The sequence below is a fragment of the Vanessa tameamea genome, chromosome Z (genome assembly GCF_037043105.1).
Source record: "Vanessa tameamea isolate UH-Manoa-2023 chromosome Z, ilVanTame1 primary haplotype, whole genome shotgun sequence".
NCBI lineage: Eukaryota > Metazoa > Arthropoda > Insecta > Lepidoptera > Nymphalidae > Vanessa > Vanessa tameamea.
This window is the reverse complement of record NC_087341.1, coordinates 4416208-4560386: the sequence shown is the minus strand read 5'-3', so window position 1 is coordinate 4560386 and position 144179 is coordinate 4416208. Positions and strand designations below refer to the sequence as shown.

Here is a 144179-nt window from a genome sequence, read left to right as displayed (position 1 = left end):
ATACTCATCGGTAAAGCAGGTTATCGCTCATTCTGAGCACACGAAAATAGATCTTAAGGTGACGAACCTTTTCTTACCGCGACTGTACCTATATTGTTATTATTGAATGTTGCGTCTCTGCTTTGGATCTGAAAGCACTGAAATTACATATAATGTGTAAAATATTTCCTCAACTTGATATTAAATTAAATTTGAAATATATTCTAATAAACAATATTCTAATTAAATACCATATTCTAATTAGATACCATAAGTCATTTGCCTAATCTTTTTTTTCAGCTTCTAACCGCCAAATGGAATCCATTTGGCGGTTAGGTTCATAATGATTATTGTTTTAGTAAATATCACCTTCTAACTTGAAAGGGCGAATTTCAACATTACTTATTATTTACAAAAAAAAAATTGTTTGTTTTTGGAGATAAATTTCATAAAAAGAAAAGAGTGAAATTATATCCTGTAACATTTACAGGTTATCACTACACTTGGCCACCTTGCCACTAAAGAGAAGGCTTCGTGCCTATTATACACGCTACTCGAATGTGCGTTAGTGACTACAGATGTGACAGAATTTCATTCAAGGAACGTACGTTTATTCACGTTATTACAACCGAGTGCTGAACATAAAAATTGATGCTTAAAAGGAAACCAATAAATTAATATAAAGTAAAATATATATTATTATAGACACTCAAGGAATACGCCATTCGTACAGATGTAATAGAAAGTTTTTAATTAATTGCTGATAGTTATCTGTAAGGTATATTTATGTGAGTTGTATGTATCACTGTCTAAAATAATTAATAACGTTTTTTCTTTATTGGTTGAAGTTAAGCAATGAATGTAAAACAATGCAATAACGTAAGATAATGTTGTAACAATGTTTCCGGTTCCAGCGTATCCAGAAGAGAGCTTAACATTCCCGCCAATGTTTTCTTTTTTTTTAATGTTGCCCGCTTCAAAAATCGTAGCGATGAGAAAAATAATACAGCGGCGGCGGAGAGGGGTCATTATGAATAAAAAGCGAGTAAAAACGTCAAAATTGTGAATATCGTCACCGAATGCCGTCACGGCATACGAGTCGGTTTTACTGCCAAAGTACGCTAATAGATATTTCAAATCAAAACCAAATTTTATTATATTTATGAGAATACACTCGTATTAAACTACACAAACGGCGCTTCATAATACATACTATGTTTGTCATTTATACATTCGCTGAGTCGCCGTTGTAGTATTGAATATTTCATTGGGTATATAACATGTACATGGAGGACACGGTGGGCCACCCCACAGTGGGAGATGTTACTAGGTTTCTGGAAATAGATCAGTAATCGAATATTCAATTTTGCTAACATAAACTACCAACGGAAACATGTTTATTTCGTGAGCAAAAACATTTTTATTTAGAAAAAAACTGAGTTGGTCCCGAAGAAGGTCATCTTAAGCTATAATTGCGGGTTCAAACCCAGACTTTAATTAAGTCATAAAGGGTAAAATCTTGAGGAAACTTAAGCTCCAAACATTCTCATCTAAAGCAGTTACATTTGCTACGCCATTTATTTTAAATAATATTGCTTTTATACGACTATATTGATTGAGTGTATGCAACATTTTGTTTCTCATCGTTTTATACCATTTTAAACGCTAATGACATGCATTTTTAATTTGGAACCTAATTTACTTTACTTTTCGGTAAGACTTGTTTAATATTTCTTACAGCGCCAATGTTTGGGCGTTGGTGACCACATACCATCAGGTGACCCATTTGCTCGTCCTCCTACCTATAATATAAACAAATCCACACAAATAAGCTTTGTACAGCTGGCCAGTATGACTATTTAGACTGAGTTAACCAGCGGTACTATCTGCGTCTACAGAGGATGCAATCATATGGCTTGTGCGGTAGTAACATTTTATATTCTATCCTCCCTGTAAAGTACTCATATACTCGATACGAATGCACCGGAATATTCACTAAAAAACCAGCGGTATCAACTCCAATGATGATGAACAGTGATATCTACTAAGACCAACATTGATGTCATTTTTATTACTTAGTCAAAACATATATAGCCGATTCTATACCGGTAGTATAATGACAGTGGAATATAAAATTAATAGTATTGGCAGCACGTTGAAGGATTAATATTTTCTCATAAAACTTTACGTATAGTCAATTCCAATTCAAGAAGGAATGAAGGTAAACAAACCTTAGATTTACGTATTCTAAGCGAGCTAATATCTCAGCTATGTTGGGCATTACTAACAGTACTTGATAAATATTTCACTTAATTACTCATTAATTTTACTTCTAAAGTTCCAGTATCTAACAGATTAGTTGACGATCGAAACGCCTTTGTTTCCCAAAGCCATAATTAATATCACAGATGATTCAAGCTCTCGATCAATTATATTGCGTCAATTCGTCGTATATTGTTTATTCGGCTTTTGTCCTCTTGTGGTATGTTAACTGCTAATTGCTCTTATAACTTACCTACCATAACAATAGTAGCAATCCTTAATTATATAACATTACATATAAAGGGCATGTGCCCTACGATAATCAATCCCAAAATAACTTCCTGCTTCAATAGAATGACGTCGTAAAATATTTATAATATTAAAATATGTGTAATTATAGTTTTTCAAACAAATTTAGTTAACGAGTTCCCATTACTAATACCTGTTGTACAAACCAGTTCAGACACTTCAAACATTGTTATCTAGTTTCTATAAATGTCAAAAATAACTAGTTAAATGAAGCGGGAATAATTATCGTTGATTAAATGTATAGTTATATTACCTTAACTTAGCTAACTAACGCACCCTTAGAACAGAGAGTTATTTGGAAATGGCGGATATTTCGTCTGTACTGTATTCTATTAGTTATAATAATTTATTCATTTGTCTGTAACTTAACAGACATAAAGGTGCGCCCCTCTACGTTAAATCATTACGGACATGTATGACTGAGAATCGTTCGTGGTTATAAAATATCTCAGTGACCGTGAGATGACTAAGTCTAAAGGCAGCAAAAAAATGCGAATTAAATTTGTTTTATTAGTAAAAAATATAAAGTAGAATTTGGTATGAAGCTTGAACTCCAAGGAAGTGTATACATCTTTATGCCAACCTCTAAAAGGCGAGCCAAGCCGCGGGTGACAACCAATTTTATAAAAAACGTTTTAATGGTAGATATTCTCATTTTCTCACCTTATGAGATTGACAAATGTTTTATTGATTGGGACAGCCCATTGGATAGTATCAAGATCAAATTGTATATGTATACAAGTTGATCTTGATACTATCCACACTCCTCAGTTATTCTACCGCTAAACATTAATATTTGTATTAATGTTTAGCGGTAGAATAAGGTAACTATTATCAGGCACTGGATATTATCATCTGATTGGAATGGAATGGAATTGTACAGAGTATGTAGTTCGTACTAGCTAGTCTAGTGTCCATATGTTACATGTTATACCATATATGATTACTATTTCAGTTTTATTTCCATTGCTTGACAATTACTTTTAAACACTATGTTTAAAAGAAGGAGACTTTAGAAGAAGGAGACTTTAAGATACCTACGTACCTTTAAGATATCTTAAAGTCTACACAGTTTTCCAATGAACAGTTATGTTTTATTAACTAAAAGCGTAGAATTTCATGTCGGTATTAAAATAAATAAAATTTAGAATGATAAGTATGACTAATAGTATAACGGACGATTTAACAGAAATAAATATTAATATACTGAAATGTACATTCAATAAATCAGCAAAATGTCAGCTCGATTTAAAATACAGTTGCACTTTTTGAATCCATATTCTAAGTAAAGTAAATTAAAATGTGTATAACGATTGTTCCGTAAGGTAGATGGGCGGGTAATTGGACCTGACAGTGAGTGGTCACCACCAGTCTTAGATATTGATACCTTAAGATTAACCATTCATTATGTCGTACCAACCTTGGGAACTAAAATCTTATGTTCGTTATCAGTCTTTAAGGCGGAATACAACAATTCCAAGCATTGCTGTTTGGAGGTAGAATTGTCGGATAATGAGAGATACCAGCACAAAGCCCTACCATCAAGTAAAAATCAAGAATTATTATATTTATTTCGTCAGTAAAAACAAATTCATACAAATCCATCACGACAATTATTTTTTCTCGTAAGATATCATAAAGTTCTATAAATTCCTATACAAGAAGCTCACGAGCTGAGATGTTTTAAAATCAATTTATACGATTATAAGCTGCAGATAAATTTATCGTGCGGCAATAAATTTTTATCAACAAATAATTATTTTACATCACATGTAAGAATCCATTAAAATTAAATAAACAATTTCATATGTACCTACTTATTTTGAAAATGTATTTTGTTATATGTAAAATATTTGTTTTGTAAACGATATTCCATTAAATATTGCTTTGCTTTTTTTAAATAAAAGTATTGATTAATTCCATTTAGTATTTTAAATAATTACTCTTTGATAAACAGTTTTGTTTTATTCCATTCGATCGGGTTATTGCCCTTCATTGGTTGTATTTACTTCGCCAGTTCCTTGTTGATATAAATAGTATATTCTACTATATACTTATGCTAAGTAAGCGGAACTATTACTATACAACTTTATAAATCACAACGAAATGAATAACAAACGCAGTTTTATTATGTGACTATGTTTGAGCCGCGATTTCACTCGCATTACATTTGAATTACATACGCTTATGTTATACTTATGGTAAACGCACAGCCAGCTCATCATCTTCATTAGCCTTCTGCACACTCCAATATTGTAGTTCTCTTCTTTTGCCATCCAATCGGGTCCGGTCAAGGTCATACACACCGCTGGGGGAACACAACAATGTTTTTTGTTATTTATATAGTTAGCTGTAGACATTGAGTACAATATAAAATATTGAAGCCACCCGTTGTGCCACCACACCACCCACAGTATCAATAGTTAGTAGCTCAAACTAATACAATATGAGTTCCTCAATAAATACACTGTATAAACTTATTTTTTATGGAAAAACCGAGTGCGCTGGAATACCCACTAAAAAACGGTATCCACATCATCTTTACAGACGTCATGGGATCGCTAAATTAACGATATAACAATAAAACGTGTAGTCAAATCTAACTTTTATCACTAGTTTTTTAAATGAACGTATCTAACAAAACAAACACTATAAAATATTTATGTATTTTCTATAACAAAATAAAATTATTACGTAATTCCGGCCACGGATCGAATTTCACGGATAAAATATATTTAAACAAAATGGTACTGTTTTAATTGTAAATTATCTATTAAAGCAAATTAATACATTATTATTATATTAGTTTTTTTAGCATTCATCTTAAAAGAACCGGGACCGTCAATTTTCTTTAATATATTCATATTATAATAATCAGTCGCAAAAATATCATATTATGTTAATATAACATAATTGAATAGGCTATAAGCAATGTCGGAAGGGGGTTAAAAAATCTATGTATATATAATTCATAAATGTTCTCTATGGTCTCGTGTGGGCAGATCATGTCGCATCCGTTCTCAGAAGATTATTGTTATACGTGGGTAGTATACATGGATATGCTGTTCACAAAGAGCTTATATCGCTATTTTAGGGCTTTGTACGTGGGTGTTAACCAACCTACCATTCGTCAGCTATCCTAACACAAAGTATACAACTAATACTTTGTATTGCTATGTTCCATATTTAAGAATGAGCGAGACAGTAACAAGGGATTATTCACTAGTCTGAAACGCTGCTCAAAGTAAAATATACTAATTTGATTTTAAACTGAATCGTTATTGGTTGATGGCAATTGATGACGTAATAGGCGACCAATGAGGGTGCAGTATATAGTCTTACAGAGAAATCTGACTTTAATTAGTGTTTTAGAAATATATCAATTTGAAAGATCAATTATTTGAGTAGCCTCCGAAAATTTAAATTATAAACGAAATAATTATTTATTATTTAGTCACAGGGTAGTCAATTGTATTGATTTACAACTACGACTTTTGAGATGGGATTATTAACTAAAATAGCTTCTTCCGATATAGGAATTTCCTATAGCAATTAAGCTTACAACTTGTATTATATTACAACAATAATATTCTATAATGTTGTAACACTAAAAAAAAATAATTAAATATATATTTTAAGACAGTCAACATTATTACGGATATTAATCATTGTAAATAAAATACTATGAAGTATCGATAATTTAATTAACCGCGTACATTCCTAAATAATACAAAGGTATGAAGCAATGCATATAAAATTAAAACGTATCCATATTCATTCATACAATCGTTAACATCAGACATTTTATAACATATCGATGTATGTATGTGTTAGAGTTACACGCTATAGTTGGACGATGTTTTAATGATATTATTATATGTGTAAAATTAGATCGTATTGCTTAATTATATTAAAAATCAAAGGTAACGGCTTGCATGTCAGTTTTTGATAAAAATCCTTCAAGAACGTGCATATAACGCCTCATCTACAACTTTGACCCATTGAAGGATAAAAAGGTAGCGTCCATAAGGGGTACCAAATTTCAACAACTTCAGTTCAATGGTTTAGCAGTGTAACAGGCAAACAGTTATATAGTTACTTTCGTGTTTATACTATAGGTATAGATAATGTTAAAATAACAGTTTTTTTTTTAATTTTATCTCTTGTTTTTATCTGCCTAATCGGTTGAACGGTATCATTGACGACCTCCGTGGTCGAGTAGTGTGTACACCGGTTTACATGGGTACGCCACTCCGAGGTCCCGGGTTCGATTCGAGTCGAGTCGATGTAGAAAAAGTTTATTAGTTTTCTATGTTGTCTTGGGTATGGGTGTTTGTGGTACCGTCGTTACTTCTAATTTTCCATAACACAAGTGCTTTAGCTACTTACATTGGGATCAGAGTAATGTATGTGATGTTGTCCAATATTTATTAATACAAAATAAATCATGTAAAGTAAAAAATCAATAACCACTGACTCATCATATATTCGCCAAGCAGCAATACTTAGAAGTATTGATAATATATTTCGGTTTGAAGGATGAGTCAGTGTGATTACAGGCACACGGGACAACATCTTAGTTCCTAGTCCCATCTTAGTTACCAATGTCTACGGGCTGTGGCCCATTCTTCACCGCCTATGACATAAAAAGAAGTAACATAGTCTTCTGTATATTTTATTTAAACCATTTCACGCATAGACACGGACTCATTAAATTAGTTGGTATATTTTTAAGCAAATAAAAAAACAACTACATTAGTCGACGACATTTATTATGCGTATTCTTATTTTGACCTTATTTTGGCCTTATTTTGGCCAACGAATGCACTGATCGTTATCATACATTAGATTATGTACATTTTTGTAAATGAACCGAGTTCCATATTTTCATCATAACTTACACGAAGAAGCAGCTACGTCAGTCATGACTCAAATCAAGAAATCGCGTTAATAGAAAAACAAACAATCGTTTATTTTTAAGTTATAATTAAATGCCATCACACTATTATAAGAAAAAATTATGAAAATGTATTTTAATATAGAATTATCTCTCATACTTCCACCAACCCGCATTGGAGTTGCGTGGTGGAATATGCTCACAACCGTCTCCTCAAAGGGAGAGGAGGTCTTAGTACAGCAGTGGGAAATTTACAGGCTGTTTATGTATGTATATCTCATACTTCGGCTTACGACTAACAATTTCTTAAAAGGAAAAACAAAATTAATAATACAATTTGTTGTTTTTTTTTAACCCTTCGCCTCTCTAACTAAGCAAGCAAATAAACCAACGAGGCAATCACCACTAAAACGTAAATGTTACATATACTTCATCTCTTAAGGGTGAAGAAGTTGCCTTTAAGCTGTGGCTGGTTTATCGATTTCACAAAACTGTGACAAGGTCGCAAAGGCGATCGAAAAAAAAAAAAACAATCATCGAACAGGTTAATAAAATACTTGTTATATAAGAAGATAAGAGATATTCAAATAACATTTTTTTATTATTTGACAATTATTATTAACTGCGAAATAGTTATATAAAAAACGAGAACGTTTTTTTTTTCTAGTTTTTTTTTTCTCAGAAGTGTTCATTGATTTTATAATGATTATTTAATTTTTTCAAGAAACGTTGTACACATGAAACTGTATTTAGTGAATGACTTTTTGTTTGTTTGAATACGTCAATAACGCCACCGTATAATATGTTGGCTTCATCACTTGGCTGTCATGAGAGCCGACTGAGGGAAATAGGGCAATGATGCATGAATGTACCACAGTGGGAAATCAATCCACCACCGACAATTCCCACTAAAGGTTGTCATCAGGCAGACGGACTTCATATTTCTAGCATAGCAACACTCTAAGCTGACCTATCCGTAAATTACATACTGGTTAGCAAACGATGACAATTTTAACAAATTAAAATAAAAGCCACCATACCATATCATTTATCCCCATAACAAGCTATTTGAAAATAGAATTTGATTACAAAATGACCAACCTGTTAATGTCTCTATTGAGTTAAGACTTCTCCACTCTCCGCGTTTAGGAAGAAGGTTGAAAGGTATGTCACCACGCTGCTCCAATGCGGGCGGAACTCGTGGAAGATTTTCATTCGACACCTGTAGCTTTCCGTACAAATGTATTCCTTTACGAAATAAGGGTATAAATGAATACGAAACTGTGTCACGATGACCGAGAAGATAGTGGGGATTAAATTTGTGTATTTTATTGGTCGGACTCAGGATTGAACTCATGACCTCGCAGCATGATGCTAAGTTGAGAACCTCACCCAATTGGATAAATACACTGTAAAAAAAAATAGCTAAGTATTGCTAAGAAATTATCCTAAGTAGCTATATTTATCGGATAATCTTTTTAAACTCGCGTGCCGATCCCACAATGTGGGTTAAGATAATAAAAATACTCGACTACACGAAAGAGCCATTTACGCAGATGAGAAAAAAATAAGGTAAACTATGCTCTGTTCGCTTGAAATGGTCAGAGCTACTTCTTTCCATCGATAAGGATTCTGAGAAGTCATTGTTAATAATAAATAATTAGAAGCAAAGTTATTGACATGGAGTTCCCCGGTATACGTTTAGCACTCGCAAATTACATTTAACCAGTATTCACAAGCAACATCTATTAAAACCAGTTTCAACAAATTTAAAAAGGAAAAATAATGAGTCTCCAGGTCTATTTATAAATCTTTTAAATGCAAAGGGTACTGTAATATGCCTTTCGATAGGCATACTTGATTGGCGTTGATTTGAAACAGTTTTACACTATAATAAATGTATTACCTTTTTATATATTATGTACTGGTCTACATTTAACGTTTTTCACCAGCGAAAGAGTATTCGGGCGACTTAAAATAATAATAGTTAAGAAACACGTTTTTATTTAGATATACTAAAGCTAAATAATTATTAGCATTTAAAAAAAAAAGCAAGGAAATATTTTTTATCATCTATTCGATTGACTTGAAATTTAACATAAATTTAAATTTACTTCATTCGCGACCACTGTGAGGGGTAGTGGGAGGGGTACATTTGTAAATTTTTTTTCCATACAAAGTCAGAACGAGCAGCTAGTCATAAATAAACTTAATGATCATTAAATTAATTCGACCCGAAGATTTATTAGCGATTTTATATGATTGACCAAAATTTACTAAAATAGGTTTATCACAAGTTTTCGCTTACTTTGATTTAGATGAGCTTAACAAAGGTTATATACATTGTACGTAGGATTAAATAAATTTCAAATAAGGTTTACATATGATTCTTGTTAACTACTCGAGTCATCGCTAATTCTAACCGATCATTTCGGCCACAGCGCGAATCTCATCAGTGACAACGTTAACAACTTTTATAAGTAAGACCGTGACTGATTAAACACGACGTAATCATAAATTCCTGTACAAAAACTTCCTACGTAGTTGACGTATATTGATGTCGCGAATAATTATCATTACGGCGTTCATATGGCGACGGTCCAGTGGTTGGACTTAAATTTTAACGGAAAAATGCTCGTTCAATCTCGGACAACAACTATTCAGTCTTAATATGTGGTGAACCAAACACGTAAGGAAAACTACATGTATGTCACCGACCCCGTTTTAAAGTAGAGAAGGCCTAGCAGACGAACATTGTTTTTGGGTTATATAAATATACTGTATATTGATTGTAACAAAGACTCTGAGTTGTTATTCGCGTAGATTCGAGGTATTTTGACTTTATTGACTTGCGTTAGAGTTCTGCAAAATGTCAAGATCAGTATGACGCACTTGTCCAAGAAATCAGTTGCAAACTTTCGAATTTCACATAGTTAGACGACTCGAACATCGTTAAGTTCTTGAAACTGTTTATTAATGTTCTGTAAAATAATGTGCTGGACTCTTAAACTTCCCAATAAGATAGATTGTTTACTTTACAGGCAAACCCATAGTCAACAATATTAGGGCTCACGCATTGACTCATGAGGTGCTTTAATATAACTCTTGATAGACATTTATTTATTTATTTTCAAAAAACTTATATCTAACATTACAGTAAACCAATGCGTTAGCTAAGTTGACTATCAAAACATTATTGTAATAATTCCTCAGTTTACATTTAAATTTAACAATATAAATCAATTTATAAAATCCCATAACACATTAAAAATAATATCAATAATTCAAAGTCAAAATAACAAAATAATCAAAAATTATTACACATATCCTGAAGAAAGTTAATCAACAATTTACTTACAATGACGGTTTTGAAAGAGTACATTCCTCTCTCAGAAACGATAATACGAGTAATATTGCAGTTAGACGCAAAAAGTGCATCGGTTTATTTGCTTAACACACTATATTAGGAATAGATCTTATACTAAATAGCATTGAGAATATAAATATTAACCACTTACTTTACATGGATGATATAAAATATTGTCATCTACAGAAAAGGCTCTTGAAAACTTAGTTAAATTAACTGAAAACCTCTCTCAGGGTATTAAAATGGAGTTTGGCATTAACAAATCTAAAGTCAATGTTATGAGGGCAGGTCCTAATCATTTAATGCATTATCAAGTACAAACCGGAGAAACAATAGATTACTTAGAATAAAAGGATACATATAAATATTTAGGCTACAATCAGACAAAACATATATTAGAAAAAGAAACCAAAATAAAATTTAAACTGCATAGGATATTAAACAGCTTAATTCTAAGAACATAATTAAAACTATCAACACCTTTACTACGTCTATTTTTTTATTAAATACAATTTAATAAATGTAGTATGTCTAAAGTAAAAACATTAAAAAACGTTTACAAAATAATTAAAAATATATAAAATTATAACATTGAATACAGCATAAAATTTAAATTAAACCAACTACCCTCATCGGCTTCGTATGAGTAGACGTTTTTCATAAATAGAATGAGAAATTTTCTGTGGGCCTTTTCAAAACTTATAATTTTTTCATTTGATGTATCTCAATATTCCTTTGATGTATCTCCTAAGGTTTAGCTAGCCTTCGCCGTATTACAAGCGTACACGAAAACATTTCAGCCATTCTGTACAAAATTTATACAAACCATGTATAAAAACCGCCCTCGTTTTTTTGTTTGTGAAAGCTGTATCAAAATCCATTGAGTGACTTAGAAAAAGTTAGGGCAAACAAAGGCAGAAAGCGACTTTATTTTATACAATGCATATTATAAATAATAATTTAAACAAAAGAAAATTAATGGTAATATCTTTTATATCTGAGTAAGCTATTGCATAGTATTTAATTCTAGTTAAGTCATCACAAGCGGAAATTAAGCTATTTTGAGTTAAATTAATAAACGTGTCCGTTTCATGCAAGCAAATATATTTATAAATATTTTGTAGGACAAAAAGATGATTTAAATGCACATTTGAACACGATGAACTGAGATCATATAGTGATAAACATTATATTTTTAGTATACTTTAAAATAATCTTAATTATTATTTAAACTTGTATGTAATACTAAAAATATTCGTTAGATTCGTTGGGAAAGTTATTCAAATATCATATTTACATATATGATATATAATTATTTCCTTGTAACTAGTAAGTCCATAATATATGAACAGGTTCTAATAAAATCCCTCTACAAACCGTATCAAGGTAAACCAGGGTGTCTGGCAACCGTTTATTCTGTTTTCATAGTGTAATACTTTGTATATCCGTGTTTCAATTTATATGGAGTGGACCAGCGTTACAGGTACGAGGGACGTGACGTCTTAGATATTTGTTGGAATATTGTCGATATATAAGCGTCACGTATATTTTTTATTATGTCGAACTTACAGCCAATTGATCGATTTGCTTGTCTAAGGTAATGAGCAGATGCAATAATAAATATATGCTTAAATACCTGGTACCTAAACCTGACTCCGAGTTCTTATCGTTAAAAAGTAATGCATAGTTTTCCTGATGGTATTGAACATTAGGGAAACGACTCGTAATAGGTGGTTGCACTAATAATATCAATGTAAATGACCCGGGGTGATCATTCCCACCATTCGTTTGTCGTGTACTTTACCCACATTATTTACTTTCCATTTGCTACCCTCGGAAGGTATTAATTTACGTTATAGCCGTCATTTGTAAGTTATGACTCGCCGTTATAATGTTTTCGAAGTTGTTATTTTTGCAGGTAATGATGATGTCGTCCTAATAGATTCCGGATACGGCGGCCAATTTCAAGGGAGACCAGCCAATTACGTAAAACATTTTATAGTGCACCAGTGTGTGCGCAAACTCACTCTTATGATCCGACACGACCGGAAAGAATTCAGGCGCAGGAGAGTGTACAATGAATATAATATAGAATATAAACTTTTAACGTTAAGTGAGTGTTCTGAGTAACGGCACATTAGTGATGTGCCGTTACGTAATAATAAACGAAATGTGTGAACCTGTCCGGACTAAGAGCGAGCGTGTACGATCAATTGCATTATGTAAGCGGATCGGACGTATGAGCCGTCACTCAGGACGCACACTGAGGATGGAAAATTTGAGAATTTGTGAGTTTCTCTAAATCTTATTCGGTTATTGAATGAGCTTTACTTTAGGGGTAAAATAAGATTGTGAGTTTGTCAATAGTTTGTCTAGAAAGAGATGGTAGTCTTTATTTAGACTACCATCACAGTTATTTTATACGGACAAAGACAAGCACTATATAATAGGTCTTGAGTAATTTGAGTCGTATTAAGTGGAATGATGATGGCGGATATACACACGAGTGCGTTTTTGTAATAGCTCTTTGATAATACTAAGTGGAGATGCACTTACATGGGCATTACAATAATATTGACCTTACGTTCGAAGCAGTCTATGACAAAATATTAAATATTATTTAAATTTTAAATTACAATTTTTTTTTGTTAACAGTACTATTGAATTAAAAAAAATATTTAATCATATTTAAGTTTTACAAACAAATTCCTCCGAGGAAAGTATTATTAACAAAATCAAATAGAAGATGCGGTTTGTATTTGACAGCATGAGAGTTCAATAAATCGACATATTGTCAAGATATATATTACATACTATACAAAATATGATTTTAAGGCAATATTCTATGTTTTAATAATAGTGCATAATCATTTGATTTTATTCGCGGTCGTACCTTTCGTACTCTATCGGATTGAGACTGTAAGTCATCGAGTGCTTACGACTGGATCAAATTTGTAGAAATTTCAGGCAAAATTAAAATAAATTACGAGGAACATTATTAGATTCCGATTATAATTATATAATGATATATAATCTTTAAATCGTACATTTCATCCAAATGGTTAAAAAATCACAAATACATCACTATTATGTATGTTTTATATATGTAAATTATATTAAAATAATGAAAAAACTACTAATTTATTATCTATCGTTGCATGTACATACAATCAGTATGAGCCTAGACTATCCAAAAATAAAACAAAAAACAAATTTATCCGATGAAAATAAAAAGACAGGCAATGAGTATGGCTTACAAGGAAATCTAAACACATTTATTCTTGGCCATTTGTATCATAGCCATACTCAATATTACTAAGCATTTTTATAATTGTTTTATGCTCTGTTGTCATTCACAGACGGCATGAATGGTATGTAGAGGCTAACAAGATATCAGACATACCTGATTATTGAATAAGTATTATTCTTAATTTCAGTTTAAAAAGTTAATAATTGTTTATTTTACTCTATTGTCTTAATATACTATTATCTTTATTCTATTTTAACGTTAAATTATATACGAGTAGTTGATATAACGTTTAATATTTGATAATAAAAACTAGGTATAACTTAGAGTACTAAGTTAGAATTTTGATTGCGTAATTTTCCTTTTTTATATGAACATAATCGAACATAACGAATCGTTGAAAACGAATAGTAATTATCGATATAGTAAGATTACTCGAGAAAAAACTTTACCTCACGAAAATATATTCAGTAATTTCATCGGTCTTATCGTTTGAATAATTTGAATAGTTCTTTAAAACAGAAAATCATAACACTTTTCCAGTATGCATTTGCAGAACATTTGTATTTCATTATAGTTATTACATATAAATATATATTTTATTACAATAAAAAATATACATTAGTAAAATTAATTTGAAATATAATTTTGTCAAAAACTATAATCATGTAAGATCATAAAAATAACACACGTACAGCTGTTCAATAAGGGTTTAAATTAAGTTAGTCAAAATAACCTTAGCATAATTATTTTAATCATCACTGGTTTATAATTAATGATTTAATTGATTATAAAAATAAATGGGTTGCGATTATCTCGATGGATCGTTATGCTTTTTATTATTTTATTAGTAGCATAGATATTTTACTGTGCCGTCAACCGTAAAGTTATGATTACGAAATATATCTGTACAACATAAGAGCTCCGTGTCTGCATTTATAATGAATACTAGCGAACAATGTATCATTATTTCTTACTGTCAGTTTGTCTTTCTTTCAATTAGCAACGAAATAAAGAATCGACGTGTATTACTTTAATAGAAATGGGCTACGAACAAAAGAGTAGTTAGGTAAATTTTTATTTCAGAAAAAATGATATGCAAAGCTTTAAATTATACCAAAAGTATTGTATATACGTTTATATATAAATTTTTTTTTTAATAATGACAAATACAAAGGAAGGAATCCTGCCAAGTGGTAATACTAACAAATTGATGTGAATCGAAAAGGATGCGAGAAATAAGAAAACTATACTTTTGAAAGGGAAATTAAAATGTCTGTTGAGACGTTTTTAATTAAATCTGTGGAACCGTAATTCAATTCCACAGATTCCACAGATTGAGTTTCGCAATAAATTAAAAGAGGGATAGTGTAGATCTAACATGAATCTAGGCTAGATGCATACAATTTAGATCTATATTTAGACTTACTCTTAATTCAAAGCGATGGCCAAACACGACAGACATTTCTGTTTCATTTTTATTTGTATATATTTAAGACCGTAATGTAAATAATTCCTATTGTATATCATAATATGTAAATATTCCTAAATGTTAAAGTTAAACAACTAAAAGAAATATATAAGGATGTTGTGAGCCTTTCTATTGAGCAGACTATTGAAATAGCCTGTGCAGAGCTTGAGCATGTCATTGTTGTATGCGTATACAGACCTCCTAGCGGGTTATATGAAGCATTTGAGAAAATATTGGAAAGTGCATTATTGAAATTATCTGGATCAAGTAAATATATTTTTATTTGTGGTGACTTTAACATAAACTTATTAGAAAACTATAGCACAAGTATTAGATTCAGATCATTATTATATTCATATAACCTCATTAACTTATTCTTAGAGCCAACTAGAATCACTGAATCCACTGCAACATGTATTGACAACATATTTACCAACTGTGTACCTAATCATAAATGTATTATAAATATGTTAAGTTCTGATCATTGTGGACAGTTGGCTTCATTTAATTCGCAAATAAAAAATAATGCAAAGGATTTAAAACAGACATTTGTTCCAATCAATTTGTATCGAATTGAGAAGTTCAGAAGTAATATCATGGCAAAGCTCTCATATTTACAATTAAATGATAATTCTAATGAGCTTTATAACAATTTTTTTAAATTAATTAAAACAGAATTTAATGCCACATTTACTTCCAAGACAGTCTATTCTAGGAATTTTCTTAAATTTAATGATTGGGCGACTGTCGGAATTCACAAGAGTAGGCAGAGGTTGTATGAACTTTATAGTGAAAGATCATACAACCGGTCTTTTTCATTTATCAGTTATGTTAGTGCCTACTCTAAACTGTTCAAACGTGTATGTCATACAGCTAAATCATTGCATATAAAAAAAAAAATTATTGACGCACCTGATAAAATTAAAATGACATGGAAAATTATTAATTGTGAAACTGGAAGAGTCAAAAATAACATCTCCGACTTTAGCTTATCTATTGACAACAATTTATTTTCCTCAGATCGGGATGTTGCAACTGTTTTTGAAAAATTTTTTGCTGACATTCCATTTTCGACTACTAACTCATTAAATTCCTCTCCTACCGTTGCTGAATCATTATTAAAAAACCACGTGGAAAAATGTAATATTAGCTTTAAATTTAATACAGTAAGTGTAAGTGATGTAATAAGTTCCTTCAGATCACTAGATATTAAGAAAACGGCCGATCTGTGGGGGATCTCTGTCAAGGTAGTCAATTCAATAATTGATGTAATCGCACCCTACCTTGTCACTATATTTAATAAATGTGTCCTTAGTGGCGTGTTTCCTGACCTCATGAAACATAGTAGAGTATTACCAATATTTAAGTCAGGTAGTACATCAGACCCCAACAACTATAGGCCCATCTCTGTACTACCAACTCTTAGCAAGATCTTTGAAAAGTTATTACTAAATCAAATGCTAGTACATTTTAACAATAACAAGTTGCTACACAAGAAACAATTTGGATTTACAAGGGGTCGCTCGACAACTGACGCTGGTGTTGAGCTCGTTAAAAATATTTACAGGGCCTGGGAGGAGTCACAGGATGCCTTAGGGATATTTTGTGATTTATCTAAGGCCTTTGATTGCGTGCAACACGAAACTTTGGTCAGGAAGCTACGTCATTATGGAATTAGGGACACTGCACTCAGTCTTCTGATTTCGTATCTGAGCAATCGGATTCAGAGGGTTGATGTAAATGGAAAGAGATCTCCCGGGTCTCCAGTTACTGTGGGGGTCCCTCAAGGATCAATTCTTGGACCATTCCTCTTCCTTGTTTATATAAATGACCTGCCACATCTCCTAGGTGATAAACTCGAGATAGTATTGTTTGCTGATGATACTTCTTTAATTTTTAAAATAAAAAGACGTCTTTCAATATATGACGATGTGAACAATACTCTCTCTGAAATAGTAAATTGGTTTAGTGTTAATAATTTAATGTTAAATAGTAAAAAGACTAAATGTATTAAATTCACTACTCCCAATGTAAGATGTGTCAAAACGAGTGTACGCTTAAACGGGGAAGCATTAGATGTTTTAGAATCAACAGAGTTCCTTGGTATGACAATAGACTCTAAGCTCCAATGGGGCCCCCATATAAATAAGTTGGCGAATAGACTCAGCTCTGCAGCCTATGCGGTAAAAAAAATTAGACTTTTGACTGATGTGGATACGGCTCGCCTTGTGTACTTCAGTTATTTCCACAGTATAATGTCGTATGGCATCCTACTCTGGGGTAATGCAGCTGACATTAATACTATTTTTGTACTGCAGAAGAGGGCTATTCGTGCAATTTATAACCTGGGCCCAAAAGATTCGTTAAGAGATAAATTTAAAGAAATTAAAATAATGACTGTCGCTTCTCAATTTGTTTTTGATAATGTTATGTATGTACGCAAAAACATAAACGATTTTCCCAGAAATTGTGACGTACATTCTATTAACACTAGGAACAAGAATAAACTTGTTACTCCAAGTACCCGATTACACAGGGTTAGTAACTCTTTTTTGGGGCAATGTATACGTTTTTACAACAGGATCCCAGAAAACGTTCAAAATTATTCAATTATAAAATTCAAAAGAATCGTTAAAGAGCGTTTGTGTGCTAAAGGATATTACAACACTAATGACTTTTTAGTTGACTGCACACCTTGGGAATGAAATGATCGCCTCCAGGCTGTTTCAAATAACTAAAATATAATAATTATTGTACATGCAAAATGAAAAAAAAAAAAATATCCCGCTGAGTTTCTTTCGCCGGTTCTTCTCAGGTCCGAGGTGCTAAATTCCGAACCGGTGGTAGATTTTTGACAATCAATAAGCAAGTGTAAACACTTCTATATTGAATAAAGATTTTTGATTTGATTTGATTTGATTTGACAACAATATACTGTCATTTGTTGTCAGTAAATCCAAATTTGGTTTAAATATTGTACGTAGCTGTTTTTTTTTTCAAATACGTAAATAACACTATGTAATCTAAACATCATATTCATCATCTTATTATATGATTGGTATTAGTCGAGCGAAAAAAAAAAACATTTTTATAACGAGCGGTGTTTAATTGTGCGAAAAAAATATTAAACTACCCATACTAATGATTCACTAATCATAAGGAAAATGCACGGCCAGAATCATCATAAAATTAATCTTAAGATAAGTTAAGCTAAAATTTTAAGTCCCAAAAGTACATAAGCACGCTACAACAAATACTGTTATAAAGTGAAAATAAACTAATAGAGTTATGTTAGAACATAATTGTTCGCACAAGAATTAATATGCTGCTCATTTTGAGTAACACGTAAGTAACTAAGATATATATATAGCATATGATTTGACACAACTGGTCACCTCGCCAACGCGAATATCGGATGTGGAGGATCATACACCTTCGCTGTGGGACCTGCTGCTGACTTCCCACCCGCATCGTCGGACCATTGTCTCGTCCGGAGTACATTGCCGGTTGCGCGGTACTCACGACCTCGTTTCGTGGGCTGCAGCCGAGTGTGACACTACAAATCAGCCGATTGGGATGGGGTGCGGTCCTTCTTGGCATCTTACCCATGGGGGCAGGTTTGTTTCTCGCCGGATGATCCGATCGTTGTTGCTGACTCTGTCGCCGATGTGGCTTCAGGGTATGTAACTGTTCATTACGTATTTTGCGGTCCCCATCGGTGGCAAGTCCAGTCCTGGTTTGGTCGTTTCTGCATGAACGGCTTTACGCTGTTCTGGATATTCTACCCTAAGGGGTGAAATACAACACTAATGTGATATACAGAGTTTTTAAATTAACGTAATATTTTAAGTTAATCTGTAAATATATTCAACTTCCACACGAAGTCGCGGGACATAAGAACAGAAACTCAAACAAAAAGAAGCATAACGTACTGTATGTATAAGCACAAATTATAAGATATAATTACTTTAATTTAATTATTATAATTTATAATTTAAATCAATTTAAAAACTAGTTACATTACTGCGAAGCAATTTTTGCAGAAGTGTCTTAAAATATTTTTATATATGATAGTTAATGATAGATGTATGTATGTACATTACTTAAATAATTTGCACAAATTAAAATATATGAACCAGGAAATGATGCAAGGGAATCAAATATTGCAAATATACGAATGTCTAGTTTTTTTATGGCCAAAACTTGTCAAAAACATGGCTTATTTAATTGCTCATACAATTACAAACGAGTTCTGTTTAAATATTAATGTGATTATTAGAAATAGATATATATATATATATATATATATATATTTAAATTATCCCTGGGACTTGTATCACTCAAGATATAAGTATATTAAAATCAAACAAAGAGATTTAATCGTATTTCATACGTACTAAACGAACCAACACGCATGTAGACAATATTTAAAAAAAAATCAACTAACAGACAAGGCAGGTCAAAGTACATTTTTAAACAGTTCCTTGCAATTAGAAATGTTGTTTATTAATACATCATACTGAATTCAATTTATTTTTTCGCAGCTCGGCCTGGGTGACATTCTTTCTGCCCACACTGAACGCCTTATAGAGACAATAACTATACCATAAAGCAGACCGGTTTTTTCGCGATAGATAAAGATCTAGGTCTAGATTTAACGTTAAGGCTATAAAGTTGTGTAATTACCATAAACGTTAATAGATTTGTAAAACTGGGGGCAAGTATACGAAGCGGATGCGATGGTGGCGAAAGGGGTTGTACGATAAATGGGGGGAAATTTCAAATTACTCAATCCTATATAGCGATCGAAAGACACTTTCTGTTAAGTTGCTTCATGTCTTGGTTCATTTTACTTTTCCATATAAGAAATAGGTGTTATTTACTTAAGAGGACAGTCCTTGCGGAACGCCTAAATAGCGCTTACTGTTTTCGAAATATCTTAAAACTGGAGCATTGATTATGGATGAAAAAAAACATTCAGTATCTTAATAGATAGATCTCAAGTTTCACCGCATGATATTTATAAAATTTGTATTAATAACTCAGTAAATTCATCGTCAACATCACTCCAAACACTGAAATCGACCTTTTCTATTATCATTTTTTAAGCTATTTAGCTGCTAGTTTATACATGTATTTTTGGTTAAATGGGGACACAAAAGTGTAAATAATAAGTTCACCGTGTTAAATTTCTATTATATCACATAATATTGTAGTAATTTTTATTTAAATATTGCTTACTTTTTGGCATTCGTCGTCCATACTTTTTAGTATGGAGAAAATCATTTGACGGTTTTGACTTATTATTCGACATCGCTGTCAATAAATTTTCAGTCCCTCCCCAGATCTCAAGGTGGGAGCACGTTAATTTTTATTTCGAGCCGAGTCTTATAATTTCGCGAATCGTCTACGCACACATAGACAAGTTAGCATAAGGGTGGGGCGCGAGTGTCGTGGGATGCAATTGTTAATTTTTACTTTTCAAGATTTATCGACTATTAGTCAAGTCACATATTATTAAGTTAGTTCTTTGATAAATAAATATTTTTGTAATAATTAATAAAAATTTAACGATTTTAATTGGCTTTTTAATTACCCTGTATGAATCTACCCCATGGCGTACGAATTTACCGCATTTACTATACGAACGTACCCCTACCATACCAATACGTGGGGTACATTCGTACAATTATTTTATGTAGAAAAAAGCCTATAACCCTTTAACCTTTTGTCATAATAGTTTTGGAGTTTTTTGTAACAAACTATAATATATTTGTTACACTTAAGCACATAAAGTAGGTAAATACGACAATTAATCACATCGTAAAAAAATAAAATCTGAAAAGTGTACGAAGGGTAACTTTTCCCCTAATGTTTAATTAAAAGTACAAAATTGTAAGGATGAACATAGTGAATACCCGAATGAACCTGAATGTAACGTAATTTTTGCACTATCCTGCTTATTTTTTTCTCTTAATACGAAATTTAAAACAAACGCCAACTCATACCCAAACTCATGTCGTTTAGTTCGTCTGCTTAATTCCAAATTATTTAAATGCTTAATTAAAATAATGCATAGTGCTAAGCAAAAACGGTTGATATACATTCCATTTTGTACTGATGCTATACTTAGTTAGTACCTTTCATGACCAGATACCGTCAGCGGGCCGCCCCCCTGATTTTTGTGTAACATAAAATAATTTTAATTGACTTGTTTAACCAAGAAGATTTATGTCTTTAGTTTTTAGTTAATTAAAAAAAACTGATTAATATTTACCTCCATTATTTTTATTTATAAAATTTAAGTAAGTGATTATTTAATGTGTCTTAACGCCCTAATTCGTTATACCTACCAACCTTAAAATATCCAGAAAATAATAATTTAGTTAGAGGAGAGCAGTAGAATCAATAAAAATCATAATGTATATGAGGCATCTTAATGCACTCTGACCGCACCCTATGCTAACAAATAATTTATAATTGTGTTTGCGAGTGACAACCTTATAGCTAATACATTACTCATAAATAAATGTATTTTTATAAATCCTACGTTATGAACGCGCAATGAAAATTTAATTTATTCGTTGCAACGAAAACAAGCAACTAATTGTCTAGGGGGTGCGTACGATACACTGCACAATGCAAGTGTATTATTGGAAAGTACCTATGTGTGTGTTCTAAAATAAATTCCCACGCTTACAAACTATGCTCTTAATAAGATCAATCTCCGTTGGAATTTTAGTAGTTTATATATAATGTGTATGTAAGATATATGATGTAGACTATCGTCGAAATTTAACGTGGCTATAACAACGGGTTACTGAGTATAATGTACATATTAAAAAAGTCTCATTCGAATTGATTTTAATTATAAAATATGTTTAATATGATACTAACTGTTATCCGCTAAATATAAATATATATAATATAATATATAAATAAAAAAAAATAGTTATTAATCTACTACGGAGGATTACAGATATAAAATACAGGCAGTCCTATCGCTAAAGCAATCTCTTCCAGGCAACTTTAGGTTTACGAAAAGATACGAATATATCTTATAAGAGATACAGTTTTTAGTTTTTAACAATTATAAATGAAGGATTCTGACATGTATCATATTTTATTTGATGGTAGGCATTCGTGTTCCAGTTTGAAGGGGGAGTCAGTGTAATCAGGGACAAGGGGCCTAACATATTTATTCCTAAAGTTGGCGTTGGTAAGTATTTCTTTCAGTACCTATTGTCAGCTACCTATTACAAATAAAATAAAAAAGAATTATACGACGACAAATTATAGTAATTACAGTTCGGAGATCAATTTACTAAAATTTAGAATCTCGTCTGAATTAATTGTTCGGATGAAATTTAAATACTTAAATGACCGCTGCAGAAAATAGTGAATAATTATAATGATACTATAAAACTTTGTTTTATAAAACAATTATAACAATCAAAATATCAAAGTTTAATATTCATATTTCCATTAGTTCTAGAAGCTGAAACTCCAAGAATTTCCTAGTACGCGTCCACTCACCTTTGGTTCCGTACCACTCAAATTGATTTGCAAACTCACAACATAAAATAAATTATATTGTTATAGTTAGTCTTAGTGACGGTTATATAGTGCAGTCATCAATTAAATTAACAGGCGATAGCCAAATGTCTGCCTCTTAATTTTAAAAGATCCTTTGTAACAATCCTTTGTAAACAGGCACAAAGATCATAACATCTCAGTTCCCTATATTGGTAATGCATTGGCGATGTAAGGAATTGTTAAAAATTTACAGCACCAATGTGTATGTCAAAAATCAAAATCAAAATATACTTTATTCGAGTAGGCTTTTACAAGCACTTTTGAATCGTCATTTAACAAACTATATGAGTATTAGTGAAGCTATGACCGGTTCGGAATGGAGATTCTACCGAGAAGAACCGGCAAGAAATTCAGTAGTTACTCTTTTTCAACATTTAAAAATACAAAGATATGTTAGTTGTATGTGCAGTGGGGAGCATTTATCATCAGGTGGCCCATTCGCTAGACCGCCTATGTCATTAAAAGAACCACGCGAAAGGATGTACGTATACTACATAAATGAAAGTATTTTAAGTAAAATATTATCCATTAATATAATTTTTATTTTTGTTTCACACACACCCCTAAAATCGTATTCAGTTATTTCAAGTGTAGAAAAAATTTACACCGATCAATTTTATTTTAATCTTTTTATAACGTCTTTACAGCATGTAATTACACGTGTAATTAATCACTTGAATCGCTCTAACAATTAAAAATACGCATCAAAATCCGTTGTGTAATTTCAAAGATCTAAGCATACACAAGAACAGACAGACATTGGTAACCGACTTTGTTTTATACTATGTAATGATAATATTGAATAGCATGCAGATGAAACGTATTTAATATCATATGAGAATATAATGAAGTGTTTAAATACTACTTGTACTAAAATGTAATGGGCTGTGAATGTGTAATAAAATAAATTAAATTTATAAAACATTTTTTATACCTATGACCCAAAATGTCGAGGTGGCCTAGTTAATGTTGACTGAAACTTTGCTATACAGCAAAGACTCTGGAAACTCTGTAAACGACTAAGTGCTTTGATATATCAAATTGTCCTTTATATCATGTGTGATGATTAATTACTTTTTAATTTCACTAATTGTATTGAATTACCCATAGGCTCTTAAAATTACTATCTTCCTACAAGATCCTCTAGTCGCTGTATGATAGGCACAGTTATTTATGTAAATCTATGAGGAATAAAAAAGATCCAAAAATTGATCCCAGATACCCCAATTCTGAATAAGAACCCCGGTTTTTTTTCAATCGTATCGATAAGAAATCAAATCGAGAGCACTGTCTTTTTGTGTTGGTAGAGGTCCTGCATCCTGTGGTTTCTTCTATATTTCATTGAAATTTTTCATAAACGAGACATCGGTATCGATTCTGCATCAGCCTTTTATAACCTAAATAGAATTTTTTGAACAAAATTTTGTCAGTTGGAGTAAGTTAGTGCATTAGCAGCCTGTAAATTTCCCACTGCTGGGCTAAAGGCCTCCTCTCCTTTTGAGGAGAAGGTTTGGAGCATATTCCACCACGCTGCTCCAATGCGGGTTGGCGGAATACACATGTGGCAGAATTTCGTTGAAATTAGACACATGCAGGTTTCCTCACGATGTTTTCCTTCACCGCCGAGCACGAGATGAATTATAAACACAAATTAAGCACATGAAAATTCAGTGGTGCCTGCCTGGGTTTGAACCCGAAATCATCGGTTAAGATGCACGCGTTCTAACCACTGGGCCATCTCGGCTCCTTAGTTAGTGATTTTAGATAAATTGATCAAATGTGTACAGAGAATAGTTTATAGTTATTCAGTATATAAATATCATATTTAATTATTTTAACCACTTTATTTCATTGGTTCAGGAAATTCATCGTGTTTTCAATTGTTGAAAATAATAATAATTATTTTTTTCAATTACAATTAATATATGTTATTAATTATACCTTTACTCTGTGGCGTATAAATTGTAAATTTATTATCTGTGTTGTTATGATGTTGCAGTGAAATCTACAATAATATTAGCCGGCACTAAAAATAAATTCACGAGATCATATGAATGTATCAAACAATTTCATCTAGCATTTGTGGTTGAATTTTCAAACTAATTTATATTAATGTCACCACAGACTACATTGCTTTACAGATATTTTAAATAAAACTGTTATCTTCCGATATTTTTTCAAGGAATTCATACTTATAAAGCACCACAAACGCAGCTATAATTAACAATATTAAAATTATACAAGGTCTTAACAAAGTAAAATAATATTAGATATTATATATATATTTAAAGTTAAATTTAACATTATACTGAATTAACGACCGTGTAGATTTTATTGAAACGATTTTTTTTAAAAAGAAGTCGAATCCCAAAGATGTATGTATTTTACCTAAATGAAGGTTGTTCATATTGCTTAATAAAGGGTAGAAAAATTTCACAAGAATTATATTAGATTTAAGGTGAGTATTCTTAAAGAGTTATGAGATAAATTGTAAAAAAAATTAATCGTTCAATTGTTAAAAAGACACTTGTGTTATGGAAAATAAGAAGTAACGACGGTACCACATACACCCAGACCCAAGACAACATAGAAAATTAATTAACTTTTTCTACATCGACTCGGCCGGGAATCGAACCCAGGACTTCGGAGTGGCGTACCCATGAAAACCGGTGTACACACTACTCGACCACGGTGGTCGCCAATGATTTATTCCGTCTAATCGGATTATAAGACTAATGGAATAGAAAGTGCACCTGCGTTTGTTTACACATTTGTGCGCTATCCTGCAAGTTAACTGGTCTCCCTGATGATTGGACATCATCATCATGTACACAAATAATTCTACTTATTTAAGTTATAGTTATGTACTTGGTTGACCTAGCTTCGCACGACTTAACAATTAATTCTAATTTTTTTTTTCTTTTTTCAGGAAACTCTCCTATATACTTACAAAGCAAAACCTAATCTAAATAAAAAAAAATGAGCTTAGTCACCTAGAACACTACTGTGACAAGCCGATGGTTCTGCCCTTGAACTTCGGTCGGATCCGGCCCCAAAGGATCCTGTCGAGCCAGATATTCCGTCTAATTGGATCATGAGAGTTATGCAGTAGAGGGTGTATAGTTATCAAATATTTTGTCACTGATTTTCAAGTAACTGACTTATATAACCGTCATTATATCGAAGCCATGAGAGCAAACCTAGGATTGGGCTAAGAAAAGGAATTGAGTTTACCCGTCAAGGAATTCTCCATAGCAGGCTGGAGAAGTGAAATTGGCTATTTTACCACTTTCATGCCTTGGAGAGTACGTACTCTTAACATTTATATTCGAATTGACGATTGCCGAAAGAGCCCATTTGGTAAAATATTATTTCCATCTAATCTCGCTTAATAATGATCGCTATGGTCCTCCGTATCGGTCTAATTTATTTATTCAATTTGTATTTTTTTAAAACACAACACCGGTATTAGCACATACTTTTTTATTCAACAGCAAAAACTCGTTAATCGACTCCACATATCAATTAGTGTCACGTTCATTTTCTGCAATTACTAGTTCCATTTGTAAAAAATACAAATAACTTGACAGACGGCGTATAAATTCTCGAATACAGTACATTAAATGTTAAACACAAACATTGCTCTATTTTGCATTTAATACATAAGCAGTTCCCCGTAAATAGTAAACATACACATTAAGAAAAAATCTAGATTTTTCAAGATTTTTTTAGGTATTAGCTTACGCAGGACAACTCACAAAATTTTCATCACATTTGGATAAATGGTTTTATTGTTTATGTATATTTTTTCCATTTAATTCTGCGTATAAATATTCATTTTATGACTATTAGTCATACTTTTAACAACAACTTTATTGTTTAATAATATCAATATAACACTTACGTTTTCATATATATAATATTATATTATTTGAAAACCATAGGTATAAAGCTCTGTTGTATTCTGTAAAATGCTCTTATATGAGATGTATTTATCATGAATTTGATTAAGTGTGACTGATTTACTAATGCTTACTATTCAAACTATGTATTCTATATATTTGATCAAGTAACAAATTATTATTAAATTGTTATTCTTTTCGTCTCTTATTCCAAATTATGTCTTGGTCCCATTTACAGTTGATACACTTGTAGTACTAGTGCAACGGCTGTTTTGAAATTATAACATTATAACACCTCGTCTTATTTCATAGACTTAATATAGGGGTAGTTAGTTAAGAGCAAAAATTGTGAATTCTTCGAAGCCAAATTTTTATCTCATTTAAATAGGATAACGGCGTATCTTCGTAAAATACTTAAAAACCGCGCAAGTTGGATTTGGAATCGCGCACTGAGGATGTCGTCAGCCGTGAAACCAATCAGATAGACAAACAGACACCGATGTTATAAAAAAAACTAAAGGATATAGCTTTCTACCCAATTTCATGATACTAGATCATCAGAAAGTACGCTATAGGTTTTGATTTCCTTTGTGAATGCATAAGAAAGGCAACATAAACCTCCATATTATATTTTCATTGCGATCTAAGTCTACTCTCTCTAAAGATTAAATTTTCTAAAAACTATTTACAATAAATTTACACGTTCCTGACAAAATAGAGTCTTGGCGGACAGACAGTCAGTACGATGACGAACAGACGGGTAACAAAGTTATCGTATAAGAGGTTCCTTAAGAGGTACGGAATCCTAAAAATATCGTAATTATGAATAAAATTGCTTTAATGTAGAAAAAATTAATGTACAGTGCCTAGGGGCCACGACGTGTTTGATCCGGTACTGCGTAGGGATGTTATTTTAAATTTACACCAAAACTAAATGAATATTATAGTAAATAAATACAAACAGACGTTAATAGTATGATTAAAAAAAAATAACAACTGATGTAAATAATGTATGGATAAAGTGTATTCGTGGTATGAAAATAAACTTTAATTGAATCTAATATTGTTAAAAAAATGTTGTCTAATGAGTTTTTTCTGTATCTGGGACAAAATTATTCTAATTCACAATCATATTTATAAAAAAGATTCTTTATAAAAAGGTCGTACCAAGGAGCACGAGATAAATTAAAAGAACGAGTTTATAATTCTTATGGTAACTAGTGCAGGCGTAAACACACACCCAATCATTAAGAAAACCTTCCGTATGGCGTCTATGCTATTAATTACTATATTTATATACGTTAACGTTGAATTACTTAATTTACCAAAAACAGATACAATATTTTAATAAAGTATAGAGATTAGATTATTATATAATTAATAAATTTATTGCAATTTGCATTACAGCTTATTAGGTTTACTTGGTGGTAGGGCTTTGTGCCCGTCTGGGTAGGTACAACTCACTCATCAGATATTCTACCGCCAAACAGCTGTACTCAATATTGTTGTGTTCCGGTTTGAAGGGTGAATGAGCCAGTGTAACTACAGGCACAAGGGACATAACATCTTAGTTCCCAAGGATGGTGGCACATTGGTGATGTAAGGAATGGTTACAATTTAATGGGCGGTAGTGACCACTTACCATCAGGTGACCTATTTGCTCGTCCGCCTACCATCATAAAAAAAAGATCGTAGATACAATAGATAGTCGATAGGTTTTTTTTTTATGTTAGAGTTGGCAAACGAGCAGGAGGCTCACCTGATGGAAAGTGACTACCACCGCCCATGGACATCTGTAACACCAGGGGGCTTGCAAGTGCGTTGCCGGCCTTTCAGGAAAGAGTACGCTCTTTTCTTGAAGGTACATGAAATGACTTCAATTGAGTTACATTGATACCTTTTTCTCGGTAGTCTTTTCTGGAAAAATTGAAAATAAAAACATATATATGTTAACCCACATCGTGTGTAGAATTCCCTTTTGTTCTCCAAAAAAAAAAAAAAAAAATAAGACGATTTTCCCCCTGAATTTGTTACTATTGACTTTTTTCCTAAGCTATCACACTATATGTCACAAGATTTTTTATTTACTATTGGACTATTCAGTGACACAATGTTGAGGGAACCTTCGGCTTATTTTTGCAGAATATCTTTTTTAAATATTTTAATACGATTAAACTCTCCGTCGCCTAATAAATCAGTGCGAGAAAAACTGTCACAAATTACTTTGCAAATATAAGCGATGTACTTCACTCATTATCCATGCCGTTTTTAACGGGTAACACCCAATCGAGCAAGATCAAATTATATCCAAACTGTTAAAGCATATTTAATATTTAATTAGCATCAAAGACACAAATAAAGTACAATTTTTAGAATAAATTATTCGAAATATAAGTTACAGCTGTGTATTCCAGTTTGATTATAATTCCCTCGTATGTTGGCTATGGTAGCAAATCTTAAAGATAGTTTCACATATCCGCGTATTACAGCAAAAGTGTTCATTTTATCTATGATAACATTCTCATAGTCCGAATCGCCGGAGAGACGCTAGTTGTGGGAGCATTTGCAATATCTATTTTGAATTTCTTGACCAACTTTAACAAAACCTTAAAAGCTTAATCCTGGATTTGAAACTAGGACCTCGGACCTCGGATATATGATTATAATGATTTTGATTTAAATAATCCAAGTGACGTAATCTATACATATAATAAAATTGGAGTGTCTGTTTGTAATATTAAAATCACCACGTTTTATTAAATGCATATGTATGTAAATACGGTACGTATACCTAAAGAGCATTTTTTTACAATTTTTGTATGTCTGTCTGTCAGTCTGTTTGTTCCGGATAATCTCCGTTCCGGACTTTCACTGGCATATAGCTGATGTAATAAGGAGTAACTTAGGCTACTTTTATTTTAGAATTATATGTAAAATAATCACGCTTTTTTATTAAATTTAAACGCGCACGAAGTCGCGGGCACAGCTAGTATAAAATAAAAGTGAACATTTTTTTAAGAATGCTTTTTATAACATTTTTGTTTCGATCGTTGTTATTCGGTGTTTATGTTTGATTCCTACGTATTCGTTGTTTAACGATCTAAGGTTCGGCTTTGATTGTGATTTTGATTAAAAGTACAATTACAAGAGTTTAAGAGGAGCCTAGCTCGCTATCGTGTATTTTTAAGTTGAATAAACTTCTACAGTTCGTCTTAAAATGTATTTGTAATATTTATAATACTTTATTGAAATTCGTTTATAATATGTAATAGAAAATGTTGTGCGATCGACATAATTAATAAAATATACATAGCATATACGCCGGATACTCTTGTGTAAATTGTGTTTCGAACATTCGAACTCGAAACGAAATCAATTAATTAAAAAAAAGATTGCCATTATAAGCAATAAATTAGTTTGATATAGACTAATTATTGTTGTATTTATATTTGTAAAAACCTAGCTCTAAACATTTTTAGGTCTGTTTACTTTTTATCGATACCATTACACGATAATTTCGGTAGCGAAATATTTAATAATGACTAAGTGGAGTTGCTTTAAGTAAAAAAATCATACAATCTATTGCAGGGAAAACCAGAGCGAAGGTACATACCTACGTAATTATAATAAGCATTGCGTACAGATAAAAAAATAGTTAGCATGTATTTCATTAAAAATGATTATTTTTTAGACAATATAATAAATAAAAATTTTGATAAAAGTCAGTAATGTTTTACTAGTTATATTTAGTTTCCGCTTGTAGCTTAACCCGAGTATAAGAGGCAGGACAGGAGTTAAGTATCGTCTGTTCTTGTCTGTCCCTAAAAACGTTTGACAAATTACATGACGATCGGTTAAGAGGTTAAGTTATACGTAATAAACTCACTATCGCATGTTTTTAGATGTAGAATGTAATTCAAAGGTTTAATTCAGAGGTGTAATTCAAAGGCACCAATTAGGTGTTTTTTTTATGAACGATTTATTTCCTCAGCAAGTCGTCAAATCGTCCATCAAGTTTTCATTAAATCTTTTGAATTTGAACAAAGCACGATTTCTCCCTTTACCCATTTCCGTAATATCCACTAGCATGGCTACAAGCCAAAAAAATATACGCTTTACAAATATTTATTCTATGTTGTTCGATACCGAAGTAATTATTTTCATGGTAAAGTTTGAGATTATAAGAATCTAGAAAAAAGAATTATTCATAGGAATATTATATTTTCTAAATCACGTGACTGTCCTTTGTCTTGCTATTTACTTGACTTCGCTGGCAAACTAAAAATGGTCGTCACTGCAAACTAATTCCATACTTATTGATACACCTCGTGGCAGAGTACACAATACTAATAATAAAAATAATATACTGGGTATTATTTTACTCATCCAGATGACGTAACCCACGTACGATCCCATCACTAAGTATTGGTAGTAAGTTTAAGGAATGCTAGCCAGTTTTATTTAAGAATAAAAGAGACTAAGTTATATAATTGACAGTACATTAGTGTTGTAGTATTATTTTCTCTTATGTCAGTCAAACTATCGCAGATAATTTGTTTATTCGTAACATATATTCTACTTACATATTTTGAAAAGGTTTAACCTTATTTATTTAAATATAATAAAATCCAAAATGGCTACCGGCTTCATTTTCCTAATGGCATAATTTAACATGAAATATACATCCTACGGAGGGTATACTTTTTGCTCATTAGCTTGCCAACTTCAAGTCCGACCACAACAATTGCTACCAACTTAAAATTACATTTTGTATGGCAACATTGTACTTAGTAGCAATATAGTTTAATGGTTTTACATATTGAACATCTGTCACACGCCCCCATTGCTGGGTGCGAAGGTCAATTTTCTCTTGAATTATAAATTTGAAAAACGTCATTATAGCATGATACGATGATGACATAATAATGGCTTCGAAATTCAAATGTACATGGTAACCGACAATTTATACTAATAAAATTTAAATAACGTCACGTCATTTCAAAGTATATATTGCATTGTTATACAAGTTACATAAACGAAAGTTTAATATCAATACGACGAATTTTAAAGTAGGCTAATTTAGCTTCTTAGATTTCTTTACATATAATATATACTATTCCAAATTTAAAAGAAAGGAAACATTTCCTTTTCACGCTTGAATCTATCGATACGAACCGATACGAAACCCGTGATACCATTAAGAAACTCAGAAGGTATTTAGTTTCTTAAATGAAATACCTAAGTAATGATGGATGTATGAGATTTTATCTAAAACAATATACATAATATATTATAACGTATATAATACTAAAATGTAATTATAACTGCAATAAAAATTGGTATTAGTAGTCGTTTTGTTTATTACATTTGTTGTAATTTATTTATGTTCTTGATTCTAATCTTAATAAATTTATGTTTTAGTTGTGAGGTTACGAGTATAAAGAAATTCTTTTTTCGTTAGCGGCCTCTTATAAGCCAGCGTAACTTAATAGAACTGCCTGTATTTACTTTTACTATGATATTTTTTAATTTATTTTTAGCACGCACACACACAAGCCTGTATAATAGCTATAATAATATATTTTAAAAATGCGTTGTAAAGTGTACTTGAATAAAATACATTTGGTTTTATTTGATTTGACCCTTTTTTATTGTACTCTTAACACAAGCTTTTTGCTTTAATTGGCTGAAAAGCTTATTTGTATGATAGATAAGAAATATTAGTAATTCTTTCAAAACAATAATTATCAGTATCTATAATTTATTGAAAACTCACTGGAAACAATGCTATATTTGTAATTGTTGTTACGGTTTTGTGGCAGCCCAGACGATCTGTACTCACAATTTATCCGTAATTACCGGCCCAAGGGACATAAAAATTAGGTCCCAAGTTTGGTGGCGCTTTGGCAATGTATAGCCAATTTCAATGGGCGATGACCACTTACCATGAAGTGGTTATATATTGCTGACATTCGGCTATTGACATATTAGATAACCAGATTCCCATAAAACCTTTTTCGGATTTTTAAATGTGCTAAAATATCGTCTGAAATCGATGCAGCCATTGATAGACTATATTATATTGCATATGGATACCGCATATCGATCAAAAAAGTTATCCACAAACTTAAATTATGATACTGCCTGGAAATAAAAACATGAACGCTCACTAAAATAAAAAAATACAAAATAAAGAAAACATATATCAAAGGGACATAACATATCTGTGGAGTTGCAAATATAATAATAATAAAAAAATACGATAAAAATGTAATAAAATATATAATATTTTTTCGCAAAGTCGCGTTAGCTGACTTGTATATCTGATATCAATGCTAATGTCCACGGAAGTCATTGTTATTTATTACCGAGTAAATTTTTTTTGCGTTTGGTAAAGTCAGCTACGTGATCAACGACACGATTCCAGGAACGCATGTTTCTGAAGGTCTGATGCAGCTCGAAGCATAAGCTGGCGCAACGATGGGCCAGATTTCGACAGATCAGGAACTATACAAGGTTGCAAAAGTAAGTCAGGCGTGCTGGAGTTTCCTTTGCGATGTTTAGACTAAGGTTAGTCTATTTTTGATCATGCGTCCCTTTAATTATTGTTTAAATACCGCGTTTTATTTCAATTACTTTTTATTTACAATAACGCTAAATACGCACGTCAAACTAATTTATCTAAGAGACCCAAGGTTTTAATCTTTTATTATATATTACCTATATAGTTTCTAGGCCCGTTCTTACACTACTTTAAATGTTTTATTACAAGACGTACTAAGCATTGGTTTCTAGAATATATCTATACACACGTTGTTTAAATTACAACAGTTTGTTTAGACATAGGCAATTTATTGAAAAAAGCAATAAACTTACTTAACGCGCTGAGCAGTCATCACATACATAATATATACCGTCTGTGCTATATATATTAAAACAAACTATTAAACCAATTTACGTAAAACTTATATCAGATTATGCAGCACATTTTGGAGTAGTTATGTTATGTTTTGTGGATAAGCAGAGCGTCATGTGCCGACGGCTTACCTCGGTCCATATCCTGATACCCGACTTAATAATTTACTACGTATTTAATAACTGCCTACAAATAAAGAGAGGGGAAATAAAAAAAATTTTTTTGGATATATTTAATACAGGATGTGTGCTGGTCTCCCTTCTTCAATTCGATTCGGCTAATGTGTCGCTCGTTTTAGAATACCAAAACAAATAATTGTAACCATAGTATGCTTGCGCAAACCCGTCTGAGTAGGTACAACCCACTCTTCAGATATTCTACCGCCAAACAACAGTACATAGTATTGTTGTGTTCCGGTTTGAAGAGGGAGTGAGCCAGTGTAACTACAGGCACAAGGGATATAAAATCTTAGTTCCCGAGATTGGTGGCGCATTGGCGATGTAAGGAATGATTAGTATTTCTTACAGCCCCCAAGTGGCCCATATGCACGTCCGCCAAGATATACCATAAAAAACACACTTTTGTGATTAGAGCGATACGGTAAGGATAAACGGCATACATATAACATTTTTTAAATTTAACTGAGCGAAAGCACTTTGTGAAATGTCAAGTAAATTAAATAATACACAAACACGTGACCCGTCAGATCTAAATAAAGAAGGTTCATTGAAGGCCGAAGGAAAGTTTACCTCAATAATATTTTTTGAAAATTATCGACTTACAACGAAATTGAAATATATAGAAGTTAAAGTTTTTTAAGAAGCTGCAAGTAAGAATATGAATTTAAAAATGAAATCAAACGATACATATAAGCTAAGACAAACTAAAAGAGTCGTGTTATATATTATAGCAAAATTGTAATAAGTCGTATTAATGTTTTTTTTTTTCGCATAAACTTTAATGTGGTATTAATGTGATAGTTAGTAATATAGGCTTAGAAATTGTTTTAAAAGAGTTTCTATCTATTAAATTTAAGAAGGTTTTATTTACAAAATTTCGTTTTATCTGTACCGTTGACGTCGTCTCTCAAACAATTAATTCGCTTTTGTATATCCAACTTATACTAAGTCCGAAAATCCACAACAGATGCAGAGCCTCCTGCTCGTTAAAAAAAAAGAAAACTGTGATGAAAGTTTAGTTTACAACACAAATGTCGATAAGAACTGAATAACTTTTATAGCTATCTCTTTCGTGTATCGTAGCATTAATAGAGATTTGAAGTGTCATATGTATTTGTGGGTCTTGTTCGCTTCTAAAAGCATTTCTTGATTCCTCGGCACATTCATCATTCGAGTAAGGCATTTAGGGTCTTACTGGAAGACGGTGTACATTTATGTGGCAATGTGACCTTTATCAATAAGCCAATAAGATAAAATATTTTATTATCAATGTAATTTAATTATATATTGTTTTGTATTTTACATTTATATAATATTCTATAGTTGTCATCAAATTTATTAATGTAGTTTGAAAAAGCTTATTATATTTGAAAAATCGATGTACAATGAACAATTTGAAACTTCAATGCACATTACAGGTTTTTCATATATCTATTCATTAATTTAATATGACAAATTTGATAACACGAATTAATTAACAAAATTTTTAAATAATATATTTACACATCTATTTTGATATATAATATTTACACAAAGAGGAACACTTGAATAATGAGATTCATTAAGTTTTTATTAGTAACGATTTGTTTCGTATATAAAGTGCTACTAATTAAAAATGAGTAAGATCTGTTGGTTCTTACATCAGACGTATAATGTTATTTTTTATCTTATTTAAAATGATTTATTCGACATAGGCCAAAGCTGATAGGCAATTATTTAAAAAAAAAAAAAACGATTAATTGCGAATCCCGTACCACGATTTATTGTTTTTCTTTTGTTTTGATAGTAAATTATATTATACAAAAAAGTAATATCCTGTACCGTATTTGTCACACTGCTGAAATACGACCTCTCCTATATAATATTATTTTATGCATTTGTCGGAAAGCGGCCATAGTTACGTGTATTCTGTGAAGTTTTAACTTGTTTTTTTTTATCGATCACAGGAGAGTATCTTTAAATCTCCTGTGATTGAAAAATTTACAATCGCCGAGGATAGAGTACGAGGTACCGTTTAGATGCGAAGCATAGAAATGATGATGATGATGAATATTGTCATTAAGAACTGTTTGCGTAGGTTTGCTGCTATTAATCAATTAATAAAAAAGCGAATCGAAAATATTTATTTTAAACTATCTTGCTAATCATTACAGAATATTCCATTTTTTTTAACATGTCACTAACGCCATCTATGTTTGATCATAGTGAATTAATCTAATAAACTACGTTATATTAGTTTGAGACGTATAGAAGAAATATTTTATTGTTTATATTAAAGGATAAAATATCAATTTTTAAAATATAAAACATTTTCTGGTACGTTTCTTTATTTTCATTAGTAAATAAGTAGCGCCATCTTGTTTATGTATTCACGACCTAAGTTAACATTGCAATGATTAAAGCGAAATAAATCGTTTTTCAATCAAATTTATCGTATTGTTTAATTTAAAAATATATGCGGTCAATATTTGCAATTGATATTTACACCTTAAAGACTTGATATTTTTTTTGTTACAGCACCATCTAGCGGCAAGTTAATAAACTGAGTTACTAGTCTATTCACCATCAGATGGCTGTCACTATGCAATTACATATTTTATAAAAATAAAAACTAAAATTATCTACAGAAGAAAGACATTATAAGCACTAGTTGCGTCAACTCTAGTATATTAGTATGCCACGTGAAAATTTTCTCGTAATGAAACGTGTCTAGTAAATAAAGTAAAAATAAAAGTACGCATTTTTTTATAATATTAAAAACAATATAATTGTTAGAGATCTCCCTGATGGCTTTTAAGTGCTAAGGTTTATATATCTTATTTATCATAAAGTAAAATACCTATTACCCTAGTCAACATAAAAATAAAGAGCCTGGAAGTAGAACAGGGATACGAATTAATTTTTTTCCGCCGCCGTCCGCCTACCTACATATATATGTAGGTAAACTCGATTGACGTACTGGAAAATGGGACACCCGACAGAGGTTACTACAGGTCATAGACATTATCGCTGTAAAAATATTAACCATACCTTATATCGTTAATAATAATAACCAACCTTGAGAACTAAGACCCCTTGCACCTGTAGTTACACTGGCTCAATCACCCTCCAAACCTGAGCGCAATAATACTAAGTATTGCTGTTTGGCAGTAGAATAAATAGAATAAACTGTTTGACAAATGGGTGGTACCTACCCAGACGGGCAGGCACAAAGCTCTACCACTGAGTAGTAGTAGTAGTAGGTACAATACGTGATACAATTTAAAAATCATTGTATTGCCTTGCTGCTATGGATAAAAAAGAATGTGTGTAAAAACTCCCGTTGAATTTTTCTAATGACTGTGTGCGCAAAGTTATCCTAGTCGTATGTCGTAGTGTTGTTGGCAAATATACACGCTGCCAATAGCACCGCCAATCTCTTGCTGGCTCTTGGTTGGCTAAATGAATGCGTGATGAAAAATCCGACGCGATGCAGGCAAATTTTCGCCTATACAGTTTTTACGTTTCGAATGAAATGAAATTACCTATTTTAACGAAACCATTAATGTAAAACCTTTATTAATTTATTTTCGATATTTTAAGATTCTTAATTATTTTTTAATTAAATTCTTAAGAGATCAACGCTACTGTAATAGGATTATTTATTATATTTATAAATTAATCTTTCGCTAATTAACACCCACTCACCAGATCTATTTTCGAACAGCAGAACTTAGTCATATTGTGTGCCGGTTTTAAGGGTGTGTGAGCCAGTAACCACTGAACACAAGATGTCCGAAAATCCACAACAGCGCGATTTTTAAGACATTTTCTGACTCGCACAACCTCTCTGTGGAACCACCTTTCGCCCGCGGTTTTTCGGAACCGATACGACTTGGAAACCTTCAAGAAAAGTGCGTACTCCTTCCTGAAAGGCCGGCAACGCACCTGCAAGCCCCTCGGTGTTGCAGATGTCCGGGCGGTGGTAGTCACTTTCCATCAGGTGAGCCTCCTCGTTTGCCACCTATAACATAAAAAAGGGACCTATAACATAACATATTATTTTCAAAGGCTGGCGACGCATTAGCGATGTAAGGCATGATTTTATTCTAACGGCACATATGGGCGATGGGGTGACCTCTCCCCCTGAGATGATCCATATACCAAAATAAATGAAAATTATAAAATCTTCAATGGAAAAGAAAAGTTACCGAAAACGCGAGGAGAATTCCTCGAGTCCATTTGATGAGTAGTTTCTTAATGGCATTTTCTTAAACAGGGGTGAAGTCTTCGTTCTGGTCCACGCATTTGCCTAACTCTTCAAAATCTAGTAAAGTACTAATAACTTTGTCTGACCACGATAAATAATGTAAATTGTTGGAACGTTATTTCTCTTAAAAAAATCACTGATTTCGATGATTTGTGTAAAATGTTTTACCAGTTATAATATGTTGGTTTATAGAAAATAATTTTAATCGAAATGATGGCAAAACAAAAAGTAAATGTTCCCCACAAAGGCGATAAAAGACGTGTAAATCATGAAATATACCATAAAAATATTTTGATTTCAAAATATATACTTACATTTCTAATTATTTTATTTAAGATTGATAGCGCCCTACAAGCGTACCAAAGCCACAGAACAATCTTTTTGAGAGCGTTTTTTTTGTATTTTGTATATCAAGTGTGTAAATTTTTATGTCTTTTTAACTCTTCCTTTATTCTTAGTAAATTCTTTAAGTCCTTTCTGTATATTATGTTAATTGTTTGCTTGCCTGTCATTTGCACTTATGGTATTTTATTCTCGTTCGTAGTATTAACAACAAAGTTTTAAACAAATACCCGCCGCTGGCGGGCTATTTATTCCATCCAACTCTCACAGAACGCGTGTGAGAGTTGGGTGGAATTAATATGTTAAAGGCTCCCGAGGCAAGCTTTTGGCTGATATTTTAATTAGTTTTTTTTAATACAGCTCTTAAATGCTTTCTTATAACAACGGTACATGGCCTATTATCAGAGATAATAAATAACTAGTTTATTATTGTTCATAGTATTATAAATCTGTTTGTCACATTTTTTAGAAATATACATAGGCACATCTCTTTATCAAATATATATATATATTGTGAACAAAAATGTTTATATCCAAAACAACACAACATTCGTTTCTATTAAATAATCAAGCGTGTAAAAATTTGATACTAGTAATATCAGTAAAATTATTTTCAGACGGTCTGTACTAATTTTTAAGCTCTATATAAAAACAAATCATTTACATAAGTTATTTGACTGTCTCGGTTGTGGCTTATGAACGAAATGCGATTTGTTTTTTTTCTCACTGTTACATCGGGCCTTATTTAGACAACTCAAAGGAAGTCCTTTGAGTTGTCTTGTACTCTTTAGGTATGTTTCGTTAGTAGAACAAAAATAATAGAGTCGGTAGAGAATTAGTATTATGTGTAGTAAACGATATCCGTCGGATGAATATTTTTTACATAACTTTAGCAGCCTGTAAATTTCCCTATGCTGGGCTAAGGCCTCCTCTCCCTTTGAGGAGAAAGTTTGGAGCATATTCCACCACGCTGATCCAATGCGGTTTCATAGAATACACATGTGGCAGAATTTCGTTGAAATTAGACACATGCAGGTTTCCTCACGATATTTTCCTTCACCGCTGAGCACGAGCTTAATTATTAACTCAAATTAAGCACATAAAAATTCAGTGGTGCCTGCCTTGGTTTGAACCCGAAATCATCGGTTAAGATGCACGCGTTCTAACCAATGGGCCATATCGACTTCTGCTCCCGGATGAATATTATTTCCATAGAATAATTTAATCATTTTTTTCATGACATGGCTCGGTATGGCAAGTGCTTTTACCGTAATTGGGAGAATAATCTACTTCCTTCAAGAGATCAACATGCTATAATATTAAGTTCCAGTGACCTTTACAGCATTACCGGGTGAAAACTCTATTCCTTCTGGAAATTGCAACCTTCTCGACTCTGGAATTGGCCTGATAATAAGAATAACCATAGACATATTCACAAAATAAACAAAAAACATATTAAAGAGTCGAGAGTGCCAATTGGTTAGAACGCGTGCATCTTAACCGTCGATTGCGGGTTCAACCCGGAAAGATTCACTGAATTATCATGTGATCAATTTGTGTTTATAATTCATCACGGTGCTCGGCGGTGATGGGAAATATCGTAAGGAACTATCATCTGTTTATCCACCCGCATTAGAAAAGCGTGGTGGAATAAAGTCTTAATTCTTTCTAAAAGGAGAAGAGGTCTTAGCCCAGCATTGTATGTTACAGCATATATATTACAGCAGGTATATCACAGCTAACAGCTATCTATATATGTATAGAAATTAACTTATATAATTAAAGGCACTTACAACGGTACAATTAATGATTAAACGACATTATAATGAAACAACACTCAAATCAATAAAGTAATACAACAAAAAAGAAACATTACACAAAACGATTGATAGCCAGAATAAAATCAACCACCGGTTAAAAAAAGTTAGACGAACCGACGCAAAAATTCTTCAAAATCGTTTGTTGTATATAAAATATAAATATTATTCTGATTAGTTATTCGATATTATGGTGCGATATTTCCATAGACCATATGGAATTCAAATGAGCACGCAAATTGTTTGATTTTATTCTTCTTAAAGCGACGTAAAGAGAGCTCTGATACAACGCTGACTGGGCCTAAAACCAGGCCATGCTTCTAAAAGGCAGTATTACGCTTATCATAGATTAGGGGTATCAATGATATGTTTATATCGTCATACGAGACTAGTTAATTTTGTACACTTGCACTAAAGCGATATGACGAGATGGCTCAGTGGTTAGAACGCGTGCATCTTAACCGACGATGGCGGATTCAAATCCAGACCCCACTGAATTTTCTCGTCGTGAATTATTCGTGCTCGGCGCTGAAAGAAAAATATAAAAATCAACGTGAGGAACCCTACATGTGTCTAATTTCAATGCATATCTGCCTCATGTATGTCATCGAATCATCGTGATGAATAAGCTTTAACTTTCCTTACCGGGTTAAGGATACTTACAGAGGGCAACTTTTCTAAAGCGTTTTGGAAAGAAAGTAGGCAGAGTCATCGTGGACTGAATTATCACGAGTCCCGTGTTTGAACTTGACTTTATATATTATGATACTTATTATGGTCTAAATTCTACATTAAAAGTGAACTGTAGTGGTTTATAGATTAAAGGTAAATAGAGAATTTTGGGGAGAATATATTATGTATAATCTCTATGTATATTACGGATAGTCTACCACAACAGTATTGGTTTATATGGTAGATTTTTTTTATTGTTAATTTTATATCTCAACAGACACGGTTCACGGTCAGAACCCTTTGATGTATCTTACTTTATAAGTTTAAGAAGTCAACTTAAAGGTCAAAACCTGTCAAAATCAACTTTTAGGCTCCATGATAAATTTAATATGATAAAATAAAAATATAAAAAATGTTATATTTTAAAAATAGTGAGTTTACTAAGAATGACATACGATTTTGTAACTTTGTATTTTATATTTATAAATAATAAACACAATATTGCTTGTATAGTTGATCGACTATGTATAATAATATTATACCTAATGGCTAAAATAACTTTGTTCTTTCGGCCAAACCGTTGAACCAAGTCTGACGAATTATTATATTGAGTTTCAACTCCTAGGAAGGACACGAGACTTTTTTGAACACCTCACGATTAACCCGTACAACGCGAGCGATGACGCGCGCTCCAACTAGTATTTTATACATTACCGCAGAACCGAAACTTACATGAACTATGTTGAAAGTTGATATCAGTGTGCTCCCAAAGTCTATGAAGCCATCGATCAATTCCTTTATACATACGAAACCGGGACTAACTTCCCTGACTAGTTTACAAGTCACAGTTTACATTTATTGACACTTATATTTAGGATAAAATAGGCGGAAATAAGTTAAAATGATATGTAAGTTACTTGGTGGTAGTACCACCCACATTAGATATTCTACCGCCATCATTGAATAATGCTAGCGGTTAATTCAAGTATTTTTGTGTTCCGGATTAAAGTTTGAGCGAGCCAGTGTTACACACGCACAGACAACACGCAAAGCCTTAGCTGTTAAGGTTGGTGGCACATTGGCTACGTAAGTAATGTTATTTAATTATATTTACGATATTTCTTGCGTTGACGCCTATGGCCATTTGACCCACAGCATACCTATACTATAAAAATAGGTCTAAGCAATATGAAAACAATTCATGTTAATTGTAATTTTTTAACTATACATTTCAAATATACATTTCAAATATAATGTACTAAACATTATATTTAACATAATATTAGTATGGAATACCTATATCATGAATACTCTGAACTATCTTCATCCTATTTTGAAATTCGTATTAAAAATGTATATAAAAATTTCGTCATATTCGAACATTCCATATCCGAGCCGTATATCACCCGTTTAGCTCGCAAAGAATTTCATAAAAACTATTTGAATTATAGAGCATTTATTTGTTACAGATCATATTCAGTAGAATGATATTAAATAATAATAAATACGGATTAGTGAACTTAGAAGTTAATAAATTCATCTTACATTTATTTTTGAAGATCGATGTTAATAATTTTATTCGAAAAAAAACTGACATCAGTGTTCCATCCAGAAATCTTCAGTAGCACATTCAGAAACATTCATTTTATACTTAACTATATATTAAATCGGCAGCAGCTTTACCTTTAAACAATCTTATTCCTAATAATGATCATAAAAGCTTGTAAAAGTTTTATTAATCTTGTAAAATGAAGAAGCTTTTAGAAAGTATTTTTACTCATAATCATACAAATGACTTTATTAGTCCTTTGATGTAATAATATTAATTATCTATAAAATTCTGATACGGCACCTGAAACCAATATTGAGAGATAAATACGTGGGTTTATCAGTTAATTATTTGATACTCCCAGACCGGACTTCGTACGGGTAGAATAAAAGTCTGCATAAAACATTTATATCATAACAAGCATATCTATAGATCGGCATATTATTTTCAGACAACTTCAATAATCAACATCATATTTAAGCTACAAGCACAATATTTAATGAATTATACGCTTATATCATCCGTATGAGTCGCCGTTAATTAGTTTAAACAGTACAAAAATCGTTTGGTAGTTTTTGAGTTTATAGCGCTTAGGGTAAACTTTCTTCCTGTGGTGTGGAGTAGGATAACTCAGTTAGAATGTTTGTGACTTATGTTGTAAAGATATACTTTGTTATAGGACTTAACATAAAATCTATCTATGTATCTTATTGTTTATTTATAACGTATACAAAAAACTGAACTCTTTTTAAATGTATCCTTGATACACCAAAAGTAAAGTAATATTTACATCATAAAAAAATATTATCATCACAGATGTATATCAAATGGTGACTTACGGATGCCATGTATATTATGCATATATATTTATTTATTTTTGTATAACTATTTTGCTCACTTAAATAGTATGATAAAACGCATATAATCTATATCATAAAACCTTGTTTGTACTTGAGAGGCTCAGTGGTTCTGATCACAGGCGGCAAGGGGTTATATCGCATTCGCACAATCCTCGCTATCGCATACAGGATGGTTAGACCATACTATATCCTGTCTTCCTCAAATAAAATGACATCTACTGCGTCAGAAATGAAACATACTATAATTTCTGTCTCGCACTTTGTTTCCGCTTAACTTGATCGGCCTATATGCAATAACGGTTTTTTTTTAATTTAAATTACAACATCCACGGGCTTACAGTTGCCCGTGCCTTTATTACATTTTACTTTTATAAATTTTGGCGATATTTTATATTTTTACTGAACATCAGAACAGCAGATCTTCGCTGAAGTAATAATGGTTCACTATCTTTACACAATGGAATATATAAAACAATTCAATGACATTTTCGAGCTTTTGTTATAACTTTACAAATGTCACATAAATTTAATAAAGGAGAAACTTTGATATTTGCATGCCTGTATTACAAAAAAACAAAAAAACACATATTGAAAACGCTTTGCTTTACAGTCAAAGCGAAATTAAAACAAAATTCCGTCATCCGTATTCTGTCCTGTGACTAGAGAATGATAAAAATGGTATCTGAAATATGTTTTCGATTACGTAGGAGTATTTCAACATTTTTAGTATCTGAGCTCTTAATTTGAAACAGTTCTGGGGAAAAAATTCTAATTTTTAATCGTTCAATAATAAAACGTGATGATTTGGAATTTCTTCCATCAAACCGGTCCAATGCGGGTTGAAAGATACACATGTAACAGATACACATAGAAATGCATTAAAATTAGACAAAAACAGGTTTCATCACTATATTTTTCTTCAACGCCTAACATGAGATGAATTACAACCACAGACATTCTCCTCCAAGGGAGAGGTCTTAGTCCATCAGTTAGGCATTTTTACTACCGTTACTTTAACTTTTACTTCAAATGAAACATGAGGATATCTGCATACGTCTGAATAAATTCTTAAACATTCATGAACATTTTAAGAATTAGGTGCTCTGTTAAGGAAAGAATTTGTCTAGATGTGGAACGTTGAATCGACGGTTCGTACTTAATGAGACTTTCCTTACTTTTGGGCCAACAATGCTTTACATCAAGAAATATGAACATCTTCAATTTAGTTAAATGATTTAAAAACTTTCACCACTGGTTTTGATGATTTACAAACACAAAATTCAAAACGCGCTACCACGGGTCCTGAAACGCAAACGGGCTATTTGACAATGCGAAAAATAAAGTGTCAATTATTGTAATCAGTATTTATTATGAGTTTAAAAATGGTTGCTTATTAACGAAAGTTGAAAATAATAATCAATTTATTCAAAAATCCATAAATAAAAATACATTTCTTTAAACGTTTGTCACGTGACACAAAACGCTCCTGATTGGTCGGGTTTATGATGACGTCACTTGCTTGTTAACCTCGTTTGCCTTCTTTATGTGGATTATATGTGTTATATGTGTTATTCGCGCTATTTAAATATGGATTTTTTAATGTGATATTTTTCAGCAGAATTAAAAAAACAACTTTTACTGGGTTTCTTAACCTCTACTAAATAATATAAAATGTATTTAAAAAATCAGTCAAATACCCTATTAACATTCGCGTCTTCGGCCTCATTCAACGCTGGTAAAAAAATATATTTACAAAATATAAAAAAAATTAAAACGATTATATGAATTTGTAATGTATTTATTAGTCTGTTTTTTTTTCTTAACGATTGAAATCTGAGAGAATGTATAATATACGATTTTCAGAATTTTATAAAAAACGAATCCATCACGAGTTTAAAAGAAAGGATAATTGTATTATAGTAGAGCAACGGCTTGTAAACACACCCCTGGGTTTGGGGCTTATTCTACTTCAAAGTTTGGCGATAGATAAGTAAAAATTAAGAAAGCACCACGCTTACAAGTATGAACCGATGATCTTTGTTTAAGATTCGCTTGTTCTATCCACTGGGGCACCTCTGTTCATTATATTATACTCATCACATATTTACTGCATTAACAATATATTTTAAATTAATTATATAATTTCACTCAGCTTATGAATATCCTTTTAACGAGCGTATGAATATAAAATTACACTCAAAATATGGAAATTTATTACGTCGATATTGTTTGCATGAGCAATGTTGTTGCAATATTGTAAATAATATTACTATACATTTTAGTATGTGATATTGGTATTAATTAATTAAGATATTTTGATAAACTCTAACGGGAAAGGCGCGCAGACGGGGAATATCTTGCCTTACCGCGGTTTACGGGTTCCATCGAGCATTAAAGCAATTCCTCGGGAAGATATGCATGAGTAATATTTATGTATATAAACACGCACAAACACAACATTTCAGTACCTTTTCTTCCTGTTTGTCAACCAATTTTATAACAAATTTGTTTTTAGTAGAACAATTAGCGTCGAATTTAGGCAACTGGGCGTATATAATAACTAGTATTATCAATACAAAAAATCTTATCTATCTAATGTCATAATATATAAAATCAACTTCGTCACCATACTAGTAATAAGAGCTTCAATAGTGCTTCCCCGGTGCCCGGTGCTTTAATGTTCGGCTGAGTAGTTCTAACCACTGGTCTCTACTAATATTTCTTATAAAATTCAAATGAATATATAAGTTTACCTTATGTGCCAAGATGTTTAGAATCCAAACTATTATTGCCGTAATTAATGTTTAAAAGGTAGTACATATAAATAACCGAAATTATTTCCTTACGAGTACCTAATGTCTTACATAATAAATACACACACAGACATGAAGAAACACACTCGCAGCCAAATTTAATTGTTATTTTATTATATTACGTTATAACCAATCACGTCTCATATACGCAAAATATTTTTAAAGTAATTAATATTTGTAGTATTTTAGTCTTATGACACTTTTTCGCCCTACTGGCGTTCTATGTCAATGCTTAAAGCTTATTAAGCAAATATGGGAACAAGGTAAAATGTCCAAGAATATATTTTCCTAGCGTAAACAAATACGCTTTAAATAACATTGATTGTATTTTCGCAAATACTGAGCCTTTGTTCCATTGCTTTTACGAATGGAAATGTGGTTCTTTTTTCGAATATGCATTTTATTGGAATTTTTCCGTGATGTCATGAATATAGTATATATAATCAACGTTAGTCTTATATGGTATGTTCAATGTCTATTGTACTACGACTGTCTGTTAAACCTTTTCGATTTATTGTAGTGGTTTACGAGCTCTAAATGTTTAACTTCGAAATTGATAGTTACGTATATATGTATGTATAAGTAATTTAAAAATGCGAATGAATTAATCTGACAAAGAGTTTACGCTCTTTGTCGGGAAAATTGCTTTATAATTTGCCTCTATAAAAGTTGGAGTTACGTGGGAGTGTGAACTCAGTGCCCATTCAAAACCAGCGATACTTTTCCGTGTTCTTCCAATCGTACATCGCAGTCATGTAGGGTTGTCAATCTAACAGCGGAATGAATCGGTCCGATCCTTATCAATTGTGATTTTAACTTCACGTGCTAAATTCGTCCTTTAAATGTGTACTTCCGCTCCGTACTGCACACTTTCGTATACATCGTCTTAAACGGTCTTTTCGTCAGTCGTTCGACCCTGTTTTTCTCGCTGGAAAGACACCTTACGCGTTCCCCCATATTAAGTGGGGAGGACCGCTTTCGCATGCGACCGTGAAAATACCTAGTCAATCTGCTTATAACGCACCGCGAAGACATAACCTGCGCCCTGTGTGAGCACAACACTACATTCATCTTAGTTTAAAAACATTACCCAAAAACTCTATATAGTAAATGTCTAAACTTACCAAGAAAAAAAAAAAAAGTTTTTCTCAACTATTTCCATATTTCCTATTTACTATTCACTATAGACTATTAACTATTTTAATATTCACTATAGACTATTTCCATAATTGGCTTTTATTAAATACTTATAAATAATAAACAAATTAATGCAATATTTAAAGTTTGTTATATTACAGATATAAAAAAACACAATAAACTTTATCATAATTATAATTCATCCTAGTTTAGAAAAGTTTTTCATGCTAAGCGTAGGCATAACATTTTTATGATTTTTGTCTTACACTAAACTTTGTGTGAGTTTTACTAAAAGCATTTATTAATTTTTTGTAACCATTGAGTTTTGTTTCTGGCGATAGCTTTACGGTTTCGGTTACAAAGAGGTTTCGAATGCATTACACGACATTATAAATTTAATTTAATATATTTCTATAAGAAGAATGTTCAAGAGCGCTTATACTTGATTACAAAATTTGACTACTACTGTTAAATAAAAGCATAAAAATAAAATAGGTCTTTTTTCAAAGATAAAAGTACTTATTACCTTTTAATTTTAAAGTAAATTTGATTATTAGTAATATAATATAACGATAAACGTAACAAAACGCAACATAATTAATAAAATCATGAGCATTTAATTATCATCAAAGCGAAATAATTTTTTGTACCAACGAGAAACTAAAAGGTCAAAGAAAGTCTTAAGAATCTTTTTAAGAAGTCGTATTTCAGTGATATATTATTTTTAGTATTTAGTAAGTAATTACAGCACTATTATATAATTAGGTTGTGTCGCATATTTCAAAAATGTCTGAACACTTATGTTTCTTTAACATAAAATAATAAGCACTATCAAAAAGCCGCTATTGTTCACCAATACCTTGCAACAAAATACAAATTTGTTAGATTTGATAAAACAGTTTATTATAAATATAACCCAGATGTCATCCTGGAATCACGTGAATTTAAGCTTTATTGGGATAGGACTGTAATAACTTGGAAACGACGAAGGAGTCGTCTCGTTCTTCGCACAGCCCCGACGTCTGGGTATTAAAAGATAGGACGTGACCCTGGGACCATAGACGCGTGAGGCCTCACGTTTCCTAATTCAGAGGGCCCTGAGGAGGACGGCTCCGGGATAGCATCGCATTGCCGTACGCACCAATGAAAAGTGCGGGGGGCGAGATCACCTTCGTCTCTGAGGAGAGCTCCGCCGAGCCACGAACGGAGCACCGCACCGGAGGGCCCGCGGATATCGACACGATCCCGGAGCCTCTCCGATCCATACCGAGAATGGCCATCACAGTGGGTAGGAATCCCACATAATCCGGTGTGTCCCCCAGGGGCCCGGGTACCATTTTAAAGGTTTCCACTATGTTAAAAAAGGACTGTAATAACTGATAAGACTGTGCACTTTAAAAAAAATGACAGACACCTTATACATATTGCCGTGCATACTATACTACATTCATACTAAACTACAATTAAATAAATTAAAATTCATACGTCATAATAAAATACTGATGAATAGTATACTGATTTGTCCATCTAAAGTAAATCCGTTAAAATAAAAGCCGTTAAAACTATACACGTCATCATCTCATCAACAGGAGTTACTCCTTACTCACTATTCTCTAGCTTACAAGCGCTTAGCATTCACAAACATACTTTTATTTTATTGTAAAAATCAGTTAAACTCAATAAATGCTGGATTATCCGGAAATTCTTATCCAATGATTAGTTAGTCTAAACCGTTTTCGTTTGGACAAAGTCCTGCAAAAACGGAAAAAAAAACCTCGATAAAACGATAACAGTGAAAATAAATAAATACAATAACATAAAACTAAGCAACAACTAAAACATACGTACCACACACACACACATGGGAGTAGAGAACGGTGACAGACAGAGGGAGGGTATAAGAGAGCATCATGTCATTTGCCGTCACAGCATAAAAACCTGTCTTACCTCCAAGGCACATTACTGAATGATTCACATAAAATATAACATATATGACTAACGTGATTTAGGAACACACATTGATTTCCGCATCGATAAATCCCTTAAGTGTTATCGATACCAAAATAATAATTGTTGTTGTTAGTAGTCCGCAAAACTTGTTAAGTTCCCTTTAGATGCCCTAGACTATATTTACAAGTATTTTTATATAGTTGTATGTTCTCCTGAACTAGATCGGGTATTCGTTTCAACAATAACAAACTCAAAAAAAACATAGTATTCGGGTAAAATTGTTTTAACGATGAGATTGTTAAGAAATCGAAAAGTTTTAAAACGATTGCATTCTTTGCGAACAGACAGACAAGGAAGCAAGTTAAAAAAGCTAATATACCTTTTATCTTACCTTTTTGCTTTATTTGACATGATAGGTATGTACTAACATTTTTCTCATGCAGGCTGTCTCATTCTTAATGGAAACTAAATTCTAGTAAAACTAATTGTTTTGATACAACGGCAGTGAAAATGGAGTAAGGACGTTATTAGTTTATTAACTTTAATAAATTGGTGGTCAAGTCACCTGCTACATGGAATATAATAATTTCAATATTTAGTTGGATCGCTTGATATGAGTTCTGAAACACACGTAACCTTTTCATTGGATATCTTTTAAGCTCTCAATGTCAATAACACCAATCTTAATTAGAAGAGGATGTACGATAACACTGTAGATACGTCATTCGATATATAAAATGACTCCTAGTGAGCCATATTCTGTTAAGGCAAGTCTACACAATGAGTATAATACAGTACATGATATCATTTAAAGACAATAAAAAATATATTATACTTAAAATTATAATATAGCGCAATAGAAGTTAACATTATAATAAAGTACTCGTACATTTCCAACAATAATAAATTAATGATGTAATTGGAATTTTGTTGCGACTCAACGACTAGTGCCAAATGAAATCTTATTTGTTGATTACAGAAAATCTAGACAAACAACCAGTGTTTTGATGCAACTGTGTAGTGTACGTGGAGTGCCGACATTATTAGTTTATTGACCTTAATAAATTGAAGGTACGGTCACCTTGCACACTTGCAGTATGTCAATATTTAGCTTGACCGCTTGACATGAGGTCAGTATCATCCAACATCTATGAGGTTATCAGTAAGCATTTCATGTTGTTTTCCTGTGATTTTCCAAATGTACATACTCAAATAATCTTAATTATAGATTCATTTCATAAATGCTGACTAGTTTGTCTATTTGATATCCTAAACAAATCTTCAAATGAGTTTGAAAATATTTAGCCTTTTATTACATTTAAAGAGACGACTCGTGTAGTAGCCATAAAGACTATTTGAAAAAATACCGGACCGTTTTTGCTGACAGAACTTTTAATAAGCGAATCAGGTGATCGAATATTTGATTAATTGGAGCTGACTATTTGATTGGTAGAGAGAGTTTAGAGACGAAATGGAAAGAGAACAGTGATAAAAACCCGGCAGTGGTCTTTATCAGCCGTTAACCGTCGCAGTGCAATCGCGAGGCAGGCAGATAAAGGATTTGCAGTTGTTTATATGGCTTCTGTGTGCGGAGGTGCGGGCGGGACGCAGTCAGTGCGCGCGCGATGTGACCGGCGATGCACGCGCGCAATGCTACGCATTAGTTCGACTTCGACCACGATAAATCGAACATGGCTGAGTGGTCGTTCCTCGAGCGCGACTACCCCAACCGGGCGTACGACGTTTTTCCCTTCCCGTACTATCAAGACAAGGAGATCCAGCCTGCGCCTGCGCAGTGCCTGGCAGCGCAAGCGCAACCGTTCCAATGTCCTTCGCCGACGCTGACCGTTTTACTCTCTCCCGCTCAGCAAGGGACGCAGCAAATATGCGAATACAATCAAACCACCAAAGGGTATGTAATTTTTTTTTATTAAATTACGTAACAAATTGCATGTCTAGCGCCGTATCAATTAATATTATTAGCGTGACATGATCGACACATGTGAGCTGTCTAATTTATCGGTCGTTTCATACATTGTAACGTTAGGTTATTGTTTTTATTATGTTGTTATGATTAGATTATTAATACCCTGGCTCGCACTGTAAAATGGCGGAATGTCGGATATTATATTACTCGCTAGGTAATTGCTAACACTTAATTTAACATTTTCAAAATATTGACAGAACTATTTATGTATATTTTTATAATAACGATCCGTTATGACTACGTTACGTGTGGTTTTTAATCATGTCCGTGTTTAGACGTTTTATTTAATGATACTCGTACAGTTTTAGATTTTAATTTAGATTCGTCTTGCAAATTGCTCGAGTTGTTTGCGGAGAAAAGTCAGCAACTGCTCAGCGTGTCTTAGATAATAACGAATAAATGCATCCGATGACAAATATTTTATTAATATTACTTATCAACATATCGATAACATATTCAATGTCTCTCTCGTCTACACATAAGGATGAAGGACGATTTCATTAAGGTTTAAATGTCTTATATTGTAAGGATCCAGCCATAAAACATTAATAATATAAATTATAAATATTGTAAGAAGCCAAATCATGATATAGATCTCGATCTATCGATAATTGGATCAATTGTATTCTTAAATTTTCTGATTTTAGTTAGACGATGTTTCGGATAAATCGTTGGGAAAATTATCATGGCACATTTTTCCTCGTAGTAAGTACGAATGAGGATTGCGATACCGGTTTTTGCCTTCGCAAACTTACGCGTCTCCTAAAATTGAACATCTTTAAATCTTCTGCTTTTAATAAAATGCCTCATCAGTTTTAAGGAGTTCATTTGGAGCTTAAATGCCACCACATTAGTCCATTGCAAGAACTTTGAAAATTATGATTTCCGTCGGCAAAGGTTTTTTCATAAAATTTTCATTTCATCGAACATAGGATGAATTTTAAATTTCAGATTAAAAACACGAAAAGTTTAAATCAATTTATATAGGATAACATTCACCCTCCTATACAAGGTCATCTCAGCATTTGTATTTTTCGATACCCTTACTTCTGCTTATTAATATTACTTATTTTCTTTTATATATTACAACTAAAAACAAAAACAATATATATTTATATATAAATATAATAATATCATGCACGCGAAAGTAACTCTGTTTACCTCTTCATGATAAAACCGTTGAAACGATCAGTATCGTACTGAAATTATCTCCCTACCAAATTTCATCGAAATGACAAAGAAAATCGGAAGGACATAGACGTATTTTTTTAATTTACTCCTCGAGGGGGTAAAATGTGAGGTGATGGGTTGTCATATATGTAGAGTTTTAAATTATGTGCGGGTAAATTTGTAGTTATTTTTAACACAACACGTAATTTATTGATATCATTTTCTTTAAATTCTTTGTCTCTGCATCGAATTTTTAAACGATTGCTGATGCGGATATTTTTTTAAATTGGCCTTTACCGACGCAAACAAGCACTTTTTTCAAGTTCTTTCAGAAATTGTCATTTTGAGAGATATATTTTTTATGTGAACTAGGCGGAACTCCCATATACACCAGCTGATTGATTATAAGTTGTCACCTCTGCTCATAGATGTTGGTACTGTAAGAAACATTAACCATTTCTCATATCACCTATCGCCCACAAACTTTGGTAACTAAAATTTGATGTCCCTTGTGACAACGTGCAGTTGTAATCCTAAGTATTGCTGCTTGGTGGTACAATACATGATGCCAATACGCCACCAACCTTGAGAAAGAAAATGTTATATCCTTTGTACCTGTAGTTACACTAGCTCACTCACACTTGTTTGGTAGTAGAATATCTCATGAGTGGGTGGTTCCGACCCAGGTGGGCTTACACAAAGCCACTACCACCAACTAAAGTATACTTCCATTTTGTCTGTTCATTAATAACAGAAAGGTATCTTTTTTACCACCGACCATGTAGTATGTGCAATTTCGGCGCATTGAAAATGGGTAGATACCACTCAATCATGAGATATCCTATCGCCAAGAGTAGTACTCCGTATTGTTGTGTTCCGGTTTGAAGGTTGAACGAGCTAGTAGAATTACAGGCACAAGGTACATAACATATTAGTTGTCAACGAGTGGTTAATATTTCTTACAGCCCCATTGTCTATGGGCGGTGATGACTACTTATCATCAGATATGACAGACGGGCAAAAATATCCTTTATAATAAAAAACAAGTAGAGAAAGTCAGAAATCATTCGGATATTAGAGACGCCTTTTAAGCTTGGGTGTAGGATGCAGACTTACAAAGTTCTGTCTGAATCGATTTCAATCGAAGTTTCATAATTATTGTTAGCACGCCTTTAATTAAACTTTAAAAAAAAAATGTTTTTGCCTATTTGTACACAAACAGAATACACATTATAATAAGTGTAGATGAATAATTGCGTAGCGTTGTAGAATTAACGACTTCGGTTGTTTTTTTTTTTTTAAAACGACTTGTCAAATCGAAGGTTACATTACATACATATGTATTTTTTTTAATTTTTAATACACCGATTTATCGAAATATACGGAATAGGCATGTGAATCAATTATAGGTATATCTGACGTCCAATTAAGATGATATCATTTGAACCAGTTAACTATACATTCATTCATTCAGCTCCGAGGTAATTATTGACTTGCTGTGATAATTATTTCCTTGTTATCGCTTATTGTTTGACGGTTAATTGATATGGGGATCGCTGCACCTACCTCACCTCACATCCTAATCGTAGACCACGGTCCCGGCACCGGTGATCTTAAGCTGCTTAATTCATATCTATATTTAATAATTGATTATTATAAACGACCTATTCAGCGAGCGGATAGTAGATAATTTTTTTTTTTTTATTTATATTTAACTGATAAAATTGCTAAGCCTTTAAACATTAAACTTATAAGTATAATCTGAATGGAATTATGATGAATGAATGAATGAAATTATATTATAATGAACGAATGAAATTATGAATTATTATGAATGAAAGTATATTCTGAATAATATAAAGTCGAAAGTTTGAATGGATGGATGTTTGTTACTCGATCACTCCAGAACGGCTAAATGCATCTGCATGAAATTTGACACAGACATAGATCATATTCTGGAAGAGCACATCATGTAAGTTACTTTTTATTCAGAAAAAAAATGTATCTATAACCCGCAATCACACGCGGTGACGCCGTAGACCGAGACAAATATTATTATATAAGTATCTCACTTCGTAGTTATATCAATTTTAAATTTAGAATATTGACGTGGCCAGCGAGCGTTTCATGTTTTTGTCAGTATTATATACCTACATAAGATGTACATATGTGATCAGTGGGGCACCTAATGCTGATTTATCGACTTCAAAATTTAATGATCCGTAACAAATATTTAATAGCAACAGTTGCTATGCTCTAACCGTAATAGCCCCACAGGTGAGGTAGTATCGCATCGTATTAGATAAGAACCGACTATCATTAGGCTGCATCGGCCGAGCAGTTAAAAAAATATATTATATAACAGGACTGCGTAAATAATTTGGTAGATGTATGTTTTACGTAAAAAATATAAAATATTTTGGTTATGAAACCACACAACATTTTCAGCAGTCTATCAAAACGATCGATGACATATACCTAGAATGAATTCGACACAGTAACAATGAGCAGGGTAAAGTATTGTTTTATCGTTCGAAATTTATTTATATAATAGGATTAAGTGTGTTCTTCGTTATAAAAGCGGCTATTCAAAATTATGAAGAGCAATATTCCTTTATCCTCCTCGGTTGTGAAAATCAGGCTAATTGCGAGCGCTAAACATTGATTTATTAAATATTGAAGTAGAATTATATATATATATATATATACACGGTTTCGTCCGCTTAAAAATATAATAGTCAGCTCACGCCGCTGTCACATCAAATTAAATATAATTTATTCAAGTAAACTTTACAATAACGTATTTTTAAATTTCAATTCAACTTCAAACAATTTCAAGGCAATTTTGCAAAACTATCACCGGAAAACAGCCTCCAGCGTAGTCTTAAAACGTATTTGACGTTTATGTATATGTATGTGTTTATGTTTATGTCTTGGCGAGACTAAACATTTTTTTTTCGTATTTGAAAGGATGAAACTACAAAAAAATGTTTAATGAATTTTTTTTTATAAATATTGAACAACATCACATAGATTACTCTGATCCCAGTGTAAATAGCTGAAGCTTGTGTTATGGAAAATGAAAAGTAACGACGGTACCACAAACACCCAACCCAAGACAACATAGAAAATTAATGAACTTTTTCTACATCGACTCGGCCGGAAATCGAACCCGGGATGTCGGAGTGGCGTACCCATGAAAACAGGTGTACACACTACTCGACCATGGAGGTCGTATTTTTTATGATTGTAGATGCGTAAATGTAATTGATTTATATTTACGCATCTACAATCCTCTCTAGTTCAAAATCACCAGTCACTTGTTTCTAGAGAGTTTCGTCACTCCATATTCAGTCAACCATCGTCCAAAGCCATCTCTTTTTGACTCTCTCGCTGGTCTCATAAAAGTCGATCGCCACATTCCCCCCTTTCTCAATTACCTATCATACACGTGTATATTGTGTTATGTCATATCTACAGTATACTTCAATGTAATAAGGAGCATTTATATAATAGAGATAAATAATTTCCTTCAAAGAGTATTATCTCCGAATATGTTTTCATTTTAAGAATGATATAAGATTTTAAGAAGGATTTGAGAGGTGGTTATGGTATTTCGTAAAAAATGCTTACGTACGTAATTAAAAAAAAGTACTTCCAAAAACGAGCGGTTATTTTGATTGAGTTTGCGTTGCATCGCTTAATAACACAAATTCATTCACAAATCCAGCAATGAAAAGCAACCAGTAATTGTCTCTTCATCCTCCTACTAGGATATCAAAATTTATGCAATTGTAACACGCTTTTAACCTTTTTATTACTTACTCGTTTTGAATATACGTAATTGTACAAGTGAAATATTGAAAAATTTCAGTAGACTATGCAATTTTATGAGCTCGTTAATTTTGTTTCGACGATTAAGCACTAGTAATAAGGATGATTAGGTAACTATATAGTGGAACTCTTCAACAGCTAGTAAATGTCTAATGTTTAATGTTTGTATATACAACACACGCTTAGTCCTGAAAGTCTATTGATAAAGTTAGGAAGTGATCGTTGAACTGAGTTTCACTACACAAAAGGAAGACGTGATAATATTCTCTCGTAACAAATATAAGTAAGGTATGTACATAATTTCATACTTGCTGCGTTGGTTGGGTAGTCAGTAATTTATTTGTAATTTAATTAATAGTTTCTTGCCTTTGTATAAATTAATTACTTTATAATATTATCAGCGACTGTTATTTGTTATTCAAAATTTTATTTAACCGAAAACTATTTCTATCTCGAAGAAATCTTCTCTTCTTCTTCGTCGTTCTTAAGCACATTTTATTACTTCTATTCAGTTTTTTTTCTTCTTTTACAGCGATTTATAATATTATTATTTAAGAATCCACTATATATATATATATATATTCTTTCCTATATATACGATATATATATATAACGTACAAGGTCTACGATGGACCCGATCAAAACCTATACACAATTATAAATCGTCAAACAAATAATATTTTTTTAGTCGACAACATATGTCCGCAAAATTAATATTGAACGCAACTATTGATTGTATTTGAATGAAACTCGGAATAAAGATAACTTATACCAAGGTGTAGCATATAACCTAACCCAACTTAACAATTGATCCCCTCCGCACTGTTGGAAGCTACTAATTACTAATTACTACAATAATACATATACAAAGCGCGAATAGAAACGGCAAAATTAGCATATATATATTTCTCATACTTTCATATCTGGCCTTTCTACTAAATCAAATATAATAAATCTGATATATAAAATCTTGCCGATAGAGATTTTGTATAAATAAAAGAATATTTTCATTTAACATTTAGTCCTTCATAATTCTCCGCTGCGCAAAATAACAAGCGTGGGACGACATAGAATTTACTATGTACCAGGTTACGTTGCATACGCATATAATATACAAGACACATATGATTTATACACTTTGTGATGTATATGTTTTTCTGAACAAAAATTTAAAAATATATGTATATAAATTTTAGATGTAACACGTTCCAATACGCTATTCAAATCCTAGCAAGAGTAACTAAGTTTTTTTTTCAGCGTTGAAAGAAAACGTCACGAGAAAATCTGGATAGGTACCTGTTTCGCCCAAGAGTTGATTATTTAATGACTGCCACTAATAATATAAGTAACAAAAGTAAACCAATATATACAACTTCGTCCTTGAAATGTTACCGTAGTATATTAAATATTACTTATATTGTGGTTAAAGAAAATACACTAAACAATTACTTTACCGTAGAAAATGCAGGTGAATGAACCTCGGCGGATTTTTAAATGTCAGATTCGCGTAGTTTTGATTGCCTCGTTAAATATTTGTGAATCGATGTTCAATGCTTGTGAAATGACGATGGCAAGGCTAACTTCAAGAATTCGAAATGTTATTATATTGTATCCTTTATATTGTACATTACTAAACCTTAATTAAACAATGTATATTATTTTCTAAACGACGCCGTTTGGCATAAAGGCAGTCGAAATATGATACTCTATACAACCTTTTCACATTTTGTTTTCAATTGAATGAAAACTGATTTGTTTCGGATATTACGCGATGCCTTCCATTAGGGTCGCTTTGATATCAACAATGAAAAAATCTTCAAGCTTACAACATTATCCGATTTCGGTATGACGCTACAAAAAGGCACTGACAACAGGTCACCTGACGTAATTCTAAAAGGCAAAGTATCGAAGCGTGATTTCAAACACATTTTTGCAGTCAAAGTTTAAGCGTGTTAATTAAAAGCGTTTATTAAATTCTCAGCCATACTGCTAAATTCATTTAGAACATATTTTCTGAAAATTTACCGAGCGGTGTAAAAGCATTGTCCCCTCAAACGGCATGCAAGAAGTTTCTGTTTAATTGTGAAGCCTTTTCATTGCGATTTCCGATCTTTTTAGAATATGAGTTCGTTATATTTTTATGAAGCATTCATATGACGCTAAACGGCCGTGCATCTGTTAACTAAGCGCTATATTATTTTTTATTTTTCATGGGCATACACTTGACTTTATAAATTACTGATTTACTCCTACGTCCTCAATTAGACCTTTATTAAGACATTATTAAACTTTATATAACACTTCAAATACATATTGGGAGGGAATCTAGAACTTTTCTGTTCAGAAGTCGCCTGTAACTGTAATAAAATAATCACATTATTGTAAAAAAATATTAAGGAGGCGTATTACATTCTAACAACCCAATTCGGTCGACGTAGGTCAATTTTTTACGTTTAATTAATTTGTATTTGTTAGGGAAGTTCGTAAAACAAAAAATAAACATCAAACAAGGTATAATGGTCCAATGTTTTCTAACTGCAATATAATGATATAGCAGTTAGTTAGAAAATATTTCAAACGCTAAATTACCTTTTACGGGTAGCTGTATTTTATGACAATTTGTCTTGAGGGTTCATAGGTGCATATTACTCGTATTTATTGATACGAGTATTAAGCACCGGATCGTTGTATGAGGTGAACTTTGTCACTAATAAAAAATTCACAAATGCATGCATTATACTCAACGGGGCACAAGACTGACTGTTTTTTTTTAAATATTCTTTAATACATTTAGTTCAGTAGTTAGTCATAAGATTGGACTGGGTCAAGTTCGGGAAAGAACTTCGACTTATGTGATCAAATTTGGCGCTATGTATATACATATATAGCTAAATTAAACGTTTGTAATTATTTACCCCATGTTCGACTATTACATAAAATATCACGAAAAATGTTTGTGCTATGAATGTACTAATAAATATTTCGTATAATTAATTAAATTCATAGATTGCAAATTCATTATTTTTCGATAATATTCACTATATATAACATACATAACATTGACATCCTGTAAATTTCCCACTGCTGCCTTTCAGGAAAAGGTTTGGAGCATATTGCACCACGTTACTCCAATGCGGGTTAGTTGGAAACACGTGTGGCAGAATTAATTGAAATTAGACTCATGCAGGTTTCCTCACGATGTTTTCCTTCACCGCCGGGCACGAGATGAATTTTAAATACAAATTAAGCTCATGACAATTTAGTACTTGCCTGGGTTTGAACCCGCAATCATCGGTTAAGATGCACGCGTTCTAACCACTGGGCCACCTCACTACATATATGAATATAATATTATCATATTAATAATTTGGAAACGGTAAGACTTATTTAGTATAACAAACAAATCAAAAAGAATTAAAATGTAATGTAATTACAACACTTATATAAGAAAAGTTCATGTTACATAAGTCAGAACGCTCGTGAGAAGTTCTACTATCATAAAATGTACTTCAAAAATATTATCAATTTATTCAACACAAAGTCAACTTGTTATCGGCTTGAGGATACGTAAAATTTTTATTAATTTTACATTAGCGCACTTAGGGCAATAGTCGACGAACTCACGAACGCCCCCTACATAATCAATCAGCGATTCGTACCGACGTTTATACATTCGTACCATAAAAATTGACCATTGCCTCTGCCATTTTGAATGAATAAAAGAACGGCTAAGTAAGACCTGCAGTATTCCCTATACTGTAAAGTCTTATTGACATTATTATATTTAAATAATGTCGAATCGAAATCCTCTTTCCAGTGAATATAAATAAAATAATTACTGCATAAATCATGAGCGTATAAAGGGAATAAATGCTACCAGCATTTGCCTGTTAAGCTGCAGAGCCGAATCTCACCAGTGGAGTAACAGCAAGAGCTTGAAGGAGTATTTCGGACAATTTTAGTAAAAATATAAAAAAAGACTTTAAATTTTAACCACAACGACATTTATTTTGATGTTTGACAGGATGCTTGATTAAATAAAATCTTACTTAAAGATTTCAAGGTTGAATTTTACTTTTTTTGTTGGTCCTGCGATTGAACTCTTTCCAATCGGGTCGGATTTGCCGTCTAATCGACTAATAACAGTGAGGGACGGAGAATGCACCTGTGTAGGTGCTATACTCAACACACATACATATATAAACATATACCGAACTTTTGCTCGATATTTAATTTACTAAATAATTTCCAAGCTCATCTATTTATTTAAGGGTTACGACAGTTGACTTCGTTAGTCAGTTTTGGTTGAATATTGCAAATGAATTTAACGCTAGATCCAGACAAACGATTGGGCTGAAATTTTGCTCACCCTTTTGGTTCTGGTAACTAATGTCCGGCCGCTGAGAGAATGCGGTCCTGTGAACCGTGATCGAATAAACGATGTTACTTTGAAATGGCTAAGAGTTTTCGAAACAAAAATACTTTCGAAATAATAAACACGCTGTTAGAAGAATTTAGTTAATGTACTATAATATACTACTACGTTTTAGTGACTAAGAAACCCGTCTGTCCCTTTTTAGGTTTCCACTGATCTGTACCGGAAGGTACCAACCCAGGTAATTTGACAAAGTTCTTCGACCAAGTATAGAACAACTAATTACAAGCAATAACAATTACATTTTTAAAATTACATTTAAGCAAAAAATAAATATTTATTTTTAGTCATTCTACGTAAAACTAAGTTTAACATGAGTAATTAATACGTTTGAAGATCAATCTTCGTTAGTTTTGAATTGTTGGCGAACTGGGACGTTAGGAAATCAACGATACAAAGAAATCCACTTTAGGGATAATCGTTATCTTTTATTATTTCCAATATATCTTCATTTTTAATTATTATTTTTGATTTCTTTTATCACAATTTAATTAAATAGTTTATTTCATACTATATAATGTATTATTTTTAAGTAGTGTTCACGTAATAAATTTAATGACAACTTAACAAAATGTACAATTATAAATAAATTATATGATTATAATTATTTATAAAAAAGTTGTATCTTTGATTCAAATCACTTGCTCGAATGTTAATTATTTATAAGGTAAGTCGACAACTTGTTTAGAAGTCAAAATTGAAATAAACGAATTGTTTAAATTTATTTATATTTAATTATAAACTAAAAATAATTATTTCAAGTTAAATTTAAGTAATAATAGAGGCATAGAGAATCCATTGTGACATAATGAAAGAGCATCTATAAATCTAAGAAGTAAATTGTATGAATATCATCAAAAAAATTGAAGTGTGAAAATATAAAATATTCTAATTTTTAAATACCTAATATTTCAAAATATTATTAGCGCCATAAAAAAAAGTCGTTTAACATTTCTTACTTATTTCATAAAAATAATGTATACAAAGGTAAAGAATAAAAGTTTAAAGGTAAAACGTTTAACGTGCATAAAAGGAGACACATCTGTCCATTTAAAAAAAAAAAAAAAGGAAAATATCAAGTATTGCTTCATTTCCTTTAAAAGGGCGGGATTTTAAATATAGTTATATATAATATACCTGTAGATAGGGTGTTTTTATCTATAATACGTTTTCGCTAATTTGCTTAAGTACACATAAATGTAAAGAGATTATTTTCGGTTTTTTTACTTTGAAATCATCGTCACGAAGATTAAGTTATGTTATAATTCGGTAAACACAATTGCATCAGACAGTGATACGACTTCGAAGACACAAAGCAATTGATTTCGGATATGCCCGCACGCCGTCTGCCACGTCCAGACTTGACGTCCCTAGTAAGGCTGTTGTACAACAGTTTTTTTCAGCTATACAGCGCGATATATCTTTCAATACAAAAATAAGTAGTTAATATTCATAGGGTTTGGTGTTACCAAAATATCGAGTTCACATTTAACGTCTCTAAAGATAACCATAATTAATAATAGGCTTAAAAGACAAAATCAAAGATAAAGTAGAAATATATACAAATATTATAAATGCGAAAGTAACTATATCTGTCTGTTTGTTTGTTGTTGTCCTTTCACAGCTAAATCTCTAGACCGATTTCATGAAATTTGATATAAAGCAAGCTTAAACTGAAAGGAAGGACACGAACTTGTACTCCGAGGCCCGACTCCTAAGCCGCGAGCGTATACGCGGGCGATAACAAAGGTAATATTTTTTATAAAGACTTGTAACATAAAGAAGCATAGCGTAGCATCTGATAGTGAATGTTCTTTAAAATTGAAATAGGTTGATTTAGACTGTTACGTATTATGTAAAGTGTATCCGAACAATTTGACGCTTCTTTTTGCTTATCCTGAATCTTAATAAGCACGTGTTTTAAATTGTTCTGACAAAAAAGTTGACTCACAATGGAAATAAATTTTTCAAGAAATTATTTCGAATGTCATAAAACAACCAAAATGTGTTGGGAAATCTGACTTCAGAATTCGATTTTCAGATGCATTAACAAATATAAAATAATTCCCATCGTACATCAGATCGATAATCCTGAAAATACGTTACTGTAGTATATTTTACCTAATGCATACGATAACACTAACAAAATTTGAAACCAAAAAAGCCGTGGCGCTTGCAATAGATAAAAATAATAATTATCTGATAATTCACTTGAATCACTAACACTTTTAATGTCCTGTTATAGCAAAAAACTATTTATATAATACTGGGAACAGCCAGTAATACTATGTATTTAAAGCTTCAAGTTTTTTTTAGTAAATAGAACTATAAACAATCAGACACACAAACAAGAAACTATTTAATAGAACTTCATGGCAAATATTAAGACTCAATAATTTCTAAATACTAAACCTATAATACCTCATTTACAGTTGCATTGCATAATTGAATATAATTGTATGCAATGAATACTTGGCATGTATCGAGATCGAATATGCGTATAACAGCGGAGATACTTTTAATTATAACTACTCAAAATTAAAAATAGAATAAATATTATTGGTAAACTTTATGGATTCACGCCTTCGTCATTTTAAAGTGAGATCTTTTTTTAATAATTTTGTTGAGATGGTTTCCTACTCCTACACGAAGTATATTATTATTACACGACAGAACGTCATTTACAGTTACATTACAGTTTTTTAAATGGATTTAAATACTCTCAAACAAATTCAAAATTTAGACGTTTCTGGGTAAGGAAATTGGAAGTTCTAATTGTCTGATCAATTCATATTTATTGAATTACGTATATATAATTATTACAAAAGCAATTTTCGTTTAGTTTAGTTTAAAACAACCCCCGTCTGCCTTACAAATATTACAATTTAGAGGGAAAATGCTTAACATTCTCGAATATATTGAAACCGAATCCTAACAATGCATTCAGGTAAAATCAAAATATGAATGCCATTTCATGCTTCATCTGTGTAATCAAAAGCGATTGTTTTAAGGCCAATAATAATGTAAAACAGTAAGCTAATATTAGCGGTTTCCGTTTTCTTTGATGCAAGCTATTTGTGTACATTCAAATATGGTTATATCGATATTGTTTCGAGATAATGATATAAAAATATTACTATTTCGGTGGAGATAATACATTTTTATTATTCCGTTTTATAAAAACCAACTCTCTATCTAACTTTAAGGAAGACTTTAATTTGTATTAGTTAAAGTATGAGAAATATAATATATCTAATTTTCTTTCTTTATTTTATAAAAGGGCGGGCAAATTTTACGTCTAATAGTAAGTGATGACTATTGCCCATAAATAGGGTTGCCAGGCGTTTGAATAATGTCGGACATAGTTAGGCTATTCGATAGCGTGTCCGGCCAAAATAAACGGTGTCCGGCGTGTCCGGCTTTTGTTAGGCTTTTTATATTTTGTTTATTCATTTCGCAAACGAGTTACATTTGATTTTATATATATTTCATTATAATTTAATAAGATTTATGGATTAATCAGAAAAGCTTGATTTAATATACATTTTTGTTTATCATACCTATTAATACTGAGACATAAAATCTTCAATAATGTAGGATATCCGATTGATGCCGTTTGAAATTTTGAGCATTTCTTATAAAACCGATGTGCCACTAATACTGGGAACTGAGATGTTATGTCCCTTGTGCTTGTCATTCTGTCTCCCTTAAGATTCAAACAATAACACAACTATACTAAGTATTGCTGTTTGGTAGTAGAATATGTTAGTCGTACCCAGACATACTCGCACAAAGCCTCCAAGTAAAATATAGATAGAAGTCACTGTGGTTTAAAAAACCGAAGATAATAAATACGAGTAGATACTAAAATATGACTCGCCTATAAAGATTTCCATAGAAATAATTGTTACGAGTATCTCAAATTATTGTTTGATGATCTTAGAATAAATATAAATCATTTCTTATTTCTGTAATATAATCTTCAATAATGCTTCTGCTGTTAACGCGCTTGCTCAAGCTGTCTAGCTATGTACATATGTACGTACTTAATTTTTTTTTTTTCATTCTCTTTTCAAAATCAATACTTTATTTAAATTTATTTAAAAATCCCTTTTTTATATATGATAATACTTCTCTTTCTGTATAGTCATTATACATATGTCATAGTACGCTATACCAGCCCGTTAATTAAAATTTGTCGATTCAACGTAAACATTTCTTGAAATATTGCAAACTTAATATCCGCTATAAATGAAGGCAATGATTCCGCAATAGTTATGTAATTTAATTATACATACATACTGTGATAAAAAATATGTATGTTTAATTTAAATGTGTTTGTTGAAAATGTGATTCAAATTAATAAACCTTTGTTCGGGATTTGGCTGAATACCACACACGTCAGAAACCTTACGTCGACGTTAGGCTTTCAATTGGATAACAGCTAACAGATATAAATCAGCCATGACAGACTGTGCTGGTCCAAAATCCTAAATGAAAATTGTATGTTCGAATTCTGTCATGCATTTATAAACCCGAGGAAACCTGCATGTGTTGAATGAAAATGTCATATCTGTTTGTATTTGAGCAGTGTGGTGGAATGATATCCAAAACTTCACCATATCTTAACAAAGCACTGGAACACTTACTTACTCTTACTAATATATAAAATATTAATAATCGAATAATTCGTATTTATAAGCAATATCAGCAATTTATATTTTCAATGTGTCGGACATAAGTCATGTTACTTTTCAACGAATGTAATAACATCTGATTGAATAATTTAACACTCTTATCGCCATATTTAGATGGTTTGCAATCATGATAGAAATATTCTACGCGATTCGATATTTTAACATAAACGCACACACACATCTAACAATCGGTCAAATCAACTCATTTTTGAAATAAAACAAATAAATTTATAATAAATCTAAATTTATAAATTTATATACAAATCAAATTATACTATTATCGTACTAATATAACAATTACAAAAGTTCGGATTTATGGATGTTTGTGACGTCAGAACCGCTGAACGGAAAGGTTAGCGATACTTTTTATCCCAAACACATGCAATACCCAATACATGCTGGTAAAGCCACGGGTAGAAACTATTGGTAATAAAATAAAACACGTGGAAATGTATACCCGATTACATAGATAATTTAATAAATAAAATTTGTAAGATCAAGTAGAATGACAACAAACAACGTTCTAACTTCCTGAGACAGACTTCCGACCATCATTGGTAAGTTCTGTTTGCGTCATCGGATTTGTTTCGTCGGAAATTAGACGACTGGGCTAAAAATCGCTTCGTTTAATTTCCGACGTAACAAGTTTATTGAACTCAAAAGTCTAGCATACCCAAGTGAGAGTATTTCGACCTATTTACAAAATTCTGACGATAATGCCTTTAAATATTTATGTATCTTTTTAGTCTATTTACAAATATACTTTAATATTGTTACTAAAAGATTTAGGTCCTGATGTCTGGATGTATAAGTAACATTTGTAACTGAAAGTGTATTTCGAGAATTCTATTGATGTATGTTTGTATGCAAATTTTCAGGTTATACTTTAAGTGAATATTAAATTTTGATCGTACGTATCGATACGACTATTACTAATCAAAAATAAGTTGGATATATTCTTCAGCAATGCAAGCAAAGTTGAATGTGAATAAATACTTTTTACGTTTGAAGAAATTAACTTATAGTATTAGTGTAGGGCGTTTATGTGTCGTGTTATTTAGATACATGCTCGCATGCCGAGGTAACAATGATGCTAGCATACAATTTTAGGCGGAAATTACGTAATTAAAATGAATTAATTTATTATTATTAGTATTTATTAAAAAAATATTTTCTATAACTAAATAAAAAATACATTAAAGAAAACCGAAGAACCAAGTTATTTCGAGAAAATAATTAGAGGTTTTAATATTAATATGATGATGTTTCGGTTCAAAGTCATCATTACATAGTATAAATTCAAGTCGTTTAACGCTGTCTGTCAGTCTCTGTGTATGGTTAGATCTTTAAAATTACACAATGGATTTTGATGTGTTTTTTTTTTAATTGATAGATTAATTCAAAAGGAAGGTTTATATGTATAAAACATGCACAATATAGTAGAGAAACACTGATAATTTTAGACGTTTCTAATGTGATGTGGTAAATAAACAATTTTTTTGTACTTAATTTGCAAAGGCTGGCTGAAAGCGAGATCATTGAGATAGATCAAAATAATGTACTACAGTATTGTTGTTGTTGTAGTTAAAAAAGGCCAACAAAAACATCCGCGATGGTATATTTCTCTTATATCTTACGGATAACCCACAATAACGATTTTTTATCCTTTAGTTTTACAAGAAATAATAGTTTATTTTCGAAGCGTATTTAAGCAATACAAAATTAATCTTTATCCAATTAAGTACCTTAAATACATTATGCATTTAATGTAGATCAATATGGCACTTTAAAGCATGTCATTTACGCGAATATTTCCGAAGATATTACAGATTTAAAATGCAGGAACACAGCGGTTTGTATTGTCTAATGACAAAAAGCTATGAGCTTTGTATGTAATGACATTCTGTTGTATATTTAGCATCAGTGTTTCACCCGTGCGAAGCCGGGTCGGGTCGCACGGTACCACGTTACGCACGTTATAAATTGAGTTACCGTTTATTGACACATTTCGTAATAGTTAGCCAGGTTTTACTGTACATATTTTAGTATATGTATGTATTTCAAATTTAAAAATATATATATTCAAGTAGACATAAATTTATAAGAGAAAATTAAAATTACCATCGATTTAAAAATGTTGAGACCACTTACCATCAGGTGGCCCATTTGCTGGTCAGCCTAACTATATCATAAAAAAATATGTCCATTTTTATTACTGACGTTCGTGCTATTTATTTCCAAAGTTGAAAATTAAAGACGATTTTAATATTAAACAAATAATCCGCGATATTCTTACGTCGATCCTTCGTATATCTGGGTATATTCCTTTCTGAATCGGTGGTAAATTTTACCTTAAAATAGCTTTCACTTTCAACTGTACTATTTATACAATGGGTAGACCGTTTCACTGGGATGTACTAAAAACTAAAAAATGGATCAAACGGAATCTATAAAATACCTTGGAATAACAATAGACCAACACTTACGGTGAAAATAACACATCAGGGTTGAGTGGATGTAGAAGAAAATTAATAATCATTTTTAAAAATCTCAGCTATGTTTATGATATAAGTCTTCTGATCGATTGTTACGATTTTTGTCATTCCTTATTAAGTTATGGAATTTCAGTACGGGTTGGAGCAAGTAAATATTTAATGCTTACACTAGAACGAGCTTAGATCGAGCTCAAAGATTATATGCATCCTACCGATTCACTATATAAAAACTTGCCGTTTTTAACAGTTCGGCTAATATATATAAAATATATATTGATGACGCAACATAGAAAGCTAAATACTACATCCCATAATAAGAGGCGACATGACAGATTATATGATCGATCAACGTATTAATTAGCCTTCTCCAAATAATCCTATCTCTTTTGGCACCGTACCTATATAATAAAATATCTATGAAAATTGTTATAAAGGATCTTACTAAGTACAGTCTTAAGACATTACTTCATATTATCATATGATGATACTGAAAAATTGCTGAAATCTGACTTCATTTAAGAACCTAACTCATCTAAAAATATAACATCTTACACACAAACACATACACATGCTCACAAAACGCATGCAAATACATACATACACATATAAATACAACATTGCACTATCAATATAATATCATATTCAGATTAATTTAAAATAAAAATAAATGTTCTTATTATGAGTTCTTATTCTTATTCTATTGAGCAAACTATAGAAATAGCCTGTGCAGAGCTTGAGCGTGTCATTGTTGTATGCGTATACAGGCCCCCTAGTGGATTATATGAATTGTTTGAAAATGTATTGGAAAATCTTTTATCGAAATTATCTGAATCTAATAAAGAAATTATTGTTTGTGGAGATTTTAATATAAATTTACTCCATAATACAACCACAATTATTAGATTCAGATCATTGTTAAGTTCATATAATCTGGTAAATCTGTTCTTAGAACCAACTAGAATAACAGATTCCACAGCAACTTGCATAGATAACATATTTGCTACCCATATTCCACAAAATAAAATTATTATTAATAAACTAAATTCAGAACATTGTGAACAACAAGCTTTATTTAATTTACATGTTAAAAAAATAAGCAATTCCGAAAAAATAATGTTTGTTCCTTTGACCACAAGTCGTGACCACAATTCAGAAGTTTAGAAGTAATATTATGGCCAATCTCTCACACAAATCTTTTAGTGATAATCCCAATGTTTTGTATAATAATCTATTTAAATTAATTAGAAACAAGTTTAATGCAATATTCACTTCTATAACAGTTAATACAAAAAACTTTTTAAAATTCAATGATTGGGCTACTATTGGAATTCATAAAAGTAGGCAACGAATGTACGAGCTTTATAATGAAAGGACGTACAATCACAGTGCCACTTTTGCCAACTATGTAAGTAACTATTCAAAATTATTTAGAAAAGCGTGCTTTTTGGCAAAGTCTTTAACTATAAAAAATAGAATTAAGAATGCACATGACAAAATAAAAATGACTTTTAATTATTATGAAACTGGTAGAGGTGGCAGTCGCAGCTCTTGTAACTTTTGCATATACTATGCAGCTATTGACTCGCGATCGAGAAATGTGCTCCTACCGTCATTCAGTTCACCTAGTACGGAGGGTTATATTAATCGAACTTGAGTTCCTTAGCATTGTTTTATACATTATTTTTAATAACTTAGATTTACATTTTACTACTGTATACCTTGTAAAATAATTCTTATATATATATATATATATATATATATATATATTTATTTGAATTATAAAAATAGTATTTATTTTTTACAATAATCGCTTTCGTTTCCAGTGTTAAAATATATCAAACATTTACTAAATTTTAATAAATTAGTAAATTAATCCGATCCTAGAACCACCTAAAAATGATAGCTATATAAATATATTAAAATTGCAATATATTGACTGTGAGTAAGCGTGTCCGAAAAATTTTGCTTATTAGATTCTGATAATAGCGGTAAACTCTCTTAACGCGTCTGCGTATCTCATTATTATAATAGTACGTTGATACACAGTACGCTGTTTTTGTGATGTATTTGTGAATTATTATTATATACAGTTATTGGGCATAAATTATTAAAACATTTTCATTAAACAAAAACCACTAATAGAAGCAAACGTTGACTAAAACCTAGGTAATATGTGCGTGTATGAGATTTCATTTCTGTGTACTGTTTTCCGTGGCAGATGTTTATATTTCAAATATAGAATACAGAACGATTAAAAATTGCGATTCTCGCGAATTACCTTCGGGTGCATTTTCAGAAAAAAAAACGGTACGTCTAGTTAAATTGATTTGTCACCCAGTAATGTTTTCCTTGTTTAAATTATTTGTCCACAGTTTGTTGTGTCCTGAGCTTCTTATAAATTTTGATATTTTACGGTTTATTATGTTGGGCTACAAAAGGGATAACTGAAAGACAATTTCATGTGGCGGAGATGAGAATGTATGAGCACATAAGAGGAAGTTTGAAAGTGGCACCGGTAACCGAGAAGCTATGTAGAAACCGATTGCCATGGTATGGGCATGTTATGCGGAGGAATGAGGACCATGTTGTGAGGAAGGTCTTGAGCATGGATGTGGATGGATATGAGGTAGCAGACGACCAAGAAACGATGGATGGATTGTGTGAAAGTTTAGAAATTATGTTAGTTGTGAGATGACGTCCGGCAGAGACGTATGGAAGAAGAAGACATGCTGCGCCGAACCCAAGTAAAATTGGGATAAGGGCAGGAGGATGAGGATGATGATATAATTTATTATGGAATTTAAATTGTAACATAGAATGTATTAGTTAATCCTCGATTATATAAATAATATGTTAATCTGAATGATATAGCGTACTCATAATATCGTGTAAATAAAACTACTGTTAACATTTTGAATTCAAATTGCAATCCTCAAGTTAATTATTAAAGTCATAAAAAATACGTCGAGCGTGCGATAATTGTATTAGCCTGGTACTGCCGGGAAGATCGCGTCGCATCAATAATATTTTCACAATATTTTTGCTTATAACTCCTTTTTGTATTCGGATGCTATTTAGTAACTAATAAAATCAATAAAAATTCCTGAAATGCAGAAAATCATAAGTAAATTCCCAATTGCTAATTCAAATACTGATTTGAATTGATGCGGCATAGTGATACTTGCGTCCTTCAGCCATCATACAAATTGAGTTCAATTTCGCTTAGCAAACATTCCGTTCTATTTGCGTAGTAATTCATTTATTCCACTGTATTAAACATGATCCAAAAGGTAACTAATAACATACAGTTGAACTATAATGCTATGTAAGCCGCAAATATCTATAATCTTTTTTTTTTTAGTAACGCACAATTAATAGAAGATGAATCTGCACTTAAAATATAATGAATCAAATACATTGTAACGTCTGCATCGGTGTTGCTGGGACCGTTCCAAGTGATTGCGATCTTTCGTTTGACAATAGTTATTGATAATGGATAATTACTGTGATTGCATCTATTTATTGGTTAATTTAAATTCTTACATACAATATATTAGACATTTCTCAACAAAATATTGTATTAATTAATCAATATGACTTATAAAATTTGATTCGTAATAAAATGTTGTAATACAATGATATTACGGGTGTATATATGTCGTGCGTCAATCAAAATGAGTGTTTGTCGCAAATGAAAGTACTTCCTGATAGCTTATATCCCAAATAATGTGACTTGGCGATCGGCGGTAATAGATTTTAATGGCAAGATGTTGCTATATTTAAAACTTGGCATGCCCTCTACCGTGGCGCTCGGTACCTATTGCAACTGTGAATGCTAAATATCAAACGTAAAAATTATACACTAGAAAGGAGGGTATATTTATTCAATATTTATACATGTTTAATTGCTTAAAGAATCATCTTATTGATTTTTAATCTCGAATATTTTACGTGTGTATTTTTCCAGGAAACAATGACATGTATTATTATTTATATCTATGGTTAATTTAATTGCAAATCAAAAAAGGCTCAAGTAATAATAATTATTTAGTCGCTTCCAATGACGTAGCATCTAATAATTAAGACCCCCTTTAATATTAAATATACCTTAAAATCAAGTTCTCCTTTTATTGGTTTGACTTGGTTGTGATATTTGTTATTTAATGTACTAATCCCAAACATAACATCAGAGCGAGATAAAACACCAGCTTTTAAGTCAACCAAATTTTCAAATACTAGTTTCATCAAAATCGGTTTAGCCGTTTGTGACTTCATGTTTGAATTTTCATAAAGGCGATTATACTTCTATTCTATTTGTATAATTTTTAAACTATAATATTCAACAATAAAACATGTAGATGACATTATTCGCGCTTCAATTTTACATACGACCTTTTGTATTGGCAGAGGCGAATTATAGTCTCCCGACCTTATTGTTAGAATGTCAAATTTATTACTCTCGTAATATGATGCAGTGATTTTAATACGATTTTCTATGTCGCAATAATTTATCTGTAATTATTTAAATATCAAAAGGGATTTCACAAAATTTTATTATTTATTTTAAAAGAAATTGTTCGTCGTAAACGTGACACTCAGATTCAACGTTTTAACGCTATACCTATCGAGCTGAAGAAGTTTTGTTACAGAAACGTATTACGTGGTCAAATAGTAAGGATTATTTTACGTTTAATGTTTGCTAACAAATTGACAAGCCAACATAGGTAATTAATACATCAATAGGTACTTAAAACTTTCGAACGTGTCAGGTCGTAAAAACAATTTAGTGTTTGGCAATTGTATAAAATTAGTTTGTTTTTACACTAGACCTATGAAGGTCTATATATGTACGACTATGAAGTCGTACATATATGCTATACGCATGTGTAGTTTTACATTATAAAACAAAAGGCAGATCGAGCGCGCCGAATTCTATAGTGAAGCGATGTGTTTTTGTTTACACGTTAAAAGTGCCATCAATTTAATGATTAATTATTGACGTATTAAATAATTGTTAATTACACACACTACCGGGAATTTGTTTTCGCTTTTGATTTGTATTCAGTTATGTTGCTTCACTATTAATATTCCATACGCTGTATCTGCCTTTTGTTTTTATGTATAACTAGCGGACTTTTCTGAAGATCTTTTTAAGGTGTACAATACTTTACTACATTATTTTGATAATCTCGTAGGGTTCAGCCAAAATATGTGTTCATTTACGACATCACTTTATAAACCTCTAAAATGATCAGTGTTTCTCTCCTATATTGTGTATGTATTATACATATAAACCTTCCTCTTGAATCAACACCTCCAAAAACCGCATCAAAATCCGTTATATTATCTTAAAGATCTAAGCATGCACAGGGACAGAAAGCGTTCAGCGACTTATACTGAGTGTGTAGTGAAACAAATGTATCGATACGTACAGCCTCATAGCACGATAATTTTATTATGGTTTAGTTTCGTCGAATGGAGCGAACGTGATAATTAACGTCAGTTCAAAATCCGTCCGAATAGCGAACAAAAGACTACAATGAGAATCAAACGTATACATTTATGGACACACAAATTAATAATGTTTCAAAATACATCGAATATTACATTAATTAATAAGGCGTTATATTTAATAAAATAAAACTAATACTATTACTAATATATTTACAAAAATTATAGTATACTTGTAATGCCACTAACTTAACGTTGTAACGTTCCGGTCGTTGTTTAATGGTAGAATAGTAGAATGTCTGGTACCGACCAGATGACTTCCCACAAAGCTCTTCCACCGGTAATATATAGAAATATAAAATAAATAAATAAAGTATTATCTCACATCGTATTATATAGAAATTATAAACATTAGAAGACAATGGATATGCATAATTAAAATAATAACAGCTCACACCTGGGCATGAGAATCCATTTTCCAAACATTTTCTGAAACGAACTTAATAATTTAGATCGTATTCATTTAATAATACAAGTGGGCCTTCCGCCTATCTTCGTGTTTATTCAAAAGATTTATTAGGAATTTCGAAACTTGTTCGAAACTCGACAGGTTTTGTTTTGATCTCATTTCATTTAAATTTGTTGGCGCCAAAATGATATCTAGTTTCAATGAAATTTTTAATGTCAAATAGATTATATTAGTTCAGTTACATTTTACATTAATTTTTTTGTACATACATCCTTAATACAGCCGTAGCATCGCTCTCTAGCCGGACAGTAACTTTTTTCCTCTATCTAAAATTAATTCTTTGTTAAATTGTAACAATATAGTAAATTTAAATCAAGAATCATGTTTTAATTTCATTTCTACACATCTACGGCTGGAGCTCTTCAAAATGTAACCATAGCAGTATTTTTATGGGCAGCTATCGTCCCATAATCACACACACACACACACACATCAGCCCGCATTCGTCCACTGCTGGACATAGGCCTCTCCAAATGCACGCCACTGTGGTCTTTCTTCGGCAACTCGCATCCAGCTCCTGCCAGCCGTCTTGCGCAAATCGTCACCCCACCGTGCCTGAGGACGTCCTACACTACGTTTGCCGAGACGCGGTCGCCACTCTAGAACACGTTTTCCCCAACGGTTATCGGTTCTACGACAAATATGGCCAGCCCACTGCCACTTCAGCTTACTAATCCGGTAATTTAATTTTATTTAATGTATTTTTTGTCACTGGGACAAAAATCGACTTACGCTATTTATATATAAGATTACATTATATTCTTTATTGTTAATTTATGAATATTTAAAGATTTTTATAAAGGTGCATATTGCAGATTAATATTGAATTTAATTATCTTTTTTTAAGTTTAACTTCAATAAAATCATTAATTATTAAGTTTCACTTACACCGCCTGTAAATTGTACACACATTTTTTTATAGTATTTGTACCAAATATTTTATTAATTACATTGATATAAAAATAGCTTGTAATTTGTGTATGCTCTATGTATAATATTATATAAAACGAAATCTAATATCAAAATTCAAAGCGAAAATCTCGAAATTTCGGTAACGTCAGCAAAATAATAACGGACTCACCGTTGGATATTTTAAGTCTTCGAAAAGTAACATTAATAGAGTTTTAATGTATGTATTATAACGAAAAAAAAGTCTGATCGAATTACTTGCACATTAGGTTAGGAGGTCACAATACCTGTGAAAAAAAGTAAGTATATAACAACGGTGGTTCATTTTGTTCTTGCTACAAATTAAATATTCCAAACAGACATATCTGCAAATCAACCACCTTTATTAAAATTCCAGTTTTAGATTACTAAATAATAACTATAAGTAATGAGAATTAAGATCAACGACGGTTTATAAATATGTCATATACTTGGCTTTCATGGATTTTGGTTAGCCTCAAAACATTGTCTTTAAAAAAATTGAAGTTCATTTTAAATTGGTATAAATTTATCAGTGGCTAAAAAATTTACAATAAAACACAATTATAATTATAATGTTATGTTATGTAAAACACAATTTTCTAAATATTTTTTGCCTACCATCATTGATATTAATAAATTCATATTTCTCGTGTTAATTTACGGGATATGGTATTACATAATCATTATTTGTCTCTCTTTAGCAACAATTATTTTATAATTTGTCAGTGATAATAAAGTTTAATGTAAAAAAAGCGTAATTACTCTATGCAAAAATGATTTTAAAAAAATACCTATTGCATTATAGAATATTATATCGCTCCTATCCTATGTTGCCGAGATGGCCCAGTGGTTACAACGCGTGCATCTTAACCGATGATTTTGGGTTCAAACCCAGGCAGCCACCACTGCATTTTCATGTGCTTAATAAGTGTCTATAATTCATCTCGTGCTCGGTGGTGAAGGAAAACATCGTGAGGAAACCTGCTTGTGTCTAATTTCAACGAAATTGTGCCACATGTGTATTCCACCAACCCGCATTGGGGCAGCGTGGTGGAATATGCTCTAAACCTTCTCCTCAAAGGGAGAGGAGGCCTTAGCCCAGCAGTGGTAAATTTACAGGCTGCTAATGTAATGTAATGTATCCATGAACTTTGTAAATCAAATTGATCCGTTGCATCGTTGTTGCGTAAAAGATGGATACGTTCTCGCTAATATAAACTAGGGAGGCAAACTGTACTTGACTTCTTGGTGTTAGGGCTTTATGCATGTCTGGGTAGGTACCACCCAATCATCAGATATTATATAGCCAAACAACAGTACTTAAGTATTGTTGTGTTTCGGTTTGAAAGGTGAGTGAGCCAGTGTAACTCCAGGCACAGAGGACATAACATCTTAGTTCCCAAGGCTGGTGGCACATTGGCGATGTAAGGAATGGTATACGGGCGGTGGTGACTACTTGCTCGTTGGCCTACATGCTCGTCCGCCTACATATGCCATACAAAAAAAAACTCTTTAATCCAAGATGCACGACAATCTAACTAGGAGATGAGCAGCTCACCCAAAGATTTGTAGTTTACTGGATGGTACAACAATAATAGCAACAATATACATTATATTGTATAATGTATGTATAATAGGAAGTATATTTGAAGTTATACAATATACTAGCGGCCCGGTACGTGCTTCGCTACGTATAAAGTGATATAATACAAAAATGAGTTAGAACATCGATTCATTTCTTAAAAAAATATATTTACCTAATTGCTAGCTATTTAAAAAATTAATTCAAAACATTTGGATAAACAATATTTTTGGTTTTTCCATTTTGAGTGTGAATAAACAAACGGCTGGGGGTAACGACTCTGGAACAGGCAACATAAAGTTGGCCGTATGAAAAACATGATTCTTCCAAATTCACACCACAAACGTGAAGTGTTTGACCTTGGGCCTTGTTGATGGACATCACAATTGATAAACGAACAGGATATTGTAATCGTTTGAACTCGAATGGCATATCAGTTTGAATCATAGGGATACGCGGTATCAAACAAACTTCACCTTTAGGTTTACCAGTTAAGATCGTAGCTTCGATCAAATTTAGCAATAACTTTTTCACTGTCAATCTGGTGCCATTACACAGTTTTGGTGGATTAATATTTCGCAATAATATAATTAAAGAACCAACTTTCCGATTTAAGCAGCACTGCTTAAATCGGAATCGGTATCGGTGGCATACCAGCCGGTTCCAATGAATTTAAAAATTCAACTGGAAAGTTCAATGCCATATGGTAGCCATCATCACCTTTTCAATGCAATATTGGGTTACAATGAAACACGTTGCAATTCCTCAGTTCTGCGATGAAGTACAATATCACGGGATTGAAATTGATCACCTACAATTAAAATTGCAACCTCATCAATTGTCGGTGCATTGAATCGCCTGGCATGCTCTCCAAAAGATGTTCTATCAGCCCTTATTACGATTTTGTGATTATCAGATGGCATACGATCGAGAGCAATTTTAAACAATTTAACTAATGCGTTATGCTGATGGAAAAACCATTGTAGCTCTCGAATAATTTCTCATCTTGTATTAGAAACAATTGTACAACGTTGATCCAATTCACAATTTTCATCACCAATAAAATAAATTTGCAATTATTGATGATCAGCGTCGGGGTACGGCAATAACGAACCAACTTGATAAATCTGGCTCTGAATCTGTAACATGTATGCAATTTTAGGTTGTTGGATAACAATTTTTAAAACTATCGAATACTTTATGATTAAGATTGATATAAATATGGGACAATCCAGTTGAAGTATTTACCTTAAACGTCGGCATGAAATTATCTCTAATAATTTTAGTAGCACCAAAAGAAGTCATTTGGAATGCCGAATTGTATTGTTGAATATGACTCAAAAAATGCTTCGATGTTTGAGATGTCCCAAATATTAATGAATATAATAGTTCCGGTGGAATTTTTAATGCTGGCAGTCTAACTTTCCCATTTGCACAACACATGCCGGGCGTTTCACTTGAAAATTTTGCCGCATCACAATATGGACATATTACGTCCATCATTCCAATGTATCCGTACATACTATAATCAATCTGACTGTTAATTAAAAGCAGCACACATCGTTTCAGTAAAAGTAGCACGACGTATTCGTGATCGCCGTGGAAGATTCTGTACAGGCACAGGGTCAGCAGATCTATTTCGTGCACTACGTTCACGCTGCGATGCATTAGCTTGTGTGCGTTCATCTGCAATCTGTGATCGTCTTTGTGATGTCACATAATTTGTATTGCGCGTTCGCCGACCTATATTTGCTCGTCTGGCTCGTGGCATTGATCCTTCATCCTTCATATACAAAAGAAAAAATGAAATTGAAAACAAATTGCTACATTAATAGTGGTGTATCAGTATTTATACATGTGTGTCTGGAAATATACGGGATGAAATATTGGTGGTTATTTTCCCGCAAGATATCGATTCGGTTTCGGGTAAAAATAAAAATACAAAAGGAGTAGGTATTGACTACTAAATCAATTTTTTGCGGGGTAAACAAAACCAACAAAAGTTCACCTGTACCTATATAACTGCATTCGTTGTCAATGTATAAAAAAATGTCAATAATATAATCCATTACAAAATAATAAAATACACAGCAATATATTTTTTTCAAATTAAGAAACACATACATGTAATCACTTCAACAGTTCAAAACTTACCGTTTATGTAAATGCGTTTGACAATTTAATTCAAACAAAGCCTGCTAACTACATGAAACACCGACAGCGCACTAAAAAACTGAGTAAAATTTAAAAATTGAAAGTACACGCTACTTTTAAATCGACAAACGTAAATAAATATTTATTTGATTTTAGTTTTTAAATAGCTAGCAATTAAGTAATATATTCTTTTAAGAAAAGAATCGATGTTCTAACTGATTTTTGTATTATTTCTAATGACAGCTCAATCATTTTTAAAATAAGAAATTGTGTTACATGTCAGTATTTAATGCTATGCCATGGGTTATTTGGAAATAATAAATTGAATTAAGACGTATTACCTATTGAAACTGGTGGATGAGTGTACTCATTTTTAATTGATACTTACTTTTAATTTGACAGACAATTCCCCTTCTAAAAAATCTCCATTAACAAAATGACCCGCCATTTATTGAAATCATTTGTTACAAAAAATGTGATAAATGAAGAACCACTTGACCGATTTTGTGCAAACTTCACATAAACCATCTACTAAATAGTCCGAACAAACCCTGAAAATTTGGTTTGGATAGATGAGCCCGTTTTTGACTTATAAAGTGACAACGAAAAATGCCACTTATTTTTATATATAAGATTTAAACTTTAGGTATCAATTGTTTTGATACCAATAAAGGTTATTTCCCTATTATCAATATTTTCGTGTATTAATAATATTTAATTTTTTTAATTTAATATGAAACTTCAAACTTCAACACTTTTCATTTAAGCGGACGGGCAAATGCGCCACCGGATTATTAGCGGTCACTACCGCCCACAGACATTGCCGCCGTAAGAATTTTTTAAGCCATTCCTTATATCTCCAATGTGGCACCAAACTCGAGAACTAAGTTTGTTATGTTACTTGTGCCTGTAGGTACACTGGTTCACTCGTAGAATATCTGATGAGTGGGTGGTACCAACGCAGACTGATCTGCACAAAGGCCTAGGTTATATTTTAATGTTTCGTTGTAATTTCTACACAGTCCATATAGCTGACAGCATCACTTACTTGATAATTTTTTTTTAATATTCCGTCACCAGATTTAGTACAGATTAAAAAGTATTTAAAGCGATGTGAATTTGCATCGCTGTCGTTTTATTTAAAATGATGTCATCATAACAATGATAATCATGACCTTTCTCAAATAACTACGGGGATCAAATTAATTACAGAGAAACTCTTAACAGCGGCGTCTCGTTTTTCGCTTACAAGAAGTTCTCGTTTTAATATATTTATAAGTTTAATTAGTTCACTTTGATTGATTTTTTTATGATATAACATCGCATACATGAATAAGGTTTTTTTTTAATGTTAGCCTTTTAGTGTTGTCATTAGACAAATTTAAATATAACTCTAAAGGATCTTATTTAATTACTCTAAATTTTGTATGATTACGGAGTAGAAATATAAACAATATTTTTTTGCCAAATAATATTGGGATGTTATATAAATACACACACATTCACACTCAAACGAAGATGCGAACAATTTGCTGACGACAGGATTATATGAGTAGTGGTTAAATATATATATGTGAAATGTATTTATTACTTACGAATCAGCTCAATGTTATGCGCTTAGCAACGTTTCTCAAGTTTCAGTGTATTTTATTACGAACTTTAAACTTTTGTTTTGTTATTGATTACGAGATATACTGATATGAAAAGATTACGTAACGCTATTTAAAAGTATATCTTAATATATTATTAAGACGAAAAATTTTAATAAAAATTAGCGAGATGAGAACTTGTTTATTAATTATAAAATACCGATTTCAATTTTGTTGGATTCACGTTACATATTTATTATTGAGGAAGATATTTGTGAAACGAGGTATTGAATTGTATTTTCGCGTATGTTTATCATACCCCTGTACTCGTATTTTAACCATAAACCCGTCCTTTGTTTCTCCCTGTGAAAAACCGTCGTGGTCATTGATATATTTTTTTAATTTTTATTTTATGTAATAGATAGACTATACTTTGAAAATGCGCCAACAATCTTGGGTACTTGTTATATCCCTTGTGCCTGTTGACACACTGCCACACTCACCCTTCAAACCAGAACACAATAATATTAAGTATTGTTGCTTAGCGGCAGAATATCTGATAAGTGGGTGCTATCTACCCAGACGGATTTGCACGAAGCCAAAATATATGTGAGCTATGAAAATAATTACAGATGAAATATTTTACGATAACGATTGTTTTACAAAATATTTTACAGATTTTCAAAGATTTTATCAATGTAATAAGTTGTCTCGGAATAACAAAAACGTACATTACCTCCGTTTTGGAAAAAGCTTATTTACTTAAAACGTTGCTGTCACGTTAATAAATTTAACTTTCATCTGAATCGTTACTGGTTGATGGCAGTCGATGACGGAAAAGACAACCAATTAGCGTAGTGTTTATTCAAATTAGTAAATCGGACTTTGAAAAGCGTTTCAGAAGCTTGAGATAATTCTCAATTAAACTAAGCATGTAAAATACAACTGTGAAACAAACAGTTAAACAAGTTTTAAAAAAATATAGTAATATGCAGTACTTATTCTCTAACTTATAACTTGAAATCAATACATTTTACTGGCGTCCTAAATATATGCATATTTTTTATATTGTGAGACATATCAATTTTATTTATTATTTCGTAATTCAAATATTAAATATCTATATATATATATACATTTAATATTAGAATTGTCAATTGTATATATATATTAATAATCTGTCTATAGTTATATATGTTAGAACGCGTGTATCGTAACCGATGATTGCGCGTTCAAACTCAAACAAGGATCACTGAATTTTCATATGCTTAGTTTGTGTTCGTGATTCATATCTTTTTTGGCGGTGAAGGAAAACAGCGCGAGGAACCTTAAAATTCAAATGAAGTTCTACCAAATTTGTGTGTGCTCCAATGTGTAACCCACATTGGAGCAGCGTGGTGGAATAAGCTTCAAAATCTTCTCCTCAAATGGGAGGCAAGGTCTTAACCCAGCAGTGGGATATTTAAAGCGTTACTATTTTAAAATAACTTTTCAACAGGGAAAATCCACGCGAGTTGCGAAACAAAGCAGAGAAGCAAAGAAGGGACAAAATGAACGAATCCGTTGCAAGATTAGCTTCGATAGTCCCGCCTGTTGTCAAGCCTGGCAGGAAAATGAACAAGAGGAATGTACTTCGCCTAGCAGCGCACTACCTACGCTCCCATCAACATGGTACGTATTTCTACCTTACAAAATCTTTCTCTTGTGGTCTTCTTCAAACCCTGATATCGGCATATAAATACTTTTTACAGTAAACTTTTTAGTTATTTTGAAGCAATGTATCGTGAGAGTTATGTATAGTGTCAGTACAAAGTGTCAAAATTTAAGCTATATTTGAGAGTCAGACATATTCTAGATCTAGCGTGTATCTTCGACTAGATTATCACTTTCCATCGGGTGAGTTTGTGGCCAAAGAGTTCTCTTATCAGAAATAAACAGTGTTTAGGTGTTCTCATACAAAACGTTCGCTCAGAAAGAATAACGGAACATGATTCAGTCTCGTTTCCCTAATAATTCAAGAGCACTGTTTATATACTATTACTGTGATCAAGCGTCGTTGTCTACTGTGACATGTATAGATCGCTGACACTGGCAGAAGGTTACACTAAAGTTGAACGACACGTACAGTCTTCAGGAGATCGTAGCCTGAAAACACACAGTCGTAACCTCGTCTAATAATTATTGGTGAAGCAAGGAAATTGCCATTACATATACCCCTGTTAGAACTGACAACAACGATGTCAATTTTGTTGAAAATTTAAAATAAAATTAATAGTTACATTGAAATATAAAATTAATTACTACGTTGTGCGTGGTAGGTATCTATTTATATTTTTTTATTATGCTGAAGTACTTTTAATGCAATTTCAAAACGCGAGACGGCACTTTCTTTCTATAATAAATACGTGTCAACGGACGAGCTGCGTTCTGCCATCGACTATATCATATCTTACGAATGAAAACGAAATTATAAGACCTTGTCAGCTTCAGATAAAGATACTTTATTAACTATACGTCAATACAACGACGTAAATAGTATTTTACATTATTATGCAAGTTATTAATATAAAAATATTTATATTTTTTTAAATAATTGCATTTAAAAAATATTTTGAAAAATTATATTATTTATTATAGGTACAACATTGTATAGCGAATTTAAAAAAGTTAAAATACTCAACATGGCCGTGTGGCATAATTTACAATTAAGTGGACATTCAAAGACAAATAAAATCTATGTACTAACTCTAGGGAAGTATTATTATTACAAATAATAACATATTACAACAACAACTTGACACCCATATCGTATATATAATATTGTAGAACAAATGCATTTTCTACTGATCACAATTTTAAGAAAAAATTAAAGATATTACGAGAAAATAAATATTATAACGAATATATGTATAAATTTGATTTTTTTTCATTATTTTAAATATAGATGTTCGTACTTATATTGACGAGATTTTTATACTACAAACATTATCATTTCAAAGAGGATTTTATTATTTAATTATGTGAGCATATTGACGTTAATGATATATAATTTAAGCTTATTTATTGGTATTAGCTTTACCATTTACTTATTATTATATTATCTTGTTATTATATATTTATTACCATTATCTTTTTTAATAAAAGTCTAGAAATTAAGTTTATTGTAAAACAATTTTACAGACGCGGATTTAAAGATATTTCTTACCAGATGTGAGACACGGCTACCAACGTTAATCGTGAATTGCCCGTCTCATACATTTTCCACGGTTGACGTTGCGCTTCCCCTACATTCAACTCTTTACGGTCGGTTTAGCGTCGAGTGACCTTCCTCAAAAACCGGATTATCAAACGCAAAAATAATTCAATCATTCGTTTCGTTCTCGAGATTAACGTTCAATAATAAAAACTCACCACTTTGTATTATTTCTAGATAATACATAACTGCATGAATAATATATTATTTATGATATACTACGAGTAAGCAATCCATTGAACGGTGTACTCTCTGATTTTTAATAACCGTATGTTTTTGTCTCTTGTGACGCATCTATGATCTAGTTTCTAGTTCGAACTACGCTTCGTTTTTTGAATAATTATCTAGTTTCGCCACATTCCAACCGGTAATTGTTATGACTTGGAATCTATTCATATATAATTACTATAACCCAGCAAAATGTAGTAAGGTACATGGTATATTAATGTTCTATCTTCTCCGTTTGCAATTTGAAAAGCTACGAGCTTATTAACATCATTTAATTTATTCGTTTTATATGTATTCTTCGGTAATTTTATTCGCTTTGCTGTTGAATTTTATATTTCAGATTTCACAAAGATACTTCGCTTTATGTAAGGTTGTCTGAATAGGTACCAACCTAATCAGACAACCTTACATAAATTCACAATAACATATTCTACTATCAAATAGAAAAACTTAGTATTGTTATATTCCGATTTGACAGGTGAGCGAGCCAGTTTAACAATAGACACAAGGGACACATTTTTTCAACACAATTTCCCACTGCTAGGCTAAGGCCTCCTCTCCCTTCGAGGAGAAGCTTTGGACCATATTCCACCACGCTGCTCCAATGCGGGTTGGTGGAATACATATTTGGCAGAATTTCATTGAAATTAGACACATGCAGGTTTCCTCACGATGTTTTCCTTCAGTGCCGAGCACGAGATATGTTATAAACATATATTAAGCACATGAAAATTCAGTGGTACTGACCTGGGTTTGACCCCGAAATCATCGGTTAAGATGCTCGCGTTCTATCCACATTAATATCACAAGGGACATAACATCTTAATACACAAATTCGGTGGCGCATAATTAAAATTCATTCTTTAGCGAAATATAAATATATTTTCTTAGAGAAATTATAATATTACTCATCGTTCAAATAGAACTTTAAAAGCATCTTTTATAAAGAAATTCTGCACTTGAGAAGTTTCTTATCATAAATCATAATTATACTTGAGATATTTCTTGAACATCGCATAAGTAAGGGATTAGTTATGCGGTGTTCAAGAAATCAATCGAAGATGCCTTACAAAGACTTAAAAACTCCTCGCAATTTCTTGAATATCAATAATACTAAAAGTTAGAATTCTTTGTATATAGTATTTCTTGATTTGACTCAAAAAGTCCGCATAAAATGACATCAAAGGTACGTTATATCTGTATCTTTAATAAATACATCACAGTAAATATTCAATTTCAAGAACATTAACGATGATATTAGTTGAATTTGTTTCCCGACGGTGACGACATCCTAAGTCGAGGACTGGCTAAGAAGGGACTATGACATAAGATATCCCTTAAGCGGACTTTACATCTGGCTTTAGTCTCAGTGCTCATGTGCTCATCAAGTCCAAATCACAACTCGATAAAATAAAATCTAAATGATTTTCTAAGCATTCTCTTTCCCATCAAAATAAATATGCATTTTTGTAGTGTTTATTATAATGCCTATATATTACTATTAAAATTAATATAATTGTAGAGACGTCTACCCACTTTTCCGTGCAAAGTCAAGACGGATATCTAATAAAATATAAATACTAAACAATTAAAAAGGAATACATAATATTACACATACAAATCTGCGCAGTTGAGTTTTTAGTACAAGTTATTAGTTCTACGCAACATACGAGTTCAACTTATATCGTGAGTCACGTTGGTAGGACTTACGACGCGCTTTAAGTAGCTATACATACGGTGTTATACTAATTGGGGTATTGTTTATTACGTATTGGAATTTATATTTTATTAATGGATTGAATCGATATAAGGTATTAAAAAAAATCAATTGATGTCAATTATTATTGAATATATAACCGATCGAGATAATTTATATCGTAAGGTTTTTGCGGAGGGGGGGGGGGGTCGTCTATTAAGGAACAATACGAACAAATATACATACTCACTTTCGCATTTATGATATTTGTTGTGTATATGTAGTGTTGATACTTCGATTCTTATTAACAATATAAGTATTTGAATGTCAATGGTATTACGAAATTGTATTTAACATCATAAAATCTCTTATATTTCTTACTAATTGTGATACGTTTTTCATTTCACCTATGTTTTCTAACGGACGACTTTGAGGTTATTTACAAGCAATTTTTAATCAATACTCACATCTCGACGGACTGGATTTTTTTCTTGTTTCACTACATTGTGTACATTCTAGGTATATATCCATATACCTTCCATCGTTTTCGTATATAATTACATCCAATATACGCACTATTGTACATTTTGTTTTTATATCTTAACAATTATAAAAATAAATTGAACGAAATCGAATTGATAAAAAAAATGTACATTCTTAATATAATCCTACGCGGATTTAAGCGGAACAGGATTAAATTATGCAACGCAAGCTTATTTTATACGCATATTTAATATTGATAGTTGCAAATAGTCACGCAATCGCGAACTGATTGTAATCGGTCACTTCTGTCCATAGAAATTAGCATTGTAAGAGGCATTCCTTAGATTGCCTATTGAGTGGAACGTACCTAGTGGATATTTATTTGTATTTGCACGTAGAGGTATGTAGATGGATGTGCACCAAGTTCAATTACTTCTTAGTATTGAAAGCGAACTTGCCTTAATAGCTGTTATACATACAAACATCGACGACATCTAAGGATACATTATTATTGTTAAAGCTTCAATTTTCTTATTATAAATAATAATAAAATGAGCTAAGATTACAAACTTAATGTACGAACTCTTTTGCATAATTGTACAAAATCTGAAATTCTCTCGCATGTTCAATCACCGATCCCTATTCGTCTAGCATGGTAAAATTAACCCAACTAAGTTATATAGTAAATATAACGTTAATTTCGTATAACGTTATTATTTTTCGAATTTAATTAAATATAGAAAGACATACAAAAATGTCTAAGATATTTTTTAGTATATGCTCTATGCTAATTAATTAGTATGCCCTGCGTTTATTGAATGAATCATTATGAGTAAAACATAACAATAATATATACATAGCACTTAGCATAGTATATTGTTCATGAACTAATATTACATTGTTCGATTAAAAAGTCGTGAAAATCTATCATTACATCTTTAAAACACGGTCATCTTTATTGAATACAATTTAAAAACTGGTTATATATTAAATACTGATATTCGATTGATTCTATAATCCAATTAAATAATATTGAGAGGCGAATTCAGTTATCAAATAAACGGAGGGTATGTGTTCGTGCAAAAACCGACAATGCGTGGATCGTCCTGCTCAACCAACGCGCGTCCGCTACTTTAATGGTTCGCAAACGAATATTAATGCAGATTGTTGTATTGCACGTCGTATTGCGTATTATGGACTGGACTTCATGTGCTTATATTGTGCAATAATTTAACCCCTTCATCGTTCCTCGACCGAATTGCATCGCTGAAAAATTAACCTTAATAAAAATGGAATAAATTTTATAGGAACAAAAATACTATTCGTTTTAGCCATAAGTGTGAGAATACCAAATATTTAAACTCTTATTTGAGATCTCGAGGCTAAAATAAAAATAAAAAAAGATTACAACAGTTTACTTAATAATAATTGAAGTAATCTTTTATGAACAATATTTTAGCATTTGTCGTCAAAGACTACCGACGGAAAGTACCTGTCAAATTTTGTGCTTGTTTTGTGCTTGCACAGTTGAAACGTGATTGATTTAAAATAGATATATACTACTTACACGTCTCTGATGTATAATTATCTCGGTGATGGATTTTCAGAATTTCAATTCCAGGAATATCCATACTAATATTCTAGCCTATTTTATAGTAAGGATAGGCGTTTTTGTTCACGCTACCTACGAGTTTATATTCGTTAAAACCTGTGTATATTTCTGATGGCTGTGAACTGAACGTGATTATCCAGATCCACCCTTTTAATCGGATAAAAGCATATCTTCAAAAATAAAAAATACATTTCAATTCTGATAGGCGACGTTCGACGTCTGTTTGTCATTATTTTTCATGATTTATACATCAGTGTCATGTTCTAATTTTGTCGGTTTTATAAGTATAATATTGCTGTTTAAATATTAAAATTATTTTATATTAAATCATTTGTTGGGAAAAAAGAAAATGACTTTCTGAACAATCTATTATAAACTCGGCAAAATCTTTTTATAGTCGTTCGTTTAATCAAAAACGACGTACGTATGTACATCGGCCACTTTTTTATGTGATATAGTTTTAGCGGTAGGTTTCTGTTTCGTTTAATATGCGTATGTAATGTTTGAAATCAGTCACACATGAGAATGTTTCCGTGTTAATGGTATTTTATATTTTTGTTTGTGTGTGTGTGTACAAATATCCAAACGCGATTATTAATTTAGTCATAATCCGTTCAGTCGTGTTAGTTTGATGAAAGAATTTAAAAAAATCATACAAAACAAACAAATAAATGCAAAAATAATTTTTCATTTACCCGGAATAAATACTTCATGTTTATTATTCCATGATCTAAGTACCCGTCTTTAACTTTTTTAATTTATTTATTTAATTGTTCTCATTTGAAAAAGGAACCGCATTCCACATCAACGATGTTTTTTTTTTAATTTAAATCATCCTTTGTTTTATTCCAATTTTAAAAATAATCACTCACTAAAAAGTTTCAGATAAATTAATTAAGTCATTTTACAGTATAACGATACAGATCTCAAATAGTTTTCTTTCGTTACATAATAAGGCAGCATACAATAACGCTCACTTAATGTTACGGTCATTCACTTCCCGATAACATTGGATCGAATTATTTGACACGCTGTAGTAATCTTTATCAAATTATTAACATATAAATTTTATTTATGTTACCTATAAATAAAAATAGCACATAACATTTTACGACTTGTATTTGAATTGAAAAAAGTACTTCAAATATCAATTATATAGGTCAATGTTTCGTGATACTATAAGATACTTTTTTAAGGAAAATAGGAATGATAATAATATGAAGAGAACACACGAGGCCGTCTGTAAGAAGAAGAAGAAGAAGGTGGATAGATCATTATTATTGTTTCCTAAGTAATTTTCTTGGTTCACATTAAAAATTGCTAAGGAGTATTGTTTTGTGTTTATGAACTTGTACAAAAACAGATTATTTTGAAGATAAACTTAATAAGCTTACTGAAATTGCTAAAATAATACATTTTCATTATATTACCAGTTAAACAGCTTAAGTCGCCCACGCTATTGATCGTTTATAAGACAACAGATAAAATAGAAAATTAAAATTGAAACAGAATATAGCTTCGGTATCCACTCCTGATAATTTAAATTTAAATAAAAATAATAAAAACCTAATATTGGAGTAGATTATGTTTCCACTTTTAGAGCATTTTCATTTAAATGCGATTCCATTTACGAGTAAGGTTCGAAAACTTGCGAGTTAATCAGGTGAGTTTTAAGTAATCATATGTTTAATTTTTTATTTATTTTTATGTTCATTTTGATACAAAAAAATCAGAGGTATTTGTCTGGATTAGTACCCATAATCACGGTCGGTTGGTCTCACCTGTATCCCAGAAAAATAAATATAATAGTAAATAAATCAATAAAATAAAAAGATCTAAAAAATACATATTGATGCAATCAGCTACGGAACAGACCTCGTAATATTAATCAGGCAAATAATTTACCCTAAATTTACTTAACACATATAGAAAATAAACTTGCATTAATCATTGAAATCCGCTAAATAGCATATAATACATAACATAAGCAGCCTGTAAATTTCCCACTGCTGGGCTAAGGCCTCCTCTCCCTTTGAGGAGAATAAATAGCATGCCCGAATTATAATAACAAAATGTAAGCAAAACGAAAATGAATGGAAAACACCAACTGCTTACTTAAAACATCACTAGCGAGCTCGATGCTTAATAAATATGTAATACGATGCGTAAATACGATTCGAAAGCGGATAAGAGTAACAATACAAAATCGTAATACATAATATTTAGCTGAAATATTAAATATAGATATCTATACAACTAAATGTATTTATTGCGGTACAAATTTGAGCTTACATCCAGCTATGATATGTAGGATGAAGGACAGGGTTCGTCTATAAGCACGCAGTATTTTAATCCGATTTCTAACATATGCAACATTTCCCATGAATGGATGGTTTCAAAATAACATTGATAAATAAGGCCTATTACTTCACTACAAGATTATATTAAAAATAAAAATTCATAGTGGACTTCTAGGCAGGATATATAAAAAAATAATTGTTGTTTACTGACGTATTCTGTAATTAAAATGGTAGAAAAGAGTAACTACTTAGTTTAATGTCGATTCATCTCAGAATCTACTCTCCGAACCGGTGGCAGCTTTAAATTCAATTCAACAGTGTTACATGATAGTTCACAAGTTCTTCCATGAGCCTAGTTGAATTAAGAATATATTGATTTGATTTTGGTATTTTTAGTTGGCTTAATATGTTTCTCTTGTATTTCTATGAGATTTCAATATCGAAGGGGTTGAACTTATCAATTACAATGTTAGCAAATAAATATGTTTAAAACCTGTTACGAGTCATCTAACATCGTAAACCGGTAAACCGCTAATGTACCGATTTTATCAAAGGAGATTATTTACCTGCATTTATTTAAAAACAAAGTTTGTACGATTGTGTTTACTACACGTTAATATGGAGAGTCTTAATGAAAATCCTAGTAAACCAATACATATCAAACTAATACCAGAGGTTGCAACGCGTTTCGAAACTCTAACTATATTGAAATATTGATATCTACTTCGATGGTCTTTGCAGTTTCGCGCGCTTTAAATTAAAACTATCAACTCGACAAGCGTTAATTACTAGCATTTGATTTAAGCCTTATTAATCTATATATATAATAAAAATATACATCCAAATGTATACACGGCACGTATACCAAAATAACATTTTTTTCAAACTCTGTCTGTCTATTTGATTGTGCCGGTTAATCTCTGGAACGGCTGGACCGATTTTGACGTTGTTTTCACTGGCAGATAGCTGATGTAATAAAGAGGCTACAACAATAACTTTTTTATTTAATTACGCGCACGAAGTCGCGGGCATATCTAGTAATAAAATAAAATTCAATTTTTTTTTTGTTTCTTAACAATAATGACATTTAGGTGACGTTATGTTTTAAATAACATTGGTTTAGATGTATTTTATTAATTGTATTGATTTAAATATATTAATTTTACTGTTGTCTAAAAAAACTCTGCTACACAAGTTAATACATAACTCAGTACATAATTGTGATGGGGTTTTATGCGAGCCCGTCCAGGAAGATATCATCTCGCTCATTCATCATATTTTCTATAGCCACCCAGTTGTACTTTGTAATTTTGTGTTCCGGTTTGAAGGTTGAGTTTCTTGAGTTGAGTGAGCCAGTGTAACTACAGGAGAAATAACTTATCAGTCCAGAGTCGGTAATGTAAAAAGTGGTTAAGATTTGGTGGTATTAAATCCGGGCTAGGTGTCCATTAGGCCGCCCGCCTACTGATGCAATAAAATAACATATATAAAATATGGAGCGTACAAAAGAAACGCAAACTAATATATTATTATTACACGGGGCGCGATCGATTTTTCACTGTGATTATTATATTTTTTTCAAAAAGTAAGTACTGGAGAGCTTTTCTGTAAGAAGATACTCTAAACTCACTGCAGACCGCGAACGTTAAATGTCAGATTGACTATAATAATTATGATATTAACGTATCAAAATGGCGTATCACAGTAAGTCGATTGTCAAAATTTCACAATAGAGATACGAATTGAGCTCTTACAAAATCACAACTACTGTACTAAATTGACGTCCATTAATTACATCTCGTTATATAGCATGCAATTTCGACACAATACTGTATTTAAGGAAACATAATATTAATTAATGGAATGGAATGGAATGAAATGGAATATGTATCATAACTGATAAAACTTAGCTTGTACGTTCGTTGTATTTGTAAATTCATTCAAAGTTCTCTCGAAAAACGAAAATTTAAACATGAGTCAAATAAATTCCTTTTTTTTTTTCATGATGTTTCATTTATTGTATACGAATTAATGAGGTTAGTTTCCGTTCTTTAATTAAATTTAAAAAAAAAAGTTTCTTCGCTTACTTTCATACTGCCGATATAAACACAGTCATGTCCTCTTAAACTTAGAAACCATTAAAGAGTTTTATGTCATTTTTATTAGCAATAAATTATGTTCGAATTTCGATCTGGATCCAATGGATTTGTTATAATAATTAATTCGGCCTTCACTTTGCAGAAATTCATGATATGCAAGGATTAAAATTACTTCGTAAATACATAACTCACGGCAAAAATGCAATCTATATGTTGATGAGTATCGTGGACGTAACCACCCCCTTCTTCTGCTACTCAAACACATGCATAGTACTTAATAAAGAGTGCTACTGAATGTATTTTTTATCATGTTATTGAAATCAAATTTTCTTTACAAACTCCTTTACGAATTCTTTGTTTTCTCAATCGAGACGTTTTATTGCAAACGGTAGTTTTGAAAATGAGATTTAAAGTAAAAAGTTTCAACTAAAAACGCGTTCTCAACTCTGACAGTTGAAAAAAATTATCAATACATATTTTCTAAGCTTTAATGTTTTAATTTTACAAAATTAAACCACAAACCTTTAATACTCCACGACATAGACATACCTTTATTGATGCCACCTACACCCGTCACCAAATTAATAATTGTATTTTGTTGCAGTATTCGGTAGCAGCATCGATCGGGGTCCCGAGTTTAGTTCTGCGTTCACGCAAACTTTGCTGAAAAGCCTTAAAGGATTCCTGATTACGACAACGTACAAAGGGATCGTGGTGGTCGTCTCGCCGAATATACAAGAGTATTTGGGCTATACTGAGGTGTGTGATAAGAGTTCTACACTAATCTATATATAGGTACGGAAAAACTTATTTTCCCAAATATAATATTAATATTATAAATGGTAAAATACCTTTGCCTATTACGCTTTCCCGGCTACAGCACGTAATATTGGTGAAATTTAGTACGGAACAAACTAGATCAAAAAGGGTCGCATACAAGTTCTGAAAGTATTTTCGTCACAGACTGAAGCTAGTTAGAAATGAAAATAGTTTTCACGGAAATATGTATACAACTTTCAAATTACGTACAACATATTTAATCATAAGTCTACTAATATATCCGCTGAAGAATGTTTGTTTGTTTGAAAGTTATACATATATTTAGCAGCCACATTTCAAAAAAGTTTGCTTCAGATTGACTATTTATTGAGTAAGGCTATGTGCAATATAAAGGTATGCCACAGCACGCAGCAAAGAAGTGGAGCAAAAACATTTAGCGCATATGCAACTGCACGATGCCTATTTATTTATTTACAAATCGCATATTGAGACAGATTAAAATATATACAGGGTTATTGGTAATTCGACGTATTCCCGTTAGGAGGCAACAGGGGTGAAGTGAACTATTTTTGAAGTATCACGTTTTTTCAAAGTAAATCAAAACGCGATAATCAAAAATGGTTCAATTTGCATTATACACATGGGGGTTAAAATTATCGCAAATAGACATCCCTATGTTTCATATAAATAAAAAATCCATTGATGTGTATTTTCAATGACGTATATATTAATTAAATAGTTTCAATAATATCATCTCATTATATAGTTTTAATTCTATATTTGCCAAATTACAATGAGATTATATGATAAGTATAAAAAATATGAAATGAGATACGAAGATAAGATAAACAAAGAAAAATCTAAATCGTTTTTCATAAACTTCTCAAATTATAATTAGGACATTGTTGTAAGGAAGATTTGTGCACATGGAAGACTTAATTGACTAATACAGATTAAATAGAAATAACTATAATACAAACAGCCGGTAGTTCTGCTATATTATATACTTCGCCGCAACTCCTGACTCTCAGGTTTCTGAACCGACTTTGACTAGGATGCAATTCAACAAGTTGTTGTACGAATAAATAATAAACAAACACTCTAATGTTAACGTTTTACTATTATTTTATATATTAAAATAAAACAGAACACATATCATACGGTATATTTATTTTTACAAATCACATTTAAACATTAATACATTTCAACTTAATAATACAATAAACATTATAATCAGTACAATAATCTTACCTTAAATTACTTTCGCCATTAAAGCCCCAAACGAACTGAGAGCTAATCTATTCACAGGGTGCTTTTAAAAGCCGTAATCCTTCTTACATTTACAATTTATTTGTCTACCCGCCTTGCTGATTTTCTCACATTTCAATAAATATAGTCAAATCATTACCATATTTATGTACAACATATATTACTTATTTTAAATAGCTTACACTAATTACAAAAATATATATTTTTATTTAGTATATTAATATATGGATATTTGTAATGTAACTAAATACCCAATACATAATTATCATTTTAGTTCCCAAGGTTTGGCAATACTGGCAAGACGCCTTAACGTAGAGAATGGTTAAGAAATATTTCTTACAGCACCAATGTGTATGGGCAGTGGTGACCAGTCAACATCGTTTCGATAACATTACAAACTACAGATTAAATAAAAAAAAAATCCTGTCTTTTGATTTTCATTTCTAAATTTAAAATATTAGACAACAAGAGAGGTGCCGCTGACTTTATTCATTTATCGGGAACACGTAACTAATTACAATCAGTCAAATATATTATTATATAAAAAAGTGAAATATATTATTATAGAAAAGATAATATAATATAACACAATATGTGCAGAGACAACGTAAGTAGATGGTAATAGTTAGTTTCATATCGATTGCACGGGATAATTCTATGTAATGATAATTATTAATTTTATAATAATAATTATTACTAAATATAAAAACAATTGCAACGACAAATTATAAACTTTTTAAAGAGTTCCAGTGGTGTTACATCATCCCTTTGCGTTTGAAAATAAATATACTATAAATGGCTGCGGCGCAGATGATTTTATGTTTACGCTCCGGTTCCTTTTAATTCGAATAAAAAATTCGTTTACTTTGAAGCTAGTCCAGTGCACACGGCTAGCTTTATATGGCTGTGTCGCGTGTCCGCAATTGTAAAAAGAATCTATGCTTTAATCTCCAACGGCACTACATGTAATATCGTGTAACATACATTATGCAATTAGACAAATACTTATTGGGAACCACAATGCCACGACACACTAAAAGATACACAGATATGTCAACAATATAATATTCCCACTTTTGAGGCTTAAAATCACGCGATCGGAGTCGCAGGCACCAGCTAGTACACGATATAATTAATTTAAAATGGAATAACTGAGTGCTATCGCGAAGTCGTAGTCGTAATACTAATGTTCTGTATGGTAAGTGTGCATACACTGCGCAACTAAGGCTAAGTTGCCTAGACTTATATAGTTAACTTTAATAGTGACAGACAGTCGGAAGTGTAAGCTGGTAAAACATAAGTATACATATCGAAGGAGGTAAGATAGTTAAGGGCATAAAGCCATCAACGCAACACTTTGAGTGTCGTTTTGATGGCTGACCTTTTCCAACAGTCGTGAGCCTGGATTATTGACTGCCACCGATGGGAAATCATATTAAATCAAGTCCTGCCATCATATCTCAAACTCTGAAATATATACTTACAGTGATTTTATTTCATTCTCTACACACATTTAGACATCCTTGGTGGTAGGTTTTTTTGCAAGCCTGTCTGAGTAGATACCACCCATCGCATACTCTACCAACAAGTAGCAATACTTAAGATTAGGTTCTGATTTCATAGATGCGTGAGCCAGTGTAACTAACTACGGATAACATCCACTTCCACGCTTTGTTGGTGGATTGACGATAAGAAATCATTAACATTTCCTACGATGACAATGTCTATGGGCAGTGATGGCCACTTACCATCAGATGACCTATTTGGCAGTTCGCCTATTTATGCTATTAAAAATATATATCTGTCGTGAGGGAATCCACCATTTAATGGGCTACATATTTGGTCATACTGGCATACGATATGATTATGCTTAAGACATACGTTTTCCACTGAACACCAGATATAATAAGCTCGTAAAAGGACAGTCATGCTAGACATCATTTTAACCTATGATCGTCGGATAAAATCCACGTGATCTACTCAATGAGCTATAACAGCTTCTCGCATATAGGTACGACCATACATTTGTATGACAAGTTTAAGCAATTACTTGGATTTCATTATCTGTCCGGAGGAGACACATAAGGCACAAAGAAGCTGTTTCATACAGAATGGTAATTCAGATAGAGTACAATCAAAGACAAAGTTATTCTGTAATAAATACATTTGATATTCGATGATCGATTTGATTGTAAGGTTCAAAAGTGTCCCTCAAATTATATAATTAGTTAATGCTGTTATATCATTTACTGAATTAATTAATGTTCGAGTGCAATGTCGAGCTTCGAGTAGTGTTAAAAGTACATCATGGACCGGATTTACAAGCGGGTAACTAGGGTGGTTGCCCGGGGCATATTGACTAAAGGGGTGTGCTAGTATGGCGGCCGACTTTTGAATGAAAATCGAACCAATTAAAACTAAACAACTTCGCTACTAAGCTTGAGCTACCCACAATTTGAATTTTTTTAATGCCATAATTACCGCGTAAAGCTAATATTTGTTCTATAACACAAATTTATGCATAAAAATAATTGTGTCCGGATTGGTGGGGAAGGTAGCCAAAATTAAGCCGGTCCGCCAGCAGAGCAGCTTAAGCTAGCTTTGCTCTGTCTGTAAATTCACAATATTATCCTACTTAAGTTTCGAGTAACAACATTAGTCGAAAAAAAGTAAACGAATGATATAGGAACGGATGGACAAACGTAATACGTTGCTGTGATTAAAATAAGATTGTATTCAGACAAATGCGTTGAGAGGATCTATTGTGTTTTTTTCATTGCATTCATATTTTTAAGTCTCAATCGGACAACAGTATCAACCTTACTTGTTGAGCGACGCTCAAATGGAAAGGAAAATAGAATAATGCCCCTGGAACCGAATCGATCTCTTCCATGGCGATCCTCTGATAAAAGAGTTATTATTTGAGTTCGGACGTAACACACTAGTAAATATAAATATTGGACAACATCACATACATTACTCTGATTCCAATGTAAGTAGCTAAAGCACTTGTGTTATGGAAAATCAGAAGTAACGACGGTACCACATACACCCAGACCCAAGACAATATAGAAAATTAATGAACTTTTTCTACATCGACTCGGCCGGGAATCGAACCCGGGACCTCGGAGTGGCGTACCCATGAAAACCGGTGTACACACTACTCAACTACGGAGGTCATCAAAACTAGTGGTGTATAAAAATGCATATTCACCTTGATTGTGTGAGAATTTATCAGTTCTTTATAATATTTACTCTTCAATAACAAAACAACACAATTTCCGTTCTAAATTTATTATCACTAAACGTATACAATAACGAAATATGTATTTATTACATAACATAATTAAACATTATTAAAATTTGCAAAGGTAATTATGATAAAGTTAATGTAATGCATATCCTCGTATTCCATTTTAAATCGCCCAAAAACGGAGTTGAGTTTTAGATAAACTCTTCAGTATAACTGAAAATGAATTTTGTTTCACCGGGGATAAGTGTGTTATTACCCTTAGGATGCACCCCTTACCTGTTGCCTACTTGTACAATTTAAACTGAGCTCTGGAGAAAAGATTGTGTAACCCTTTGTTGTGAGTGTCTTTGATGGTGTTGTATTTATTTCAGTAAAACATTACGAAACATTATTGATAGCTAATGTAAAAATCTTATAATTTTAAATGTTTATACATTTATTTAATGTATCGCGGAAACTTAGGCTTTGCTTTTTAATTCCATCTTCATATGTGTAATTCTTAAAAAAAAAATAATTCCCGAATTAAAAGTAGCAAGGCTTCGTATTTCGAAAAAGTACTATATGGTTAATTAAAATACATATATATGTAGGTACCTATATAACTGCTTTCCACTTGTCTCATTGCGTATATTATCATGTATATATTTTATGTTACCACTGAGACTTTTCCCACTGTCCGTGGTCAAGACAATCATAAAGAAAAATCTCCGTTTCAAAACTGTTTCCACTACTAATTTTTCGTCTGCTTAATTTGTATTTCTAATTCATCTCGTGTTTCCATAGTTATCTAGAGCAGTGTGATCATCTTCTACTAAAGATGGAAAGCCTTAGCCCGGCGGTGGAATATCTACAGGCTGTTACTTTACTTTTACTTTACAGCTGGAATTACTCGGCCAAGATGTCTTCAGCATCATACACAAAGAGGATCATCAGCTCCTGGCCGAGCAACTATATCCAAGATCTTGCTCTTTGACATCGAATGGCCAGCTCTTGTTACCTCGAGAAAAAGACGCTGAAAAGACAGTCGCAGAAGCTTTGTGCAATGAAAAACGGAGTTTTATTATAAGGTAGATTAAATAACAACATTTTTATTAATAACAATTTTTCTAGGAATCAACATTGGAACATACCTATTCTGAACTAAAAGTAAAGCTACATTCACACCTCTGATACCAAGCAAGAGCTTGGGTTAATTTACTTGTTGCACTTTAATAAACTAATTATTTTATGTGACGAGAAACTAAGAGCAAGCATTAAGTTGTATTCGTTTCCGTTGAATTTCTCGTTGATGAATCGATTCGTGCAAGCAGCCTTTCAACTTAGGACTGATAGTAATTAGTACTCTTAGCAATTAATTAATTATTTTTTTTTCTAATGCATTAAAATGTTGCCTGACAATGTTATTCTATAAGAACTCACATAATGAAATTTCAATAACCTACTTACGGTGATGAAATATTTTGTATTTATATATATATATATATATATTTATGTTATAGTTACTATGATCGATGCTACATATCATTCTTTTGAAATTTCACGATCATTTTTCGAATTTCGAATGAAACACAATGAGACATTAACGGATTGTTTCTTCATGTTTATCGGAACTATATTCTAAATTCAAAAAATCCTTGTCTAGATTCAAAAAATTAAGCCATCAACGTTCCGAGCCACCTCAATATGTGACTTGTCACGTAGAAGGCTCACTACGCAAATCGGACCGTGCGGGCACCAGATTCGATCAGATAGTTCAAATTGGACGGCGCGTCAGATCCAGGGGCGAGAATCCATTTTCGAGTGGTAATGACATTGTAAGTACGTTTCAAATAATATACACTAAAATATTGTAATAATTTATTTCACAGAAAAGTAAATGATACAGTACAGGGCACATTTTAGGGCACCGTGTAATTTTGCTATCAGACTGGATTCAAATACGTGCATAACATTCTTGAACTTATGTAATTGTAATAATTCTTAATTACGGCCAAGCTAATAATATGTCATATGTCGTATACATAAAATTACATAATTGTGCAATATTTCTTTTATACAAAGTAAATTAAGTTAATTGCGGTATCCATGTATAATCTTCATTATAATTGGCTAGGAGAGAATATACAAAGGAATTGATATAATTATGTATCCATTGTACATTCAAACCTAATGTGTACGTAAGCTATTATAGAATTAAATATTAATAAAGAAAGATACATATATATCTCAGTATTTGCCAGACGCTGAAAAAGCGCATTCTTATTAGGGTTAAATGATAAAACAATAACTATTTCTTTTACCGCTAAAGAGATTTCAATAAAAACATTTAACTTGGTGGTAGGGCTTCTTGCACGCCCGTCTCTCTAGGTATCACCCACTCATCTAATATTCTACCGCCAAACAGTAATACTTATTATTACTGTGTTCTGGTTTGAAGGGTGTTTGGACCAGTGTAACTGTAGACAAGTGACGTCACATCTTTAGCTCCGACGGTTGTTTTTGCATAGTTGTTAAGTATGGAATGGTTAATTGTACAACGCCGATGTATTCGGGCAGAGGTGACCATTCGTACCATTCGGTGACACATAGGCAAGTCCACCTACATATCATAATAAAAAAATTGGTATGTCGATTTCTGTACATCTAACTACATATAAACAAAATTTTATGATGTTATCGGTTAAGTGGTTAAGGTGTCAAAGCCTAACAAACTAATAAACAAAGACACTTCCGTATTTAAAATGAAAGTAAGGATTATTATTAGCAGTAGTAAAGTATTAATATACTTATTGTTCCTACAAATGACATACTGTTCAGGCACATATAACGAAATATGGCAAATAGGGATACACTTTGAAAAAAGCGCGCTGAATAAAAATCTCTAAAAATTGATGGATTTTCGAGAAGTCGATGCGTTTTCTCGAATATCTATCAATTACATGCATCCATCAACGTACAAATAAGCCGACCACTCAGCTGAGTCTGGTGTGTCCCTTTCTGTGTTATACTAGCTATTAACCGCGGCTTTGCCCGCGTAGAATATGAATATATTTACAAATTAACTTAAAACGTTACGTTAATGTAATACCTCTTTGTATACCACATTGGTGTGTATTTTCAGCCCTTAGGGTAAAATATCCAGAAAATGACGGACTTCCAGACTAACCTGTATACGAAATGTCAACCCCTACTTTTTTCCTTTAGGCGTAAAATATCAAGAAACGCTTAAATACGTATCTACTCATTTTTAATCAGTAGCCCATAAATAAAGTTCAATGTTTCTAACTCAAGAAATTCCATACGAACGTTCAACCCCTATTTCACCCATTTAGGGGTAGAATATCCAAAATTCCCTCCCGAGTGGGTGTCATGATATGTTATTTTATAAGTGTACAGCCTAAAATAGAAGTTTTATGCTTCTAGTTCTAAAAGTTCTAAACATTACAATACTTTCAACAACTTACAACCTTTCATCCCCCTTTTCAACCCTTTATAGCAATTTTTTCCTAATAAAAAGTAGCCTGTATCCTTTCTCAGGCTCTAGACTATTTGTGTACCAAATTTCGTTTAAATCGGTCCAGTAGTTTTGGCGTGAATGCGAGACAGACAGAGTTACTTTCGCATTTATAATATTAGTATGGAAGTATGGATTGTTATTTCCCTCGCTAGAGAGCTCCGATAATAACTGCGTCCGATCGCTGCTAAATTTAAAGTGCTACAGGGAGAACCACGGCCTCCGACGCGCCTATAGCACGCTCCCGCCGCCCCGGCCGGCCGGTACCACCGCAAACGCTACGTTCCGCAATTTTTTAATCTGTAATATCTTCGAAAATATTCATTTAAATCATATGCTGTAAAGGGCCATATAGATCAATATTAAATCAACAATGTATTTAAGGTATTTCATTGGATAAGGATTAATGATGTATAGGTTAAAATCGTTTCGAAAATTAGCCAATATTTGTGGTAAAAAATAAATGACAAAAAAATGTTATTTTGGGTTATCACTTACAGATAGACACATACCATCGCGGACTTTTTTGTAAAAAATTTTGAGGTGTACAATTCTGTACTACATTATTTTAATCTATCTCATAGTCTTCAATAAATATTTAATAAGCCGATGTTTGCAATATATGCGCAAAAATGTGTCTTTTTACGACATCACATTAGAAATCTCTAAAATTATCAGTGTTTATCTATTATATTATCCACGTATTATAAATACAAAATAAATCTCTTTAAATCACTCTATCTATTAAAAAAAACCTCATAAAAATCCGTTGCATAGTTTTAAAGATTTAAGCATAGACAGGAAAAGACAGTCAGCGGGAAGCAATTTTTTTTTATACTATGTAGTCATATAAACTATTTATAATAACCCTAACGAAATTTTTGACGTTTTATTTTGAGTTAAATCGCCATTCACAATATTTCGGCAGTTTACAGTCTCGCGAGATAGTTTACAATCTAACGGTATTTACAATGATACATATATATTATATAACAACATATTATAAAACAAAGTCTCCCGCTGCGGGCCCGGGTCATTCGACTGTCTGAATATGATCATGATAAATTCAAAAACTAGGGACGGAATTTTCATATGGCAACGTTCATTAATTCCTTACACATTCATATCAATATGCCATAAATGAACGGAATGATTCATAAAGTTAATTCGTTTAATTTGATAAGTATTAGTGTAAATTAGCTGAAATTTAAAGATTACGGAAGAACATTACAGATTGAGCCGTAATGGCGTGCGCCGCGTTAACAATGGCCCTCTCACCCTTTGAACTGTAACACGACAACGTTGAGTATTGCTGTTTGGTGGTAGAACATATGATGAATGGGTGGTACCTACCCATACAGGCTTGCACGAAGCCCTACCACCAAATATATGTCATACGCCATCTGTATGTAATTACACTGACTCAAATTAATAGATTTCAAACTAGAGCAATTCGAGGCCGTTACAAAAATATGTTTAGATTCTGAATAAAGTTAGATATTAATATTGATACTCGGTCTTTCGAATCAAATTGGAAACAACTGAAACGGTCTGGACACTTAATATCAGTCAGTCGTAAGGAAAACTGCATATTTTCTGATTCATTTGCTTCTTACCCACGAGCATTGTTATTGTGATATAAAATCAATTCTTTAAAAAGCTTCCCGTTCAGAAGTAGTACACATTCGGCCTGCTTTACTATATTTTTTATTTACTTTTTATTCAAAAGAGAGTTCATTCGTCTGGAAAATAATAGTATTATACGGAGTCGAGCTTCTTATGACTTTGTATTGTGTATTTGTGTTGTCTGGTTTACTCGTATAAATTGTGATTTTCGATAACTGAGTATTTTCTATACCGTTATTGCTTATTCGTGTTTGATGATTTGACGAAATTGAATGTAAATATTATCAAATCAAACGTACATAGACACGTACATAAATGATCTGACAGACCCTTGAAATTGATTAAGAGTTCGATCAGCTTTTTATATACAGTTAATACTATTGTTGTATTCCGGTTTTGAGTGAGTGAGCCAGTGTTACTATGGATACAAGGAAAATAAAATGTTAGTACCCAAGGTTGATGGCGTATTGGTGTTAGTAAGGAATGGTTAATATTTGTTACCCCTCTTATGTCTAGGTGGTGACCACTTACCATCAAACGGGCCCATTTGAGCTTCGATCCACCTATATCCCAAAAAACACGTACAGTTATAGAATGCGTCCTTGTTGATTCCATTCGTATTCATCAGATTGTATTGAATAGTTAAACGCAATCGGAGGAAATTTAATTTTCATTTAGACTTAGGATATAATTCTAGATAAAATAAGCGTTTGAATCGTAAAGCGATACAAGCATTCACAGACATATTGCATGTTGTGGTACAACATGGTAGGCTATATATTACGGCTGTTAATATATATTTTCGAAAGTATGTTTAAATACCTTCATAATATATATGGCGAACATTGGATAAATAATTTTATTTAATTCAGAGTCATTATTGATAGATATCATGATAGATAGATAGAGTCATCAATAACACAGTTAAATCGTGTGAAATGTAAATCTTAAACTTCTTTTAAATTACATATATTTTAAATTCGTAAAATTTATAAAATATCAAAACTATTTGGATTGGTTACACTCATACGAGCGCGCGATCCTAGCAACAGGTGAACCCCTTGTTGAGCGGCGAGCATACTACTTCGTTTTGTTTTGCAATATAAAATTTGTAAAAGATATTTTACAATATATTCTTAATACCCGTGAGAACTACTCAATCCTTTCAAGTACTGAAATAAATATAAAATTTGTCATATACATTTTTATTTATTGTTTAACATTATTATTTTATTTAATACTAGTATCATTTAAATAAAATTATCTCTTAAAATTTCAACATAATGAGTTTGATTTCAATATTTTAATTATTATTTAGAGAAAGAAGAGCCGAGATGGCCCAGTGGTTAGAATGCTTGCAGGTTCAAACCCAGGCAAGCACCACTGAATATCATGTGCTTAATTTGTATTTATAATTCATCTCGTGCTCGGCGGTGGTGTAAAACATCACGAAGAAATCTGCATGTGTCTAATTTCAACGAAATTCTGCCACATGTGTATCCGCCAACCCGCATTGGAGCAGCGTGGTGGGATATGCTCCAAACCTTCTCCTCAAAAGGAGAGGAAGCCTTAGCCCAGCAGTGAGAAATTTAAAAACTTTTATAATACTAATCAATTAAAAAGATTCCATAGAACTCGTCCTAATGAACCCTGATGGTCTAAGTAACATGTTTGTAATTAATACTATCAAAGCCATGCCATATACGAGCTAATGATAGAAGTTCAGTCAATAGCAATGTTGTTGTTGTAAAGAAAGATAAATAACAATTTATCAAAGCGGTTATAAAAATATATATGATTTATATTATACTTCGAGAGCGATTGCTGTTGCCCGTAATGGCAACTATCTATTTCTCGGGCAGGCATTATAAATTTACTGGTTGACGAAATGAAATGATTGGCGCATAGCATTAGACAGAGAAAGAAGACTGAAAGATCCGAGTTCGACCGGGATACGCCAATGACAGCGTTGAACATGGAAACCAGTGTACTAGGTCAGTTGGACTTTTGTCCTATACTATTAGTATTAGAAAAGCTTAATTCGTTCGTTATATTCAGATAAAACTTGTAACGAACTGTTCACGTTTATTGAGATGAATATATACTATTATAAATATTATACATATGTTATTTATGTTATTATTAACAGTAATATTTTTATTGATGTAGTGTACTGTGTAGTCATAGGGTGAATTAGTCACTCTAACTACAGGCACAAGGGACATGACATCTTAGTTTCCAAGGCGCATTGGCGCTGTAAGGAATGGTTTTAATTGAATACGGATCCAATTACGGTCGGTGACCACTTATCAAAATATGTATGAGGGTAAATATGTTGTTACTCGGGTTTAAAACATTTATTGCAGCCTTGTTAAATTAAAAGGAAACATTTCTCTGTAGTGGGAGAATTTCCAATTGGAAACTGGTTGAACTAACCTTTGATGATCGAAAATATAATATTTACATTGACATTAGTAATAAATTAATTTAAGTTTTGTGTATATATATGATATGATATGATTTAATTTTATTGAAATCATCATAATCATATTTCGCATAATTTCTTCCTAACTAACATCGAGCAAATTTCTTCTCGTCACTTGGCAACAATGTTCTTTAAAACTAATCGCTTTTCAATTTTTGATTTAAGGTAATTTAAATTTAATAATTTCAATTAAGTATATAGCACTAATTATACATATTTATATTTACATAATACTAATCAATTAACAAGATTCCATAGAACTCCTCCTTATGAACCCTGATGGTCTAAGTAACATGTTTGTAATTAATACTATCAAAGCCATGCCATATACGAGATAATGATAGAAGTTCAGTCAATAGCATTGTGTCTACGCGTAGTTAGTAGACAATAAACAATCTCAGGTTTCAAAGATACAAGACCTATTGTTCTGCTTGCATTATGTATGACAAAAGCAATTTTTAAATTAACTTTATATTTATGTGAACGCGATATAGAGGTAAACACACTTGTCATCCAAAGGGCGAAGTCGCAACAGGTTCAAGTCCGGTTAACTTACCTACTAGAAAAATGGGGTTGTGAGGATATGATAAATAAAACAATTGTTAACGTAAATCGGGCATTATCATTGGTTTACTTTTTTTTTTAATTTAAATTTATATCGACTTGATGACATTTGAATATGTTCTTTATAATCTGTTATGTATAAAATAAGTAAAAATTAAACAAATAATGTGGAATATTAATATGATTAATTCTCGAAAAATAGAAATACAATAATTATATTAGGCACAATTAAGAACAGTCTCATGATAGTTGATAACAAGACAGATTATTTTATTTTAGGTGTTCGTGGGTATAGTGCGACCGGCAACTGATACTTTCATAAGCGAGAGCGGTCTAGAGTCCTTCAGGATGGAATACCGTACTCGACATTCCATTGACGGTGAAATAATCCAATGCGAGCAACGCATCGCGCTCGTTACTGGCTACATGACGCACGAGGTGAATGGCGTCAACGCAATGAACTTCATGCATCGTGACGACGTCCGCTGGGTGATCATCGCTTTACGGGAAAGTGAGTACCTAAGTATATTCAATTAGTAGCGCTGTCTAACGTAGACTCTTTAAATATATCTCTACCGCTCACTTCGAATGCCTACACCTCGCTCGCTGTGCAAACATAAGCGAGACAAACAAAGTTAACTGCGAAACCTGACACTTGGGACGAGGTGTAGATCATTTAAAGAGTACGTCTATAACTAACTGTCGACTGCACTGCGAACGTTATAAAGTACATGATACGCATTTAACTATGATCTTGGTTCTTCTACAATCTTTGTTTATTAGTTGATGACGTTTAAACTTTACCGGATTATAGGGTCACAGAGAGAATTAGCTTACAATGTCGTTTAGATACAAATTGATGTTTTATCGCACATAATAATTACTGATTAATAAATATTCTATTAAGAGCACCTCTCGAATATTCCATGTAGCTGCGTACAATGAAATAATAGTATAATTAAAAACAGTTTCTGAGAAACTACGTTTTGTAGCCGGTTATTATGAATATTAGCTTTCAAAACAATTCGGAACCAGTATGAAATTATTTGTTTCGAGCGAACTCTAAATGTTTCTTTTGTTGATCGCTCTGGCATATGAAATAATCGCAATGCGAATACTCAATATTTTTAATAAAGAGTCATCGAATGTTATGCGTATCGTAGATAAATAAAATATTATATAAACGGATACAAGTTAATTGTTTTCTAGCGTATCAAAGGTGAATGAGTAAAATTATTTAATCAAACAGTCAATAAATATAATTAATTAATTATAATATGAACTGGTAAAATTTGTTTCACATCACTAGCATAGTCATAATTGATATTATTATTATTAATTGAACAATGAAATTTTATTTGATAAATCAGCGAGCGAATGCCATTCATATTATCTGACTTGTTTACGTTCTCAATATTGCCGTGCAAATTGTTGCCCTATCTCACATCTTTCCGTTATCCACGTAACCACTATTGCAAATATAATAGACATCATGATTTTACTTCAAGTTTCATGGTTTGAACATTCAATTATGATGATATATATATATATATATAAAGAAACAAATGATAAATACAAATATTTTTGAAACTTATTTGACGTTGTAAAGTCATCCCAACTTTTGTAATACATACCTTGTATTTATTACCTTTAACATATTTGAGTTAAAGTCGGTCAAGTTCAATATAGCTATAGTCTTAAGATATTATATTCTCCACAAACTTGAATATACTTGATTTGTAATTAGGTATTCATTTTCAAATTAAAATCAAACTATCAAGAAACAACTTGAAATTCTAAACTAAACACAATAAGAATTAAAAATATTGCCGAGGTAAGTAAATTCCCTGTACCCTCAAATTAATATTGTACGTTTAAAAAGCAGACATGTTGGTTCCAGACGTCAGTGACAACAGTGACATCTTTTTTTACTTATTCTGCACTCCCCACTGTGCGCGTCAATGTACAAACAAGGTTACGTTAGGCTTTTAAAAGGATTTCATAAATTCAATGAAAAGACTCAACTCGATTCGACTCGAGTGAGTATTTTTTCCCAAATTGGACAAACACAAAATAATTTTATTACTTCCACGTAAAAACGTAGCTGGATCATGGACGACGTAAATGTACGATTTCCGTACAGTAGTGTTAGTACGAAGTCTATAGTTGCAAGAGAAAATGTTAAAATGAAAATTAAAACAAATCAAAGTGTTCACTATGAATAATGAAAATATATTATTTTCGTAATTATAAAATGCCTTTTTTTTAATTCAAAGAACAAAAAAGAAATGTTTTTGAGGAAATCGGAGCAGTCTTATCTGACAATGAAACCTTACGAGTAAAATTTCAATATCCTTCAATTACTGCGAAATAATATTGAACCCTCTCAAATACAATTCCAACTCGCACTCGACCGGTTTTTATATGTAAACATTATTTTAATCATTTGTTATATTTGCAAATGTATACGTCTCGAGCCTAACTATCTCTTCATTTGCTGATTACAAACGATAACTTCGTATTATAATATCGAGTGAACGTGTTTTTTAAAAATAGTCTATGAATCGATATTGAGTTATCAGATGTTTGGTTGATTTGACCGCCAGACAGTCTTTTACGTACATAAAACCATGACTGGCCCAAAATAGTGTGATATATATATTTTTAGTTTAGTTTTTTGATAGGATCGTTTGAGTGTTGATTGGTTTGTGATGTGATGTGAAATAAAAATAAAGAAAGAAAAAGATAACCCATCAGCTGTATCTACGCTTTGGTTAAAAACACTACACGACGAAGCGGCTACCATGCGAAGTTATTCTAATAATCATCACGAGCACGCACACATGCATACAATTTTCTTTCAATATTCTCCCTTGTAATTAATTATTAATTAATATAATATAGAATTGTCGCTATTTTACACGGTTAGCTAAATAAGACCGACTCATATAAACATGACTGCATTTAAAATTCATCTCGTGGTCGCCGCTGAAGGAAAACCATGAAGAGAAAATGTATGTCAAATTAAATACTACATATATATATTGAATAACATGAACATATGTACATATATCGATCATAGAGAATAGAGCAGATTCGTGAAATATTATCCCTTAGAAGAATTCGGCCCTTGACCGGCGGGCGGACAGCTGTTACTTATTGTGATAAGAGTATTCCGGTATAAACTCGTCTGCGTACCGCACACTCATCAAAATATATTTCCGCCAATTAGCAATACTTAGTATTATTGTGTCCATTTTGAAGGCTGAGTAAGCCAGTGTAACAAGGGGCGTAGCATCTTAGTTCCCAAGGTCTGTAGCGCATTGGCGATGTAAGGAATGGTTAATATTTCTTACATCGCTAATGTCCATGGACGGTGGTGCTTACTTATCATCATGAGACACATTTGCCCGCTCCAACCAATATAAATATAACTGTTTATATGAATATAATAACATAATATCACTAATTGTGATGAAAAACTTAATCAAGTTCATATTCAAATTAAATATAACTGCCGGTCAAGGGGAAATTAGGAGCGGGTATTCGCCCCGTTTACCCACTGCAGCTCCCGCCCTTAATAACGTTTCCCTGCTTTGAGACGAGGTTAACTTGTCAACGTATGTAGCGTTTCACAATAGGGACAATTTTCAGGAAACGCACCTCTGTTAGGACTAAATGCAAATTTCCTGTAGTGTGTGACGTAATTAACGATTTATTGATACTTTCATCTATGTATATCTATATATATATATATATATATATATATATATATATATATATATATATATATGTATGTATATAAAATAAAAAGTCCTGACTGACTCATTCATCATCGCTGAGCGTAAACTATTAAAGTTAGGACCTTGAAATTTAGTGAGTAGGATCGTTTTGGAAATGGAATCCACCCACTAAGGAATGAATTTTGGAAATTATACCCCTAAGGGGGTTACATAGTAATTTATTATTATTATGTCACTTAGACATAGTACTTTTGACGTATTAACAAAAAGACGCGTCGTTTTGCACCGTCGGGATTTCGAATTTGCTTTTGATTTTGTATTATTTTTTGTTGCTTCACTATAATGTTTCGCGCGCTCCATCCGCCATTTGTTTTATAATCTGAGCTTGTGATACAACAGATATTAATGCTCTGCTATTTATTTGATTAAACGATTGTACCTATTGATTTATACAAATTGACATCCTTATGTCAATCAGTGATTATATTTATTGATGTTTATTTTCGTATGTATATAGGTATAACTACAGTTTAAATATATTAATCATATCGCCTTTAAAAATGACCAGGGTACCGATTAGCATCCTATATTATAGACTGGCGATGTAAATCACGTGACACATTTTTGACACCAAAATCAAATATTAAAATAAAATATACTCGAATATTATAAGCTATGAATTTTATATTGGTTTTTGTTCCTACGTTCGCCTCTGTATAAATATACATATATGCATTCAAAGTAGCGTCGAAATGAATTATCGATGTTACCGAAAACTTTCGGGTGACACTGCTTATACTTGGAGCTAACAAAGCGAGTCGCGTTTCACTTTTAAAACATGAAACCACCTTTAATAGCGTCTTGTTATTAAACATTTTAATATAAATCAAATATTCCTACGAATGATAAACTACCTATAAACTTTAATCTATTCACTAATTAAATTAGTAATTATTCAGTAATTTACGATTATTCAACTATATTGGGCGAATTAATGTCAGCCATCGCATATTTTCATTTACAAAACCTTTTCAATTTAAACGTTTCGTGACGAAAACTACCCGTCTTACTAATAACGGATTAATGTATGAAGTTAACTGATTGTAGTCAATATATTTATCTACAGATATAGTGGTTGTTTTTCTTTCTCACTATGACCAATCGTCGCGGAAACGTCCCAAGATAGGCTATGATTTTTATTGTAATGCCCAACGAGACGGGCGGTTAACATCTTGTATATATAAATAAATGAAATATTAAACGTTTATTATATAATTCCCGTCCAATATTGATTGGTATTACCTGGCGTTGTCTTTATTCGATTTCTCTCCTGGTATAATATACATATACCAAAATATTCTACTAACTAAAAAATCTTATTCACCTTCAAAATGTTCATTAAAAACAACCAATGCAATCAATTATTTTCCTTTATTATTATTAATGCATTATCTTTTAGTTCATTGACATTAGGATTTTATGCATCACAATGCAATCATCAGCGGCTGACTTTGTTAAGTTTGAAAACATCGGTTTACCCTAAATACGTGACGTCTGCTTTGCCGTGTTTTACATGATATTATCGTAAATAGTTAGCGCCCGCGACTTCGATCGCTAGTCAGAAGAGGGTGAGGGAGGAATGTGTTTGCTGGTTTTATTCCAGATCTATTCGTTCCGCTCTGTTATGATTTAGTAACAAACATCTATTTATTCAAACTTTCACATTGCCATGTAAGATTCGAATGCCGTGACGGCAAACAGCATTCGCTGACGCTCTCTTGTGCCCCTGTGGCGTGGCGTGTTAACTATATTCGTTGGTATATTATTAAAGCAAAAGTAGAAATATATTTTATTGTTAAATTACAAATTATAATTATAATTACAACCCAATGGGCTTGTATCATATAAAATTGTATAATGAAACAAAATGATGAGTTTTATTTACTTGTAATTTATTTTCTACTTTTAAGAACATTCAAATAATATAATAATAATATAATTATTATTTTGACATTACCACAATCGACGGGCACTGTATCATATACGTGCGAAAGAAAAATCTAATTACGTGCAAAAAAGGGTAAATTTGGACCACACAACTATACGTACAAAACATGGCCATATAAATATTTATACCTCGTATGAACCTGAATCAAGTGACGATGAGAAAGGGCTGTGAAATCATTAATTGGTCATTTCTTTGAGAATTTTGTTTTCAATCTTTGATTGTACGTAACGGAATATATATACAATAACAATGATTTATCGAACCTTCTAAACTTGACAGTGCAACTACAAAGAGCTACTTTCGTGTTTGATACTACTCATCTTAAACACGAGTAAACTCACAGTAGTATGCGCAAGCAATCACGTGACGTCACTCGAAGAGACAGAATGGGAACCGCTGGCTTTTAGTGAGTACTCCGGCGGCTTTAGCGCTGGCGGAAAACGCGTAAAGGCGGTTTGCCGGCGAAAAAAAAGGCACTAATAAATTACCGTTACGGTAATTAAACCTGCCAATTACTATTAGGATATGATATTACTTCATATTTTGCACTTTCATACAACAACAGTAAACAGAGCAGAGGCGTGATTGGAGTGGGTGAGTGGGCGGCGCCTAAACATAGACAAACTTACAAACAAATCTAACGCGAGTCACATATTCTTGTGAAATACATTTTAGTTCCAATGTACTCTGTGTCGATACGAATAGCATTGAGTTTGATATTCTCGCACCATTTTTGAATAGATATGTTATATCTATCAAAACTCAATATCAGATCTCTATTATATATATAGTAGTTATTCGTTTGTATGTTTATATTAGTTTAAAAAAATGTGTTATTGGTTATTTGATTCTTCCTTTCTTCTGATCCGTTGGCCCACTATCAACGGACACTAACAAACTTCGCAGAAGATATTAAAGTTAAAGTTTCCTCTCTATTTCTTCACTCTGATAATGCGATAAGGCGTCAATATGACATGAAATGAGACGAGAGCCGAGATGACCCAGTGGTTAGAACGCGCGCGTCTTTACCGATGATTGCGTGTTCAAACTCAGGCAAGCACCACTGAATTCTCATGTGCTTAATTTGTGTTTATAATTCATCTTGTACTCGGCGGTGAAGGAAAACATCGTGAGGAAACCTGCATGTGTCTAATTTCAACGAATTTCTGCCACATGTGTATCCAAAAACCCGCATTGGACGAGCGCGGTGGAATATGCTCTAAAACTTATTTGATTTGGTTTCTAAGAGTTAAATATACACAAAAAAAAATTAATATTACCAATAAATAATACATAAGATCAATTTATTATATTAGTAATATCATAAACGGTACTGAAAACACTCGTACATTTTACGTAGTTTATTTACCGTATTCACCAATTGGATATTTTCATTAAATTCAAGTTCGGTGTTCAGATAACTCCACTCCATTTTGTATTAATTATACTGAGTTCCTACAATACAAAATTAATACAAAATTCAGCTAGATTTAAGGTAATAACTACGTAATAATATTGAGTGTGTACTTTGATATGTATCTCAATGCAATAGCCGTAAATTCCGGGACCGAACAGACGGAATAATTAGGTACTATTAATTAAAAACTCGATGCGTTTATTTGGCTTACAAGTATCTCTACATTTTATTTTGGTTGAAAAGTACACCATAAAATGTTCATGTTAAGGTTTGGAACTTATACGGCCAAATTGCACCAATCCGAATTATCAGATACACGCGTCCTTCCTCATCACTGAGCACAAGATGAATTAAAAACATATTTTAATCAAAATCACGAGTTGTAACAACTCGACCATCGGTTCATTGCAATTGTTAATATATAATAATATTATTTGAAACCCTCTGTTTACTAACCCTAATACAAAACTAAAAACTGTAAAGACGAGACTACACTTTGAAAATAGAACGCGTGCCTTCAGGCTCTTTTAATAATAAAATATTAATGTAAATAAAAATTGTAGACGGGAAAAACAATTACGCCGCTGTTTACCATAAGACGGTTTATCTCAGGTTTGAAGTAATTATTTTTATGAGGCTCTCTTACAAGATTACAAGCAAAACCGTTGGCATATGTTGTCTACCATGTACTATATACTGGCTCGCGTTTGACTGCCCCGTTGCTCTAGTGGCTAGACGTAAGGCTGCAGATCCCGCGGTCCAGGGCTCAAACACCAGGTCGGGCGGATAAAGGTTTTTGTTTTTATAATTCTCAATAACAGCCTAGAGTCTGGAACTTGGAAGTATGTACACTTCCGAGCCCCAAAGCGTGTTAACTATATCCGGCCGTATCAGATTCACCGTCCCAGCGGATTATGAGTGTGATGGATTAGAGATTGCACCTATTTTTGCACAAGCTTGTGCACTATCTTATTTATTAATATCGTAAGATGATTTTTATCTCAGTGATTATGATCATATCACGATAGCTGTACATAAAAAATCGGTTATGGTCTCATTTTGAAGAGCTCCAGCTGTATATGTGCAGAAAATCAATCAGAGGATTCTAGAATGCGATTGACTTAAGACCCACTAAAGGCGAAATCATTCTGCCCGACATAATTACTATATAAAAAAACTTTAAACAATAAAAACTTCTCATCTATTAATATGGATAGATATAATACAAATATCAAAATACCAGCCGAAAGTTGGATTTATTAAACGTATGTTATAAAAGTGAATATGATGTCACAAATATTTCGTTCCAAACTTTACTAGGTATTCGTAGCGGCATCGCGGCATCCGTAGCGCCGTCTACGATGCACGATTTTGTAGTGACAAATGACGAAGTTTAATTTTTTCTCCTATTATTAAACAATCTAGACAAAAGTGCAAAATCTCATTAAAAAACCACCACAGCTAAAAGATATTAGCGAAGTAATAAATTATATTTACAAATACAAATATTCGAGTATGTAAAGATCATTGAACATTATATAGAGACGATATAAACTTAAATCTTAAAACACGAATGATATTCATAAAGTAAAGTAAAAACACAGTATAAGTAAAGTAACACGTAAAGTTACAGTGAATAATGTGGAAGCTATAAGGTCAGGCTTGTACCTCTCTTGTTAAAAGAACTAAAACACTAGTTAATTTAAAACGAAGTTACATTTGTGTGCGATACAATTAGCGAGTACGTAGAACGCGTAGGGAAGTAAGGGCGCACCTAAAACTACCAAAATTTCAGATTTAATCGGTCCGTTCATTGCATGTTCTCGTTAATCGATCGCATTCTTGTTTTTCTTCTATCTACAATCACTGGTAGTATTACTGTTTGATTTTTTTTGTACCTATGCTGTAAAGCAAGCAGATGTTTATTTTAAATAGATTATAAAATGCTGTTATATATTTTGCGTAGTCCACCAACAGTGCCATAGCGACTAATTGGATCTCTAAAATATAGAGGAATTCATAAAATTTTAAGAATTTAAAAATATATAAACAAATGTAAAGACGAGAACCGGTTGATTTTTATAGAACAGTCATTTTTACGGTCAGGGTGTTTTAATTTATAAAACAGTTAGTTAGTTTTATATTTAGTTATCAATAAACAGCTGTGACGCGTTCACACGCGTGAATAGAGATTATTATTATTAAATTTTGTCGACAATTTATTAAGATTTTTATTTTTGAAATTTTTAACCATATATTCTAGTCTGTCTGTCTATTATGAGTATGTCTTTTAAAGAAGGTAACAGAATATACATGGTATTATACTACTTCTCGCTCTTTCTTCCACTTATTACAGCGATATTGCCCAGTGAATCAGCATAAAAATTGAAATAATGTCTTGTTAAACCTGTCTACAGTGATGTAACAGTGAACTGCATGTATGAATTTATTTCAATTCATTAATACATGTTTGTAATTTAATTACTTAAGTGCTCAACTTAATAACTCTTTAATGATATAAAATAAAAGCTCTAACTAGTCCAAAGTTACAAGAAAGTTTGGAAATAGTTTCCGAAGGACTTTTTGACCGTAACTGAGTTGTACGTTAGTGTCACGAACTTTGTAGGAACCAAATACATGATATTCAAAGCATAGGTCATACCTTATCTTTAAAAGTTTATGAATAATCATAAACTTGTTAAGAGAGTACGTGAAAAAATACAAACAAAACAAAAACACAAAACTATGAAGTTTTGTGTCACGGATTCTCGTTTAATTTTCATTAGTTTCTCTTCTCTTTATCTTATGTTTACATTTGTTTGTTATTTATCTATCTACACTTTAGATACGAAGTTGACTCACTTCTGTCACGGGAAGGCAGGAATTTTAAATAGGAAAATATACAGAACAAAAATCATAATTAATATTTACGCCAATAAAACTAGTCATTTAAAAGGATGGTTGTCGAAATAAACAATTGATTGCCCTCACATAAATGTCTCTTTATACTTTATCTTCACGCGACCAAACAAATTGCGAAAACTCACTCAACCGCCCTGAAAGCTTCGACATAACTATTCAAAGTATCGAAATAATTGATGATGACTTATACCTCGGCTCTCGTTTATTTTATTTTGGTAATCACTGGTCGTCTAGTATACCTAAAATAAATGTTTGCGTTGAGTTCAATCCATATTTCATTAAATACAAATGTCAACTTTAGCTGCCAATAAACAAAAATAGAGCAGCGTCAAACAGTGTTGTTTAAACAGCCCACAAAAAGCAATTTAAATAGTCAAACGAATAACGAAACAATAAAAATCCTTAATTTGAGGTTTTGGCAAATATACTGTAAAAAAGCAGTTTTTTCACATACCATATTCTTTAATAAATAAAAACAATCAGTTCCTACAAATCAAATATATATAACGTTACGTTACTTACTACGCACTCAACACATCACAGGATATTGATCAAGGAATGCTATAAATTAAAGATTATTGCATTATAAACTTCAAGAAATTATTTTTATTTTAGATAGTGCAATAACGTTTTGTGTTAAGTATTGTAATGTATATTTCTTTCCCCAGTGTACGATCAGCACCGCTTGGTTGGCGAATCCTGCTACCGTTTGATGACGAAGAATGGCGAATTCATTTATATGAGAACTCTAGGCCGTCTCGATGTGGACAGGGACACGAAGGCGGTAACAAGCTTCGTGTGTACAAATACTGTCGTCGCAGAGCAAGAAGGAAAACATCTGATTAAACTAATGAAGAGGAAATTCACCTTGATGATCAACAACGGGGAACCGAAGGATTTTGATGTAGAAGAGAAAGAGGTAACAATTCTTAAATATAATATTAATAGCTAAAATAGAACAATAATATATGTATTCTTATTCAATTATATAGAACATAAAATCACAAAGTACTTCAATCTCCTGATCAAAAATTAGTCTTTACAAACTGACACCCACACTACAGTAAGCTAACCCTAAACATTAATCTGAGCAAACACGTGATAAGCACTCTTTCCTTCTTGAAAGAATGGGCCTTTTAAATAGAAACACTAATCTCCTTTTTTTGTTACCCAGTTTTTTTTTTTGGTTCAACTCATTCTCCTTTTTTTGGTACCACAATGTAGGTTGATGGATAAATATGTAACAGGTTATCTTCTGAGACATGCAGCTTTCCTTACGATATTTTCCTTCAACGCTAAGCACGAAATGAACAAATTTAGCTCATAAAAATGAAGTGTAGCTTATGTGTTGGAACGTTAAAACATCATTAATTTTAGACTACTATCCGTTAGGTTATCTGAGCTCAACGCAGGATGATTTTAACGCTGCTAGTAAGTTGTAAGTTAGAATTATAATCTAAAACAAACTTACTCTAACATTCTTTTGAAATTAGCCATTTCCATGAACCTTAATTATTAGAAGATAAAGATAAACAGACATATAAATACAACATTTGCCAATTATATTCAATCGGACAATATACACTTTTGGTGGCTTTGTAGTGATTTATTCACTGACTTAACGACGTTAACCTGACATTCAAAGTCTTGATTATTTAATGAAGTACGTCGTCGCTGGTGACTTGACGCTACTAAAGCAACGTAAACCCCCTTGAACACATCGATTGTCAAAAGAGAACGTTATTTTAAAAATTGTAAGATACACGATTTGCCCAGATTAATTCAATGAATAGTGTTCATTTCTTATCAAAGGTATTTATATTTTTTGTACGTATTATTGCCGCTTTTTTTAGTGTATTTTAAGGCATTATCTATTATGCCCTTAAGTTGAAAATTTTTAAAGTTGATGTTGACACTTGCGTCAAGTTTTCTAACATAATCTTTTCAACATAACATTGGCGCGACAATCTAATGACTTTATGAAAAAAAAATAAAGACTCATTTAAAGTCAAGTCAAAGTTTTCCAATATAGAAGCATTAAGCTTGACTATTTGTTGTATAGTCAAAAAATATAATACCAGTTCGAAATTAAATACCTCTTATGTTAGAAAAATGTAGGAGAGTTACTCAACGGGGTTTTCTTTTAATCCGTATTTAACAATTATGATTTTCATTACAATAACAATATACTATATTTTTTATTTGAATATCCATCAATCAATCCTCAAAAAAATTATTAGTTTTTTTATATACAATTAGCGACCCGCCCCGGCTTCGCACGGGTGCAATGCTGATACTAAATATACTAAATAATGTCTCACAACGTTCACAGTTTTTCAGTCACTAGACAATACAAACCGCTATGTTCCTGCGTTTTAAATCTGTAATATCTTCGTCAATATTCATTTAAATTACATGCTGTAAGCGGCTATTTTGATCTATATTAAATGCACAATGTATTTAAGATACTTAATTGGATAAGGATTAATGCTGTTTTGCTTAAAATCGCTTTGAAAATAAACCATTATTTCTCGTAAAAAGTAAAAGATAAAAAATGGTTATTGTGAGTTATCCCTAAGAGATAGACATATACCATTGCGGATTTTTTTTTAAGGTGTACAATACTACATTATTTTGATCTATCTCGTAGGATTCAGCCAGCGTTTGCAATGTAAACGCAAAAAATGTGTTTATTTACGACATAATTTTAGAAACCTCTATATTATCAGTGTTTCTCTGTATTGTGCATGTATTATACCTTCCTCTTGAATCAATCTATCTATTAAAAAAAATCGATAAGCGACTTTGTTTTATACTATCTAATGATACACAAAACCGTCCGAGTACTGAACTATCTGTAATATATAGGACCGGATATAATATCATTTTATCGTACAGAGTAAGACACCCGGTAGATAATTAGATAACTGATACTTGATTGCGGTACTTATACTTCTATATATAACGACAGTAATTTTTGAAGTACCTTGTACACACAAATAATTTAATGAATGATACAGAGTTGGCATTCATTGTATTTAGAAATAAACGTATTACAACAGGTTTATAACTTGAATCGGGCCCAGAGAGTGGTATAATTATGATTTATTTATGTATTAGATTATTATCAAATATAGAATTGACGAAATAAAGAAAGATATAGTGGTAATAGGTGATAACTGTACGAATTATGGAACAAAAATGATAAAGTTTTTTTTTTAAATTTACATTTAAAATTCGAATAGCAAAGAAATGTTTAAAAAACGTAAAAAAAGTGAGTAAAGAACTGCTAATTGAAACAGCGACTCTTTGTTTGTGTCAATAAAATTGTAGTACCTAACGATTCTTTTAACCGATAAATACTTACCAAATCTGTATATTTATCATAATAATGCACGCCGATAAAAATTTGACGCGGAAGGACGCGCCTTCGTGAGTCAATACACGGGTGATGATAGAGGTTCGATTCGGACGCGTTACATTAAAAATATTCACGTGCCTTCAAGCGTAAGCATTTGGTGCGCACGGAAATACAAATAAATAACATAATATAATAAATAATTTAGGATAGTCCGAATTGCCATTTAAAATTTTGTACATATTTATTATTTTATAATGCATGTCATACGGAAAAAAAAAATTAATAGTTGAAAACCTTATAGTATACTAAATTTTGTGATAATACTGTTGTCTGTTAAGGAGTTCCTTCGCCTGGAACTAATCCAGGATGAAGAATCAAGACATGTTCAAAAAACATTGCCAATTCCTTATAATCTTGTAAAACTGTAACGCCTCATTCGTCAAAACTACAACAGAGCGGTTTATAAAATGAACATTAGTGATGTTTAAAGTTATGTTATATCCGGAGTTTTGAACGAAAATCAGAGTTTGAAAATTCAGGGAATTTTTGCATACACATTTTACATACAAACATACAAAGGAAAGAACGCAGGAACTCTTTTATTAAACTTCCAATTTTGATAAAGATTATATCAAAATACTTTTTAAAAACGATATTACAAGTAGAACTTTCTTGGTGGTAGTGTTCTGTGCAAGCCCGTCTGGGCCACCACCTACACATCAGATAATCTACTGCCAAACAACAGTACTTAGTATTGTTGTGTTCCGGTTTGAAAAGTGATTAAGCCAGTGTAACTACAGGTACAAGGGACATAACATCTTAGTTCCCAAGGATGGTGGCGCATTGGCGATCTAAATAATGGTTAATATTTCTTACAGTGTGACCACTTACCACCAGGTGGGCCATTTGCTCGTCCGCCAACCTAAGCTATAAAAAAAAGAACTTCAATTGAAAAAATATTAAATAATATTTATTCATAACCCTGTATACTGTTTCAATGTATTCGGTATTGAGATTACATTGTTGACGAATTATTCGGATGGTAAGCTGTTTAATGCCGGTAAGCCGGTTACTGAAATATTATACACCGAATAAAACGTAACATAATTATACTGTACGCAATATTTTAAACACTGCAATGCTCTGAAGTGAAAATACGGAATGACTACAAATATGTACATTTAAGCAATATTATGCTGTTAATGAATATAATGCAAATTGTAACGTAATGTGTACATGAAGGGGAATTTACGAGTTGGTTCACAACAATGGAACAAACAAATCACAAGTAAAGATCGTTGGTTCAAATACGATGAAATACTGTCTTGTCTCTATGTGATTGGTTATTTAGAAATGCTGCATGATTCGAATTAAGTTCACCAACCTGTATCCAACAATTTACAGAGAACAAGCCCGGTCTACTCCGTTGCTCTCACTAGTACAATTAGTACGGGAGAGGAACAATTAAGGGCTCTTCCTCATAACCCGAGATCAAAGTGACGTTCCTCAATCTATTTAAAGAAAAGAATGTAATTAATACTATACTCACTATCATAATATCTAAATATACACGATATATATTTTACTTAAATTAGATAACTTAAGAGCCGAGATGGCCCAGTGGTTAGAACGCATGCATCTTAACCGATGATTTCGGGTTCAAACCCAGGCAGGCACCACTGAGTATTCATGTGCTTAATGTGTGTTTATAATTCATCTCGTGCTCGGCGGTGAAGGAAAACATCGTGAGGAAACCTGCATGTGTCTAATTTCATCGAAATTCTGCCACATGTATATCCACCAACCCGTATTGGAGCATCGTGGTGGAATATGCTCCAAACCTTCTCCTCAAAGGGAGAGGAGGCCTTAGCCCAGCAGTGGGAAATTTACAGGCTGCTAATGTAATGTAAGATAACTTAAGTTTGGTAACAATCGCAATAGCAGTTTTGCACAGCCATGTAGAACAAGGAAAAGAAATAAGTAATATTTACCCGCATTCTAGTAACAATATTCTGAGTTGTAGTTTAAGTAGTTATTAATTCTGCGAATACAAACTACCAACCCCCTAATACATCGATTTAAAAATTGTCTTTAAAACATTTGTATTGTGTTACGTACACTCTTTTAATCAGCGACCCGTCGTTCAACCGGTTGCAATATCGATTTGCAACATATTTTAGCTTCACTCCGATGACCGACATGCATATTGAAAACTGTACTTGGTTGTAAGGTCTCTTGAAAGCACGCACGAATGCAGTTGGGTAGTTACCATCCACTGATCAGCTGTTCTTCCGTCAAACAATATAATACTTATTATTGTTGTGTTATAGTTCCCAAGACCAATGGCGCATTGTCGAGGTTAGGAATGGTTAAAATTTATTACAACGCCTATGACTAATATAGGTGGCCCATTGGCCCATCTGTATACCATACATATATGTATATAACACGTTATCATTAAAATGTATTGACGTTGAGACTCTGTCTGGGCACATCTACAGAACGATAAATTGAACTGTGTGTTTAAAAGAGAAAATCTGTGTGAAACTAATCTAATTTTATATGTATACTACCGACCTGCCCTGGCTTCGTACGGACAATGCTGATACTAAATATAGTACAGAATGTCTTACAACGTTCAAAGTTTTTCAGTCGTTAGACAATACAAACCGCTATGTCCTTGCGTTTTAAATCTGTAATATCTTCGAAAGTATTCATTTAAATCACATGCTGTAAGCTGCATGCTGATCTATATTAAATGCACAATGTATTTAAGGTACTTAATTGGATAAGGATTAATGCTCTATTGCTCAAAATCACTTCGAAAATGAGCCATCATTTCTCTTAAAAAGTAAAGGATACAAAATAGTTTTTTTGGACTATCCCTAAGAGATAGACATACACCATCGCGTGTTGAGGTGTACCATACTGGAGTACATATAGTACATACAGTTATTTTGATATATCTCGTTGGGTTCGTCCAGCGTTTGCAATGTAAGCGCAAAAATGTGTTTATTTACGACATCACTTCAGAAACCTCTTAAATTATCAGTGTTCCTCTAATATGTTATGCATTTATTATACATATAAACCTTCCTCTTGAATCGATCTATCAATTAAAAAAACCGCATCAAAATCCGTTGTGTAATTTTAAAGATCTAAGCATACATAGGGACAGACAGCGGTAAGCGACTTTGTTTTATACTATGTAATGATAATGATTAGCGTAATAGAGATATTCCGACCTTGGACGAATAAAACGTGAATTTTATTTACTTCCCGGGCTCAATCTAAGCCCTCCATTGAGTAGTTCTCATATACACGCAAAAAATCAAACAAATCGGTTCAACGTTTAGAGGTAGACCAGTATTTAGTCGATGTTCGATATCCGGAAATCCACAACAGTCCGATTTTTAAGGGATTTACTGTCTTGCACAACCACTCCGTGGAACCAGCTGTCGCCGGTGGTTTTTCCGACCCGATTTGAGAACTTTTAAGACTCTTGTCTTAAACCTTCTCATTTCTTAGAGGCCGGCAACTCTCCTGCAAGCTTCCAAATGTTGCAGATGTCCATGGGTGGTGGTAGTCATATCATCAGGTGAGCCTACTGCTAGTTAGCCACCTATACATTATCAGCCTGTGAATTTCCCACTGCTGGGCTAAGGCCACCTCTCCCGTTGAGGAGAAGCTTTGGAGCATATTTCACGTAGCCACCTATGCCATAAAAATATATTAAAGACATTTTATATCATTTTAATTCATAGCATTATATTATATTAGTGTATCATTGAGTTGAAATATTTATATGCAACACGGTGCAAGTATTCTAATGTCCTTACCCGATTATACTGTGTTCCAAATTCAAAAGTCAATAAACTAATACTCTAGCAGGGACAAAGCAAATAGTTAGTACTCTTATATCGGCTAAATCTATTGCCCCAGGAGATTAAGTAGTTTTATTAACTTATCACATATTCTAACGCGTAATAGTATTACTTAGTATCGTCGTATTCCAGTTGCAGTAAATGAGCCAGTGTAACTACAGTTACATAACATCGCAGTTCTCAAACTAGATTTCGACTTATCGATGTAAGAGTTGGTTAATACTTCCTACAGCGCCTAAGATAACCTACTATTTTATATTAAAATAAAAGTATACGTTCTGGATGTTTCTAGATGGTTACATCAGGTAGGCAGGTTATATTTTCAAAACTTTATTTATCAAAGGAAAAATACTTAATCCGATTAGATTATTATAATCGTATGACAGTTGAGATGCTACACTGTTATGTACAAAGTCCGTTCTGATTCTTGACATTATCATCTAAACAAAGAGAAAAATCTATTATTTTATGGTATAGGTAACGCCATATTGTTAGTATAACAGCAAATTTTCTACGTCCTTGTAACCCGAGCGGAGGGAGTCTACGATCTCCTTTGTTCTGTAATTATTCCGTCACTAACAGTTAAAATATAAAAAATGTTTTTAATTTATTAAATAAATCCTGCTGAAAACTGCAAGCTATTTATTGCTATACTATATATAAAATACATTCATTTTTTTAACGTATCAAATAATTTTAAATGGCCAGATCAAATATTTGACAATATAAATTAAGACTTTTAAATTAGACGTATAATATGAGAGAAATCGACATTGTCTTCTAATCAAGTCAATGTCTCTAACTAGCTTTACCTAAACGTCATTCCAAAATTATTCTTAATCAGAATAATATAAACACAATATGTGTTTATTGCGGCAGGGTTTTGTGCAAGCCTGTCTGGGTAGGTACCACCCACTCATCAGGTATTCTACCGCCAAATAATATTACTCAATATTGTTCTGTTCCGGTTTGAACGGTGATTGAGCCAATGTGACTACAGGCACAAGGGACATAACATCTTAGTTCCCAATCTTGGTGGCGCACTGTCGATGTAAGGAATGGTTAATATTTCTTAAAGAGCCATTGTCTATGGGCCGTGTCACTTAACATCAGGTGGCCTACTTGCCGTCGGCAAACCGATACCATGAAAAAAAAAATTGTCAAAAAACGGTAGTCACTGTTTTCCACTAATTATCTGTACGAATATCAAAAATGCATAGCTAGTATCTCTGTCTGTCTGTTACGCGTTCACGGCTAAACAAATGAATTGATTTTCATGAAATTTTAACCCTTGGTACGGGAATGGGCTACTTTTTCATTGGGAACAAAGGGTTAAAACGAGTTCTAAAGCATTCTTGTCACAAACTGAATTCAGCTAAATCCAGCTAGTATTGTATTTCTTTATTTTATCATACGAAACTTATTTCCCATATTACAAAATTTAACGTTGCCGTATTTTATATACATACATATATATTAATTCTTATTACTTAATATATAACGTCATTATATTTATAATAGATGTTTACTACACTCAAAATAAATTACCTATCGGCGTTTTCAAAATAATTTGTTCATCAGAGTAAAGATATTTAAAAACTATATATATATATAAATTAAGAAACGACTATAAAAGTACAATTCATTAAACCCAGACTTATAATATGCTTTAAATAAACGTAACCAATCAGATAATAGCTTGGTTTATTAATAATTTTCCTAATTAATGAAAACGCCTGTGCAGGTTACAATGAAATGATTGTCGAACCAAGACAATCCAAAAATCGCGATTCCATATTTGTATATTGTTATATATAGAGAGATGTGCTTAAATTGTGTTTAAGACTATTTATACCGAATATAACCCTATAAATAAAATCACACTACTACCTCGTAATTTTTTCGTTTTCAATATTCTAAATAATTTAATATTCGTAGGTGAAAACATCCGATACAGTCGAATTATTCGTGAAATAATTTCGTATGTGAAACCGGTAAAATTTCATTCGCATATTTGTATGCATATCCAGATTCGAAATTACATAACAATAACATCCCTGTTGCTAGGCGTCAATTCTGCTCAACGCGCTTATTTTGAGTTAATTAGCCGACCTACGCTGGCTAGTGAATAAAGACGTCGTAAGGTAATATAAACATACCACCTACGTGATTTGTAAGCCCTTTTAATAAGATTTAATTTCCAATATTAATTTACAACATAATAATAAATATAATTTTTATTGATTATTAATTTAGTCTTTTTATGGTCGCCTTATTATTTTATTTAATATATTCAATAATCAAATTGTATGAACATTTAACAAGATTGAATAAAATTTAAAGCAGAAGAAATGTAGATTATACAAAGAAAACGAGCAAGAATCTCAGTATTTCTTTTTTATTAATTAAATTACACACAAATGCAAACTGTATACACACTTCTATATAATTCTTATGAAATGGGCGTAAACGTTTAATAAATTCTTGAATATAAAAAAGGCATATTGCATTTTTTTTAGTTTATTGATGAGTGGGCAGGTACAGGAGGCTCCGCCTACCGCCTATCTAGATTACAGTAGTACGTGTAAATCCTAGTAAAGTTTTCACGAGTGCAATATGAACTTTGATGTATGTTCGACCCAATTTTTTTTCAATTTGCAAATTTCATCTGTAAAGCTTACAACTTAGGGTTCTACATTGAACGCTCCGCCCTGCTTCACACTGCTCTATCGGAATATAGTCTATATGTCTGATTTATTTGTTTATGTGTGAGTGACTAGAATATAAATGCAGGTGCAATGGGCGGACGTTACAAGGACCAGATACCGCGCAATGGTGAACATCAAAGGTCGCGGAGGAAAATAATTCGCGTTTTCCGTCGAGTCTGTGAAGTTGTTACTATAGGGCAGTGCATTTCGAACTTAAAACAATTTATTTAAATTTCTCTTAACCTTTGTGTTTAATTATTTATTGAAATAAATAACATTATAGTGTTTTTTTAAGTGACTGAATTAACTATTATTAGACAGTTTTAAAAGTTTCAGTAAAATGTATATTCATTTGTAAAAAAGTGATAAAATATTATTTTTACGTCTTCCGTCTTCCGTACATATTATTTACGTAATTTAAAAATGAAAACACAGTGTTAAAACGACTTTCTCAGTGTAAAACTTTTGAAAATACGTTATAGTGTTTAGTTTTTCTCCGCCTCGAAGCTCTTGGTATGTGGAACTTAATATTTACACGTCTTTTATTATTTTTTTATTTAATACACTTTTTAAATACTGACCTATTCAATAATAAAATATTTTTAAGAAACTAATTAAACAATTTTAATGTACGTGATTTCAATTATGACATAGTTTACGTTTCCTACGTAGGATTTAAAGAAACGCTAAAAAATTAAAAAATACGTCAATTTTATTTAATTTACGTCGTATTTAAAATTAAACTTTATATGTGTTTTAGTCGAATAAATTATTAATGAATTTAAAAATATTTAATAAACTTACATTCGCACTTTGTATTTATATCGCCGGGTTACTTTTAAAGATAACGAACTCTTCGGGTTTTTATGCACAAGTAGACTAAAATATCACAATTATTGTTTAAATTACTTTTACTTAAATTATTTAATATTTTTGTTGTTCATGATAATTTCCTTGTCAAACTTGATAATGTAAAATTTACAACAAATTCATAGTTTTTAACACAGCTCTGAAATATTTAAATTATTATCTTCGCTGTTGATATCACGCAATTACATATATTGGATCCATATACATGTTGTTATGTTTAAACTAGCTACCAGTAGCTTTGCTATAATGTGACAGGCAGCTGTTACGTACCCCAAGTCAATTTCCGAGTCCCTGACATCGTCATACACGTTGTTTATAAAATTTATTATGTAGTTTAATAAGGACGTGAGCACGTTAATGTTAAATTCATTGATAATCCACAAGTTAGCATTTTTTCCCCATAAGGTAAAAATTGGAATGATCAATCCACCAAACTCAAATAAAAATAAAAGTTTCTGTAATGATACGAGAGCTAGCAACATTTTCGAGAAATCATTTTTAATCAGCAGGTTTTAGTATATTTCATTAGCATTAGCATTAGCAGCCTGTAAATTTCCCACTGCTGGGCTTAAGGCCTCCTCTCCCTTTGAGGAGAAGGTATGGAGCATATTCGACCACGCTGCTCCAATGCGGGTTGGCGGAATACACATGTGGCAGAATTTCGCTGAAATTAGACACATGCAGGCTTCCTCACGATGTTTTCCTTCACCGCCGAGCACGAGATGAATTATAAACATAAATTAAGCACATGAAAATTCAGTGGTGCCTGCCCGGGTTTGAACCCGAAATCATCGTTTAAGATGCACGCGTTCTAACCACTGGACCATCTCGGCTCTCGAATATATATATTTATTTCACGAATAATTATTCAGAAAAGTCTCAAAATGTATGGCTGATTCTCAAAAAAATCGAAAAAATATATTGTTATTATCGTGGAATATTTTTTTTATTATTATACAATTTCTACTGAAATTATAAAAGAGTATAGTGTAATTATCTTAAGGATTATACTGGTCCCCAACATTTTTGAGTTTCAAGGGGGTTATGGGGTTTGTAACTTAAATGAAAAATGAGGGAATGACAGCACAGTGAGGGAATGATTTTTATTACAGATTAAATGAAAATAAAATGTTCTTTAATATCTCAATCAACTTTTTTTATTGCAAAATTTTAATTCCTACAATAGATAACAGAGTAACAATATCGTCGAACAAAAATCACAGTATTAACTCCAGTTTTTTAATTATTTTACTACTTTAACTAAATATATTTAATAACGTTTCGGATATGTTCATTTTTATCCGTAAGTACTATAAAAACCATAAATGGCACTTCTAGCGACGAATATTACCTATCAGTCTTCATCTTCATAAATTACTTTTCAGTCTTTCCTGACTTTTGACATAAAAGTTGCTATCTATTTCTTTCACAAAGTAACAGCCTTTTTTAATCAACTTTGGGGTATCAATTGTTTGAAGAGCATCTTGCCAGGCGTAAAGTTCTTCGCCTTTTATCGCTGGCCACTTCCAGCATTTTGACCCCTTTTTCATGCATCTCTTGATATGATAACCGCTTAAATTTCTTTACTGTATTTACAGGAGTAATTTTCGCTGAAGTCTATATGAATTAACACATCATTGTCTGATAAATTCTTCTTTAATTGCGTTATAGCTTGATATTGGTGTGCTATTACCAGTATGTTTAAGAAATGATGGCAATGTATTTTCTAATGCAACAGTCAGTTTTTAAGGGTAGTAGATATATATATTTTTATAGGTTTACGGACTTTTTTAGTTTTTCTCTCTTCTTTTAACCTCTTTTTTCAATTTCTTTTCTAATTTATATATTTTGGCGTATAATATTGCACGACGTTTTCTTAACAATCTCCGCCGTCACGAAGCAAGCGCATCTCTATTAATAGCGTTGTTTTGAGAAGCAAGTTCTACAAATGCTATTGGACTATCGGATGGCGTATTACTCATTAACGTTGACAAATTTTTACGTAAATTTTCTTTCTTTTTTCTATAAACTGAACTATTTATTCTCTATTGTTTTCTTTTTTGCCGTTTTTCTCTAGAATTTATATTACTTGCAGGCTTCACTTGACCTTTCTCTTGTTTCTTAAGATATTTAATTCTCTCCTTTCCTCGAAGCGTTTCTAAAGATTGAGAATCACTTTTAATTTGTTCCCTTCTTTTTCTGTCGTATTCCTTCTTCTTTAATTTAGCTTCTGCTTCTGTGACTTTCTTTTTTCTTGCCATATCTTTCCTATATCGCCCTAAAAAACATACAACAGTGAATTAACCGAATTTATTAAAATATCTATCATTCCCTCACCCCCCCGTCGGTCCCTCACCTACAAATCGTATGGGGAATGAGTGCGAGGGAATGACGAAATAAAACGTTACGTATAAAAAAGCTGTGAACGTGACGTTACTTTTTTATGCCAATACATACTAATTAAATACCCCTAAAAACACATACGATAAGTAGATTATAATGAAAAAACAAACTCTTACCTTTTCTTAAAACGGTGTGAGGAAATGAGGAGGAGAAAATGTAAATTAGAATAATTAGAACTTTAAACTAAATTTAACGATACTGTTTATCACTGACACTCAAGTTCGCCATATTATTTTTATAGCAGTGCTGCCACTTTACTAAAAATATAACGCTGCGTTCAGTTTGATTTAAAATTTCGCTCTAATTTCACTGTCATTTAAGCTATGAGGGAATGATTAGCTTTTTAAGGACACATTAGAAAAGTTAATTTGTGTTTCTCCCTTAGTATCTTTTGACAAATATTCATTTTTAAAAAGATATTGTTGTTATAAATGAATAAAAAAATTAATTATTTAAAAAAAAATAGAAAAGTCATGGTTAATATTTGAAAATGTTTTAAATTTCGGTACTTGAGACACGATGAGGGTATGATTTTTGAGGTGTATATTTAAGAATATGTTTTTTATTTATAACAATGGAAACAAAATTAATTCATGATTTGTGCACCCAGTGATGTGGTTTCATGGGAGAATCTTCTTAATTTTACCTTTCAGTCCAATTTTATAGAAATCAGCAAGGACAACAATTTCGATTTTTTAAGAGAATCAGCCATATTATATGAAAATATTATAATTTTCGATGATTCAAATGATGAATCTTAACTCACATAACATCATAACAATTAACTCGATCAAAAATCAAACACATTTTTTAATGAGTTTATTTTTAATGTAGGCCAACAGTAACTTATCACCAAAGTAATTAAGATTTTGCCATTCACGAATCCCTAACCTGAATTAGAAATAAGCTTTATCAATTATAGAGTCTGGTCACTAATAAGAAGAGTTATCGTAAATATCTTGAGACGATGAATGTTTCCCGATACCAATAGGTCTCCGACTGGTAACACCGATGCACTTTGAACTTGGGTGCCCGTCTGCAAGGAGGTGAACTCTTTCGTTTCACACGGTCTTTCTTATCCAAAGAGTTCAGATAGGTTTGCCGCCGCGGTTCTCTTAAGAATACAATAAAATCCACCAATGACGTTCCTGTTCTCATTATGTCGTGTAATTCCATCTAGGAACTAAATAGCTCCCTGAGAACCAGGGTAGGCCGTATTGAATACATTGGCTCTGTCTTATATCAGAGAAACAGCGTTAAAGCCGGTGCGGATAAAGCAAACGAACTATGCAAATATTCTTATCTTATTCCAAATTATGTCTTTGTTCAGATTTCAGTTAAACGTTAGGTCCTTGAAGTAGTAGTACAAATACTTTAATAAAACTGTAACGCCTCCACTAGTGACAGGATTAGTTCATTATTCACCCGCAAAATCGGAATTGCTATTCAACTACATTTTGCGATTGGCAGCATGCGTGCTGGCATTCCATGCGGTCATGATTTTTACAGTTTCTATTTATTTATTTTTATCTGTATGTAATTAATTAATATTAACATTAAATAACTTCTTTTTTTTTGTCATACAGGAGGACACGAAGCAGTCATTACCTGTAGAAGATCCAAGACAACTTGAAAAGGTTATTCTTCACCTCGTAACAAACTTGCCTTCGCCGCAGCCTGAAGACACTCACCATAACCCCTGTTCCATTAACGGAGAAGTTTCACCATCACACCTGGCTATTATACCTCCACAGCGAGAACGTATACAGAAGGCTATAGAGAAAAGCTATAGTGTTATTAAAACCATAGATATGGCAAGTAATAGGGAATGGAAGAGCAATAAAAATTTACCATCAACGAGCTCCAAACAACAAATCGAAACAAGTGAAATGGATACACAAGATGATCATTCGGATATAATCAGGGCTCTATGTCTGGGAATCTGTCAAGGTCCACCGTGTACGTGTATCTCGGATAGCCCTGAAGATACTAACCGGATATTATCTCCTACAGAGAATGATCTGTACATGAGTTATTTAGCGGCCGCCCCACCAACTGTCAACGTCGTCGATACCAGTCTTACCAATCTGAGCGACTCCCGAGATTTGCCAATACAGTTCAATATCTCCAGCTCGAGCTTTTCGTCCGATTTATTTTGTGAACAAGAAAGCAAACCGTCATGTTCACGAACCTCTGGAAAACCAAGAAGAACTGAACAAGCCAGAAAACCAGCTGGGCCGAGCTCTCACTTTTCACCACCAATTATCCAAGAACGTCGAGTGATGTCGCCATCCATCAGAGCACCAAAGCCTTACGTAGAACCGACTCCCGGAACATCAGGTTTGAAAAGACAACGTAAAGTTGATAATAAGAATGTAAACAAAAGAAATGTTCATATCGGGAGTCGCTCAGAAGGGCTGAAAGACAATCCCGACTTTGATTACATGTTAAATTTAGCGAGTAAGTACTCGTTTCTAAAATGGACAATTATTCACGCGCATCCAATCCAGCAGTCGTTAACAACCAGTTCCTAATCATGAATAATAAAAATTATGTTCATTTGAAATAATGTATTGTTCATATTGTTTCAGTTGAGGACAGTTACAACCTAGAACGAGGCAGAATTACTCCGTCCAACACAATACTGGTAAGTTTATCACTCTAAAAATATTGATTACGAGAAGTTTCCGTCACTTTAGATATGAACATGTAGATTATATTTCATAGGCATATTACGGTATTATGTATAATTTGATATCGATAGATAATATGCTATTTTGATTAGCTTAGGTTAGGTTAGGTCTAGGTAGTCTGAAAGGTAGTGTTATAGAAAATATTATGCGATGATCATAAAATAAGATAAAGTCTTAGATGCTTCTTGCGACTTTGCTCGTGTTGATTAAGCACTGTCGTGCTTCTGTAACATTTAAGCCACGCTGAATAATCTTACAGAGCTAAGCCAACAGCACGGCAAATCATACCTTAATATCCACAATCATTAAAATCAACAGTACATTTGTAAAATAATCTCGATGCTCTCAGCACGTCAGACATTATTAAATTATAGCCATTATTGTTTTTAATATAACAAGAGAGTGTCAATAACAGCTTTATCATCAGTGAAAATTGACTCAAACAACATCAGTAATTATCATGTCGTTATTTAACAAATATATTAACATTTAATTAACCGCACAAGTATTTAAAGCTCGAGCCGACTAAGCTGTTATTTAAAACCTTTAATAAATATTTATTTGACGTTATTTTTGAATAAGCAACTAAAATTTTTAATGTTTTTTTACATGCAGAAACAAATGTTAGAGGTAATTCGACTTAGAATTGATATTTAAAATATCTATACATCCAAATTGACTTAAATTGGGAGAATGCGTCAATAAACTTAATTATAAACGGTTTTTACGTATCACTTAGAATATAATTTTTATATAGCAACCCATTATGTCAAGTTGGATGTTTGTGTATATTTTTTCATAAGAGTTTTTTTCAATTCTCAGATAACGGAGAACATTTTAAAGCATTTCATTTAAAAATAATATACAGAACACTTCATTATTTTTTTATGTTCACTTATTATCACTAAAAATAAAATCAAAAAGAAAATGAATTCGCCCTTGTGAGGCTTTAATAGAACGTAAAAATATAGGTATATAACAAATTCATATACGTTTTACAAGTGCATTGCCCAAAATTTCTTCTCGAAATTCTACGCGTGCAATGTTTTAAAAAATATCGATTAGTATTAGACTAATTGGGTACTGTACATTTATGTGAGAATTGAAAAATATATGGATGCTATTGCTGTTTTTATTCTACATGCTATGCGATGTTAGTATTTTTAAATTATTATAATTTTTTATGTATGGGCTGCTGCGAAATCTTTTTCACATGAAAAAATATTTCTTTAAATGTAATGAGGTACATAATGCATGTTTGTATGTGAGTAAATATGTACACTTGAGTCGTATGCAATTAATGGTTATTACTAAACATAAGGAAAATAAGTGTAAGTTTTCCGTTAAAGATACATCTCAAAATCGGATGTTTCCATCTTCAAATATATTTTGTATGACTTTCTTATGAGTACAAAAATATCCGAACACCGTTCTGAATTATCTGTAATCTTCGACGCTGTTATCAAGGTTACATCAACAAAGACCTATAGTCACACTACTTCTTTGATTATTTTTTTTTAATTTATTAATGCTACACAAATTTATATAATCAATAAAATATAACATTGTATAAATATAACTCCAACAATGATAATTCAGTATAAAACAAATAAATTAATTTTAAAATCAACCTCATTCAATTCAACTTGTTCCTGTAATGAATATTTTGGTATCATTATTCTATGTGGTGATTAGTGCACTCGTATAAAATTTAATGCTTCGTATGTGTATTCAATGTTCGCTTTCGTGAAAATTCAAATAGTCCCGTAATTAATAATGTGAAATACATAAAATAATTTATTACAGGGTGACGATGAGCTCGTAAAAACAATAGATAAAATCGAAGCAGAAGACGGTGTCGATAGTCGTAATCTGACTATTGATAATTTTACCGAGCCCGAAGTAGATAAAACTACACGTTATAAGAGGTACTCGAGAAAGACCAGGGATACGAAAAGAGCGAGCGGCCCCCGAATGACTCCCCCCGATATTTATGAGTTTAAGGACGATGACGTCAACTAGTGTAAGACCTCTTAAGTGTCTACTTATGCCTTTGACATTCTTGACACTTAAGATGAAACCTTTTAAATATGAATCTTACACTAAAGAGGGACAATTGTTATTTGAAAAAACATTTATTAGTGATAGTGCAACTAGTGATTGACATTTAGTATCAGAACTAGACGTGATAAATATATTTTTAGTGATACTATGCTCTTCAGTAATACTGTATGAACGCTATGCTACGTATAACATTGGATTAAGTAATGTAAATAACCGAAGATAAATTTAACTAAAAAACTACAAATTTAAAAAAAAATCAAAATTTCAAAAAATTCAAATTTAAATTGGACAAAATTTCTTTAGTTAATACTTTCGAGTTAAAAAAAATCAATTACGTCTATAATTTTAGAACAAAGTAGACTTTTTTCCTAGTGATAATATAGTTATTAATCTTAAAAGAACTATCAAATAACCTGCAAAATAAAAATATAATCTAATCACCTTCTATATCAATGTGTACTTTAGTGTTAGTGCGACAACTTTGTTAGATTTAAGTGATGTTATTATCAACTGTGAACTCAAAGAGAATCTGATAGTGAATAATATAAACTAGAACATAGTGATCGTTAAGATATTTCTTATTTTAAAATTAAAAACTTTGAACAGAACACTAGACAATTTTAAAATGACAAATATACAAATTCAAAAAAAATTTTTTTATAACTCTCAGACTGATAAGTATTTTCGGTGGTAAGCATAGAGCCGAGGAACTGTACTAGGTCAGAGAATTATAACGGAATTTCTAATGGCTATAACAAATTATAGATTATTGAATACATACCGAGGAGACCTTTGATTAAAAATAAACCAACAGCTAATAGATGTTTGGAATATTTGTACATATATTAGACTAAATTCAAATAAGATTTTACAAACTAAAAAAGGTGGATGAAGATAAAAACCAGCATGAAGCTTTGATATTAAGCCTTTACAACAATTAATTCAAATAAAATATATAATAAATAAATAAAATAATGTTAAAAAAAATCTACTTTTTAAATCATCAGGGCCAATTTTCAAATCATAGACTTTCTAATGGTGGTCCAAATAATGATTCGATAAAAAATAAATTAAAAAAAGAACGATACGTTCAGACTGACATACGAGAACGAACTACAGTACATTAATTGAAATATGGTGACAGTAATTAGTACTATGTTGCAGACAAATATTATGATATTATATATGAAAAAAATTGTTGAACAACAAATTTGTTATCAATTAACAAGAGAAACTCCAGTTAAACACTTCGACTGGATAGACTGGATTATCGAAAAGAAAAGACTGCAACGAAAAATGTAAAATTTACATCGAACTATTTGTTTTTAATCCTGGAGTACACTTAAAGATATATAGTTAGTTTCTTTGTAAAAAAACAATAAACCAGAGTTTATTGAGAATGATACAACATCAAATATTGATCTTCACATTTCTAACTTTAAATTATGGAAAAAATATAAAAAAGAATAAAATTCTCATCGGTGCAAATTTATTAATACATTTTTTCGAAACTAAATATAATTTTTTTATTCTATTGACGGTGTAACTATCAATATTATAATATATTGATAGCTGTGAAACTCGATTCAAATAATTGTAACACAAAATGTAGTCATTCTTATATGTCAAAACAATTAATATTGATAGTATAACTATCATTGAATTGTTATTATATACTATATAAAAATAAACTATTCTGTCAATTAAATCGTAATTGTCGCATATTGACAACGAAATTGTGCTATTACAATAATATGGGATAGTGTTGGTAAAAAAATTTGATGTATAGCTCGTCCACAGTGATTATACAATAAAAAAAAAATTTCAACATATTTTTGGAATAGTACAACTATTCGAAACTACTTATGCAAAGGTCTTACTATGGATGTAATTATTAAAAAATATTATTGTGAGTAAAATAAATATTAGTGACAACTTTTAAAGTTATGATATAAATTGTTCCTTTCGTGTGATTTCCAAAGACAATTATTTATACCGTGTTATTTATATTTCCAAAACGTTGTAAATATCTTTATATGTTTATAATTATGATATTTATAACGTTTCCTCTTTAAAATATTTTTTATTATTATAATGACAATCTCATTATATCGAAGTTATTTTCTTGTATTATTTTGTATAATATGGTTATATTTAGCCGCGTGGTTCCGGCAGAGTAGAATAGAGCCACCCCATCTCGACCCGTGGGTGTCGTAAGAGGCGACTAAGGGAATTTCAGTAAGGCATCGCCATCAATTGAATGAACGCCTCAATAACCCGTTCGGTGGCGGGAAATAATCACACCAACGTCATAATACCCAAGGAGGGTTGGCGACAGGCAGGCAGCCGGCCGTAAAATACTGCCAAATATTTTGTTTTCATTTAACCTAAATTAATGGGATTATTGTTATTATTATTTTCTTTAATGTAATAATAATTATGACAATGCTCTTTATGTCTAGGTTCATATTGTTTTGTAAACATAAAATTATTTGAAAATAAATTTTAATTACAAATTAATATATTTTCACGTTGTATGAAATTGTATTTTATGTTTGAGCCTAGACATAGACATAGATAAACCTAGGTGCACTAACTGTGTAGATATCCTCCACTACTCTTTGAAATCAGAACACTTCCCAGCTCCAGTCGCATCCTGAGTGCATTTTCTGAGTTGACCTTACTCATTATCGAACTAAGATTAAGTTACATGTACTTTTAAGTTTAAAATTATCGAACAAAAAAATACTTATGATCTTTATGATTTAAGGAAACATGTTAAGTGGGTATAACATATGAATACCAAATATTGTTTTAATTATAATCACGTTAGAATAAGTCTGCACTTTATTTACCAAAGGCTTTTTTTTTTCATTTACTATTTATGGATTTCATATTTCATTAAACTAGTCATAATTCGGCTGTTTGTTTAAGAATCTTTATTTCAAAATTAATGTATAATTAAATTTCAATTAATTCGGTTAAACCGTTATCTAACATAGTTTATATGCAAAGACTGATTGCCTCATAATCTATTGATTTATTAACTCATTCAATTTATTGATTACGATTTGATTATATTAGCATTTGTTAATATTAAAAAAAATACTTTTGCCATATTTGATGTGTGTATTGCAATAATGTGTTATTGTTATGATTTCAGTTAAAAATATAATTTTAATTTTTCATTTATTTACTTAAGGTTTTCTTTTATAGCTTATTCTAGTTTATTTTGCGGTTTGTAAGGTTTAATTTAGGTTTCTTGGTCCGGGTAGGTTTAGCTTATTTTGTTCGATGTTACGTCTCTTCAATTATTGTTTAAAACAAGAATTATTAAACAAAAGTAAGACACAAGCTTCGAATTTTTACAATTACTTTCTCTTAATATTATCAAGAACAGCTTGTCCGCCTTCTAATTTTCATAACAAATATATTGCATATTTGAAAATAGTTGAGTTCTTTAATGTTTTGAGCTGCTGGAAATTACCTTTGATTTATGTAAAGAAGAATAAAAAAACATTTAATGTATAAATATCACCTTACATTGGGGTATTAATTTTATTAAAACCAATATTTTCTTACATCCTTGTTATTTTGGTTTTTTTATTTAATTTTTTAAATTATAATTTATAACAATTGAGGCACCAAGAACTGCTTAATCTTTCGATTGGACTAAGGAAGGAATCAGAGGGAATGGAGTCGCCGTATCATCAAAATAACTCATGTCGGCATATTTTCTAATAAGGTTTAATTTTTATTTATAATTGTAAATATTTAATCTTTAAATAAACGAGAAACTAATTATTGATATCTTTTTCAGTAGTGGAGAATTTCACCGTCTCATCTCACCATTATATCATCTCGTCGGGAATGTATAAATTCAGACTAGGATCTGAAATGTTAACAAGATGAACAGGTGATATGAAAATGTACGATTTGCCAATTAAATATTGTATTAAAGTGACAAGTAAGTGGTCGTTTTATGCGGCAATATTTTCACAAGTCTAGTTGCTTGTTGAGGCAGTTATTAGTTTGCTATGCGCCTGATAACTCTCATCAGGTTGCTACCACCAGTACGGCGCCCTATTGAGTACATCATCGTGCCCTGTTGAGTATTTAGTGACGTATGTATGTAAGCACGGCCGAAACACTCATAGACTCAGCGGGTTTTTTCTTTCTATGTGATTATTTATGCAACATACAATATCATATTATAATTCGAATGTATGTATATATATATATATATTTTTATCATCGTTTGCGTTATGACTGCGTTGCGAAATACTTATTATAATTTATGGAAGGCGAATTTTATAATTATTTACATATTTCAAGATTTAAGAATCATTTAATTTGCATCAATCTGTATTTAATTTTGTTTTTTTATAGGCTGAAAAAGCTGCTTCATCGGTCGAAAATCTAAGGCCGAAGAAGAATCAATATCGTCACCTCGTCACAAACGCTTCCTGACCTCAGCATGAACATCATAATTAGTAGAATTCGATAAATACTTAAAATATTACAGTAGTTCTAAAAAATATTACAGTAGTTCTAAAAAATATTACAGTAGTTCTAAAAAATATAACAGTAGTTCTAAAAAATATTACAGTAGTTCTAAAAAATATTACAGTAGTTCTAAAAAATATTACAGTAGTTCTAAAAAATATTACAGTAGTTCTAAAAAATATTCTTAATTCAAAGTACTAGAATTAATGACTAGAAATGTGCAACGTCTAATTACTATAATAATCTTAATGAGTATATGAATCTTAATATTAATTAGGTAATAATTGTAGTTGAATAAAAGATAAATTTTATCCTTAAAAATAACAGTAGTACTTATAACGTAGAAAACATTCTTAAAATATTTATTGTAGATTTAAAAAATTTTGAGTAGTCTTTTCTGTAAGAAATATTAATGAACGCATCTTGAAATGATTTTAACAAAGTTTTTTTTTTTATAATCTTATCGAGTTTAACGTTATGTTCAGGTCTGTGGGGAAGGTCGGTACAGTCGTAATCGATTTGTATAGGCGCACAATCCAATCAACGACGCGTCGATCTGAATTTAAAAGTAGAATTATTTCAATAAGAAATAATTTTTTCTCCATGTCCGTAACTAATTTCGTTCGTACATCTTTAATTTCATTTCCTTAACTGATACATCTACAAATGTTATTTTTCACTCTGCTATAATTTTGTTTAGGAAAGATAAAATACAACTTTGTAAGTGCAACGTTCTTGGGAAGTAACCACTGACTAATTATTCTATCACAGATCAGCAATACTTTGTATTGCTGTCTAGCGGTAGAATAGAGAACCGTAACACAATAACACTTTGTATTTCTGTGTACTTGTTTGAATGTTGAGTGAGCCTGTGTAATTACAGGCACAAGGGACATAACACCTCAGATCCCCACATTCCTGTAGATTGACAACGTATTCGTAATTGGAGAAATATTTTATACTTTTAACTTAAATAATCTCAATTTTCAATATGCACAAAAACAATATATTTGACCTTTTTCATATTATGAGCCCAAATATGAGCCAGCGTCAAATTTATATTATTTTCTTACAGAATAGCTACTTCATATAATCATATAATAAGTAATTAAAATAAATTTTGCTTAATCATTACAGTTCACTCATAGAAATGCAAGGGCGAATTCCCTCGATAAAATAAAACGACTACTGATTCAAACTCGAAAGATATATCAGTTCATAAATTGAATATATTTTTTTCTTTTACTAACAATTAATTTAAAATTATTTTTCTATACTAACTCATTGCAAAATAAGTTTTCAATATCCCAATACAGATATAAAAATATTTAGCGTTTTGTTTACACTTTGAATGTCTGAACATAAGTAATTATGTTCATAATCATTAAAACAAGTTTTCTCTAAATTAAGAATACTTTGCAGTGGTTCTTGATCTAATTGTAGTCGAAGGTCAACCAACAGCGACTAAAGCAAAGAAAACCGTTACAGAATTGCATAATATTCTCACGGAATGCTTCAAGTCGCTTCACGTAATACGTACCGACCACAGGTTGAGAACCACTGATGTCCAAAGTGGGCATTCTTTGGCAGCTCATTGATAGCTAAATATCCATCTTCAGGACGTCGCCGTCTAAGAATAGTAATTAATTAATAAAATAATGTCTATTAATATAACTTACTTTTAATTCAAAAATTGTAATTCTTATTATTAAATGTAGCCGATTAGCGATCTTAGATTTCTGAATTACTGCATAGCAAAATTGATTAAGAAAAAAAAATTAGTATGTTAATTAATAATTTTTACTGATGTCTGATCTCATGTAACAGTTATTATGGATTTTTTGTTATATAATGGTCATTGACACCAGTGACCATTTAAGAATATCCAACAGTAATACTTCATACCAAATACCATTAATAAGTATATATATATATTATTTAAATTATAAGAATTTATAAATTATTATTCCAAAAAAAATCTTAGAATTATATAAAAATTTTTGTTGCTCGAATGAGAGTTGTAATTGTTAACGTTACTTTGTAAAATTGAAAAGCATGGTTCACAGTTACTATTAATAAAATGATTCATCGATATTATATTCGTTAGTTATTCAATTTTAATGGTCGTATAATCCAAAATTATATCGACATAAGATACTGTTGGATATCGTATTATGATTTATGTATATCTCGTTGCAATACATTAATTATGCTTTTCATTAAAATATATTTGAATATTTTGCTTCTATTGTAGTACGATATTTTTCACCGAAAAACTTTGTAAATCTATGTAATTATTTTTATTTTTATGGCGATATTAGATAAAGGTAATAATATTTATCTTAAGCTTACATATGATCTGTAGAGGAAAATATATCGAAACATACGTATTTTAGTCTTAAATTGTATAACAGTTAGATATACCAAATTATACTTAAAGAGTAATTGAATATGATTTTCATAGTTTGTCCATTTTTAGCCGACTACGGCCAAGCAAATGACTGTAATATATTTACTGAACTTTCATAACCTGGGTTTTACACTTTGAGCCCTGTGTAGAACCCAAGTGTATCTTAACGTGTCTTAACTCGTCACTGTTTGACAACAATGTCAAATCAATAGTTAATTCACAGTGTAAATGTATAATACAGATGTTGAGCTTCGTCGTAGTCGCATTTTAGTAATTTTAACGTTGAAAGATTGATTATTATTTAAAAATATATATTGTTAAAAAAACTACCGTTTTAATTTTATAAATTATATTAATGCAATTCAGGGTTGCCATGGATATTATTTTTTATTGTTGCTTAAAAAGTTTTCTAATGTAATACTTACCTTATGTAATCATTAAATGTATGTTCAGATAACTGATATTTTATTTCTCATTCATCACAAGTATTATTACAAATGCAAAAGAGAGTTTGTTAATTTGTTAAATAGTTCAAGTCTTGACTATTAATCTGATCCTCATTCATTTTTGGATACATGTTGTGAGACGTAGAAAAGAATATAGGCACACCTGTTCCCCCACCCAATAAACGCGGCCGAGGCCCCGGTTTAAAATCGAACTTGAATGTTCAAAAAATTGTGCAGATTCAAGCCAATCGGACTCCACCGATAACAGTTATTAAAAGTAAACATTGGGATCAGAGAATCCTAATGTATGTGATGTTGTCCAATATTTAAACTAATATTATAACATTAGTTATAATAAGCGGGCACGTCGATTACAAGAACATCAAGAGACCAATGATGATATAAGTTACATTACAATGCCCATAGCATTTTCCTTTAACTTTTCTCACAGATAAAAACTAAGAAATTCACATCCCAAAAAATAAATCGTTAACACTTACACATTTAAAATCTATTAGTTTTAATTAATAAATTTAAAATAATATTATTCATTAAAACGTCTAATGATTTGAGTTTGAGAGAATTGAATTTTTAACCAAATAATGTTGAAATTAATTTGATTCCTTGGAAATATTACATTATGAGTAAACTAGGCGTCGTTAATTGCGAAACATTCGCATAAATAGTCCGAATAATGCAAGAGGTTTAGCTATAAACAATACAAAACACTGAATGTTTGATTTCTATTTTCCGCTCGAAATTAAACACGCTAATAATAGGATAATATCAAATAATCGAGTTTACACAATGTTGACTAGACTGATATGACATTTTGCGACATTTCTATTTAAACGGGGACTCTAGATATCTGACGTAATATGATAGACTTGAATAGCAATTATTATAAAAATTTGAAACAACTATGAAAGTTAATATATCAAATCAAATCAAAATATACTTTATTCAAGTAGGCTTTTACAAGCACTTTTGAAACGTCATTTAACGAATTATTATAAATGAAGCTACCACCGGTTCAGAATGTAGATTCTATCGAGAAGAACCGGCAAGAAATTCAGTAGTTATATTCAAAAGTCATATAAGTGACAAAAAATATTCAAATCAAGAATGTGAATATTTGAATAAATTGTATACTTACAATTGATTGTTAAAAAGTAACTAAGAACTGAAATTAGATTTTTTTTTTTTTTTTTTAATTAGTATTTTCCACATAAATGATATATAAATGAATTCGGACAATAAACGTAACGATGATGTTACGAGTGACACAGGATATCTACAGGTAATTGTTTAAAGTAAGTAAAACAACAATAAAAATTCTTTGAAATCAATTTAATAAACCTATATATACAACATAAAAATATAAACAGCAATTATATTATAATTAAAATAAATAGAATTATTTTAAATTATGATTAAAAACGTAAACAGCGTTAAAACGACACTCAGTAAAAAGCTAAATGCAAGTGTAATATAACTTTATCCTAATACTTAAATTCCTACGACCAATACTTTACAAGTCATTCGGGGCCTTGTCGCAATTTCATCACGGTTGCTTATTATTTATGACTAAACGTGTTATGTTGATGTTTTATTTAAACTTAAACAATATTTTTTTAACTTAAATATTTGAATGTACATAATTCAAGGGGCTTCAATCAAATATATAAGGAGTTCGCTTAAGTGATAGAAAAAAAATTAAAAAAAAAAATTCCTTCCTGAAAGGCTGGCAACGCATCTGCAAGCCCCTCGGTGTTGCAGATGTCCATGGGCGGTGGTAGTCACTTTCCATCAGGTGAGCCTCCTCGTTTGCCACCTCTAACATAACAAATAAAAAAAAATACAAATCAAATATGCTAAAGGCTCATCCGCATTTCCATTGACAGAAAATTGGCAAATCTTGTTTCGTTAATATGCGTCAGTGGAAACAGTTTGTGTTATCGTCTGAACCGGTGCCAATGCTTATTACAATACAGTATTGTTTTTGTTTGGTGAAGTATCGAAATCTGTGACAAACACATAAATTACCGACTGGTTTATTGAAAATACGTTTTAACGTCACTCATAGTATTAAGTTATCAATGCCGAACTTTACAAGCTCCTTAGAATTTAATTTCTTAATTTTGCCTAATACTACGCCCATAATTCAAACCCTTATGACATTTTTGTTTGACGTCACCGTGTTAAAAATAAACGAGCTGTTAAATACATCCATGCTTTGTCGCTGACTTTCTCTCGTAGCTATCATGTATACTTTTTCCGACTCTCACAGTCGGACAAAGTATGGTAGATAAAAATAAATCATTGCTATAAAACACGTTTAAAAGTAAACAAGTTAACAAAGCAAATTATAAAAAAATTACATTTTTCTCTACACCGTTCGTGTTAGTGAGGAATTTCTCATTACATCATTTATATAAATGATGTATAAATATTTATACATAAAATAAAGAAAAATCTAGTTTTGGAAACCAAAACTAAAACCTATATACCAAAATTTGTTACCAATGAATTAAATTTTATTATTATTTAAATATTAAACGTAAAGTAAAAGATATTCGGGTATTAAAACTAGCTTAAATTAAATTAAGTACGTAATGACTGGATTAAAGCATTATACCTATAAATGTAAATTAAAATTAGCAGTTTTTATAAAAAAATCACATGGAGTTAAATAAACGCTAAATTATTAATAATATGTAATATTACAAATACATAATTTTTTTTTTTAAATTAAGAATATCAAAAAGTAGCAGCTTCAAACTTATAATCGTAAGCAAGAAGATGAGAAAAAAGAAGATTCTTGCAAAATCAATAAGTATGTTTTAAAGGTTAAGATCAGTATCGAAAGGAGAGTGAAAGAGTTTATAAAAAAAAATTTCAACCACAGATTCCATTTTGACATTTGCGTAATATTCATCATTAAGATTTTATTACCATTAAAGGATTCTAAACTATACTTCATTTTGCGAATCGAATGTACATCAGAAATACACGTTTGACAAAAGTATGAATACCATTAAATAAATAAATAATTGAATTAGAATATTACCTAAAAGATACAATAATTATAATAATTAATAATGTTAATGAATTTGCACAAAGATCTTTGTTGTCTGTTAGTTTTCTTGATTATCAACCAACTTCTAAAAAAGAAAGACATTTTAATTCGGTGTAATTTTTCTCTTGAAGAAAGA

At 31.7% G+C, this 144179-nt stretch overlaps 1 protein-coding gene across 6 annotated transcripts; it reads left to right on the top strand.

Moving 5' to 3' along the window:
* The first annotated feature begins 51115 nt into the window (after nucleotides 1–51115).
* LOC113404222 (hypoxia-inducible factor 1-alpha-like) lies at nucleotides 51116–138159 on the top strand. 6 transcript variants are annotated; one of them, XR_010309882.1, is made up of 11 exons: nucleotides 51117–51426; nucleotides 81866–82038; nucleotides 92643–92797; nucleotides 98220–98407; nucleotides 98983–99154; nucleotides 105809–106040; nucleotides 116288–116538; nucleotides 130432–131185; nucleotides 131437–131492; nucleotides 137423–137531; nucleotides 137992–138158. XR_010309882.1 is itself a non-coding variant. In XM_026645061.2 (10 exons), the coding sequence occupies exons 1-10, from the start codon at nucleotides 51206–51208 to the stop codon at nucleotides 133558–133560; spliced, it is 2418 nt and encodes an 805-aa protein (XP_026500846.2). In that variant the 5' UTR covers nucleotides 51116–51205; the 3' UTR covers nucleotides 133561–133783. The 6 variants fall into 6 exon arrangements, 3 of the variants coding, with proteins under 3 accessions (XP_026500846.2, XP_026500845.2, XP_026500847.2); XR_010309880.1 differs by having other exon boundaries at nucleotides 130432–131305; XR_010309881.1 differs by having other exon boundaries at nucleotides 130432–131305; nucleotides 137423–137569; nucleotides 137992–138085.
* The last annotated feature ends 6020 nt before the right edge of the window (nucleotides 138160–144179 follow it).

Coding starts and splice junctions, on each gene's coding strand:
- LOC113404222 (XM_026645060.2), top strand. CDS start 51,206: ATGGCTGAGTGGTCGTTCCTCGAGCGCGACTACCCCAACCGGGCGTAC. Junction 98,408..98,982: donor AAACGGAGTTTTATTATAAG/GTAGATTAAATA, acceptor ATCCTTGTCTAG/ATTCAAAAAATTAAGCCATC. Junction 131,306..131,436: donor TTACATGTTAAATTTAGCGA/GTAAGTACTCGT, acceptor ATATTGTTTCAG/TTGAGGACAGTTACAACCTA.